This window comes from Pimephales promelas, chromosome 12 (assembly GCF_988280905.1).
Source record: "Pimephales promelas chromosome 12, fPimPro1.hap1.1, whole genome shotgun sequence".
Classification (NCBI taxonomy): Eukaryota; Metazoa; Chordata; class Actinopteri; order Cypriniformes; family Leuciscidae; genus Pimephales; species Pimephales promelas.
In genome coordinates, this window is record NC_142780.1 from 29,542,246 (window position 1) to 29,664,141 (window position 121,896).

General features: G+C 36.4%; 10 protein-coding genes across 16 annotated transcripts in view; 3 read left to right on the plus strand and 7 right to left on the minus strand.

Moving 5' to 3' along the window:
* The window catches only part of cep85 (centrosomal protein 85), a 14,654-nt gene extending 14,501 nt beyond the window's left edge, over positions 1–153 (minus strand). For both annotated transcript variants that reach the window (XM_089117907.1, XM_089117906.1), the window contains exon 1: positions 22–153. In XM_089117907.1, coding sequence (XP_088974033.1) covers positions 22–27 — 6 coding nt within the window. In that variant the 5' untranslated portion in view covers positions 28–153. The remainder of the gene's footprint in view (positions 1–21) is intronic.
* On the plus strand, positions 142–6,215 carry mtdhb (metadherin b). 2 transcript variants are annotated; one of them, XM_039650830.2, is made up of 12 exons: positions 142–493; positions 800–889; positions 994–1,078; positions 1,645–1,902; positions 1,982–2,152; positions 3,014–3,052; positions 3,240–3,302; positions 3,379–3,500; positions 4,782–4,892; positions 4,974–5,057; positions 5,136–5,217; positions 5,397–6,215. In XM_039650830.2, exons 1-12 carry the CDS (start codon positions 158–160, stop codon positions 5,456–5,458), a joined length of 1,503 nt encoding a protein of 500 aa, XP_039506764.2. In that variant the 5' UTR covers positions 142–157; the 3' UTR covers positions 5,459–6,215. The 2 variants fall into 2 exon arrangements, with proteins under 2 accessions (XP_039506764.2, XP_039506765.2); XM_039650831.2 differs by lacking the exon at positions 3,014–3,052.
* A 3,846-nt stretch (positions 6,216–10,061) lies between these two features.
* LOC120462254 (beta-1,4-galactosyltransferase 3) lies at positions 10,062–32,849 on the minus strand. The gene is made up of 7 exons (XM_039650823.2): positions 32,667–32,849; positions 17,983–19,067; positions 17,422–17,657; positions 15,898–16,085; positions 15,371–15,493; positions 13,412–13,516; positions 10,062–13,027 (listed from the first exon to the last, which is right to left on the minus strand). Exons 2-7 carry the CDS (start codon positions 18,239–18,241, stop codon positions 12,862–12,864), a joined length of 1,077 nt encoding a protein of 358 aa, XP_039506757.1. The 5' UTR covers positions 18,242–19,067; positions 32,667–32,849; the 3' UTR covers positions 10,062–12,861.
* Positions 32,850–41,423: 8,574 nt separating this feature from the next.
* LOC148977041 (uncharacterized protein F54H12.2-like) lies at positions 41,424–42,731 on the minus strand. The gene has a single exon (XM_089118203.1). It carries the CDS (start codon positions 42,729–42,731, stop codon positions 41,424–41,426), a length of 1,308 nt encoding a protein of 435 aa, XP_088974329.1.
* A 7,741-nt stretch (positions 42,732–50,472) lies between these two features.
* psmc4 (proteasome 26S subunit, ATPase 4) lies at positions 50,473–56,590 on the minus strand. Its single transcript, XM_039650750.2, has 11 exons — positions 56,473–56,590; positions 55,471–55,569; positions 55,131–55,317; positions 53,418–53,564; positions 53,199–53,308; positions 53,018–53,111; positions 52,512–52,679; positions 51,913–51,989; positions 51,628–51,796; positions 50,962–51,017; positions 50,473–50,858 (listed from the first exon to the last, which is right to left on the minus strand). The coding sequence occupies exons 1-11, from the start codon at positions 56,506–56,508 to the stop codon at positions 50,745–50,747; spliced, it is 1,257 nt and encodes a 418-aa protein (XP_039506684.1). The 5' UTR covers positions 56,509–56,590; the 3' UTR covers positions 50,473–50,744.
* A 1,901-nt stretch (positions 56,591–58,491) lies between these two features.
* Positions 58,492–76,031, plus strand: scn1ba (sodium channel, voltage-gated, type I, beta a). 2 transcript variants are annotated; one of them, XM_039650778.2, is made up of 6 exons: positions 58,492–59,681; positions 65,804–65,970; positions 68,191–68,428; positions 70,051–70,192; positions 71,153–71,224; positions 71,314–76,031. In XM_039650778.2, the coding sequence occupies exons 1-5, from the start codon at positions 59,630–59,632 to the stop codon at positions 71,217–71,219; spliced, it is 666 nt and encodes a 221-aa protein (XP_039506712.1). In that variant the 5' UTR covers positions 58,492–59,629; the 3' UTR covers positions 71,220–71,224; positions 71,314–76,031. The 2 variants fall into 2 exon arrangements, with proteins under 2 accessions (XP_039506712.1, XP_039506713.1); XM_039650779.2 differs by lacking the exon at positions 71,153–71,224 and having other exon boundaries at positions 58,494–59,681.
* gramd1a (GRAM domain containing 1A) lies at positions 73,890–105,083 on the minus strand. 4 transcript variants are annotated; one of them, XM_089117908.1, is made up of 21 exons: positions 104,878–105,083; positions 104,341–104,455; positions 99,784–100,254; positions 92,174–92,372; positions 91,556–91,576; positions 91,373–91,457; positions 91,136–91,239; positions 90,142–90,237; positions 89,928–90,008; positions 89,291–89,409; positions 88,287–88,548; positions 86,880–87,042; positions 86,603–86,746; positions 83,557–83,678; positions 82,032–82,174; positions 81,839–81,942; positions 81,534–81,761; positions 80,569–80,650; positions 79,512–79,619; positions 79,314–79,434; positions 73,890–78,313 (listed from the first exon to the last, which is right to left on the minus strand). In XM_089117908.1, the coding sequence occupies exons 3-21, from the start codon at positions 100,215–100,217 to the stop codon at positions 78,218–78,220; spliced, it is 2,712 nt and encodes a 903-aa protein (XP_088974034.1). In that variant the 5' UTR covers positions 100,218–100,254; positions 104,341–104,455; positions 104,878–105,083; the 3' UTR covers positions 73,890–78,217. The 4 variants fall into 4 exon arrangements, with proteins under 4 accessions (XP_088974034.1, XP_088974035.1, XP_088974036.1 ...); XM_089117909.1 differs by lacking the exons at positions 104,341–104,455; positions 104,878–105,083 and adding an exon at positions 102,933–103,538; XM_089117910.1 differs by lacking the exons at positions 99,784–100,254; positions 104,341–104,455; positions 104,878–105,083 and adding an exon at positions 102,933–103,535.
* Positions 105,084–107,870: 2,787 nt separating this feature from the next.
* LOC120462218 (sodium channel regulatory subunit beta-1) lies at positions 107,871–112,548 on the plus strand. Its single transcript, XM_039650774.2, has 5 exons — positions 107,871–108,288; positions 108,609–108,775; positions 110,396–110,633; positions 110,723–110,882; positions 111,746–112,548. Exons 1-5 carry the CDS (start codon positions 108,228–108,230, stop codon positions 111,789–111,791), a joined length of 672 nt encoding a protein of 223 aa, XP_039506708.2. The 5' UTR covers positions 107,871–108,227; the 3' UTR covers positions 111,792–112,548.
* pycard (PYD and CARD domain containing) lies at positions 112,101–114,717 on the minus strand. The gene is made up of 4 exons (XM_089118204.1): positions 114,350–114,717; positions 113,739–113,809; positions 112,817–112,852; positions 112,101–112,638 (listed from the first exon to the last, which is right to left on the minus strand). Exons 1-4 carry the CDS (start codon positions 114,631–114,633, stop codon positions 112,376–112,378), a joined length of 654 nt encoding a protein of 217 aa, XP_088974330.1. The 5' UTR covers positions 114,634–114,717; the 3' UTR covers positions 112,101–112,375.
* Positions 114,718–116,306: 1,589 nt separating this feature from the next.
* On the minus strand, positions 116,307–121,632 carry caspa (caspase a). Its single transcript, XM_089118205.1, has 9 exons — positions 121,278–121,632; positions 120,140–120,225; positions 119,717–119,758; positions 118,858–118,964; positions 118,495–118,671; positions 118,065–118,302; positions 117,817–117,933; positions 116,715–116,824; positions 116,307–116,569 (listed from the first exon to the last, which is right to left on the minus strand). Exons 1-9 carry the CDS (start codon positions 121,559–121,561, stop codon positions 116,462–116,464), a joined length of 1,269 nt encoding a protein of 422 aa, XP_088974331.1. The 5' UTR covers positions 121,562–121,632; the 3' UTR covers positions 116,307–116,461.
* Positions 121,633–121,896: the final 264 nt, after the last annotated feature.

Below are 121,896 nucleotides of genomic sequence, written 5' to 3' on the forward strand. Positions count from 1 at the left end.
TCTGTAAGTCAGTTCATGCACCTTCATTGAAAAGAAGCAGCAATAGCAGAACAGTAATCGGTGGCACGCTGGCAAAGCAACGTTTATTCCCGTGTAATTGTCTCAAAGTATTGATTTTGTGAATGATTGCACGCCGGTGCCCGCACAATAGATTGCAATGGCACCGGGCTGGCAAGAGATCGCGTCACAGCATGTGGAGCAGATAACGGGATATGTCAGAGAAACCCTGTCGACCGGCCTCGTCTATCTGAAGTCTGAGCTGGGAATAGACTTGGGCTTGAATCCTGATCTGTGCGCTCCATGGCTGCTCCTTTTAACAGCTTGGGTCGGACTGGTTTTCTTGGTCATTTTATGGGTCTCGGTCTGTCGTGGTTTCTTTAAAAGCCTTACTGGGACTGAGACAGGAGACACCGCCGAAAACACCGAGCCAGGGCAGCCGGTGAAGAAGGCAGATGAGCCCAAGAGAAGGAACAGAAAGAAGAATGCTGAAAAGGTTTGCTTCGTTTTAGAGGCTGGGTTAATGACTCGTTTCTTTTGAATCGATTCTTTCAGATTCGTTTAGTGCAGGTTGCGCCTATTGGTGGAGACTAGCGAGTGTTTTTGTGTTCTACTCAAACGATTCATTTGAAATACTGAGTCGTTCACGATTAAAACACCACTAACTGACTTTCAAGCATCCACATTCTATTAAAAACAGCTGTCGAATGGCATAATTTGAATAAAATACACACACTTCAAATGTCAGTAGTAACCTTTACATGTATTGTTGTCTTTTATTTTTAAAATGAATGTTTGACAGAAGGCCCAGAGAAATGGACTTGCTGTTGAGCCACAGGAAGATGCCAAAGTGCTGGACGATCAAGAACTGCCAGAAGTGAAGACTGACAAGGTCATAATGATGTTAATTCTGGCATTCACTTGGACATTTAGGTTTAAAGAGACAAACATTAAAATACTGTCATTTATTTATGTTGATGTTCCTGATGGTTTTAGGCAAAGAAGAATAAGAAAAAGCCAAAGCCTACTGCAAAAGAGAAAAAATCTTCTGTATCCGTTGACGGCAAAGAACCTGATGAAGGTATATTTTGATTAATATGAAGATCATACTTTATAAATAGTACACAGAATTAGTACAAAGGGTTGTACAAAATAAAGAGATTTTTTAGATAGATAAATGGCAAATTATGTGTATTTTTATTTGTAACCCTACATGCAGTATTTTATCTGCTGTCAAATCTATATATATAGGTAAATAGCTGTGCTTTATTCATGATAAAACACGGCTATGACCGCTTCACCCAACGGCTCTATTTATCACTGCGCAACACTGCAGTTGAAGGGCTGTGAAACGATATATCGCATCAGAAATAAAAGTTTGTGTTTACATAATATATGTGTGTGTAGTGTGAAAGCATAAAAGCAATAAGGTTCTCGAGGCAAGTGCTGTATTGTTAGTAAGTAATGGTCGTTACTAATACAGCACAGCCTCTCGTACCATATTGCTTACATATATATATATACACACACACACACACACACAAAAATAATAGTTCACAGAAGTTATTTGCTTAATAGATTCTTGTGGATTGAATTTTATTTGCAAAGTGATCGAAACATGTTTGTCTTTGTAATTGTATCTCTCAGGTACCTGGGAGACCAAGGTCAGTAACCGTGAGAAACGACAACTGAAGCGGAAGGACAAGACTTCAGGTGATGGGTCAGGCAGCCCAGAAGCAACAGCAGCTCTGACTGCCATTAATACAATCGAGCCGGTCCAAACCACCCCAGAAGAACAAGAAATCAACATCACCACCACGGTTTCTACACCTCCAGTACAAAGAGAAGAAGTGGACCCACCTGAAATTGAAGCAAGTTTTGTACGAGACACTGTCGTTCCTCAAGGTAATAAATCAAATGTTAACAGATTATAATGTGAAATCTAGATAGACTTATTTGTTTATGCTCATATTGATCATGTTAGTGACATCATGCTGGGAGGAAGGGCTGGCTGTTAATGGTTCTGGCGTGAGTGATGTGGGCCTGCAGCGTCCTCCTCAGATGGCTAGTGTTCGGGCTGAGAGCTGGACCAGCATGACTGTCCCCGCTGAGCGTCAAACTAGTGAACCCTCTGTCTGGTCCCAAGATATGGAAGGTACTGAGAAAAAAAGTTTCAGGAATCACAATTTCTTCACGAGAAGGGCATGTTTTGTCTTATTATATCACTTATTGTATGTGTCTTATGAAACGATGGACTGGTTGGGCCTTGGTGTGAATTGGACGTGAAACTTGTCATTCATATTTATTCTATCCTAATGTGTTCTCTATTAACTCAGTCAATGAAATGTATTACTTTATGTATTATTCAGTGAGTTTTTTTTATGAATACCTTAATTCCTTAATACTAATAAAAAAAGATAGTAAAAACATTTAAAATGTTACAAAACAATTCTATTTCAAAAAATGCTATTGAAATTTCCATTCAAGAATGAATCCTGAAAAAAAAAAAGTCCTCAAAGATATTAAGCAGCACAACTGTTTTCAACATTGATGATAATTAGGGCTGTCAAATGATTAATCGCTATATATAGAAATCTATATACAGTGTATACATTAAAATATTTCTTAAACATATATAAGCATTTGTGTGTGTGTGTGTGTGTGTGTGTATATATATACACAGTGCACCCACATATATTATGTATACACAAACTTTTATTTTGGATGCGATTAATCGTTTGTCAGCCCTAATAATCATAAGAAATGTTTTTAAGTCGCAAATCAGCATATTAGAGTTATTTCTGAAGGATCATGTGACACTGAAGACTGGAGTAATGATGCTGAAAATTCAGCTTTGCATCACAAGAATAAAAAATATGTTAATATAGAAAACCCATATTTTAATATATAATAATATTTCACAATATTATTTTGTGAGCATAAGACACTTCTTTGTGTATACATTGAATGTAAAATGCAAGTAGATTAATTTGTTTATTTCTTATTCTTAATACAGGCTCGTGGACCATTGTTTCATTCAGTGGATTGAATGCTGGTAATTACAAATTTATAAAATAAATGCGTAGCTAAACTCAACTGTAGCTCTGCTCACATTCAGCCAGGAGCTGTTTCTCTGTGCCACTTAATCATGTACAGTATCTCCAGTTTCACCATGATCTGTCGCATATAAAAATAACTACATCCAAAAAATAAAAATAAAAACATGTTTACTCTGTTTCCAGTCCCTGACCTGAGTTGGAGTGCTCAGCCTCCTGTACCAGTGGATGACGAGTGGTCTGGAATAAGTAAGAATCTATACACGAGCCTGCTTTCATTCACATATACAGTCACAGACTTACTAAGAATTGCTGTTGTGTATAGAAAGCACATCTGCAGATCCGTCGTGTGATTGGAACGCACCGTCAGAGGAGTGGGGGAACTATGTTGAGCAACAGCCCGTGAGCACAATACAGCCGGAGCCGCAAGTCCCAGAAGTGGCACAGGTCAGTCCTGGAAGTGGCACAGGTCAGTTGAGGCCTGTGGAAACAAACTTAAGTTAATTTTTACTTCTCTGAAGAAATAACGAGAAGGAATCAAAATCAGTTTCTGATCAGAATCTGTTTCTACATTTTAGAAATATTGATATCAGTTGATATTGATAGACATTTTTTTTTTACACTACCAACAAACATAGTTTTATTACAAACTGCGGGGGGATTGTGACTTGATAAGGCTAATGATTATATCACAAAAAAAATGTCAAACTAAAATAAATAATAATAAAAAATAAAACCTATTTAAAAATATTTTATTTGTTTACCTGCATGTCATGTGACCATAAACCCATATCAAAGGACTTGCAAATGGGTTGAAATATTAAATTGAAATCTGAGGGGGTAGTAGAAAATATTTTAGATCAAAATTGACACAAAAAATAGGGAATCCTTGGGGTTACTCGTGTAGTCCCATTCAAGAACAAACGACTCTTATGAGTCAGTACTTTTAATGATCAGTCAAAATGACTCAAATGAATCTCTATAATTCCGACTTCAATTAAATGCATTTAAGATAAACAGTTGAGTAATTCTTTACAATAAAGTAGTAAATAAAGGGATAGTTCACTTTGAAATTAATTTTTGATATGTTTTAGCTTACCTCAAGGGCATCCAAGATGTGGGTGTCTTTGTTTCCACAGTATTTTTCAACGATGTAAAATACTTCTAAAGCATTTCGATTTCAGCATTTACTAATATATTATTAAAATCTAGAGTTGTATCTATTTAAAAAAATTAGATGGACTTGAACAAGGAACAGTTTAAAAAAAAAAATTGTAAATACTAGGTAACACTTTAAAATAAGGTTCATTAATTAACATGATCTAACAGCGAGCAATACATTTCTTATAGTATTTATTAATATTAGTTAAAAAATACAGCTGTGCATTGTTTGTTCATGTTATTTCACAATTCATTAACTAATTTTACCGTATTTGTAAATATTAAAATTAATATTTACTAAAATTAATAAATGCTGAAATATTGTTCATTCATTTTAACTAATGAACCTAACAAATGTATCGCTAAAATGAACTAATGGGACTTTATTGTAAAGAGTTGCCCAGTTTTTTTTTATAATAAATGGTACTTTGAAAAGACATTGTTCAAATAGTATGGTTAATAGAATAAAAATTGAAGTTAATCCAGACAATTCGCCTCCCTATAACCAAGAAGTTGAAGCAAGGCTGAAAACTGCCTAATTTTTTTTTATTTCTCTTCGTTCTAAAGGAGTCTGATGACGAGAAAGATAAAGACGAAGCAGGCGCCCCTGGTAGCGTTAAAGCTAAGAAGAAGAAAAAGAAGAAGAAGAAAGTGGAAGATGCTGGACTTTCAGCTCCGGTGAGGATATTTCCAGATATTATTCACAAAGGACTGAACTGTTTCTTTAAACCTAATGCAGAAAATCTGTATCACATTCAGTCGCAGATGAAGGCCGAGAGAGACACGAGTGTTGCGACACCGACACAGAGCATGACGGGATACGTCTCAGCTGCCACAGCAGGGGTGAGAACTATGTTTTTCAACATTCATCTGGCTATTGGCAACAAAAAGTAGTTCCTAAAGTTGTCGTCATCTTCACAGCCACCGTCAGCTCCAGTACAAACGCAACAGAGAACGAGTGGACCCGAGCCGACTGACAAATCCACTCCTGTACCAACACAAAGTACGTTCAACCGCCATATAAAAGCGTTTAAAGGAGAACTGCGGCGCAAAATGAACCTTTTGTCTAATAACACACTGGCACCTAGACGACCGTTCTCTGAAATTTGTTTTCATGATAATCGAATGTAAAGAGTTTTACCTCTTTAAAGGTTTGCTAAACACTATCTCTTCCCCCACCAGAAAAAACAGACGAGTCCCCGAAACCACCGGTCAAAAAGAAGAAGGCTAGAAGAGAGACATGAAGAGTACGGAAGAGATGACGACATATGCAATCTTGGGGTTGTACAGAATTTCATACTTCCCGAGTGACTCGTTTTTTGATACCCTTAATCCACTGTGTTGTGAACCCCATCCTAGTGTCCACATCCCATTAGGTATATCTAGACTATGTACTGTAACGTTACCCGTCACATAAAGATTAGTTTCTCTTTTTTTTATGTTAATTGCTAATTATACAGTCAATTTGAAATGATTTGTATTTGCAGCAAAATGTTTTTGTAAGAAGATCCTGGTGATCCTCATGAAGCACTAGGGACGAATCAAGAACACTTAAGATTACGCACAGAAACCTATAGATCATTGAGCTGTTACATGAGAGCGTCGTCTCATCTTTCATTTATGAAACACTAAGGCGGATTAGAGTGCACTAATTTAGCCACGCTGGTTTGTTTTTCTGTCGTTAGGAGGAAAAGCAAGAAATCAAGCCATATGTGAAAAGCGTACCGAACTCTGAGAGACTGGCTGCTGGTGAGCAAGAGTAGATGATGCTATTATTATCAGACAAACAACTTCTTACTGTACGCTTTGGTGAAGTAGTCGGTTTTTTTTGTGATCAGTGTTGCACCAGGTACAGCAGTGTCAGGACAATTTAAATGCCTTAACTTGTGTTGTGCGAGATGGCAGCAACGATCTGTCAGCTGCATGCGGTTTCCTCTTTCGTATTTATTGGTTAATTGAAGTCATGTTTAACGAGTAATACAGATTAAAAAGTTTCTTTGCTCAGCTGTGTTAACGTCTGATTATTCGGTTTGAAGTTGTCATTTTCACTCAAAAATGAAAATTGTGTCTATGAAACACAAGATGATATTTTGAAAGGTGGGTTCCAGAGACTCCAGTGTTGTATTGCAGTGTTGTAGTACTCGAGACTCGGACTCGAGACCATATTTTAACGGTCTTGGTCTTGTCATGGACTCGTGTCCATTTGGACTCGGAATTGACTCGTACTTGAACTTTTTTTTTTTTAGGACTCGGAATTATTCCCGAGTCCACTCGTGTTCAATTAAAAATATTTTTCATGATTATTAATGTATGTTAATAAAGTATTTCTTTAAATTGATTGACACGCCCAGTGATTGGTGATTTTCTAGTGCGCAACTGCGCATGACAAATTATAATAAAATTACTTTTAACACCACCTACTATATGGCCTTTTTACCCTAAACTGATCATATTTTTTAAACTCTAAGTAAATTCAGTAAAAAAAAAAGTAAATAAAAACTTTTTAAACTCTAAGTAAATAAAAGTAAATTAGGTAATCAACCCTCACTGGTCTCGGTCTCGACTCGGACTCGACCGTCTCTGGTCTCGGACTCGACTCTCTATGGACTCGGTCTTGACTCGGACTCGAGTGAGGTGGTCTCGACTACAACACTGTTGTATTGTGCACCACTGACTTCAACTGTATGGACAAAAACAATAAAACATTTTTTAAAATGTGTAACTTTACAATACGGTCTCATTTGTTAATTTAAGTCAATACGTTAGTTTGCATGCTCTAACTATGAGCAATATATTTTTACAGCACTTGTTAATGTTAATAATGAAACATTGTGATTATGTTAAATTGGGATGGAGTCTTCCTGGTTCTATTCATCAGTTGTTGATTGGCTTTTGAGATCTGACCGTTGCAATTGAACAATAAATGTGAGTTAGCTGTCGATTGTGAAGCGGCTGGGTTTAAAGGAGTAGTTCACTTTTAAAAAAACTTTTGCTGATAATTTACTCACCCCCATGTCATCCAAGATGTCCGTGTCTTTCTTTCTTCTGTCGAAAAGAAATTAAGGTTATTGATGAAAACATTCCAGGATAGTTCTCCATATAATGCACTTCAGTGGGAACCAAACAGTTCAAGGTCCAAATGAGAGTTACAGTGCAAACTGTTTAAAGGGTTTTAAACTATTCCAGACGATGAATAAGGGTCTTATCTAGCGAAACAATCAGTAATTTAAAAAAAATTATGTTAAGTTTTATGAGCACAATTGCTTGCCTTGCTCCATTCTGTGATGCGTGTTTGTGACTGTCCTGTTCAAACTCGTTCATCAAAATGAACAAATCTTTTTTCGAGTCATTTGGTTGATTTAACGAACGAAATGAGCAAAATGGCTCGGAAAAAAAGATTTGTTCATTTTGATGAACGTGTTCGAACAGGAGAGTCACAACGCTCATCACAGAACAGAGCAGGGTGAGAATTTGTGCTTATAAAACTTATCTTTGAAATGGCTGATCGTTTTGCTTGATATGACCCTTATCTAGCGCCTGGTATTGTTTAAAGCCCTTTGAAGCTTAAAGGGTTAGTTCACCCAAAAATGAAAATTAAGTCATTAATTACTCACCCCCATGCTGTACCAACCCCGTAAGACCTTCGTTCGTCTTCGGAACACAAATAAAGATATTTTTGATTAAATTTGAGAGCTGTATAACCACCACATTGGCTCCTAAAGGACTGCCTCTTAGATTTCCTTAGAGACTTCCTTAGATTTCCACGACGCATGCGCGAGAACTGAACTGAAGTAGTGTAAGGAGATCGCAATTCTCGCGCATGCGCCGTGGAAATCTAAGGAAGTCTCGTTTCGGGCCTACAAGGAAGAAAAGGAATAGTCGAATAAACTCGTTATTTTTGTTTGTTTTTTCGCACAAAAAGTATTCTCGTCGCTTGATAAACATATAGTTGAGCCACGGTAGTCACTTGTGATATTTAAACATTTTCTTCATTGACTTTCTGGGCCGTCAAGAGGCAGTCTCTTAGGAGCCAATGTGGTAGTTATACAAATTTAATCAAAAATATCTTCATTTGTGTTCCGAAGACGAACGAAGGTCTTATGGGGTTGGTACAGCATGGGGGTGAGTAATTAATGACTTAATTTTCATTTTTGGGTGAACTAACCCTTTTATTTCTTTTCGACTAAAGAAAGAAAGACGTGCACATCTTGGATGACATGGGGGTGAGTAAATTGTTAGCAAAAGTTTTTTTTTTTTTTAAGGTGAACTACTCCTTTAAGTAGTCAATGATTGGAGAATCCCACATTTCAGCAGAGTAGGTTAATCCTTGATTTGTTTAAACATAACGAGGACAAAAGTGAATGAATGATGAAGCTCTATCAATTACATACATTTACAATATAGTCAAGAGTATAGTTAAGAATAAATGCTGTAGAAGTATTGTTTGCTAGTTTTTGTTCATGTTAAAGGGTAAAACTTTACATAAAGGTTTAATATGTTTATAGTGGTCAAACAATAAGGGTTTTAATGACTAATGATATGTTAAAGGAGTAGTTCACTTTAAAACAAATCTTTTGCTGCTAATTTACTCACCCCCATGTCATCCAAGATGTCCACGTCTTTCTTTCTTCAGTCGAAAAGAAATTAATGTTTTTGATGAAATTATTCCAGGATTTTCTCCATATAATGGACTTCAATGGGAACCAAATGGTTCAAGGTCCAAATGAGAGTTTCAGTGCAGCTTCAAAGGGCTTTAAACGATTCCAAACGATGAAGAAGGCTTTTATCTAGTGAAACGATCTGTCATTTCAAAAGTTTGTCAAATGGTCGCCTTGCTCTGTTCTGTAATGCGCGTTCGTGACATGGGGGAGATTAAATTATCAGCAAAAGGTTTTTTTAAAAGTGAACTATTCCTTTAAGTGGCAGATATATTACTTATACATAATACAATTCAATGATAGTAAATCAGAATGAGCTTTATTGCCAAGTATGTTTACTCGTATGAAGAATTTGTCTTGAAGACAGAAGCTTCCACAGCACAGACAGAATGACAGCGACAAGACACGAATAATAAAAATATATTATACACAATACAAATATAAAATAGACGATATGTGTATATACAAATGTAAGGGTTGTGTGTACTAAATATAACTATGTTCAGTGTTCTGTCGCGCCTACCAGACAGCAACAGTTCAAAGAGGAAGTGTCCTGGATGTGAGCGGTCCAGTGTGATTTTTCCAGCCCTTTTAGGGAGTATACTGATGATTCTCTCACCAGTCCTCCAGACTATCCGCTGTAGTCTTCTGAGGACTGAAGCAGACAGAAGTGCAGACTTAAAACTGCATCAGCAGCTCCTGTGGCAGGTTGAACAGATGTATGCAAACTGAAACGAAAAGGTATTTTACAGTTACTCAATTGATGAAAAATTGAAAACTGAAATTACGATACACATTGCATTCACAAAGCGGTCAGTAGATTTTAGAATTGATAAAAACGTTTTTCTGAAGCTTTTCAGATTGAATCGGTGGCAACATTTCCACAATCACAAGTGGTACTTGTCCAATCAATGCTTCTGACCTCATAAATATGCAAATAAGAAGGATAAGCCAGTGTGAAATCGCAAACCTGACTATCCAGGGTGAAGTATGAGCCTTACGTTTACCTAATATTAAATGAATGTGTGTAAAAAAAATAAAAAATCCCTCAAGATTATCAAGCGACGGTTTTCTTTTTAATGAAGGGATGTAAATAATTTTTTGGCAGCACTTTAAAAAGAAATGAATCAAATAGACCCTTAAATTGCACAAATCTCTAAAACACACCAGTCACAAAACACATGAGCCATTTAGTACATTAACATTTTATTAAATCATCATAAGGCCGCTGAGTAGTGTGCAGACTGCTTAAAGAGAAACATATACCCCAAACATTTTCAGAGCACTGCCCACTGAAGAACAGGAGAAAACTGATGCCCAGTAAGGCACATTTCGAAACAAACATCTAATCCATCACCCCACCTGAGTAGTGTGCAGCCTGTCATCTGTAGATAGCAAACTATGCAATTCAAGGCTGATCTGAGGATTTTTCAAAGTACCTTCTATGATGATGATCTGAATAATTATCAAATATAAATTCTCAATGTGAACAATACACATCTCGGGCCACCCCAAATAAATCAAATGTTTACAGTCATTACACTCAGGTGATCCTTCTATCTGAGCCAACACACTTGGGTAAGGGACAGATTTAATTAACCTGACCATTAATGACCACTGTAACATTTTTTAATTGTAAAAAAAAAAATAAGAAAACAAATGTGAAAAAAGGAAGTTAAGCAATAAAAGAAAAAAAAAACATGCTTGTAAAAAAAAAAAAAAAAATTATGATATGAATTTTTGGTATCTCTGCCTTAATGACATCCAATGACTTATTTTTCATCACAAGCCTCATCACAAGCTCCCAACAGCAGACAAATGAGTAAAGAGGGGAGCGATACCTCCACCTTTCACATTCCCACAGAGAACAACAGCAATCGGAAAAATAATTTATGATCGAGTTCTTTCAGTCTCACAAACACAAATATGAAATGCAAGTATGCCTTCCTTTATGCACAGATCAGTTTGAAACAAATGGATCAGCACAGAGTCCGCGTCACCATGAGAGACGTTTAGAGGGTAGACGAGGCATGGCAAAAACAAGGTTTACATGTGAAGGCCAGGATTTAGACTAAATTTTAGCAGTGATATTTTCCTAAATTAATAAACAGTTTTGCAGTTTCAGTCAGCAATAATTAACTTTTTTTTCTTTGTCATATTTTGCCAATGATGGTTGTCATGAACAAATATAACAACAAATGTGTAAATTGTTCGATTGCGTTGAATGTTTTGTGAACATTGGCACATGGAATTTAAGGGGATAGTTTAATAGGAATGGTTCTATGATTGATAGCGCATATATGATTCACTGCAGCTATTTATGTAAAATTGGTTTTACAAACATTTGTATATTAAATTTGAAATGCAACAATTTACGCAAGATTGGTTTAACAAATATTGACGCATTTGACAATGCAATAATTTAAAGAATGGTTTTTCATGCATTATATTCAATGTAAAAATGGTTTATGAATTTAACTTACATTTATTTCATGATTGTTGGAGCATTCGATTTGTTGCACCAATTTACGCAAGAATGGTTTTACTAATTTACGCAAGAATAGTTAGGAGAAAAGGAGATTTTAATTTAATGCGTCAGTTTGCGTAAGAATGGTTTTACAAAACTCAGTCCATTTGATTCAAGGAACAATTTTACTGACAACTTAAAGAGTGAGAAAACCTATTGCCTTAAAATTATTAAGTAAATAAACCATGCATAATTGAAAAAAAAAATAAAGTTATGTGAAACAATTTTCAATTACACGTATCATTTTAAGGCAACAGGTTTCATCACTTTAAGTTAAGTCAACATAACAGTGTTATCTAAAAATTGTTTTACAAACATGAATGCATTCAATTCAATCCAACAATTTACATAATGGTTTTAAAGTTAATTCATTTCCATTCAAATTAGAATGTTTTTTTTTTTTACAAATATTAGGGCATTTTATTCAAATGGAGAATTTACGGAAGAATGGTATTACTTATGCCTTTTGAATGGGCAAAAATTTGATAAATATTGGACTCAAATGGAAACATGAGGAAAAAGCAGCATAAACTCTTCACAAAGCCAACCCGAACAGAATCACCGTGATGCACTCTGCAATGACGTGACATTCTCTGACCAAGAAGAGAGATGCAGCTACATTCAACAACACTATTACTAATCCAAAGCAAATGACAACACCGCACGCAGCCAGCCAATCATAAAAAAGGATCAAATACAATGTGTTGAGTAATTCATGAAAATGAGAGGCAGCGCGTTGATTATAAATGCCAACGTTATTACTAAGTCAACCAAAGGCAAAAAGGAGAACGTCAGTATATGTAGAGTGGTTATTACTACCAAAGAACCCAGTTCTGAGAGAGTTACCCAAAAATGGAAGATATATAACAAAATATCACTCCATTTGTCTGGACAACAACACAGTACATAACCAAAAGTACTCATTTACTGAACAGGAAATGCACCTGACTCACAGAGTAGTGCAGAAAACAACGTTGCTTATGCCGTACACTGTTTCCATCACATGGCAAAAAAAAAATAAATGTTACCCTTCACCTAAAAGTCAGCCTCACCCTACCACGGGAGGCCGAATCTATGTTTCAATTGTCATGGAAGAAATGTAAAGAGAGTGCAGCTTGATTCTAAGGCAAAAGAGGTTTATAAATGGTGCCCATGGGCACAGAGGACGTTTGAACAGTCTGTCCGTCAGGAAACACATCCTTCCTGCAGAGTGGTCCAAAACCGATTCTGCGAAGTGGTCAATATGTGGACCAGTTTCTGCAGCATCCTGACTTATAAAGTGAACCAGTGAGCACAGGATCGAAATGTCAAACTTTAGAAAATATGAGAGAGAGAGAGAGAGAGAGAGAGAGACCACTAAGTCTGTGGTGCAGTAAAGGCATGATGTCCTCTGGATTCACTGGCCATGTGCAGTCCGGCAATGATTTGTGCCTCGGGGATCCACAAGAATGCTGGGAGCATGCTAAGAATCAGTCTTTTTATTGGGCGGGTGCAGCCCTGCCTCGGTGCCAATGTTGACTGTGATGTTGGTGAAAAGAGGTTGATAATCCCGGGACACGATCTCATAATCCACCGTATTCATACCGTCATTTTTCCATGTGTGCCGGGTCTTAGCCAACATGTTAAACCTGCATGAGAGCAAACATCTTGAACAGAGGAGTACTAGGAGATGATTTCATCATTTTAAAGAGAAACGTGTTAAGGTGCAGTCACATTTAACAATTGTTAATTGAAAATACGCCCAAAATAATGTCTGTTTCACTAGTAAACAGCCATATAATTGCAAAAAAGTGTACTCTTGCATGAGGTGTTTTTCAGGCAATTCAAAAAGGAATAGTAATTGTGTCATACCACACCACATTGTGTTATACAATGTGTGTGTGTGTCACAACACTATTAACGACAGACAATGAAGCACTGTGAAATTTCACTAATCTGACCACACCTTGAATGTTATTGCACTACAGAAAGATGTTAAAACACATCTTGTGATGTTTGTAAGGCGATTCTACCTTTTGGGATTCACTTCATTGCCTTTGTCATGCTTGTGTTTGATCATCTTATATCGGCCCACGTTTAGAGACGGACGACTGATCACCATTCCTCCGAGCGAGACCCTGAGAAGATGAAGAATGTTAAATAGTGTGCAAAAAAAACAAACAAAAAAAAACAGAAGGAGGCACTCGGGATTGAGTTACTGGTTGCCATTCAATTCATGAGTGCCCCATTCCCTGAATTTGAACCAGAATGGCAGGAAGAGGAATTTACTTAAGAAATTCAACACAGGTAAAGATGTCCATTTTAAACAAATGCTGTTCTTTTTAATCCTGACAAAATCCCCCCCAAATATTACACCAATCAGCATTAGAATGATTTCTGAAGGATCATGTGACAACTCAAGACTGGCGTAATGATGCTGAAAATTTCACAGGAATAAATTACATTTTAAAATGTTAAAATAGAAAACAGTACTTTAAATTGTAACACTATTTTTACTGTATTTTGAACAAATAAATAGAATAAATATACCCTTGGTGAAGAGACTCGTTTCAAAAACAAAAAACTAATCTTAGTGACTGGAAATTTTGAAACAGTAATGCATGTAAACTAAAATTCTATAAGTGGCATTTAAAAACATATAAATCTTTTTTAACTTTGTCCAAACTTTTCAAGCCACCATTCCAAGTCTGTCTTGACAGACGTTGCTTTTTTTTTTGAGTTACCGTTAAATGACAATTAGGCCGGGCTGCATGATATTGGATAAAAACGGACATTGCAATATTTAGTTTTTATATGCTGCAATATAAAAGAATTCACCAGATGATTTGAATAGCTCTATTTGGAAAGAATTAATCGTTCTAGAATGACTGGGGTGGTTTGAGTGCATCCATCCACATAGAAAATAAAACATATTACAAGCATAGATAAATAAAATAGAGAGCAAAGATACAAATGAAATAAACAGGGCTTTGTGTTTTTCAGGCAAGTCTAACAGTATTCACTATTCAAGTAGAGAAACTTGGTCAAATGTAAAATAACACTGCATAAATTAAATATAATTAGTAATGATAATATAATATATGATATAATTGTATCAATTAAATATAATTAATCTTTGTTAAAGGTACAAAAGTCACAAGTGATTATTATTATGACACATTTGGCAACAGGAATATTAAGCTGCAGTCACTAGGGCCAATGCACAAGAGCCAATGCACAGATCCAATATAATGATACGCATCCATTTTCTTTCTCAATTGTTTAAGTTCACTTAAGACAAAAGCAACACGGATTTTTGCAGAGACAGGCATTTTGACATAATTTTGCAAATAATGTCTAATAAAAGTAGAAAGAATAATACATTTGTTTTTTGCATGGCAGAAAACAACAGCGAGTGTTATGAATTGAGTTTTGTATTTTGTGCTTGAATGCTTTAAACTCACGTTAAAAACAAGTGTAAACATGTAAAAACTTTGCAATTAATCTGGAAATCACAAGCATTCCAAACCAAGGGGACTAGTCGGTACTGATCCTGGATCAACTACGGTTCCTATAACTACGGTGCAGTGTGACTGCCGTGGATGAGCACATTGTGTTGTCCATGCTGTAACGATATATCATGCAGCCCAAGTGAACTTCTTTGTATTTAAACTGATTTTAAAATGTATAGCATGACAATATTTGATCATTTGAGGCTGAGCTGGTGAGCCATGACTCTGGGTATAACTTTATAAAACATCAGAACACACAATCCATCCCTATGAAGCAGAGCAGACAGTCACACACCCTCAGATGTTGACACTAGCTTTGAAGTTGACATAGCTAGCAAAAGACAGGTGGTTCAATGGCCAGCAGCATCACAAGGACAGATCTCCTCCCACGCAAACCTCTCCATTAATGTACACACACACACAAAGCATCCATGCACACACTCAACCCACCCCAGCAAATAAACGCACTCGCTCACTCACCGGATGCCGATGTCGTCGTCCTCACCACCCCAGCCCCAGTAATTGTTTGGGAACCCGTTCATCTTGAGGTAATGCTCAGGGGTCAGAGCCGACACTCCTCCAAAATACATCTTATAAGGCAGTCTGAGTGGTAACAGGAAGGAGAAATGCATAAAAATACTATAAATGTATTTATTCAGTTTAGTACAGATAACAATTGGTTCAGGTGTTATGAGTGTTTATTCAACACAGGTATTTTATTATTACAGGGTTTTTTTTCCCCCCATCTTTTATTATAATTTATTTTTGATACTTTTTAAATATAAATTGTGTGAGAAACCAATAAAATATAATATTTATTTATTATAATTTAAATATTATAAAATTTGTAGCGAACATAAAATGGTAAAGAGTCATTTTATTCCACAAATTCTTATCTTATTTATTCCACAAAAGTGTTGTAAATTGATCTGATTGTAAATATGTGTAGGTGTTGAAGTAGAAAACAGGCAAATGAAGTCAAATGAAATGCGCAGCGGATCACTGACTTGTAGCCAAATTTGTCCATGGCAATGGCGGCGTGTTTTGGGTGAGCGTCGCAGGCGTAGGTGTTACGGTCGTCCTCGGGAATAAGGTCCACGTCATGAAAGAAGAGGCAGTCCCAATCCTCCTCCCTCATGGCCTCACGAAATCCCACATTCATCAACTTTGCTCGGTTAAAGGTGTAATTACCAGCCTACACACACAGAGCGTCATTGTTATGACAATTTATAATGCCAAGACATTCAGACTCAGCAGTGCATAGATTTATATTATATAAAAATGGACTGAATCTATAATGTGATCAGGATTTTCAGAGACAAAACTAATGAGGATTACGGTCTAATCCTTACCCTCTTGATAAGAGGTGGGAATATCAAAGTCAGAAACATATGAAAGGAGATAGTTTTCTTCTGATAGTAATCCAATTATGTTTTATAGTCTATAAATAGTATTAATTTTAAGTAGAAAGTAGAAGTCTTTAGTAGAAGTCTTTGTCACTTTTGATGAATTGAATGTCTGATTACAACAGCACAAAGCATGTGACCGAATCAAAGTTCAACTCAACTAGCACATATGGGATTTCAATCTCATCGAGGCTCACAGGTCAGGAGCAAAAACAATTCGATTCCAAACGTTTCATGCCGTACATCTATAATCCTACATAAAACTGTATTAACCTAGGAAACCCGCAATAATAAATCCACACAATAGCTCTGGGAAACAGCTCTGAATCTGGCACACTGTTGTATTAGGATCATTGTTGTTCACTAAAATGGGAGATGAGCAAGGGGAGAGCAAAAGATGACAAGGAACTGACATGTCAGAGTGAGTTGTACAGGTTTGCATCGACAGATATAACAGGATGAAGTGATTACAACAGGCTCTGGCAGGAAAGAGCAGGAGGCACTCTTGAGTTGTATTATAATAAAACTACATATCTAATCTGATATGTAACCAAGCAACAAATACATTTTACTGTGAGCAAGGTCTAAAATGAACACTCACCAAAGTGCCAAATGTAGTAAATAAAAATAAAAACTTGCTTTGGAAACCAAATAATGTACAGCTTAAATGCAAGAACCATAGTCTGACCTTTGTTGATGTGAGGGAATCAAACACTCTAAAAAATGCTGGGTTGTTTTAACCCAATTTTTGGTCAAACACTGGGTTAAAAATGTAATTTAAAAATCTAACCCAATGTCTGGATTTGTCCATATTTGACCCAAAGTTGGGTTAAAACAACCCAGCATTTTTTAGAGTGAAATGAAGATACAAATGGTCTACTACAGAAGACATCAAACATTATTCACAAGGGTTTGATTGACAATTTCTGGGAAACGTACCATTAGCCACTTATCTATGAAGCCTTAAGGTTTTTAATTTCATTGTCATACTTCCTGAACAAAACTAACTTGCAATGTTTGCCTTCACCGACAAGACTATGTAATGCTTAAAGTGACACAATGACCCATAGATTGACTATTTCTTGCAGGTCATTGAACTCGAATTTGAATATTTATGAGGCGCACCTGGTGAATGATGTAGATGCCGTAGTTGAGCTGCTGTCGTTGTAGGAAGGGATGCAGATAGTAGAGGAGGAACTTGAGGTGGTGCTCCCGATTTCTGTGGGGAATGATTACTGCGGTGCGATGGCGTGCCTCACAGTTTGGTGGCCTGTAGCGCCCCCCACGGACAACAAGGGTATTCTTCCTCTCAATCTCAGCAAGAGTAAGCCCAGAGGGGAAAGTGACATGAATAGGTCCGCCTGAACATAAGAAAAGAGTGTGAACAGGATGTATTGACTTAAAAGACTTTTAATAAGTTAATAGTATATTTACATATTCACATTTTATTGTTTATACTGAGCCCAAAGTTAGTAGACTGAACCTAGATTTTCCATGCTATCCATAATAATGTATTTTTTGGGTTTCAATCTCACTTGACCATCCTTTCTTTTATTTAAAAAAAAAAACCTGTTATACCGAGAGGAAGCTCCCAGGCTATTTATTACAACTAACACCCTGATATGATGCATTCACAATAGAGAGAGATCGGGATCGGACAACTTGATAACACACTACTGAACTCACCAATCAGTGGAGACTGCTTCGGGCAGTAGGGCATGTCCTCTTTATTAACAGGAGGGCCTAAAAGGGAGAGGTTGGCATACACATCCGTGTGGTTGCGTGTCCCGACTGCATGTCCCGTTGTAGAATCAGGCTTACGGAAAATTCGGAAAAAATACGACACTCTTTTCTGATAGCCCTCTCTGGAGAGAAGAGCCATGACCACTAACTGGACACCCAAGAACATGATCAGGTAACGCCATTTGGACTGCAGCGTGTACATGGTGACGGAACCGTAAAGTGGAAGTACTGCACCAAGTTTGACAGTCAGATGAACAGTCTGAGTGAGTTTGGGTTGACAAGTTTGAGTAACAGAACGCTACGGTGGTCTCATTCCTCGTATCTCAGATACGTCCGATTGCGACTCTTATGCACGCAAACAGAAACAAACAAATAAACAGATATGTCTTGGAAAGCTATAAGGCCTGGAGATGTAAACAAATGAATCTTAAGGATTAGATCAGATATGTGGAGAAGAGGTAAAAAAACAGTTTGATGGAATACAAGGCACTTCAGATGTGGTGGATGAATTGGCTAAGGAGAGGTATCATATCTTCTCAAAGACGTTCAGACCTGCTGCAGGTTGAATTAGATTTGCTTTCCTCACTGGCAGTCTTTAGCCTATTAATGTACAACTCCAAATGTAAGCTCCCAGTGGTCCTCTGGTGTTTTCATGATTCAATGATCTACTGAGATCCCGTCAAGCTCCACCAAAGCCGTAGGCACCGGAAGGATGCGTCAACTTGCTGAGAGGAAATTGATTGTTTTGTTCCCAAAGGGTTCTCAAAAACAGCAGCAGCCCTGTAAAAGTCTCATGGCCCCTACAAAGTAAAGCATGGGGGCCAGAGAGGTCCAGGGTACTGTTTTGTAGTGTGTTGGTGTAAGATAGTGAGTATGTATATGCGTCTTGGATATGTAGGAGGGGGAAACAAAGAGGAGGGGGAGGGATATCATCCAAACCCCCAGCTATTGTCTCATTCTGTCGCTGTGCAGGGGGAGGGTCCAACACCCCGTCCAACGCCAGCTATTGCAATGACAGGAGTCAGTATCTGAAAAACAAAGAGGAACACATGAGAAGTGACCCAAAATAGAGGCTTTACAATATGTTAAAATTGTCTATTTGCCTCAATTGACTCAGGTTCAAAACTTCTCTTGATAAAAAGTCTTGACATTTGTGTGAAAATGCAGTTGTGATGACTAGTGACACTATGAAATGTTTATTGCAATTGACATGCAAAGAAAATACACCACTGTCATAAGGATAGAAAATATACACTACACTTCAAAAGATACTTTCATTCAACAATAATTCAGTCAATTTAACAAAAAGAAATCACAGTAAAGACATGAAAAAAAACATGGTTTTCAATTTACACATATTAAGGCCGGGACACGCCAAGTAGGCGGTCAGCGAGTATCTGTCGGGCTAGTTTTTGTGGTATGTTCCACTTGTCTGCTATCGTCAGGCTTACACCGACCGTGTCCTAACTACATGCGATGCAATTAAATTCCAGCGACAGCAAGTGTGTGTCCACACTAGACACGACGCGACTGTGAGACGCCACACGTCAATCAAAAATCACAGCCAGATCAGAACAGCGTGAAAGCGCACTTCTGGCCCGCACTCGCATTGGAAATGGGTAAGGACAATCAAATCAAGAAATAACTTTATTAAAAATCAAAACATTAACGAAATATACTCATTGACTAATTTTGTTATGACAAAACAGTTGTATGTTTGCATAGAATTCATTTTGAACGCTATATTATACGCTTTCAAAATCTGAGGTAAATTATTCGTTATCGCTTGTGGCACAGTGACCTATTTTTAACTAAAAATAAAATAATGTGTACTCAAAACCAGTGTAATTTTTTAATTCGGTCAGCCGCGACGCCGCAGAAATAGGAACCGTTTTTAAATTAGAAACTTTGCGTGTCGCCGTCACGTCTGGTTAGGACAAAAACTCAGATTAACATGGAAAGGATACCTTTTATCACGTGTCGCAGCGTCGCATCACGTGTAGTTAGGACACGGTGTTAGACTCATCTCATGTAAATAAAGTTATCTTATCAACATAACTGATATACAAATTTGTAAGCAAGAACTGCTTTGTTTACATTTTGAACATCTGTGTATATTCCCTATATCTTCGTTTTGGTTTCTTTTGAAATGTAGACTATTGTTGCCTACTGATATAGACAGTTAATTCCAGTGGTGGAGGAAGTACTGAAACTCAGTACTTAAGTAAAAGTACAAATACCCAGATAAATATTTACTTTAGTAAAAGTAGAAGTAACACAATGACAACCATACTTAAGTAAAAAGTAAAAAGTACTTTATTTTAAATGTACTTTAAGTATTAAAAGTAAAAGTACTTGCATAACAATTTATTATCTTAATGTCTATTTTCTAATGATTAATAAAACATTTAATTCTAACTCATTCAACCTAATAGCCTACTCCTATAATGATGTTCAATAATGATGGAAAAAAAATGTCACCATTTCTGAAACAAGCTTGCAATTAGGCAATATCATGCTTATCCTTACTATATGTTAATAACTATGTTTGGCAGTAAACGCGATTAATTTATGGTGTAATTCTGAACCTCTTGGCTTGCCATAATCCAAACCAAACATATATTACACACGGTGTGTTTCCTATGCACGTAAAAACAAATTTTCGCGTATGAGTTGCATGATAAACACACTGCGTGTGAGACGCATTTAGTGTGACCGGGTTGATATACTGTATCTATGGCAACCAAACGTCACTGGTGAGACAAACGTGCAACGAACGGACAATCAGATTACGTTTTGGCAGGGGAAAAACTGATCAGAAAATGTAACGAAAATGTAACAGAAGTTGTAGAAATGTAGTGGAGTAGAAAGTATAATAATTGCTGCAAAATGTAACGAATTAAAAGTAAAAAGTAGGCACTATTTATTGTACTTAAGTAAAGTAAAGATACGTGAAAAATGTACTTAAGTAAAGTAATGAAGTATTTGTACTTCGTTACATTCCACCACTGGTTAATTCCATACACGCAGGTGCACAACAGACGGAGTTTGCAGTCAGCTGTAGTCTGTGCAGTGTGTTCAACTGCAGCTTTTTGGTCAAGAGACAAGACGCAGCCGACACACCATCGGTTTTCTTTGCCGCTAGTTATTTGAAGTCGCCTTGGTGTGTCCCAGGCTTTAGAATGATTTCTGAAGGATCATGCGACAATAAAGACTGGAGTTTTTTGTTACTGAAAATTCAGCTTTACCATCAATAGTAGGAAAAAATATACTATGGAAGTCAATGAGACAAGAAACTGTCTGGTTACTGATATTCTTCAAAAAAAAAATCAGAAAATCGCCTAAATGGATTCGAAAACGGTAAAACTCGACTGTTTAACTCTGGGAGAGTTGTAAAATGAGCCTATTTCCAAAAAAAAGTGGAGTATCCCTTTAAAGTACTCAATGAGAATCCAGTGGTTTAACATACATTTTTATGCTGTGTTTGTAGCAAAAACACATTTACCACTTAATTAAGTAAATATTTATTTCAAACATGCGTTCATGAAAACACAGTTACTGATCGTATTGTAACACTGTGTCGGTGTTGCGAGAGGCAACACTTTTGAAAGGGTTGAACAAACACTTTGTGGGTGGTTCCCATATATACACGTTTAAAGTGTTGAAATTAACTCCATTGGTGTTGATTTCCGGATTTCAAATTTACTGTGCACTACCAGCTTGTGTCGCTCCTCCCTCCACTCCACTAAAATGTGTTTAGATGAATAAAGCCTGCTCTTGGTCATGGCTGACTTCCCAGACAGGCCTTGTCCAAGGGGAAGGGGCAAACACCCTCAGCAGGAAAGCAGGAACTCTGTAAGATAGATCGGTCCCGAAAGCCACACACCCCAGCTGGGAATTCTGTCCCACCACTACCAGGATCACACATTGGAAGGGAAAAATGAGACCTGGGGCTTCAAACAAACCTAATTTAATCTTCCTGACACAGTCTGGTGGATCTGTGCTTACAAATCAATTACAGCTCATTAAAACCACCCCTCACAGGCCGATAATCCTAATCTAGGGAATGGCGCAGGGATTAGTGGATTGGCACGAGGGGAAGATGAGGCAACGATGTGAGGAGAAGAGTCATCTCTTACTAAGCTCGTCTTCAGCTGTTCCTTCTCACACGTTTTGGTTAAGTGCTTTCAGGAAAAATGAGAGATGGTTTATACATCTCTGTGACGGAGGAAGATCAAGATGAGGAAGCGAAAGACAGAAGCAATTAGGGGAAGGCTGCAAGAGATACTGTAAATGACATCATTCCCCTATGGTAAATATGGTCAGAGAGCATGAGGTTTGACTCTGTGCTGCTGACTAACACACATTCTGCCTCAACCTCACCCATTAGAATGGACATTGAAGTTATTTTCAACTCTACTTTATGTCTATGAACTACATCAATGTTGATTACCACCAACAACCATTTTTTCAACAACAAAAAAAGAATATATATATATCTTTGATATTTAGACCATCAGCACAATAAACTCCCTTAAAGTCGTTTTACTTCTAAATTCGTATCTTTTAAAAAAGACATCTTGGTAAATCTCTAAGAAATATGTCAGGGAAATATGTCAGATTGGGGTCAACCCAAAACCAGCCACTATATATGTAACTAGAGCCAGACCGATATATCGGCAGACCGATATTATCGGCCGATATTAGGCATTTTCCAAACTATCGGTATCAGCAGTTCTAATGGCCGATAAATGAATATTTCAAAAATAAAATAAAAACAGACGAAACACGCTTGAATCATGTCATGAGTGTTGGAGTTGTATAGTTTGTCCACCAGAGGGCACTCTACACCGTTCCTGTTGGCAACACTCGTTGAGTTGGTCACGAGACATACATTGCTTGAATAACAATTAAAAGAACATCCACATCAGTTCTCTTAACTCAAATAAGCATGACAAAATTTGTGACCATCAGTTTGTGACTGTCCAGTTTAAAAAAATAAATAAAATATCGGCCGGAATATCGGATTTTAAAACCCAAAAATATTTGTATCGGTCTCGGCCTTCAAAATCCTTTATCGGTCGGGCTCTATATGTAACTAACTACACATTGTACAAGGAATTTCATTTTAATATGGGTTAATGAACACTAAAGTACACAAAACATGCTTAATTTCTAGATTAACTTTAATAAAATAATGATAATATTATTTTAAATTCAGTAAGTGAGATTCATTATGTTGACTCAGTAACCGCTGAATCTTTCAGTGAAGGATTCATGAAACTGATTCAAGTTTTATTGGCATCCTTTTCTCACCATATTCGAGTCAACATGAATGATTAAATATGATTTATTTATTGGTACGAGATATTCTACTAAAACAGGTTTACAAATGTTTATTTTTGTCTGTAGTAATTATTGACAGTATGCCAGATGTGGGACACACTCAAATGAAAATACCTGAACCAGAATACTGCTTTAAACATCAGTGTATAACCTTCAACAAATCTGACTCAAATCAACTCAAATCTCATAATCTTTGTAGCATTAATGATACCCCAAAAATTATTTAATAACCTAGAGGCACTCAAGACAACCAAAAAGCTTTCTGGGAAGACGTGCAGTCAAGCGTAACAGGTCTGTAGCTTCTGGACAAAGTAGTCTTACTATAAATCCACATGGAGATGGGAAGAAAGATGGACAGATAACCAATATTAAAATGGAATAAGAGAACATATCGTGTGCTTTTCTTGCCTAAACATGTCGCACAGACCTCCTTCAACAATTCAAATGGACAGCAATGACATGACTAACTCCATCTTCACAAGCCAACACACAATCTTTTATCTTCTTCCTTTCACTCCCCTCACACAGCAGCGAGCCGTGCATCTATACAAGTCAGGCACAAATGCACCATGCCCAAGGGCTTTAAAATTACACAACATAGACCACTAACAAACAGTATAATGGGAAAAATGAATGGGTATACATTAGGGGTGGCACGGTTCACAAAACCCACGGTTCGGTTTGTATCACGGTTTTAGGGTCACGGTTTTCGGTTCTGTACGGTTCTTGTTATTTTTTCTTTTAATCTTTAACACTCCAGAAATGTACTTCAGCATGTGATATATAGCTTAATTATCCACACTTTAGGATACAGTATTAAAAAATATATATTATATTCATGCAATCATGCACAAACTGAATTTGACTCTTTGACTTTAAGCACATTTTGGGACTATCTCAGAGGAAAGCTAGGTGAGATTTAGATACAGCAAGAGAGAAGAAATTGACATGCTTTTTGTTTATTTGGCAAAAAAAAGGACAATGTGTATCACTATCTCTACAAGAACTTGTGCATTTTTATCACATAAATCTTATTTACACAAAGAAATTAACTTTCATGTATCAACTACTAACTTTTGTAGCTCTTACCAAAATTCTATCTTTTAAAAGAAAAATAGAGGAACTCTTAAAACACTGTCTTTTAAATGTCAATATACATGAAACCTCATTGCCTATAGATAATTAAGCTATAGCAATAGCAAAGGCCATAAACATAAAGTGAAATTTAAGTTCAACCTCAACACAAAAACAGTATCAACAATGCTTCTATTCCCAAAATGTGAGGGTACTTTTTTCCACTTAAAATTAAAGTGCAGGGTTTGGAAACGTATTACTGAAGCTCTTATCTATACATAAAGTGCCACTGTAGCGTTATATTAAAATATCATGACATGAAATCCAAAATGTTCCCACACACCGGACTTATATAGACTTATACGACGCTGGCGCATCCTCCAACTCCCTCATCTCTCCCACTTGCCATTTCTCCGCGTGCCGTGACCTGCAGCGCTCCATACTCCACTTTTACTGGATTGTTTACTAACTTGAACCGGCGTTGCACAGAGCAATCCGTAATGACATCAAATACCGCGAAAGTGATGAATGCATACGGAGCCGACTCGCGCTAGATTGATGTTATTCACCGATCGCTCTGTGCAGCGCCGGTCCAAGTCGAACAAGTTTATGTCGCGCGAAAAGAAAACACACGTCACATACGGGCACGAGGTTACATTGCGCATGCGTCGAACCGTGAGACGCACACGCGCTCCGAACCGAGACAAGCGAACCGAACGGTTCGGGTGTTTTTTCATGTACCGTGCCACCCCTAGTATACATAAAGTGCATTAACATAAACAGACTGAGAGATCATTCCTGCTGTGCAGCCCGTGGTGACTCGTGTGCCTTTGCTCAGCAGCAGAACAGCATAGAGAAAACTGCATGAGGTTTATACAAGGCACCAATTGTCTGGCTTTATATATACCTTATATTCTAAATGGTTTTAATTTACTGCATTTTATTTTTATCATAATTTTTATTTTTCATTATTTCTTATTTTTTATTCTAAACTGTTTTAACTATTCTGATTTCTTTTGATTATTTTAATTTCTTCTATGTAAAGCACTTTGAATTGCCATTGTGTATGAAATGTGCTATATAAATAAACTTGCCTTGCCTTATATATTTCATATATTAGGTCATGTATAACCTTATTTTTATTTTAATGAAATTAAATTTCACTGTATCAAATAAGATAAATACATTTTATCAGACATTGACTAACCTCTCTTGAGTCTTGATCATATTAACAATACCTACATAAATCAATCCTCTTTTCTGGAAAATCCTCTTTCATGAGCATTAACATTTGTTTAGAAACATTCTCTGATAAACACTAAGCATAAGTATGAAAAGAGCAAGTATTATAAGCAAAAGGAAGAGTGAATAAAAGTTGAGAGGCTTCAATGCATAAAAATTCTTAGCCAAGTCAGCGAGACAAATGAAACGTTGGCTGGAGCTATACCGAGCATCTGGGTCACATGTGTTAGATTATGAAAACGGTAAGAGTAAAGGATTTTGAGAAGAGGGTTGGATTCCCAGGATCCTGCAGCCTGCTGTCAATCAAATCTTAAAAGAAAACAATCCCTCTTTCTCCTGCTTCATTGTCAAACAAGGTCAACAACAGTCAATCTATCAGCCAATTCACCAACATCTGTCCATGTAAAGCAAAGCATGTCCCGCTAAAGCCTAGATCACTCAAATACACACCATCTGTACAGTAAGCTATAGAGCGTACAATGACGACGTAGCACGCACAACCCAACACCAGTATGCAACTTTACATTGGCAGTACTTTTCAAACATGTCTTCAAAAGGCAGATTGTGTCAAAAAAGTCTTAAAACAACAAACTGCACCTTAAAACAAATGTCATTAACACATGGACACATAGCCTACACACATTGAAATGCTCAGGAATTATTTTCAGGAGCTTGTTTTTCAGTCACACTACATTACTATACTAAAGGTTAACCAGAGAGCCCAAACTATTAGCCCAAATTCAATTGATATTTGTTTTTTAGATATAACAATCAACACTCAAATAATAAATTGCATGCAAAAAACACCTAAACTGCATATCTGGCAGTTTTTGCATTAACTTCTAAAATTAATGTTTTTAATCCATTTACTGGTTGAAATAATCATTTACACAGTGGCTGTTATTTTCATGACAGATTTATTTAAACATACATTAAATAATCAAGCTTCACTAACAGGTTAAGTAAAATATAATGAATATAGGCTAATGTAATCAGTGCATATTTAGCAAAAGAGTTCATTTCTCTAAAGAACCAACTTGCCTGAGGTAAATGTAATGCTGCTGCGTGACATTGTTAACAAGCCGTTTTATTGATGTCTTTCCACCACTGAAACACTGATTAAACGATAACATGCGATATGACATGTTTCAGTAAGTTGTATTGTATCTTTCAACATACTTCAGATGTTCATTCACGTTTATTCTGTAACTAGTATTAAAGAGGAAGAGATGATCGTGTTCAGTCATGATCCACATTGCCATTTGAACTGAGGCGTTTCCACTGCATGGTACGGTACGGTACAGCTCGCTTTGGTCTGTTGAGGTTCCAAGCATACCGTACTGTACTCGTACTAAAATGTGACGTGAAACACTGCAGATCACTGATTGGTCGTCACTACCAGCGTTATTTTATTTGCGACCAATAGACAGACACGGGAAACCAAACCCGCTAGATTTAAATAGCCAGTAACAGCCACCGCTGTTATCAATCAGTCTCGGTACTATCTAGAGTGGAAAAGCAACCGAGCTAACGCGAACCGAGCTGAGTCGTACCACGCAGTGGAAAAGTGAAGCGAGCCGAACCATGTAGCCCCGCGCCGAACCGTACTAGCAGTGGAAAAGCACCATTAGTAACTTAGTACTAATACTTTAGCTTCAACACTTTGCACAACACATAAATATGCGCCTAACGCATATTTATCTAGATTGAAGTTGCTACTACTACTTACATTTTTCAAATGATAAGCCATATTTGAGGTCGATGGATGATGCAAATGTTTGGATATTCTGCCCAACACACTGTAATTACAAGGGTCGTTCTGCGACTAACCAACTAATACAATTTTGGTCGACTAAACTTCTTCTCGTCAACTATAAGTGGTCAACCGATATATCACCAAGGCCGATATATCGACCAATACTTGCCATTTTTTAAATATCTCCAATAAGTTTTTCTGTTTGGCCGCTGTGTTGAGTGCAGGACTTTTATTTTGACAGTGAGAACAGCAGCGCCAGAATGCTTTTGATCTATGTCTTCATTCTCGGTTTGACAGAACTGTTAAAGAAAGTAAACTATACGATCAAGTGCTTATATATTATTAGTAACAGAAAGGCTAACACTATTATACCTTCTCATATACCATCAGCGTTCAGCAAAAACTAATTCATGTAATTTAAACAAATTTAATAAACATTTCGAATTTACAAACCCCACAGATGTATCAAATTTGTAGCCTGCATGAACGCGTATTTCTCTGTGCGTGGTGGTCAGTCCGTGTGGACAGAAGAGTACAGCTTCACTGGAGACGTATGATTTTTAAACCCTTGATTTCAAACTATTCTGGGCTATATCCAGTTGCCCACTATGACATATTCATGGCATTTTTACTGTGTGCTATAAGTAAAATTAGTGTTACCTAATGTTTATATTTTATTTTAAATATGGTTCAGTGCACAAACTTACCAGATTACTGAGACGGGGTGCCCTCTTGATTACAGTGTTGTTTACTTCCTTTTTTTATTTGTAAAAAAAAATATATATATATATGTAATTTGATCAAGAAGTTGTCATCTAATGTAAAAGTCTGTTTAATTTATATATATATATATATATATATATATTTTTTTTATGTCTAATTTATTAAATTAAATTAATAATTTGAAAATATTCAGGTATTTCATCCTCTACTGCCCTGAAGCCATTCCCATGTAAACTGTAGGAAGACTCATGCAGTGTTTTCATGTTATATGATCATACCTTTCTGTTATATGATCATACCTGGCTTTCTTTTACCTTTCTGGTAATAATGTTGCCTTAGGGTTTGGGGGTAAAGTGTTCTGCACATTGTGGAAATTTGCATCTTGGTGCTTCCATACAGAAATTTAAATGCAATATCCCGAAATATTTGCATAAAAAACACATGGAAATCTCTGAACATATCAGTGGCACTTCCTGATCAAATAGATCCAATATCCAAAAGCAAGATTTAAAAAGAAAAAAATATAAAATATCAGCTGGGCACAAATGGTTTCATAATTTAATGTGTAAAAACAGGCCTGAGCTCAAAGTACATCAGAACAACTAAAGGGGAAAAGGTCACTCTTTAAGGACTATGGCATTTGGCTGTCACAACTTTAACTCGGTCAAATCCGAAGCATTTATATAACAATCTCTGCACACAACCTGAAGGGAAATTAAAAGCCAAGCATGCCAAATCCAGACACAGACAGACTTGAACCAACGGGAAAAAGGATGTTCCTTAATACACATACAATATCAGAGTTGTTTGCGCAAGCTATGTGTTCAAACGCATCAAGGAAAAAAAATATCAATTTCCTGATCCGAGGGGCACGGGGAATAATAGTCAATGGTGACGCAGACAATCATTTGAGGTGCTAGAGGATTTAGTTTGTTGCCCGCAGCAAGAGTACCAGGAAATATTTTCCCTCAGCTACTCGGCTTACTAAAGCTGCTTTTAATATCTCACGTTGAAACAATGGAATCCATCAATGCATGAAAGTGAAAAGAAGAGGTCCATTTAACACAAACTAGTAACTACTATGATCACCAGTTGCTTTTTTTTCTCTAAAAGGGCTTCATCTTTATAAGCAGGATGTTACGCAAACATTGAATGTTGACGTGGCTTGATGTCTTCCTAATCTCCAGTCCATACTGTGATACTGTCTACATTGAAAAGCCTTGTAAACCTGGATCTGATGATCCAATGATTGAATACGCAAGCTTCATAAATGAAAATAAATCACAGCACAGCTTCCACATGGTGACAAGTAGACAAAACCAAGCTCTGCTGGTCTTAAAATTAGATCCAGACCGATTTATCGGCCGATATTAGGCATTTTCCAAACTATCGGTATCGGCAGTTATAGTGGCCGATAAATGAATATTTAAAAAATAAAATAAAAAAAATTTAAAAATGGAACAAACACGCCCATGTATAGTTTGTCCATCAGAGGGCACTCTACACCGCAACACTCGTTGAGTTGGTCACGAGACATACATTGCTTGAATAACAATTAAAAGTACATCTCCATCAGTTCTCTTAACTCAAATAAGCATGACAGAATTTGTGACTATGTTCAGTTTTGCTGCTGTTAAATAAGCCGAAAGTGAAGCGGAATTAGCTAGTAATAATTACGTTACGTTGTTACAGTGCATGTTATGCATTATCATATTATTTTAGTTAAAACTCATATTATTATTATAATCATATTATTTTAAAATAACTACAAATAACTAATGCTAGGGAAATGTTAATGTTTTGTTGCACGTTTATGAAAAAAATATATATTTTATTTATATATATATAAATATATATATATATATATCGGAATATCGGATGTTAACAAATATTTGTATCGGTATCGGCCTATCGGTAGGGCTCTGGGCGTCTGGTTGATGAATTCTCATCTCATGTTACAAAAGAACTGCGACTGACAAGAGTTCAGGAACATAATCTTCAAGACCTTTTCAAAACCAAACACCTTAGTTACACCATTACCAAAAGTTAGAATGATATAATAGAGCAAGCTGACTCCTCTGTAATGTCAATGTATAAAGCAGAAATTATAACTCTCAACAGATATAATTTCTTTCACCATGATGGCTAGAAATGAGACTGCCGATTCAAAGCTAGACATATTTTATTTTACTGACCCATTTTGGATTTTGCCGTTCCTGCTTTGTGCCTTATACGCTACAAAGCTACAGGGAGAGCAAAGCCTTGAGAGCAAGCAGAACAACCTGCTGTTTGGATCTGTAACCAAGCGATAAGATCCAGCGGGACTAAAAACGGCAACCCATTAAAAAAAAAAAAAAGTCATGGTTTCAAACAGGAAAACAAAGTATTAATGTATTGTCAGGAATAGTAAGTAAGTAAGTAAGTAAACTTTATTTATATAGCACTTTTCACAGACATGAAGGGTCACAAAGTGCTTTACATCAAAAAAAATAAATAAATAAAATAAAAAAATAATAAAAGAAATAAAAACCACAACACACATTACAACACCACCATATAGCTAGTTAAAAGCTTGTCTAAAAAGATGTGTTTTAAGGTGTTTACTAAAATTTTCTACAGTGTCCAAAGCTCTCAAGACTAATGGAAGAGAATTCCATAGCCTTGGAGCCACCACACAAAACGCACGATCACCTCTTGTTTTAAAACGAGTTCTAAAGCTGCGGTGTGAAATAGTAAAACGGGACTAGACAACAGCCTTCACCAGAGCATAACCATCACACATTCCTACCTGGTGAAAAGATGAATATATAGATATTTTCTAAATTAACAAATCACACAGGGCTTTCCATCTAACAATTCTGTCTGGTCTTTAAGCCGTTCATGAATCACCTACAAAAAAGCACAAATATCATGAATTCTTAAGATCCTTATACACTATAAATCACCTCTTTAAAGGTTTCAAAGCTCTTAAACACAATTCATTCCTCATGATGCCATGCCATCAAAGAAATATTTAAAACAGACTAATTTAATCTACTCACTGACTGTGAAATTTACCTAAACCGTTTCGCCAAAGGCAAACTTCCAACAAGTTATTTAGGCAAACCTTTTCTACATTGCAAAACACTATGAATTTGCATTACACAAGGTGATCTTTCAGGATAAACTGTCCCGAACAGGTTTTTCTTTTTTTAAACAAATAATACACACACACAAAAAAAAAAGATGACCATCTTCATATAAAGTGTTACGTTTATCTGATTGATCTACTTTAAGTTGGGTGATACTATGTTGTGAAATCATGTCATGAGAAACCAAATATCAGAAGAAACTGAACCGAACCATTTAACTAGTACTAAACAAATCCGAGATATTGCTAAAAACATAAAAACTAGTTATTTAACAAAATTTAAAAATTAAAAAAAAATTGCTTATAACACAACAATCATTTGATCAACAAACTGTTATCTTGTTCTGTTGAAATGGACAACAGTAAAATAAAAAACCACAGACTAACAGAAACAAAAGTGTGTGAATAAGTAAGCATGTATTATTTCATATTTTTTTTAGTAATGGGAAACAACAAGACACAGATATTAGACAGTAACACAGGCAAATAATACAATATTCAATATTATATAGTACTCATAATTTGAATAGACTATATAATTTTTTAGATCATTTAAAAAAAAATGTTTTATTTCTGCTGTTCTTTAGGTTTTGTTGTATCAGGCCTACCAATAAATTGCACCCTTTGGTGGGTTTCTAAAAAAACAACACAAAAAAACACCAAAAGTTACAAAAAAATGTATTGGGTAACAATTTAGAATAAGTTCCCATTAGTTAACAGTGGCTAATGCATAAACAATACTATCAATACAGTATTAATTGTTGTTAACGTTAAATTAAAATTAAAATACAACCATTTTGTTAGCTCTAGTTAGATCAGGAACCTTATTGTAAAGTATATGCATCAATAACAACAACAACAGAAAAGATAATTATCATAATATTTATATAGTTTATTGATCGTTATGCAAGTTTTGATAAAAGTGAAACTTATTTAAAAATCTAAGCGGTAGTCTAATAAGAGGTAGCTGTCGATATCTAATAGACATGAATATGTAGCTAACGTTATCAAGATAAATATTGATTATGTGACAGTGGTGCGTCGTGATAATTGTGGTTAACAGTCACAGCTGGATATAATGACACACTATAGCCCCTGAGACTGATGCTATATGAGTTATCAGGGCGCCTGTAAAACGCAAAAAAAAAGTCGTTTCGACATAAACACGGGGTTTTTTTAGACCTCAACTTGAGAGGAAACGATGCTGAGCAACAGAGCCACTGAGGTTAGCTACAGCAGGCTAGCACAACTGGGGCTTCTCACATACTCACTAACCTCCCAAAAGGTGAGGAAATTACACTTCAACAAAGCCCAAACGAGGGAAAAAAGACCTTGATACGAGACTTTAGAACTTACCTGGTTAAACACGGACAGTTTGGTGGAGTATTCCCCCAGATATTCCGTTACTCTTGTCTATTTGCCTGACTTCGTCGACTCCGACGGTTGTCCAGTCAGAGTTGAAAGCGCCCAGCATGCACACACTTGCACAGGAAGTGATGCGCGCTCACGCTGCTATGCTGTGCTGTTATGGCGAGCATATGTGCGTGCCGTAGTGTATGTGCGTTGCGTAGTGTGGGTGAAAACCGAAACACATTTAATTTATGAACACACATTTGACCGCACCCTCTGTGTTTTGGTATCGTTTGTCATTAACCTTCATAAAACATTAGTATGCTTCAAATAGCTACAACCTATTCATCCATATGAATGTAAAATAGCACCACACTACTTTACTGTGGTTTGCACGCAGCAGCACTAATAAAGAACATGGATATTTTAAAAGTGTGTGAATATTTTTGAACATGTATACAACTAGAAAAGCCAGGCAGTCGATTTTAGGCTACTTTATTAATTGATTTTGTCTTGTAAATCCTAACTTTTTTAACATAATCTTCCAACTTCTGCTGTCATGGGTGATCTTTGTGATTTCTTTCCTGTATCTCATTTCTAATCGGCTAAACTGATGGTGTTACTCAACCTATGTTACATGTGTGTCACCATCCACCCGCCGTTCAATGACTAAATTGTAACGCCGTTTGTAACTGTTTTCTTTATTTCACATGTAAAGAAAACATCTTAAAGATGAGAGAGAGTACAGGGCACTTTATGCCACTTTGAGTGATTTATTGCCCTCATAAAAATAAGCCCCGCCCCTTTTTTACCCCTCCCGCTCACTTCCGGTCTGACCGCGTGACCGTGGGAAATTCCCACGGTCTCCCCTCCTCTTACCACCCACCAACACCCCTCACCACCACCACCACTTCTGGACTGGTCACGTGATCGTGGGAAAATTTTCCCACGATACGGAACCCCATCCGACCCAGTACCGAACTGGACACCTGTTGTACACCTGTTACACCTGTCTTGTTCAATGTAAAAATGTTCAAAATGATGGAAAAACAATACATTTTCAAACTTTAATGATGACAGAAAACAGATATAGGTTATGTTTTTTTATTATTTATTAAACAATGGTCCTTTTACACACATTGTTTAAAACCATTTAGTCAATTTATATCATTAAAACACAGTACAGGTCTTTCCCTTTACACGTTATTTAGTAAATTACTCCATTTTTAAATAAAACATCTGTTTTAAAAAGTTTTCATTCACAAAAATAACATTTTGGAGCAAAAGTTGTACTTTTACACAATTACACACCGTTTAAAAGTATTAAATAATATTGATTATAACAATAATTATCGATGTTCAAACACTAAAATGTTAAATTGTTTAGACGTAAAAATAAATAATTAATAAATGTTATCAAAATGTGTATTAAAACAGCGTGTATTTACATTACATCAAACAATTATTAAAGGATATCAAAACTTAAAAACATAAAAACTGACTTACGTTCTGTTTTGTTGGTGAAAGAAGAACAAAATTATCCCGTTTAAAGATTAATCACCTCCAAAGATTTATCCGACAGCAGCGGTTATCCAAAAGGTATATCCAACAGCAAGGATTATCCCAAAGGTATATATCCAAAACTTTAGAGATATTCCAAAAGTTATCCGGTTCAAAGTTGTGTAAATGTAATTCCGGGAGCCCAAGAAAGCACGTCCGAACACACCTGAAACAACCCAAGAATGACATATCCATCCTCTGTAGTCTGACCAGACGTAAGCTCCACCCCTAGATCCCTCCCACAACACGTGATGAAGATGGGCGTGGAAATAGAAAGTTCCCACGCCTCTTCACGCAGGATTAGAGGAGGAGCGTCCTTGTAGCTCCTCCCAATTCTACAACCATTAATACCAAAAAATGTACAAAATGGTGGAAAAACAATACATTTTCAATCTTTAAGGACGACATAAAACAAATAGGTTTAGTGATTTTTATTAAAAGAAAAATCTTTTACACAGACTTGAAGTTGTACAAACAATATTTAAAACTATAACAAATATTACAAGTTTCAAATACAATAACGTTGTATCTTTTAGTGTTCTATTAAAAAAGTTTTCTAAAATACATTTGTTATATTAGTAATATCTTTAAGTGTTTCATTAAAAATACACGGCTTCATATATATTTTATGTTAAAAACCTTTAAAACAGTTTAAAAATGCATTAAAAAGTCAAAGATCGGACATTTTACAGAAAAAAAGTCAAACAAGTGGGTTTTTCATTAAAGAAAACTGTTTTCCTAAACCATTATTTTTTAAAAGACTTACGTTTTACAAAACAATATTTAAAACTATAACAAATATTACAAGTTTCAAATACAATAACGTTGTAATATCTTTTAGTGTTCTATTAAAAAAGTTTTCTAAAATACATTTGTTATATTAGTAAAATCTTTTAGTGTTTCATTAAAAATACACGGCTTCATATATATTTTATGTTAAAAACCTTTAAAACAGTTTAAAAATATATTAAAAAGTCAAAGATCGGCCATTTTACAGAAAAAAGTCAAACAAGTGGGTTTTTCATTAAAGAAAACTGTTTTTCTAAACCATTTTTTAAAAAGACTTACGTTTTACAAAACAATATTTAAAACTATAACAAATATTACAAGTTTCAAATACAATAACGTTGTAATATCTTTTAGTGTTCTATTAAAAAAGTTTTCTAAAATACATTTGTTATATTAGTAATATCTTTTAGTGTTTCATTAAAATACACTGCTTCGTATATATGTTATGTTAAAAACCTTTAAAACAGTTTAAAAATGCATTAAAAAGTCAAAGATCGGCCATTTTACAGAAAAAGTCAAACAAGTGGGTTTTTCATTAAAGAAAACTGTTTTCCTAAACCATTATTTTTTAAAAGACTTATGTTTTACAATACAGTGTTTAAAACTATAACAAATATTACAAGTTTCAAATACAATAACGTTGTAATATCTTTTAGTGTTCTATTAAAAAAGTTTTCTAAAATACATTTGTTATATTAGTAATATCTTTTAGTGTTTCATTAAAAATACACGGCTTCATATATATTTTATGTTAAAAACCTTTAAAACAGTTTAAAAATGCATTAAAAAGTCAAAGATCGGCCATTTTACAGAAAAAAGTCAAACAAGTGGGTTTTTTCATTAAAGAAAACTGTTTTCCTAAACCATTATTTTTTAAAAGACTTACGTTTTACAAAACAGTGTTTAAAACTATAACAAATATTACAAGTTTCAAATACAATAACGTTGTAATATATTTTAGTGTTCTATTAAAAAAAGTTTTCTAAAATACATTTGTTATAATATCTTTTACTGTTTCATTAAAAATACACGGCTTCATATATATTTTATGTTAAAAACCTTTAAAACAGTTTAAAGATCGGCCATTTTACCGAAAAAAAGTCAAACAAGTGGGTTTTTTTCATTAAAGAAAACTGTTTTCCTAAACCATTATTTTTTAAAAGACTTACGTTTTACAAAACAGTGTTTAAAACTATAACAAATATTACAAGTTTCAAATACAATAACGTTGTAATATCTTTTAGTGTTCTATTAAAAAAGTTTTCTAAAATACATTTGTTATAATATCTTTTACTGTTTCATTAAAAATACACGGCTTCATATATATTTTATGTTAAAAACCTTTAAAACAGTTAAAAGATCGGACATTTTACAGAAAAAAAAGTCAAACAAATGGGTTTTTCATTAAAGAAAACTTTAGAGATATTCCAAAAGACCTCATGAGGAGCCCCAACGAAACACCTCCGTTCGGGTCAGCGGGAGAAAACGATAATGGTTGTTTTCAATGTGTGAGCGGAGCCACACGCAGACTCCTCCCACGACACTCCCACATCACATGACCCTCTGTGCACGCGGTATCCATACGTACAACACGTCCACCCCCAACGTCATACGGCGGACTGTTTTAAAAAACGTCCGTTCAGGACGGAGCATGAAACTTAAATGAGAGAATTAACGCCTTGCAATGAGGCGCGCTAACCACGCCTCCTCACACGCCCCGTAGAAGACGCACGTGCGGCGGATTGGTCCACGCTCTATTCACGCCCCTGAGCGTTCGACAGATTGGACCTCGCTTCATAGGGACACACGTAAACACCTCCCATATTCCGACAGCGGCTGTTTCAAAAAGCCAAAACCTCACAGACTGCAGACAGTGTGTATTTTAAGGATCAGCTCCACGGATTGAATTTTGGATGGATTATTTCGGATTCACACAGGTGTTCAGGGCCGCCAAAGCACATCGCTGGATCTATACGGATTTATTATTGTGTTAATTTGGGTAAATCAAAGTCGAGTTCATCGGATTATCGACATTGTTCAGCGTGTGGAAATATGTGGATTTATCATCATGTTTGTTCATTCTGAATCACGAAAACAGTTCATTGGGTTTTGAGGATTATGCCGTATTTCTTGTGGAATATCATGCATTCATCACAAGGAAATCCGAGACATGAAGTTTTATAATTTCAGCAGTGAGGATTATGTGCTTTATCAACGCTGTGTACACCTGTGGAAATATGAGAATGTATCAATGACCTCCTCAGCACACTGTTCATTGGATTATGTGTTTTATCACCGATCTGTTCATTCATAGCGTCTGATCCACAAAACGTGTCATTTGGTGTTTTATCAGCGTCCTCCCCATGCAGCGCAAGGAAATATTTTATTAACGGCCTCCTCAATATTACGTCTGACCGACAAAACACGTCATGGAATGTTTTATCAGCGTCCTCTTCGGCGCGAGAAAATATGTGGATTTATCATCAGGTTTGTTCATTCTGAATCACGAAAACAGTTCATTGGATTATCAACATTGTTCAGCGTGTGGAAATATGTGGATTTATCATCAGGTTTGTTCATTCTGAATCACGAAAACAGTTAATTGATTTTGAGGATTATGCCGTTTCTTGTGGAATATCATGCATTCATCACAAGGAAATCCGAGACATGAAGTTTTATAATTTCAACTGATCTGAGGAGGGCGCAACGTTAACTGGATGTAAACAGAGAACTTGTAACGTCTTTTAAACACAGGAGGAGAATCGTGAAAGCATTCTGAACAACATCTGATAAGGTAACAAATATTATACAAATATTATTTTGACGTTATTATTATTTTTATTCATTTGATTGTTATATATATATATATTAATGCTATGGGGCTGTAGTCATTACCTTTAAATTCAGTAATATCCTATACTAAATCTAAACTACATATCATTTGAAGTCTGACTATCTCTAGTTTTTCATATTTGTTTCATTGTTATTGTTTTTTATTTATTATTTCTATTACAACATGAACTGGTGCTTGCTATCCTTAACACCGGAGGAGAATTGTGAAATACAACATGAACAACAGCTGATAAAGGTAGCAATTAGCAATTGATTTGACTTTATTCACCTGACTGCTATATTATTGGTGTGAACTGTAGATCATCTTTATATTCAATAATAATGTATTCTAACTCCAAACTACATATCATCTGAAATCTCGCTAAGTCGCTATCTCTAGTTTTAATATTTGATGATTACTTTTATTAGTTTGATTGTTTTTATTAATTTGACCGTTATTTCTATAACAGGATGTTGTTAACCGCGCTGAAGGACAATCGAGAAACCCCTGACAGCAGCTAATATTGGTAACAAAGCACCTTTTAAATGAATGTTATCCAGATTATCAATGGAAAAGACACAACGCAAGGTATGCGATATATCATAATCACTGATTTCTTTTATATTAATTTGAATGTTATTATTTTTATTCATTTGACTGTTATTTTACAGATGTTATTTGTATTAATAGTATGGGTTGTTGTTATTAAAACCTCTTCAACGGCATCACTCCCATCGATGGGATCCATACCCAAAACCATTACCTATTTAAATTCAGTAATATCCTATACTAAAGCTAGACTAATCTTAAACAAACCACATATCATTTGAAATCTTACAATCTCTAGTTTTTCATATTTGACTGATTGTTTTTATTAATTTGACTGATTTGTATTACCGGCATGGTTTGTTGTTAAACATTACCCATCAGCTATTACTATTATCAGAGACCATTACACGTAATAAGAGGACCTTCACATTGCACAACAGATCAATCGTGAAAAGTTTCAGACTTGTGTACAATAAGCGAGTACTCCAACCAGATTATACGACCTTGCCTTACGGGTTTTAACAATAGTTTGAAAATGTGTGAAACAGGTGTTTTTGACTGCAGACTGCAACACCCATTTTCGGCTGTTATTAGTGGTCCAAGCAATAGCGGGAAGACTTTTTTTGTAAAGACTCTAATGTATAATTCGGACAAAATGTGTTCTGTGAAGTTTGATAATTATGTGTACATTTATACATGCTGGCAGCCTTTATATGATGAGCTGTTACATGCTTTTGATATTAAATTCATTGAAAACATCCCAAAGAAATTGGATGATGATTCATTATTCCCACCTGGTAAAAGATCCCTATTAATTTTGGACGACGTTATGGGCCAAGCAGCGTCCAATTCTGAAGTCGAGAAAATTTTTACGCAATACATCCATCATAAAAATATGAGTTGTTTGCTACTGATACAGAATCTATTTTTCCAGGGTAAATCTACCAGAACAATAGGACTTAATACAAATTATTTAATAATATTTAAAAACCCCCGAGATAAGCAACAGATAGGTGTTTTGGGTCGTCAGATGTTTCCCGGTAATACAAAGTTTTTTATTGAAGCTTACCAGGATGCAACTAGTCTTCCTTTCAGCTACCTACTAATAGATTATAAAACACAGACTCCTGAAAGATTTCGACTCAGAACAGATTTACTGTCTGACTACCCTGTGGTCTACGTCCAGAAGGGAGTTTAAAATGAGTTCGAGACTTTCCAGAAATCTTTACCTTTTAAAGTTATTATACAAGAGCTCGCCCAAACAACGGGGGGTTATTTTGCATTCAGCCCCTGACGAACTCATACTGGCTCTGTGTGAAGTGGCCCTCAATATTCTTCACGGCAAGATCCCTCTAACTGCAAAACAGCTCGGATCTTTAAAAAGGAGAAAGACCGAAATAAAATACGTTGCTAATAAAAAGATCAATATTGCAAGAAAAAGACGTATGATTAACCAAAAAGGTGGCTTTTTACTACCTCTCCTAAGCATAGCCTTACCTTTCATAACTAGCCTGATAACTAGAAACTGAATCTGAAGAGAAAAAATGCAGCATACTGAAAAATTGTATCTTGTACCAAAGCATCAATTGGATAGACTAAGGAATGCGCCGCCACGTGAAAATATCAATACGTCCGTGGAGGAAAACCTGGATTCATCTATAAGGGAGATATTACAGAGACATGACCTGGGTCCGCATGAAAAAGTAAAACTATACACACAAATGTTACAGAGATTTCTGTCTGTGTCAAAGCACAACGATGTGGAGAGCAACGCTTTAACGTTAACAGTGCCGAGTCAGGATGGCGAAAATGAAGAAGCACCCGTCACTGAAGACGTAATCGTATCAGAGGTGCTAAACAACGTCCCTCAGAGAAGCTTGAAAAATGTAAAATACATTTTGGATAAAATGTCTAAGGCCAAACAGTTGTCTTCATGGACAGACGCCGGTGAATTTGTTTATAAAGGGAAAATCATTGCAGGATCTCATATGCTTGATCTGTTGAAAAGCGTAACAATGCCTCAAACGATACATGACAAACGTAGACCGACAGGATGGAATGAATTTCTCGAAGCGTTTTCCTCTTTAAACATACCTCACTCAACTATAAGTAACCATCATGTTAAATGCTTGATTGATTCACTTAAAAGAAAAACAACAGGGAATAGTTTTGAAGATGTACCGAGAAGGTCTTTGAAAAAACGAAGACATCGTAACACACCACCACGTCCCTCTTCAGACACATCTGATAAGTCACCTAAATTAGATGCAAAACAATGGCTAGATTTTTAAGAATTATTTGCATCGATATAATTGGAGATGTTTATCTGTTTTACAAATATTATTGAATGTAAATTTGTGTATATCATAATTATGTAAGTGTATTTTTAAGTTGTATACTAATGTCTGATACCAATAAAGAAAAAGAAAATGTTTAATCTGTTTTACAATTTTATTTATTCATCACACACATAAACAATACATCACATTAATACGTCTGAAATGTTTTACCGGACTGTACACACTGAATGCATTTAAATGTTTTACCATTACAGAGACTAGGTTTCAATTTTTTCACAAAGAGAGAGACCATGACATCATTTTTTAACAAATCATTATGGTAAATTTTTATAATATTCTCATATTCATAACCTCTTGATATATAATACAGAAAAAACACACAATGTTGTCCGCAGGTATCAGAAGTATAATCTTGAACTTGTTTGCCCGAGTACTGAACGACCGTAGAATTGTTTTTTAGAAAGTTATGAAAAGATGCAGGAAAGCAATCTGCATCCGGTGCGTTACCAAAGCTGTCAAAAAAACAGGCGACGCCATCTCGACGTATGTATATGGCAATCCAGTGTTCCCCCGGTTCGTCTGAAGATTGTGTATTCGAAATTAGCATGCAAGGGGTATCCTTTAAAGGGTCTTCGGGTAGGTAATCGCACGGTAGTACACCTAAAAAATTTGTGTTACAGGAAATTTTATCCATCAGTCCCGTCAGTTGCACGGTATTCATTACAGCTGTATTCAGTAGTGCTCTGCGAACACCTGTCTCCGATTTGATATCTCTATAATAGAGTCAAAGACTGAATATATTAAAATGTTAATTGGTTGTGCGAGGGGTACTCTGAAGCGTGCTTCTAATCTAATATTTCCTGATCTAATCAATGAAACGTGTTGACCACATTCCTCGTCGGGTGTCAGATTAAAGGCATAGAGAGTGTATCCGTGTAGGAAATCTTCACGATCTATGATCATAGACTGATTCTTTAGATGCCGACCCGTGGCTGTCACTAGTTGATAAAACTCTCTCACGGCAGACCCGTTATTATATTCTGGTTGAAAGGGACGCGAAGGGACCTGGGTCCCGTCACAGGTCAGACTCAAATATTCAAGGTCAAAGTGTTTAAAGGCAAAAGGATTCCTGTCATAAGCACCAGAAAAGGCGGTGTTTTCCGTCATGGCCAAAATGATGGATTTCGGTAGCGGCCCGAGGAAGAGATTTTCATGGTTAGATACACGTGCTCCTGCCGGTACGGAGAAATTTTTCACACAGACTCTATCTATGGGATATTTAGCTGTGGTCGAGAGAAGAGCTTGCGCATGTCCCAAACGCACTGCAGGGGATACGGTGACTCTTTTCACAAAAAGTGAAGCCGACAGTATATTAAGCTTATAATTGATGGCGTCACTACGTATCAGACAGAACTCGTCTTTCGCACGAGTTAACCGAATCCGTATATCCACTCCGTTCAATAATAATTTAGACTGAAAGAAGATGTCGCTGTGAATTGGAGCTAGTAGTTCTACAACACTACTGGCATTTGTGAACGCTGCTCTCTTTGTTAATCCCGCGTTCGCCCCTCCAGGATCCGTAGCATCTATGTGAGCCGAAGAATCTTTGTAGAATAAACCCGCTGAAAAGTTACTCTCGAGAGTGTCTTTTCCATAATTAACGAGGGCCTCAAAGAGACACCTGTAGGGATGCGTATTACTACTGTTACTGACGAGCCGGTCAGCTAAAGAGACGTCAACCTGTGAGAAAATCGTCGATCCAGGGTAATTAATTAAAGCCACAGGCGCTCCGTCAGGAATGTCATTTCCGTTCGGTAGGGTTATTTTGACGCGCGTATATAGGAGCGTGTTATTCAGATCTGTGTAATCTTCACCGGCCCCCGCTATAAAGAATTCGATGGGTGATGCGTCTGTTAAAGCTGACACGGGGCTTATCTCCACATACATATTTTTTTCAATAGCTGTTTGTGTCAAAGGGACCGTAAACAGATCCAGCTCTGATTTAATGCACTCATCAGACATACAGTGTAGCAGAGACATTTTTAGAAAATAGTGATACCCCGTCTTTTTAAATCTGCAGATCTTTTCACCCGTTTCGTGCTAGTTCTTCGCTTGCTTTTTGTAACTGAGCGTGTTTTGCTAGAACGCCTGGTCTTCTTTACAGCAAGGACACGCCCTCTTCTCATACGGGTACCCGGTGGTTTACGTGACATCACCATCAGACCATGGCCTTCCTGTCCATTTTCATCATTATTATTATAAGACTTTGTTAGAGCACTGGTGACAACATCACTCATTATGTTTTTAGCGGCTGACTTTAGATGTGGTTTTGCTATACTGATCCCCCTTCTAAAAAAAGGCATTGCCATTCGAAAAAGGCCTTTAAAAAGACCACCGATTCCTGAAGCAAAACCGGACCCGTACATAACCCCGCCCCCTGCGTAACCCGGAAGGCCGTTACCTGCCTGAGCCCTGTAGTATGATATGTAGCGTTCGGGATCCACTTTGTACGGTGCGTGATGAGCCATTTTAAAACGGTTGGTGTTTCACAGGTCTAAAATGTAGTTTGGTAACAACCTTTCCGTAGGTGAAACGTACGTCCTGGTTTAAATCGTCTTTTACATCAACAGAGATCTCTGAGATGCAGCTCTTATTAACACGTACGTAATGAGCTTTGTCGTATCTGACACTGACTGTTTTGTTAGTCTCACCATCTATATATACAGTTGCTAATAAAGGTACATAGGCATCCCCAACCGCTTGATAGTCGATTATGTCCGTGTATACATATAGCGTGTAGAATCCGGCATTTATATCAGCCTGGAATGGCGCATATGTGATGTACGTGTCTTGATGTTCACCCGAACTGTTTACAGTTTCTATAGAAACCCCTGGTTTTAAACCTAGGATGATCGCTAGTTTGCCATAAAATGTCAACGAAGTCCCTGGGGGCGCTTTGAGAAATACCTTATTCTTTATACGGTCGTAGGCGAGACGTACCCTCTGGGGGAGAGTGACATTTATATCCCTGAGCAAAATGGGTACATCCTCAAAATACCCACATTTTAACGTATTCCGGCTCGTTGATAATTTTAGAGCAATCTGAAACGCATCGCCTCTTACATCGCTCAGTTCGTGGTTATTCTGTAGTAGACGTTGATCACAGACAATAATAAAAACAGAGTCATCCTCATTAAATGTATACCACGTCAATGGATATTCAAATTCAACCAATGCCACCTCCCACAGACCTTTTAAATTTATACTTCTAGCCAATCTAGTTCTGTAATTAGATATTTTGTTATCAGGGTAGATGTTCATCGAAGCGTTGCACGGAAGCGTGACGTAGAATCCTTCCTCGGCCATGGTAATTATTTAATGACGTCTGTCATGAATTCACTAAGGCTTTAACGGACCCTGTAGATCCATCACCTCTTTTTCAGCTATCCAACTGTTAAATTTGGAGGGCCAACCCCACCATTTGACTAGGACGTACGTGACTTTTCCACGTTTTTGTTTATGCAAAATCTTCTCAATCTTAAATGTTTTATCATCACTAACAATAATTTTCTGTAGTTCTTCCTCATAAAAACATCCATCGATGATTTCACCATCTAAGTCTTGTAACCGGTATACGGGAGGGACACGAGGAATGCATGCGGTTATGGTGAAGTATTCCTCCGTATAATTCTGCTCATACCCCTTAGTAAATATGCCTCGGACTTTAGAGACTCTAACAACGTCCCCTACAGAGTATTTAAAGACGGGTGTCTCTTTACGTATTTTACCGTATAAATTATTAAACACTACCGTCTCATTTTCTTTATGAACGTCCAGGGGGCGCATTTTGATGGATTTGTGATAACTACAATTATAACCCTCTGTCAGGTCTTGCAGTATATCGCAGTAACGTTTGGAGTTTACAGCCGTTAAAAACTTCCACATCCGTCCTTTTAGAGTTCTATTAAACCTCTCGACTACACACGCTTTTAAATCGGTTGCTGTGGCAAAATGATGTATGCCATATTTTTTCATCAGTAGTTGAAAATGTTTATTGAAAAACTCTGTCCCCTTATCTGTTTGCAACTTTATCGGTACGCGTCCTTCTTTCAAGATAGATTCGAAAGCTTTAGTCACCTCCGGACCCGTCTTATTTTTCAATGCGCGTGTCCATGAGTACTTGCTGAACACATCGATAACTGTAAGAATAAATTTAATATTATCGTTCTCTTTTGAGTATGCGGTCATATCGACCAAGTCAGCCTGGAATTGATGATCCTTACCGTATACGACTACACGGTTCCGTTTATAATTTATTGGTGCAGTCTTGTGTAACGTATATACGTCCTGTTTGGACAACCATTCGTTAATATCCTTATCATTTAATTTTACGCCGTATTCCTGTAACACAGCCTGTTTTAATCTGTCCTTACCGCCAAAAGCTCCGGGGCTTGAGGGGTTATAGTAAACTTTTTTCATTAGCTCTGACATGTTACTATCTCTGTCACTCTTCATAAAATAATGACCCGTTGTCTTGATGTCACACAGATTTTTATTTCAGATATCTACACGGATCATCCGAACATCAAAATAAAATTTACACACATTTCAAAATTTTTCTCCAACATGTATTCAACTAAAATATCAATCATTTTACAAACATCGGGGTATTCATTCCTTGACAATTTACAAACATCAGTCACATACGTACAAAGACATAATATATTTCCTATTCTAAGAGATTCCTTGCATTCAGGCATCAGTTCAAGAATGTTGTTGATAGTCGTGCAAGGTATGTGCTTGACGGACATGTTTATCATATTATTCCATTGATTTGATATCCCTCTTACAGCGTTCATCTGATTCGATAAATTTGTCAGACGTTTATCAACCATAGTAACGTTATCACCTGTTGCATGATTATCATCGATAATCTTGTACAGCAAGTTTGATATCACACGTTTTACATATGATTTAAAGAAATGTTTGGCTATCCAGGAGGTGCAGCAGTTTCCCATCTTCAAACTGAGGTAGAATCGAGGTTTTCAGCATCAACATGTTTCCAGTTGTCAACAGCGTTGTATACGATCTGTTCACAGCTTTCGTCGACTAGCTTCTGCCTGATAGATGCCAGATGCTCCACAATGTACATCTCATCTTTGAGCTCAAACAAAATGGTCTCCACAGCTCCCTGAATTCTTTGCAGGTGTGGGGTAGCCCCGTACAGATTCAAAGCCTGAGCTAAGATAGTTTTCAGCTCAGGTTTGAGGAGTTTCAGACGGATTTCGTCAAAACAATTGTAAAAATAATACGGTGTAGGCTCAAACAGGCACGAATGTCTTGTTTGGGACGGATGGTCTACGGTACATCCAACGCAATCCTTCTTCATTTGCTTATCAATCAGATATTCCAGTATGATGGTAACAACTGCTTTTATAATCCGGTGCCCAGTATCACCAAGGCAACCGTCCAACTCGTCACTAGATGTGGTGCCTGGAGTCTCGGCTGCAACAGTAGCTGCAGCAGCAGCGGCAGCACAAACGCCAGTCCCGTAGCTCGTGAGGAATGCGAGATTGTGAAATCCAAGTTCCGTACAAAATTTATTTAGCCAGTCGATGCTTTGGTGGGGGTATCCGTTTGTAGCATATCCACCAGCAGATCCGGAAGGGGGGGTTGGTGAGGTGATATCCTCTTGAGACATGTTGAGTGTTTTGAGATAGAATGACTGCGTGGGATGGTATTAATGGTTGTAGAATTGGGAGGAGCTACAAGGATGCTCCTCCTTCTGTCCTGTATGAAGAGGCGTGGGAACTTTCTATTTTCACGCCCCTCTTCATCACGTGTTGTGGGCGGGTTCTAGGGGTGGAGCTTACGTCTGGTCAGTGTGTGACTGCCAGAAGCTTCATTCTAACTTTGGGATTGTAAGAGTACGGATGTGTTTCGCTGGGCTCCCGGGATTACATTTACACAACTTTGAACCGGATAACTTTTGGAATATCTCTAAAGTTTTGGATATATACCTTTTGGATAAAGCGTTGCTGTTGGATATACCTTTTGGATAACCGCTGCTGTCGGATAAATCTTTGGAGGTGATTAATCTTTAAACGGGATAATTTTGTTCTTCTTTCACCAACAAAACAGAACGTAAGTCAGTTTTTATGTTATTAAGTTTTGATATCCTTTAATAATTGTTTGATGTAATGTAAATACACGCTGTTTTAATACACATTTTGATAACATTTATTAATTATTTATTTTTACGTCTAAACAATTTAACATTTTAGTGTTTGAACATCGATAATTATTGTTATAATCAATATTATTTAATACTTTTAAACGGTGTGTAATTGTGTAAAAGTACAACTTTTGCTCCAAAATGTTATTTTTGTGAATGAAAACTTTTTAAAACAGATGTTTTATTTAAAAATGGAGTAATTTACTAAATAACGTGTAAAGGGAAAGACCTGTACTGCGTTTTAATGATATAAATTGACTAAATGGTTTTAAACAATGTGTGTAAAAGGACCATTGTTTAATAAATAATAAAAAAACATAACCTATATCTGTTTTCTGTCATCATTAAAATTTTGAAAATGTATTGTTTTTCCATCATTTTGAACATTTTTACATTGAACAAGACAGGTGTAACAGGTGTACAACAGGTGTCCAGTTCGGTACTGGGTCGGATGGGGTTCCGTATCGTGGGAAAATTTTCCCACGATCACGTGACCAGTCCAGAAGTGGAGGTGGTGGTGAGGGGTGGAAAGAGGAGGGGAGACCGTGGGAATTTCCCACGGTCAGACCGGAAGTGAGCGGGAGGGGTAAAAAAGGGGCGGGGCTTATTTTTATGAGGGCAATAAATCACTCAAAGTGGCATAAAGTGCCCTGTACTCTCTCTCTCTAAGATGTTTGTTTAACTTTTTGATTCAGTTTTAAATGTTCTGTTGGTTGTATTTTATCCCAGCTTTTATGTAGTGTTAAAAAACTGAAACGGGAAGTGCTTCTGGACCAGTGTTGTTTACATCTTGTGAAATGGTCTATAGGTAATAATTCATGGGTAATTTGATCATTCCTTAAAATTATTGTAAAATTAAAATTTCCATTCCATAAAATTAAGGTGCAGGTTACAGTCAAAGGCCATAACGCATACATATTGGTTGGACATAAAGTGCAGATAAGAACATAATCCAATATGTCTACAATCAGTTATATATAATAAAGTTCTTTAGCCAGCTGATGAACTGATAAAACAGTCGCAAACAAAGTTATAAATGAACTACCACTGAACTATCGACAGCACTGAGCCTTAGTCACTACAAATAAATTCCATAAGGCTCAATGAAATACATTTTAGTACCAATTTAAGATGTTTTTTAGATGACTTAATAGGTGGTGACTCAAGAGATATCCTTTTGAATCTTTGTTCCAAAATTGCTCAGGCCTGTTGAACCTGCCGTCTGTTTTACAAAGCTGGTTTCATTTGCTACCAGGTAAGTTCGAGATAAATATGTTCGAATTTATAAAGATAAAAACTGTGGAAAAATGTGGACTGGTTGGCGTTATGGTACCAACAAAGCCTGGTTGTATTGGTTTGGTTTTATCAAATCGAAACTAATCCTGCAACCCTGAGTTTGTTAAACTACCATCATGGTACAGGCCCCTGATAGCTATGTGCCTGAAAACAATGCATTGTTGATTAGTCCAGTCTGTTCCTGGAGACACCAATAGTACACATTTTCCAACTCTTCCTAATCAATCACAACTGAATCAGCTTGTTAGCAGAGACTCTAAGGTCAGAAATAAATGGGTCAGATAAGAGAGACATCCAAAATATGCACTGTTGGTGTACATCCAGGAGCAGGGCTGGGAAACACTGGATTAGTCTAGTGGTAGCTATACACAATGATAAGAGAATGGCAAAGCAAAAAAGTTTTTTTTTTTCTTTTCTTTTTTTTTCATAATATTGAGAGGGTTAGTGCACATTTTATTTATTACCAAACTCCATCTTGTGGTGAAAGACAGTAATGCAATCCTTGCGATTCAAAATAAGGAAGAGGTTTGGTTTAAAATTGAGGTTTACTTGCAATCTCAGGACAAGGTTATTTCTTAGAAACATCAGGTGTTATACGTTCATATAAGGGCTATTACAGTTAACCCAAACTAAAACTAAAACCATAAAATAAATAAATTGTTGCTGAAATAAAACCTTAAACGTATTTTTTTCGGCTATTTATTTCAACTTTATTTAGTTTAACCTGATGAACTAAAATATCTAAAACTGAAACAAAATTATTTTTTTTTTTTTTTTACTAAAACTTAAACTAAAATTACAATGGAAAATATAAAAATAAAAACTAATTCAAAATATTAACAAAAACTATAATAGCATCTGAATGACACCAAAATAACAGTGGTTTTTAGTGCTGGAAGGAACTGATTATAATGTAATCTTGATTACACTGTCAAAAACAAATGTAATTTTACATTATACAATGTAAAATTTTGAGAGGGTTAGTGCACATTTTATTTATTACCAAACTCCATCTTGTGGTGAAAGACAGTAATGCAATCCTTGCAATTCAAAATAAGGAAGAGGTTTGAAGACTTGAAGAATTTTACATTATACAATGTAAAATTTATTATACAATGAAATACCTGCTGTTTTACAGATTTTTGCTGTAATTTAAATTTCCGCTGATTAATTTCTAGATAACATGATTACTTAATATTCACAAAATGGTAAATTATTAATAATTCATCCATTCTGATTCTTATTTTTAATCAAACAGTAGTCTATATTTCCTAAATAGTCTAATAGATTAAATTACAAAGTACAGTTTTGAATTTCGAATTCAGTAATGGACTACAATTTGCAAGCACAAATCCTTTAGATAAAGTAACTTAGCACAGAATAGCCTTCCCCTTTTCTATTAATGTTTAAGCTGTGTGGGTGGTAAACTTACAGCTTTTTTACGGGAAAAATAGTTAATGTTATTCCACTCAGTTAATGTCTTCAAACATCTCACGAGTAGTTGATAAATGTCTTCCAGTTTGTTTGAATTTAATGCAAGGCAAATTTTCCCTTTAGTAGGGTATCTGACCAGGGGCCTATACCATGATGGTAGTTTAACAAACTCAGGGTTACAGGATTAGTTTCGAGTTGACAAAGCCAAATCATTCCAACCAGGGTTTGTTTGGTACCATGATATGCTGATCATCAACTTTCTGTCAACTCTGGCTTTGATCCTGAGTTTAGGTGTGACATAGCGAACAGCCAATCACATGCTGAGAAAGAGTGAAACTGCAATTCATTTCTCACAAGAAGCAGTGTAATTAACTTAAAAGTTTTAAAGGGATACTCTACCCAAAAATGCAACCCAACCCTCAAAATGTTGCAAACCTAAATGAGTTTGTTTCTATTACTGAACACAAAGAAAGATATTTTGAAGAACGATTCGAACCATTGACTTCCACCGTATTATTATTATTATTTTTTGTACTATGGAAATCAATGGTGCCCCACAACTGTTTGGTTCCAATCGTTCTTCAAAATATCTTCCTTTGTGTTCAGCAACAGAAAGAAACTCATTCAGGTTTGCAACAGCTTGAGGCTGATTAATACTGTATGTCCAACAACAATTACCTCTAGAAAAAAAGTGTTAGTATCAGCAAGGTGAAATCTTTGTAGTTGTCAGCATTATATGAATGTTCTTCCTAAACTCCCTTTCATGTCTGTGCTAAAAAAATCACCTAAACTATTATCTGCCAGCATTCATCAGGGTTGTTTTCAAAAAACATGTTTATTTAGAGTCATTATGGAAACAATTTTTATGGTTTTCTTTGAGCAGGTCTTTAACAGAACGCTTACAAGATGTACATGTTTGTTTTTCCATCCGTATTTTATATAATGCAAATCTGAAACAATCCTGTGAAATCAAAGTCCCAGTACAAGCAGTGTAAACCATCAAGGTTCAAGTGTTATGTCCTCAACGTTACACTGTACGTACAAAAAAAGGCTGAAACAAACAAGGTAAAAGCTAATGCCCATATATTCTACTTGTAGAACTCGTGTTCCTGCTCGTCTTTCTTGATAACGGTCTTGTAGGCCTTCTCGAAGTCTTTAGCCAGCACAATATACCGGTTTTCACGGACAGCCAGCATACCAGCCTGTAGACACAAGAAACAAGATAACAAAACAGAAAACAATGTAACCACAATTAAAAATATAAATAAATAAATCATTAAAAATGTGTTGTCTCTTCTTACTCACCTCCTGGCAAATGGAGTTGATATCTGCACCAGAGATCTTGTCAGGCCTTGCAACATCTGCATTTCTGTTAAGTGCAATTCACTCCACTTCTATAACTCATCTCCACTTATAGGCGAAATCAATGCTGGCTCGGTGATTCAAATTTGTATAAATTTTATAAATTTTTATATTAAAATAATATAACAGTCACATATAACAGTCTTCTAATTTAAAAGATGTAATACCATTCAAAAGTTTGGGGTCAGTAAGATTTTTTAAAAGAAGTCTCTTATGCTCACCAAAAAAATACAGTAAAATAGTAATGTTGTACATTCTTTATAACAAATAACTTAAAAGAAAATGTATTTGTGGTGCAAAGCATAATTAATCCAGTCTTAAGTGTCACGTGATCCTTCAGAAATTGTGTTGCTTAAAGTTTTTGTGGAAACTTAAAACTTTTTTTTAGGATACTTTAATGAATAGAAAATTATTATTTTTTTTTTCATTTAATTGTAAAAAGTCCTCAAATGTAATTTACATTTTACAGATTTCTTTTTACTGACTCCAAACTTGTGTATTTCCTGAAATATTTTCTTCTACTAGCATGTATTGAGTTTCCCTCATTTTTTCTTCTACAATTAATCATATTCATAATGAGAAACACATAATTTAGGGTTAAGAGGATACAGTCCTCCAGATCAACCTCCTCGGACAAGTTCATCTTGCTGGTAATAGTGGTGAACACCAGGCGTTTCTGTCGACGGTCAGGCAGAGGGAACTCAATCTTACGGTCCAGTCTGCCTGGGCGTAAAAGGGCTGGGTCCAGTGTGTCAGCCCTGTTGGTGGCCATGATAACCTGTCAATGAAAGAATAAACCACAATGTCAAAAAAGGCTGATACTGTCTCAGAGCAGAACAGAATGAATAGAGTACCACGCAGTCATAAAAAGCGAAAAAATATGTGTCTGCTTACCTTCACATTAACATTCTGGTCAAACCCATCCATTTGATTAAGGAGCTCAAGCAAGATTCTCTGCACTTCTCTATCAGCTGCAAACATATACATGTCAAAGGGCAGATTTTTAGTTCACATTAACAAAAATCTCTTTTTATGAGATTATAAATATCTTCTTCAGGATGTCATGAAATGAGGACGAGATTAATGAGTGAATTATGAAAATGTACATTTTTTGGCTAATATGTACACTTCTCTTCAAACGTTTGTAGTCAGTCACTGAGGTTGCATTTATTTGATCAAAAATACAATAAAAACAGGAATATTGTGAAAAATGATTACATTAAATATAACGGTTTATTTCATTAATGACAAAGCAATTACATTCAAAAAAGCAAGTTGTTATTCAGCAAGGACACATTCAAGGGATAGTTCACCCCAAAATGAAAAACTATCCCTTTAATGCGTGCATCCTTGCTGAATAAAAGTATTAATTTCTTTAAAAAAAAACTTTCTGACCCCAAACTTTTGAAAGGTACTGTATAATATTCTGAATAAGTTTTTAAATATTCATAAAAAAAGTTAATACCACATGTCTAAAATAAATGACCGCATACCTCCAGTCTGTGCATCAAAACGCTTGGTAGCAATGGCATCAATCTCATCAATAAAGATGATGGCTGGGGCATTCTCTTTGGCCAGTCGAAAGACATCTCGCACCATGCGTGGACCCTCTCCAAGATACTTCTGGACAAACTCAGATCCCACCACACGAATAAAGGCCGCTATAGAACATAAAAGCACAATTATAATATACACAACAGTTGTAAAATAACCATGCGCTTCAGAACTATTCATTTATTTGCATCTATGTTTAGGATAGGAATAAACTTCAAAGCTCAATAAAGGTAAGCCGCTTTTCCACCATCGGGCCGAACGGTTCTATGAAAGGCAAGGAATGGTTCCAGCTTGGTTTGGCACGATTACAAACCGTTCTCGACTTGGAATTCCCATGCTGGTAGATTATGTGTAATGGACTGGTCACTGACTTGCCTGTTTCTCTGTAGTTGGCCTGACGGTGGAAAAGCAGTTATTGACAGCCTCTAACCACAACTGAGTCTACCTGTAGTGTGGTGAGCCACAGCCTTTGCCAACATAGTCTTGCCGCAGCCAGGTGGGCCATACATGAGCACTCCTCTAGGTGGGTCAATACCAATCTGAGAACAACAGCAGAAAGTGAGTGGACAAACAAAACTCCCACACACCCATTTGTTTTCCACAAGCACTTGAATGCACATACTAACCTGTTTATAGAGCTCAAAATGTGTGAGAGGGAGCTCCACGGCCTCCCTCACTTCCTGTTTCTGGATGTCCATTCCTCCGATGTCTGCGTACATCACATCTGGCTTCTGATCTAGGGTCAGGTAGAGAGGAAGCGCATTAAAAGTAAAACAGAGGAGCAACTGACTCAGAAGTGGGAAATGAATATGATAATACAGGATAAACGAGGAACTGTTTGATACCTGAAGTGAGCATCATGATGCTGCTGTCAGCCTCTGGAGGCAGAACGTCCACCAGAGCATTGCTGTGCTTGTGCAGCGCAACGGAGGCATTGGGCTTCAGCAGCTCTCTGTCAATTGTGCTCAGAATCCGAACATAATAATTGGACCCTGAAGGAATAAAAAAAAAATGACAAACATATACAATGTCATAAAATGTCAAATTTACACTTAAAGCTACACTGTGTGATTTTTACCCCCATCTAGTGGTGAAAAGGTATATGACCATCCAGTGAATATTAGTTTCTGTTCCTCTCAATTCCGATTTGGGTTTAACTCCTATGGTGGCCAATGTAGTCCAAGATTAACATAGCTTCCAGTTTGACCTCGTCCATGAGTGTTAACTCAAACGTAAACGCGAAAGGCAAAGCTTGAATTAACGGGTGTGTCCCTCTTTGGCTAATGTACTTTCAAGATGGAGGGGCAACATGGCGACCGACATTAGAACCCCTTACCCGTATGTATTTTCAATGGCATATTATACACTCACGAGAATACTTTATTACTTGAACTAAGTAAATATACATTAATGAGCACATATATTTTTGAAAGAACTAAGTGTTTTTAGCTAAGAATAAACTCAAAGAGTTACACAGTGTAGCTTTAAGCATTAGACAGATTATTTTATCCAAGCAACTTAAGGCCTATAGTTAACTATAAAGATGATAACTATAACAAAAACTACTCTAGCGTCGACACCAGCAGATGATATCGTTCAGTTTATTCTTAAGGCCCAGATATAAGTTCTTTTTCATTCTTCTTAAGTTCAAAATACATATACTTAGCGAACATCCTGATGCCGCCCACATTGTTGAGAGCACCATTAAGATGAACATCTAAATATACATATGCAGAAAGTTTTCCTCTCAATGTTAGTGGTAAGTAAAAAAATAACTAAGAAAGTATATGATCATGTTTGCACAAGCTCTGCAAATTGGCACTCCTGTTTCTTCATATACCATTTTATACAATGTATTGCTTTAGTTTAGAGCAAGTGGTATTACACATGAAAAAACATTGCCTGCGTCTCTTTCAATTAGAATTACAACTTCAGTGATGACAACTACGAAGATTTCCACGTCAAAGGCGGCTGAGGGCAAGAGCTGTGGCTGTCAACGTTATCCTCACAGACAGTACAATGGTTTGAAGGGGTTTACCAGCAGGAGCGAAATTTTCTAGAAAGTTCACTTTGGAAATCTGTTTCGACTCTTAAAATGAATTTCGTTTTGGCCTGATTTTGCTCGAATTTCACTTGAAGTGTATCCGGACCTTTAGTGCACTCTGCAGTTTTGTTATCTGCCAATGAAAATGCTTAAGCTCTTCAAAAACTGGATGGATTCTGATTGGCTGGCAATATTTTTATTGTTCATCAGTTGGAAAAAAATATTCTGAAAGAGATTCCGACGATATTGTTTCTTTGTGCCGTCCTCTTTACAGTTGTGGTATTTATTTACTCTGCTATTCTTTTATATTTTGAATACATTTTAGAACTAAATATCTTTATTCTAACAGTTATCGTCTTTGGTGTGAACTGAACTTTTCAGTGCATTCAATATCAAGGTATACATTTTAAATTACATCATACAGTACATGTTAAAACCATTTTAAGATAGAGTAAATTAAAGTCTATGGATGATACTGTAATTATTACTATAACATAAAAATCAGTCCTTTTACCTGTGGTCGAACCCACAATGGCAGTGTTCTGGTCGACTGCTTCTAGGAACTGTCCAATGACCAGAGGGATGCTCTGTATCCTCTTCACCTCCTCTTGGGCATGAAGAAACTCCTTTTTCAGGTTCTTCTGTTCGTCTTTAATGTATTCCTCCTGCACCTCCAGGAACTCCAGCTCCTGCTGCAACTTCTACAGTGTGGAAATGAAGGCCAATTAACATTGGTGATTATGTCTCAAGTGGGAAAGTGTCAGTACTCAATGGACAATATTGTGAAAGACAAGTACAATGTCAATAACACACACTCACACAAAAAAAGCAAAGAAAAAAAAAAACATACAAACCTTATATCTGCTGTAAAGGTCCTCCAGATCTTCTGGTTCAGGGGCCAAAAAAGACAAGCCGGTCTGGGGCCTTGAATTCAGCAGGGCCGGCACATCCTCCTGTAGTGAAAAGAAGATCACAAAGATGTAGATATAAAGCTATATTTCATAACACACAATTAACACAAACAAAGGAGTGTCGGTGTAAGAAGCTTCCAAATGCTAGGTAAATTTCATACACAAAATAGTGGGATTTTCTGCATCTGTGGTTCAAAAATTGTAAATATGTCCTCAACTAGCATCCCCCAGTGAATATCTGCCATTTCCATTACTTATATGAATAATTATCATTATTATGAAGCCTCTGGCCTTTTTAAATATCATTTTATTAATAACATTAATTTACAATAATAAAAATAAACATTTATCTCGCATAATTAAGATAACATGCATAACAGATCATAAATTACCGCTAATTCAAACTGTTATAATGAGCAACAAGAAGCAGATCAATTCCTTATTTATTCATACATATTCAAATGTGAAAGTACATACACTAAAGTTATGTTAAGCATTATATAAGGTTTGTTAAAAAAACAGTCCTTAAGATGTTAATAAAATGACAAATACAACTGCTATGCTACATAGCTAACCTAATAGGTTAACCGATGTATAATGTTCTGTGGCTGTGAACAAATGAAGAAATCTTTTCATAATAATCATATACAGCTTAAATATGATCAAAGAAGTAAATTTGACAGGTTCGTAGTGAGCATTACTCTTCTGTAAATTAACGTGAGAACATATGCTAACGTTAGCCGCTGTCAGAGAATGGCATGACTGAGCATTTGCGGCGAGCTGAATGAATCGGCATCTTTTCACTGTTTAATTGAAGCTTTAGAGTTGTGTTCTTGTTATATGTATTTTTTGTTTGCATAGAAGAGAAATTTTTGAAGATAATAATGATGTATAGGCCAGTCCCGTCTTCGTAAAATGCTTTAAAAGCACAACATAACATCTCACCTGAGGTTTCTCAACCATCACTCCGCCGTCCTCCATGTTTGCTTGCAGCAACTGACGTCACGTCGCAGAATATGTGAAGTTGTTCCGTCAATAATCACCGGGGTCCTAAAGGACACTCTATTTAATGCAATCCTAAGTAGAGTTGTAACATTAAACCCTGGATTCTCCCTTCTTAACTTGGACCAACAACCTTTCATATATATAATGATAGGCTACTATATTTGTTAGATATATTAATATTGCAAAAGATAACAGATATATACCTATTAGAAGTGTGTAAGCTATTAATTAAAAAAAAAATATCTGCCAGTGTTTTGGATATAGGATATGAAAACATTCAGTAGAAAAATGAGTGTTCAATACAAACGCATTTTTTGGAAAATAATAAAGTAGAGAGATATCTCTCTACCCAAGATTTTATTTTTTAACAGATTTAAAGGACACAAATAAGGAAAAGGTCTGCTGGTTTTCGTGCACGTCAGCAAGTCATTGACAGATTTTTTTGAATTCATCTTTAAAGACCGGGCAAAACAAGGATGATTCATCCCTATTTTGCCCGGTCTTTAAAGCATATTTCCCAGATTACTTATTTCATGATTTTTTTTCCCATTCGTTTAATTTAGATGTGTATTTCTATTTTTTCCTTCCCCTTTTAATTATTTAATTTATTAATTTAAACAAAACACGAGTACAACAAAGTGTACAATCAAAACCTATATATTATAGGCTACTTACGTTGCAGTGTAATCTATTAAATCTAGATAAAAGTGTAATCTGCTGGTTGTCCTGCAGGTGACCTCATAACTCTGTCTTCTTACAATGCACTTGGGGATGTACGATTAATCCAGAGCACTCGTAGTTCTACGAAGATTTTCAAGTGCTTTTGGGAAACAGAACATAATATCATTCGTACGATCGTTTTTACGATCAACTTAGGCTTACGATGCTTTTGGGAAACGCAGCCCTGTTTCTTATCACACAAAGTTATGGTTTCAGAAAGCCATTCTAAAACGTGTTGCCTTCATATTCTGAGTGCATCTGGTTGCCTATGGTAGTATGCAATGCATCATCAATGGTCTGTACTGAATTTGGTATTCTAGTGTCGCTGTTTATAGGAGCCTACATAAGCCACGTTGTGCATTTTAGAATGTAGATATAGGCCTACCCTTCATACATCTTGAAGTAGTGCTCCCCTTTAAAAGCTTGATGGGAGGTTGATTTCGGGCAGAGATGCTGCTTCATATTAACGTGATGAGATTCCTCCCAAATTACTGATTTAAGATATGAATGAATTAACTATGGGACGATAAAGCATCTATTTACGTTAACTTGAAATTATATCCCCAGAAATCATGCTTTCCATCCTTCCCATTCATCCCACTCTACTGCAATGCATCTGCATATCCCTCCCCCATCCTTGCTCACCTCCAAGTCACTCCTCGCCTATCCCAAATGCCGCATCTTCCAATACAGCAGCTATCGTCAATGAACGCACCACGTTTGGGCTTAACGTGCGATTCTCCGGTCCAAAAGGATTATTTTGTGCATATCATAATTTCAAGACCAAACATTTATAACAGTTTAATTTCCGTGACTCTTAAAACACCTCGCGTGACGTGACCAACGGATTGATTTAACCGCGCGAGCGACTTCATCCACGGAGAAGCCGTTTTTTCGGGATCGTATCCCGCTGAATGAAGACTAAACGTGGGGAAGGAATGTTGTTTTGACTAAATACAGGTGGTAATCGGACACGGTAGGCTGAGAGATATAGAAACCTCAAAAGCACCCTAAGGTCACGTTTATTATTGTTGACTTGACAGGTGAAACGCCATCGACGTTGTTGGCATTTGCATCAGCCGATAATACGAAAAAGGACAACGCCAGCGTTGTACCCACTGAATATTATATTATTCAAAAGACTAAAGAGAGTGTATTTGAAATCATTTTTTATTCATTTATATGTAATGTAACGCTAGACCCATGAATTATGTACTATTATTAGCATATGTTGGTGATCATCATAACGCGCTGTTAAAATATGCCTTGATGTTTGACATTTGGAAATACAGACTATTTGGCAAAAGTAACATGAGCATAACTAGTAACTACATCCAATCATAGTAACCATTTCTTAAATGTGTTAGCAACTTCACATGGATTTGCTTAAATGAGAGAAAGACAAACATTAAACCAAGTATTGAATAGGCAGCCTGCTAAATCTGTTGATATTTTATGTAGGCTACAGTGCAATGTTAGCTAAATTACCTCATTTCATACATTTAGCTGATTTTTCCTATTCATAATTGTCTAAAAATCCTATAACTTCAAGATAAGGTCAAGATCCTAAGAGATATATTCTCTAATTCACTCATTTACATAAGCAATAATTCACAAAATACATAAGCAATACATATAATTTAGTGTAGAAGGAATGTCTGAATAATCATTAAGGAGATCCACTGTCCATTTTAAACTCATTGTGGCAAAGATTGGATCACTTCAAATGTTTTTCTCCTCAGGTCAAGTCAACTGATAACTGTATAACACAAAACTCTTAGTTAATGTCACTTGTCTTCCATTATCTGGACACAGTTATCATTCAAAACTAATCACAACCTCAGCTCCAAGTCTTCCACTGTCAAGAAAACAAGAACTCTTTGTTGTTTAGTGAATATCTCTATATATTTTAGAAATCAGATCAGATATTCACCAGAATATTTAATCACTTAAATATACGTCAAGAAGAACCGTTACTGACTGAAACTCGAGTGTGGCATCTCATCTCTTTTTTCTTTCATGGAGTAACTAAATACTCTGGACTTGTTGGATCGATTTTCCGCACAGAGGGCGGCGTCACATCTCTGATACTCCCTTACTGGACTCCCTTGCACCTCATCAAAACACTCATCTCCCACCCGACAAGACAGGAGGAAAACATCATCGTTTTCCACTCTGGCAAGCTCATCAATTCACAGATCCAGGGGACACATTTCCTTTGCAGAGCTCCTGTCTCATTGTGGACTACTTGCCGAGACCTCCTGCCCTTCAGTTTGAGCCTGTTTTGGGTCTGTGTGTGTCTGTGTGTGTGTGTGTGTGTGTGTGTGTGTGAAAGACAGAAGCACGACTCAGAAAGCTGTGGCTATCACCTGTGAAGATGTCTGCAGTGCGACTTCTGCGGGTCCCTGTGCTGCTGTGTTTATCACACGGTGAGTGTCTTAAGTGCACTTTGAAACATTTGAGACACACATTTCAAGCCTCACACCCTTTATCTGTGTCACTCAGGCCATGATAAAACTGCAGGTACATGTACAGCAGGAATCCGCTTTCAAGCTAAAGTGTATCTGCTGCTCTCATTTGTTTATATTAGTATTTTTATAGTATTTAAAGTGTTTTAATAGATAGTTAGATGGATACTATAACACTATATACACTATAGTAAAGATAATCCACAATATACATATAGATACACATTTATTCTTATTATTATTCATTTTTAATTATATATGTCTATTTATATATTGCATGTGCTTGTATATAAACATTTAATATTCTGTTTACTATGTACAGTAAATAGTGTATAGCCTATATAAAGTATAATTTAATATAGTATATATATATATATTCAAATAATTCTGTATGTTAATAATATAAATAATATAATATATATATAAATCACTTTATCGTTATCACAAGAATTATCTCATGTACTTTTTGTAATGAATTATTTTATTAGATGTTAAAATATAATGCAACTGAAATTTTAATTTCTTGCTGACCTAATCAGGACAATTTAGCACCAGTCCAGAAATAGTACGTCTTTGCTTTTTGTTTATTGAGTCTTAGTTTAAAGTGGTTGTGTTAATGGGTTTTGGGGTTTCCGGATTGTTGAGTAAAAACCCAAACCAGCTGTCACTTTTAGTAGAGCATGTGTTGATGTTAAAATGGAGGTTGTCCAGACAGAAATATTGCTCTTGTCCAAGCTCGGTTGCTTCTGTTACAAGCTGTTATTATCTTCCAGTAGGTCGTGAATTCTCTGTTTTGTGTTGTGATTCTTGAATGCTAGGTTTTATGGTGGGTGTTCAAAATATGTGGCTGTCAGTGCTTTGTTCATAGCCTGAATATCTTTCGTCTGTGACTGTAAGGAGGGAAGTGATTGAAATAAATCGCTCCCCGCTGGGAACAGGTGTTCTCAGTTATGCCTCAGTGATAGATGTCCTAGTTTAAGCAGTGAGGATTTGTGTCGGGACACCCATTATGAGAATATGTGTTCCGTATACCCTGTACTAGCAGGTTATGAACCGACAACTTATCAGTTGCTTAAATGGTTAAAAGTCTTTTTTATTTCATATGCTAATTCTCTTGAAGTATTGTAACTAAATGACACACTCTTTAAGTCACATTTGTCAATTTCATCTTTTTGTATAATGAACTGCACTTTATTTCACTAAATTGCCTATCTACTATTCAAAGCATTTAGCAGATCCTCTTATCCAGAGAAACTCACTCTAAAAATTGCTTCATATTTCCTTAATTCTAGAAAAGGAGTAAATTTGGAACAGAAGGTTAAAATAAGAAAAGGAGAAAGCTCAAAAGGAGAACTTGTGTAACACCTTTTTGGTATAGTAAGTATAGAATCACCAAGGAAAAGGGGCTTTAAAGGGTCATGAAACCCTAAACCCAATTTTTCTGAGATTTTAACTGAGGTATGTGTGTTGAACACCATTGAAGACAGTGTTAGCATCTGTTAGATTTAATATAGTAGGGGGGAATTGGTAAATTTTTGGGGTTTTTTTCACCGCTATTTTTGTCTTCCACGTTTAAAATCTTCATTGTGGGCTAGGGCTGTGAAACGATTAATCGCGATTAATCGCATCCAAAATAAAAGTTTGTGTTTACATACGTACTTACATACCGCATCACTCGCAAGACGCAACTCGAAGTGGTGAACAAGGCCGAAGCCCACCATTCTCCAGTTCTCAAAGCTCTCTCACTACAAAAATGCTTGCTACACACAGTTTAAATTAGGGTTGTGAAACGATAATCACGATTAATCGCATCAAAAATTAAAGTTTGTGTTTACATACGCACTTACATACCGCATCACTCACAAGACGCAACTCGGAGTGGTGAACAAGGCCGAAGCCCACCATAATTCTCCAGTTCTCAAAGCTCTCTCACTACAAAAATGCTTGCTACACACAGTTTAAATTAGGGTTGTGAAACGATTAATCGCGATTAATCGCATTCAAAATAAAGTTTGTGTTTACATGCATACTTACATACCGCATCACTCGCAAGACGCAACTCGAAGTGGTGAACAAGGCCGAAGCCCACCATTCTCCAGTTCTCAAAGCTCTCTCACTACAAAAATGCTTGCTACACACATTTTAGTTGTGTCAGTGGTTGACGGCCAACCAACCGCAGCCAGAGTCTAGGCCTGGCAGTAGCATTGCGGGGAAAGATATGCAATGCATATCTACTGCGCGATATCACAGTTTGACATGTCTGTCATTGGAAAGATCCACATGGTGTCATGAATAATTAAGAGAAAGTGCCTTCTCAGTCTCATGAATAATTATGAGGCACCAATGAGTCATTAAAGCACTCACAGTGCATGGCCCACAATAGGGCTGTGAAACGATTAATCGCGATTAATCGCATCCAAAATAAAAGTTTGTGTTTACATAATATATGTGTGTGTAGTGTGTATAATTATTTTGTATATATAAATACACACACATGCATGTATATATTTAAGAAATATTTGTATATTCTATATACTTTATATATATATTTATACAAAGTTTATATTATACATAAATATAAATATTTGATATATTAATAACAAATTGTTCTTAAATATATACATTTTCATTTTTATATACAGTTTCTCCGGCTGTTTAACAGCTGTATCATATCCTGCTCTAAACACAATACTCCAGAAGTGCCATTAGTGTAAGTTTAGACTGTCTGGCTTAGTGCTGGACTGCGCTGTAATTGTTAATGTATGTTTAGATGTACACATGTTTGTGAACACTGATGATGATGATTGATTAGCTCGGCTGGCAGCGAGTGTTCAGTAGTTCTCAAGGAAATGTGGAGTTAAGCAGTGAGAGGTGGATGCAACTAAGAAACATTGGCAGAAAATTAGTCTGGATTGAAATACATTCACAGAGTGAGTGAGATCTGCAATGCTTTTGTAGTTTCTAATAAGGATGCAAATTGCAAACTATGATGCCATATATGTCTGTGTTAGTTTTTTTATGGTATATGTTGAATATTGAAATATTGTTGGTTTGCATCTATTCTTACATTTAGATTACTTTTTTCATCATCTAATGCTCATTTAAACTATTTAAAATATAGTTAAACTGGGAGTCAACCTTTAAAGACATTAATAATTTAATAACACTGATACATGTAAAATCTCAAAATGAATATCCATTTTTCATACTGTACATTAAAACGTTTGACACCTAAATTAATGTGTTTTTTTATATATTATGTTTTAGTGTGTGTATAAATATATATATATATATATATATACATACACACACACATAGACAGAAATTTAGTACAGGTAATTTATTATTTATGGAAATAATTATCAGCTTATCATATCATATCGACTCAAATTTTAATTTTAATGCATTTTGAAAAATAACAAAACCATATGACAAAAATAAATAAAAGCCAAATATATTTTAATATGATTTAACAAGTGTGTCTTGCTGATCACGCAATCTATGATAGATCTGCTGGCCAACAGTCAAGACAGCACCGCTGAGCACTCAGACAGGAAGGCTATTTTGCTGATTAGACCTATTTGTATGTCCTAGAAAGGCTTGGGGGAGAAGATGGCGATTAATAGTTTAACAGAGGTTGAAAACAGTGGCCTAGAAACAGGCAAACCAATGAGGAGCAGGGGCTTTGTTTTCTCAGCAGAATCCAGCACTGTCATGCTCCTTCAGAACGCAGGTTTCATGCACGTACAGGTCTGGCACTGTGGAAAACTGATGTGCATGTGGGGAAAGGTGTGTCGGAAAGAGGATGAGGCGATGGGGGAGGACGGAGAGCGCGTGAATGCTAAATCTGGGCAAGGGTGAACAAGGACATATTATATGAAGGACTGTCTCTTACTGGTTCTTCTTAATGGAAATTGCAGCCATCCCAGCATCAAGAACCAATTGTGAGAATCCCAGTGTCTTAAGGCTAAAAAAGAAGAGGCTTTGTCTTGAGATCTGGTCGCCTGAGGAAATATCACTGGCGTTTGTATTCACCATCAACTAGGGGGTCACCAACAATATCATTCATTGTAGATTCATTTTAGAGATTAGATTAAAGACGAGTGGACGGAGATGAGAATATGTGGATTGTTAGATCACTGGCCAACATCATGTCACACATTGGGCGATGTATCAAAGAGCTTTTGTTTCTATGGACAGTCTCCACCCTGGGGCTCAGTGTTCGTCACAGGTCTTTGCCATTTCCCAAGAGGCCAGAGTGTATATGTCACTGCTATACAGATTTAGACTGTCCTCGGCGTCTTGTTTACACATAGAAAGCCTGAATCAGCTCTCAAAAGGCTTTTTCTTCTCTTTCCCTTGAATCTTTCATTGCACCACAGTGTTTCTGTTGCTCAAACAGTTGAACATGGTGCAAAGAAATCAAGGTCATGGGTTCAATTCCCAAGAAATGAATAACTGATTAAATGTTTAACTTGAATGCAGTGCAAATTGCTTTGGATAAAAGCGTTTCCGTCCAAAAAAGCAATTGTAAAAATTGTTTAATTCTACTTTTTAGCGCATTAATTCAATCCTGGGATTAAGCAGGCATTGTGCAGTCTAATCTGGAATAAGTTGCATAATGTAATCTCTGTGAAAAGGGGTTATGTAATGACCCTTTCCCCGCAGTGACACTGACAGAAGTTTAGCCGGCAGTTTTTGACATGTCTGAGGTCAGCTTATTGCGTACATACTGTCCGTCCTTGGCTTTTAAAGAGAAAGGGAGAGGTCTCCTTTCCTCCCACCCTTTATAAAGTCCTTTGATGTCCTCAGAAAACCCCCCCCCCCCAGATTGCAAATGCATGTTATTAATCTTATTGTGAAGTATGCAAATCAACCGATGCATAGAACACAGTCCCTGTCCTACATTTCTTTTTTCTTTTTTAATAACCCGTTACACTCGGATGCACAAATCAAAATAAATGAAAAGATCTGACTTTAAAGATAATAGTTAAACACAATAATAAGTGGAATCTTTCAAAATTGAAATCCATTGTCCACATGTACATTACATCATGATACCTCATTAAAATGAGTTTAATGTTAATTAGACATGGTATAGAATTGAAATGTCAGCCATTTATTGGCTTGCTTAGTAATGTGTCAGCATGATGTGATTTGACCCTTCCTCCCCTTTCCTCTGAAACTGAAGTATTTCTGTATTGATCATTGTTTTTCCTCTCCAATCTACCCTTTTTCTTCCTCTCCACAGGCAATAAATCAATAATCTGTAATAATAATTATAATCAGTGATGTGATGGATGTAAGACTGAAAACGTTTAACTCTGTTTCCCTCTTTCCCCCTTGTTTTCTTCCTTCTCTTGTCTTCCAGTTGGGGTGGCACCAATTTTTACTTTTTCATCCTTCCTCCTTTTCTCTTCGCAATCAAAAGCAAATGATAAATGTTGTTTTCCTGAATATTATTACAGTACAAAATCGAAACAGCAGGACTGTAGTCAATGTAAATTGATGTGTGTGCAATGTTTCTTGTCCCTCATCTCATTGCACACGTATAAATACTTCTCCAGAGGTCAGAATTGCAAAAAGATCATTGGTTGAGAGCGATACAGATGTCTCTGAGGGAACAGCAGGGTGAAGTGTGAGAGAAAGACACTTGGAATATCAGGTGTGTTCCTTTCTGCAAGTGTTTGCGACTTCTAGGCATATATAGAGACTTGCATCTATATATGATAGTAGATTAATGACTCAAAAAGGATCACAGTTCATAACAAACCATTTATTTCCCCTCAAAGAATTTTGATGCCGTTAATTAGGACTATTTCAACTGCACAATCGGTCATGAGTGGAAATAAAGCTTGCAAGAAAATGCTCTGCCTTGAACTAAAAAAATGCCATCATGCATAATCCCCCACCCCTTTTGCATGCAAAAGGAAAAAAAAAATAAGATTAAAACAAGATTTAAACATGCTAATGCCTGTCAGCTCAAAACCAAAAATTGGGCATCACTAAGAATAAAAAGAGCTTTTTGCGAACTGAAGCAGATGTGTCTGTTTCTGTCACTGAATGTCTTCCTCTTCCTGTAGTTTGGCTCTGCCACGGGGCGTGTGTGGAGGTGGACTCCGACACAGAGGCGGTGGCGGGTCAAGGCTTCAAATTGAGCTGCATCTCATGCAAGATGAGAGGGGAAGTGCCGGCCTCTGCCACTGTGGACTGGTGGTTCATGGCCAAAGGCGAGAGTGAATTTACACACGTGAGTATGAGACCAAACACAGCTTGACCTCACGTGTTGGAGAGACAGATGTTGCTCCCTCCGTACAACGCATTACCTAAATCAGGGCTTGACATTAACTTTTTGAGGCACTTTTTGAGGCACAAGCAAATTTATGTTTCACTTGTCCATGCACAAAAGTCACTTGTCCGGGTAAAGATTTATAATTTTATCTAGGGCTGCACGATTTGGGGAAAATGTCATATTACGATTATTGAGGTCAATATTGCGGTTGTGATATGCGATTGAAATTAGCAATAACAATTAAATGATTGAGAACACCTATAATGATCAATAAGCCATTGATGTCTGGATAAAAATTGTCTAACTGTCTAACAGGTAGGACATATACAGAAATTGATTAAAGTTATCAAACAGTCTGCGCTGCATAAATTATAAATTATATATAGACTACTATTTATTAAAGCTACACAAGTTCTTTAGTCAAGAGCAGTGAGTAATTTTCTCTGTTCCCTTTGTTGTTTCATTAACTTTACTGACAGAACGCTTTATTGGTAGCTGGCCCTTTAAGAGGAGCCGCTGTGGACAGAGACGCGGATCTCACACGGGCCTCATTCTCTCACGAGTCACAACAACTCTTTATGTCCATCATAAGACTGCTCTTATGTTATGAAGATACTCGACAAATGACATTTTGGCTTAATTGTGTGTGTTGTTGATGTTCGTTCAAGCGCGAAAGATAACTTCTGGCGCGCGGGGTCTGTGCATGCGCGCGTCTTTCTGTGAATCACATTCAGGACATTCACAGGCAGCGCGAAAAATTTGTTAGTTTCAAATCGGTAAAATTAAATCTGTAAAATAGACGTAACGAGTGGCACATAACGTGAAGTAACATGGTATTTTATTTTGCCGGTCGGACAACTAATTTTCTCTTCTAGCCTACTTGTCCTACAAAAAATCCACTTGTCCCGGACTAAATGTCGAGCCCTGCCTAAATTAATGCGCAGATGCCTTTTTACATCTCTAGCACAGCTGTGTGGGTGTGTACTGACATGCACACAGGAATCAATGCAACTTAATTATTTCATAATTTACCATTATGGTATAATAATAAAACACCACAAACCCCAAAGCATATTTGAGAATGCTGCATTTTTCATGCAAGAACACTATCATGCTTTATTTATGAGCATCTTAGTGGCCAGAAGGGAATTACTTCACATTACAGAACACTTTACTGTGAGTGTGTTTATGAGGAGGGTAAGGAAGGCCATTAGAGCTACTAGCTACCAAATAGGCGTTACACACAAGCTTCTTTGTGTATTATGCCATAGTCATTTGTGTGAGTTAGTTTAGCATAGAATATTACCAGAATTATATTTCTTATGCAAGAATGAAAGAGAATGAGAAACTGTTTAATATTTACCGTTTTATATATTTTTATTTATATTTTAATAGTTCAATTAAAATGTTAAATGATTGGCGTATTTAAAGTAATGCAGAGCATAACTATGTCCTGCAATATCTTCATTTCCATGACCTCTCCAGATATTCATACAGGATAAGGATTTGTAAAATCAACATTTAAATGTAATAAGGTATAAATGTCATAATGTATTCGATTTTACTTATAATTGCTGTTGGACGCTAATTTTAATTTTATCACTGTGGCTTGTGGCAGATTTGACTACTAAGACCAAAATCTAGCCTATGATGAGCTGATTTAAACCAGACTTAAACTCAAAACCTTTTTTTTTTATTTCCTATAGATGTTTAGCCTGGGTTTCCCCATACTGCCTTTGTGCAGTGCGATTTTATTCACGCTGCTAGGTAGTCTGGATATCAGTATCATTGACCAAATTTTCGCCTCATAACCAATCACAGAACGGGGAGGGAGCAGTAAGACGATGACGGCGTCTATGTGACACACTGAAGCAGTTTGTTTATGCCTATAGACGCGAAGTTACCATTCGATGCAGCCTTGGACATTGTTCTAAGTAGTTTAGATTAGAACGCAAATAAATCTCTGACCAATCGTATTCTTCCTCGTCTAATTTCTTTCGCTCTACATACGTCATCTGGTATAATTGAAACGATTGGCTATGAGCTACGTACAGGCGCATTTGATAGACATTCGTAAACCACGCCTCAAATACGAGTGGTTTGAGTGCTGAATCAAATATTGTGTACTTCACACTGGTTATTTGCCATAGAGGTCTCACTCTTATTTCTTACGATTAGATCTACAGTTATGCAGAAATGTCAAGCTACATACTGGATGACCACTTCGACGACCGCCTGGCCTGGGATGGCAGTAAAAAAACGTATGATGTGGAAGACGGCTCAATTTACATCCTCAACGTCACCTTCAACGACACCGGCACCTATCGATGCCTTTTCGACCGCATGCTCATCTTCCCCTATTATGAGTACCGCACCACCACCGTCAAGTTTATCACCCTCAACGTAGTGGGCCATGGTATGTCACTTAAAAGAAAATGAAATTTACAGGGAGAGGAAACAAATGCAAATGTGACTTATGCAGGCACAAATCAGAGTTAGAGGGTTAACATCATTGGCCTGATAGAACACAACACACACAATCTTCTGCAATGCAGCCAAAAAACACAAGTGTGTGTTCATGAGTCAACACTGAATAGAAATGCCTTAAAAATCTCAAAAGCAAGGACACTCTCATTGCCTTTTCATGGCCCTGAAAGCAAAGTGTTTCATAGCAGTAGCACCAGGGCTTTCATTATCTGTGTCCTTGACTCGTCAAATGCTTTCTGTTTTGAAAGCAAGGATGTTTAAGAGTCTAATGCATTTTATTTGAGATATTTGCATTTTTTTTCTCAATATTTGCAGTATTTATAATGTCGATTGACATAGCACCAATAATCATAGTGTGTTATATGAGGAAAAGTGTTTCTTATTTTTGCCAGCCCTGGCTCTAGGCAAGATAAAACATGACAGGAGGAAAACAGGAAACAGAATAATCAAAACGTAAATTACAAATTACTAAGGCCCCGTTTACACGAAGGGAAAACGCAGATATTTCCCTGCGGATTGGCCTCTCGTTTACACGAAAACCCCGTTTTTATCACAGAAAACAATTATTTTTAAAAACTCCGGCCAAAGTGGAGATTTCTGAAAACGGCGGTTATGTGTTGTCGTGTGAACTGGGAGAAACGGCGTTTTAGGTTCGTTTTAGGTAAGACTTTATCCTTAACCTCAACACTGCCGCCAATAGGTTTGGTATAGTTATGATGGCGCTCGACGGCGTATTTATGCAGGTGTGTAACGGAGAGGGGGGAAATATATTCGTTTCGCTTTGTGTAAACGTGGCCTTAAGATGCTGATCAGGATCCATTTTCAGGCAACAGTGTCGCTTTTGTTAAATAAAACTATTATATATCATTTTTGTCAATTTAAATTAAGCTGAGATAAAATAAAATACAAATGTATGAAAAACTGATCAAAAATAAAATGTTTGTTGAAACACTGAAGCTACTAGAACTGAAAAAACATTGAAAAACGAATAAAAATGACAAATTCGTTTAGTTATATGTGGATTTGTAATATGTATACAATTATAAACATTTTGACAGCCAGCGATCACATGGGAAAATCTCCTTTTGTAGTTTGAGGGAAAAGTGTAGAGTATTTCTGACTAACACTTTCCCCCTTCAATACAATGTAAAGTGATCAAATCGTATTTTTTTTGTTGGAAACTACTCTCAAAATCAACTTCTGAGGAATCTGAGGGGCCACATGTTCAGTTTGACGCTTCCGCTGAGAACTTGTCTGTCCACTGGGACAAAAGCCGCACAAATGCTGACGGTGATAATTCAATCAGAGTCTGAGTCAGGCCTGTATCAGCCCTGATGTCACTACAGATGTGTCTGTCTTACGAAATACTGACTCTGAGTACTGAAACCCGCACAAATATGTTCAGAACGTACTTTAAGATTCCTTCTATCAGTGTTTGATCATAATATTAAGAGGAGTAATTCAGAATAAGTCTGATTAGATGTGGTGGTAAGGATTATATGGAAATGTGAAAGACTGAACTCCACTGAATTTGATCTCACTTACCCCTAGCTACACGCGGCATGGCGTCCATCTTATCTGAGGTCATGATGTACGTGTCTATCATCGGGCTGCAGTTGTGGCTGTTGGTGGAGATGGTCTATTGTTACAGGAAGATCGCGGCAGCGGGAGAGGAAGCGCTCAGAGAGAGCGAGTGAGTCACGTTTCCATTTTCTAAACACTTCCTTATGGTTTGCTCTAAACACCTGTCTACCACATTAGGGACCATTAAGGGTGTCCTATTAAAACAGGAAATTTGGGGCAAAATATACTGAAGGGCGTATTTGTATGCTCCCAAATCTTCCCTAAGTGGAAGATGAGCTGAACTCTATCAGGGATGCATTAACATAAAGGAAAGCAAACAAACATGCACTAAAAAAAATTCGAATTCAATTTTATGGGATCTTTATTTAATACATTTGTGTCAAAAGTTTGGAATAATTAAGGTTTCACGTTAAGTCTCTTATGCTCACCAAGGCTTATTTGATCAAAAATATAGTGAAAACCATAATGTTGTGAAATATTATCAATAACATAATATGGAATCATATATTTATATATAACATAATATATAATATGATATAATCAATGTTGAAAACAGCGTTATGGTTTATATTTTTGTGTAAACTTATACACTACCATTTAAACGTTTGACTACTAGACGCATTAAATTGATTCAAGTAACAGTAAATACATTTATAATCTTATAAAAGATTTCTATTTCAAATAAATGTGGGCCTTTTGAACTTTCTAGAGTCTGTCTAGAGAAAATTGGAAAATTGCTTGAAAATTCAGCTTTGCAATACAGAAGCGAAACAGTTTTATTTTAAAATGTAATAATATTTCACAGTATTACTGTTTTTACTAGTACTTATATTATATATTATTCCAAACTTTTGACACCCAGCTTAAAATCGAAGACAATTACATTTCCGTCTTTTATTACTTTCCACTGCTTTTCTTCCTTCAAATCTATATTTCCCACAATCCCCAAAAGATCTACATTTTTCTGCAGGCTGCTGTTCTCATAACTTTTGAATTTCGTGTTGCTGTTCTTTTCTTCATTACCTTTTCTGTCCCTTCTGCCTTCTTTCCATCCTTCCTATTCTCTTAGGGCGGAATATTTAGCTATAAGCTCGGAGGGTAAAGATAAGTGTGCAGGTGTACCGGTGGCAGAATAACACAGGTGGGATTGTTAAGTGTAACTCTTATGGTCACATCTAGACTTCCTCTATTTCGTGTCTGTTTAACCGTCTGCCTTTTGTTTTATTTCAGATCCAAAAAAAGTCTCAAGCTGAAAGCTTGATGCTCCATCCATTATGACATCACCAACGGCCTCCCCCATCACCCACACCGGCCCTCTGCCATAACCACAGGGCTGCTGGTTCACAACAACTGTGACAGAAACGCCATTCTGAACCATCAGGGAAATGCGGTCACGCATTACGTAAAAAGCGTTGTATTTAAAGGTCCTACACAACAACTTTAAAGGTCCCCTGACATACACATTTTTAACATTAATATGAGTTCCCCTAGCCTGTATATACTAACTTTCAAAAAATTCATTTCAATCGGTGTAAACCGAGCTTTGGTTATCTTTCTCTGTCTTTGAGAAAATGAAAGCTCAGATGCGCTGATCTTGAATCTCTTCCATATGATGTCATTAGGAGGAAAGGTTACCTCCCCTTTCTCTGCTTCGCCCGCCCAGAGAATGCGGCTCGCCCATGAGAAAATGAGCAAGGAAATACGAATGCACAAGCGCTATTTGAGTTTTCCTCGAGAGATATCATAGCTTGCAAACGAGCGAAGCATAGCAGTTGATCAGTGTTCGGATGTACAAATGAATTCAAAAGTATTTTTTTAGTTCCTTCATCCGAGCCTCTGAAGAAACAATGGGTTAATTTTATTTTCTCTGAAAATGCGCCGACACAACTTCCCAAAGTTTTGTATGGTCCAAACATTTCACTGACGACTGTTTCCTCAACTCGATGAACGTCTGAAAAGAAATCGATCGAGCTACAAAACAACAATTTCTGATGCGTAGCCTAATTGTTCAAGTCCAGACAGGTAATCTTTCTCTTAAAATCGTAAATGTCAAGCCAGTGACTTACTTCCCATCTTTTCTTTCAGTAGGATGAAAGTATTTAAATTGTGAACAAATTATACAGAAAGCAATCAAAGAAAAATCTTTCCACAAAGCGCGAGTTTATCTGGACACTCGTTATGAGAGGCTACACTGCACAACGAAGCTCTTACTGTATGTACATCATCGTGTCTGCATTGGTGAAAGCATTAGAGAGAGTGATGATAAGATCTTCATTCTGGCGATCGACAGACTGTCCTCTGCTTGGCAACATTTATGTGATGGGAATAGATCTAAATACTTTAAAAACTTCTCACGATTCGTTAATCCCGATAGCTTTAATAAAAAATGCATAATAGCTGTAGTAAAAGTATTCGAGAGAGTTTCACAAGTTATTTCATATGCAATTATGTCAGCCAATCACAGCAGTGGGCGGTTACACTGAATCCCACAGCAGACACGCCCCTTCAAACAGAGCGTTCAAATCAGAGGCTAAAGGAAAAATGCCTTTTATTTCTAAATTATGACTATTTTTGATCTAAAAAAACATATTAGCATTGTAAGGGCAACCCAGGAAACATTATAAAATAACCACATGTCAGGGGACCTTTAGGGTTAACGAATGAATGATGCATGAGTCTGTAACACTGAACATAAATTATACTGAACATGGCATGCGTGTTTTAGCTTTTAACACCTTTTTCTAAATAAGAAACCAGCTTTAAATGTGAAACAAAATGAGTCAACAGTATATTATATCCACTGAGCCAGAGGACATCAGAAATATTATACTGCATAAAATCGGTCACAATTTACTGATCAAGAGCAAAAAAAAAAACAACAACATAAAAACATGATCTAATCAAATCTAATTATATATGTGAGAACATATTATAATATATATATTAGGGGTGTCTTTCGTTTCGCACGCTTGTGTAGCGAACTGATGCGGCGTTGTTTTAATGCAGAATTTTACTATATGCAAAATTTTATTTGAGTTTCGCACTTTGCTTAGGAAAGTTGCATCCATATCTGTAAATGTATGAAATTTATGCCAGTATTTCAATTTTGCAAAATCCAAAACAAGTCTCCATTAATCTCCACAGACTTTGCTGAATGAGTGCCAAATTGAACACTCTTCCAAACGGTTAGACCCCTCGTTGAGGCCGCTATGGGAACTCTGGGGGGTAATAATCTGGCAGGGGTCAGAATTTGCCACGACACTGGTGTCGTCCTGACTTCCGACGTAAATCCCCAGTATTAGGATTAGGAAATTAAATAAAGGCTTCAACGAGGGCTAATAATTTATTTGCAAGGATTGAAATTAGGCACAGCATTCTGACTTAAATATACATTATGCAAAAATATTTGGCATCCAAAATTGGAAGCAATCTTTTCCTGAAAAAACATTAAATCGCAGCAGGAAGAGTGTTTTGCAGCAGTATTGACAGACTTTTAAAGACAGAGTCATAGTTTGTTCACTAAAGCACTGTTTCCCCCCTGCTGTACCAAAAACACCAAACCGTGACTATTATCGAACCATTATTTAAGTTCATCGTTTAACCCCCTAATATATATAGAACGAGAAATCAGACAGAAAATCTCAGATTTGGCAGCTGGGAACTGATTAGCATTACATAACTAATGCCAACAAATAATAATGCGCATTTACAACAAGAGCTGTCTGAGTACAGTCGCTCTCACATACAGGGGATTTAAACCCACACTAATTTAACAAACCACATGTAAGCTAACCATTACTTTTAAAAAAATTTTACTGAATCATAATAGTCCAATTTAAAGGTACACTATGTAACTTTAGGCCCTCTAGCAGTAAAAACTGCATGCATTTTGAGAAAGAATATTGTTTGGCTGTGTTTCAGATATGCTTGACTTCGGATATGAATATGACGCTTCACAATAGATATTGCTTTACAGTTAACACTGTTGGAGAGCTACATGGAAATTTATCTGTTCAATAAAAAACCTCACTCGTTGAGTAATAAAATGCAATCTCCGCCACACTTTTACAACATTTCAAATCCCTCAGTTCGTCACGTTTTCTTTTTTCCAGCAGACTGGAGGTTCGAGATTTAGCACTCCATGTCACCGTTCTTGTTCGTTGTAACTACTAACCTATGCGCCAGACCAGCAGTCTCAAGCTGTGTCCCATTTGTAAGGCTGTGAAGGTTAAACTGAGCGTTGTTAAATGGGACGGTCCAGCCTAGTTCTTGCCGCCTAGCAACAGTTGCCGTCGATGAGTGACAGTAATGTTTGTACTAGACTTTTTTTGAAAGTTATATTAAACTGTCTGAGAACAAGATACAAAACACAGTCTATTATTTTCACCATGTTCCATATCTTTATAAGTATATAAACTATGTGTAATCGCATTTGAGCCACATTTGACTTTTTTACATTTGTATCATTGGATATGTGAGCAAATTGAAACCCAATACTTAAGTTTAAAAGTGTAATTCGGCAATTTCCCTAAAAAAACAACTTTAAAAAAATGGCGCGCAATGAATTCTGGGGTAGGCAAGGCTTCGAAGGATGCATCTGTTGTATCCTTCATTTCACGGGACACGAAAGAGGCATTTGAAGAAGCCTTCGTCACTTAGCGGTGACGCAATCGGCCTTCGAAGGATGCGGCTTCTGAATTGGGACGCGGCATCAGACTGGTGTTGGGGCGGAGATTATAGCATCATTAAGGGTAGGTTTAGTGATGGGGTGGGGTTAGGCATTTGTCAAGGTTGAGCTTAGGCCCTGTTCACACCAAGTGTGCCACACAAGTCCTGAAAAGTGAAGCCAAAAAAGGTTTTGATCGCCCCCATGTGGCTGGTACCAGTATAGGTCAAAAACCCTTTCCTCTTCACGAAGTGAATTAGGGTAAGATGTTTTGGAAGATGATAAGACTTATTTAAACCAAAAAAGTTACATAGTGTACATTTAAATTGTTCTTTTCATTTACAAACAGTACACAAGCTCTCTGTATTTAGACTTTACTGTCTTGGTGTGAAACAGTAAATATATTTAGCACCATAAAGCACAAAATATCCATTCATGCTGAAAAGCAGACATTGCCAGTAGCATGTAAAGCTATTTAAATCGTTCTCTTAAAAGAAACAAATGCAAATGAATGTCACATGTTATAATCGTAGACGTGAAGTACTTTGTTGTCTAAAATATCAAAGTCTACATCAGCTACCGGAACTAACGTGATAATTCAATATATTAAGAATGTGTTGTAGAGGATCTGTGCTATTAATCATTTTTTTAAGTTGACCTGATCATCCCTCCGCTTTTCGTTTTCTCTTTGCTGACAAGATAATCAAGGGCTGTATGAAATCGATTGAGAATGACTCAGAAAGGCCGGATGCGCAAATCTCTGGCTCTTAATGCATGATGATTTCGAAAGAAAATGGATAGGGAAAGTTTGAATCAATTGTATTCATTCACAAGTGTGGTAAAAAAAATACTTGTCTTTCCTCTCCCTCTTAGTAGCCAATTCCAGGCCGTGACTACAGAGGGCAGCACTACACTGACAGTGTCTCACTGCCTTTTATGCATGAATGAACATTCTGGAGACTTCTTATCTCTGGCTTTCTTACTTTTATATCTTTCATTCATAGGTTGTTAAATTGGTAGATTTTTACTGCATGATTTTAAATGCTCTTTTACTAACACCGTCATAAACGCGCAAAACTTTAACACGACCACAGCTGCTTTTAGAGCTGTGATTACCTAAACATAGATGGGATCGGACTAACACTTCGATGTCACTATCTGACATAGTCTGCACCTCTGTGGGAGTCAGTACAGTATATGCACATAACGACTTCCAGGATGCATTTCATGTTAAAGTGAAAATGTGACATGATAGTGTGAAATAAAATACATTTAAAAAATACAGCTGGTCTTTTTTTTGTGTGTGTCTGCTGTTTTTACCATTTGGGGTCAAGAATGCTTTTAACACATTTCTATTTTGAAACGGCAAAAAAAAAAAAAAGTTTCCACAGTTTTAAACACTGATAATAAGCACCAAATCAGCATTATAAAATCATTTCTGAAGGATCTTGTGAAAAAATAAATCACAGAATAAATTTGATTTTAAAATATATTAAAATATAAATCAGCAATTTGTATTAATATTATTAAATTGACTGTTTTAACTATTTTATCTAAATAAATCCAGTCTTGGTGAGCATAAGATCTTTCATACACGTGAAAAAAAAAATTGTTTTCCTATTTATGCGCGTGTATGTGTAATATACACACACACACAGCTAAAATAAAATTATATTCCAATTAGTAATACGCACAAGTTTTCACTTTTTTTGGCATTTTTATTATGCGTTTCTGACTGTCTGAAGTCATCTTTACAATCGTGTTTATACAATACATCCCACCTTCGCTCTCTCCCTCCCTGACCCGAATAAATAGCTCATGCTTTCATCACTCAGCAAGGGCTTTGCACAGCAGCGCCCGCAGACAGACATACAGACAGACACTCTGATAACACACTCAGAGGGAGAGATCACTGAGGTTGGAGGGCAGGCCAAAAAAAATCATCAGTAACAGACCGTCCACATGAAATGATCAAGCATAAAACAAACAGAGAGAGAAAAGAAAAAAGAAAAAAATCAAATCATAGGTGAATCTCGCCAAGTCTGTCAAGAATTTCAAATTAAAATCAATAGAAAAAATAAATATTTTGCATTGTGACAATATTTTCACGATGTCCAATTACCTAAGATTATTAATATATTTCTATATTATTGTCATTTACACCACTTTTAAATAATGCTTATTTTCATAAAAGAAAAAATGATTAAAAATGAAAATAAAAATAGTCTGGACAGGATGATTTTCACTCCACAGTAATTGAGCGGTGCTTAATTGTCAGGAAATTGTAACAATGCAAATATACGACTTTATATATATATATATATATGCTTATTTTTTTCTTTTGATTTTGAGGTGAAATGCATGGACCTGTTCTATGTGAGATTCGCCCACAGTGCTGAGTGAAATGTACATCATATACTCCTCCTGACCTTGAGTTCTGCTTGGTCCTAAACGTCCAGTCCCAGGAACGACTGAAGTCTGAATCTGTGTGTGTGTGTGTGTGTGTGTGTGTTCAGCTGCTCGAGCTAAAAGTAACTCTGAACAGTTCAAGTTTGATTCCAGTGAAACTCTACAAGGTTCCCGACACCTCGACTACATGAAACGGCTCCTCTCACCCCTAAGTTATAAATACAAAAGGATTTAAAACAAAAATAATAACTGAAACATTAGGGAGAAACAAGCAATGGTTAAAATTGTAACAGTGTGTAAAAACTCTATCTTAACAGCTGCACATTTTACTTGTACTTCGACTTCTAATTGTCATTACGATTTTTCCACGTGATTATTGCTAAAAATGGAAATTCATATTTATATTTTCGTATCCACCCATTTCTATTGGTCCTCGTTTGAGCAGGAACACGATGTTAGACTGTAATTCAAGTCTATTAAATAAATACTGCAATGGTCTGAACACAAATTTTTAACAAGTTTCAGTAACAGCTCTGAAATCATCAAACCGATAAGAAAATGAAATTTCTCTTCCGTGAAAACAGAAAAATACGTTTGTTGTGAAAAGACAAGGTCTCTCGGAGCAGACTGGAAGTCCACTGCAAACCTCCTAAAGAAGAGAAAGACACTTCCCTCTTTGAAATCTCAAACGCATCTCTCAAAAAAAAAAACTAGTAATAAAAAAGGTCCAAGATGAATTGTTTTCTACAAGCTCACATTGAGCTTCCTCAGACACTCAGTACGGCTCAAGATGCAGCACAGCTGAAAGTCAGACACTCCCATACGTGTGTGTTATTGCTTCGGTCCCAGAGTTCAAGGTGTTCAGAATCAGATTGATAGAAGAGTTGAGTTAGTTTGTAGTCCTCTAGCTGCTGCTGGGGCACTCGAGTAAGCTAAAAGCCACCCATATCAATCCCAACGTTGATGTCACTGAGAAGAGCACCGTCTCCTGTCCATGATTTATGTCACAGGGCCCAGAGTCAGTAAACGGTCGTGTGAGGGGGGGTTACCGTATGCTCTTCACTGATCCGTCAGTGTGTCTGGTGCTGGATCAGACTCCTGCTGCACCTCTGGTGTGATCATTCCCCCGTGGAGCTTCTCCAGAGACTGTTTCATCTACATTAGAGAGGGGAAACCATTAGAAATCAAAATCAACCCTTTTTATTTTCAGAATAAATGCCCCTTGTCTTATTTGTACATTACTAATCATAAAGAACCTTATAGCCTAAGCCTAAACTGGTTTGTTGTGAGGCACGCTAGCAGCAGAATCCCACTCGAAGCGGGTCGAATAGGACCGGTTACACCTGATAAATGCAGGTCTGCTTTTTTTAAAGGGGTTTTGGGCACTTCAGAAAGACATGGCAGCTTAGACTCGTTTACAGAACTCTTTGTTTTATATAATCTTTCATTAAAATGTATCTTTCCTCAGCTTTTTGCACACTAAAGAACAGAACAGAACATTCACAAGTATAAAGACAATAAGCAAAATATTCGGGTTATAATTCAGATTCTGTAATTTCCCATCGAGGGATGTATTTGGGAAATGTGTCTCTTGCGCATGTCTTCTTATCGGATCAAAAAAATGTAGTTTTTTGAGTGCATTTTTAGAATGCAAGTATACGCATCTCAGCATTTCCATCCAGTGTTTTTTTATGTGATATCCCAAAATTTGCATAAAAATAAATGGATGGACGCTATTGTCGATATTGTCAAAGACAATATTCAAAGGACACCATGAATTACTGGAAAATGAGCAGCTTTGTCATTACGGCATGTTTCATTTACAGAAACTAGGAGTGGAAATTTAAAAAATATGATAATCCCCCCCCTTAATAAATAAATTTGGACTTAATAAAATATTTTTGAGCTTGACATTATTAGACAAAAGTACAATTTAATATTTGTTTTAATGTTTTTTCCAGGTCTGTAAACCCCAAATAGAAAGTGGGCCCTGGAGCTGTGGTTGAGAATCACAGGTATAGATGGAAGACAAACTCTCGGAAAAAGTAATACAAATTCACACTCTGATGTTTTTTTTTTTTTCAGAAAATACAAAATTTCGAATGCCTGATGAAGAGCTGAACATCTTAAGTTTAAGTTAAGCTCAGGAACACACCTGATCCAGAAGTGCGACAGAAGACTGTAAAATCTGCTGCCATTTGTTCAACTGGGCCTGGTGGAACTGCCTCTGGAGCTGCAGTACCTGCGCCCACTCTCCTGCTGACTGAGGCAGAGGGCTGCGGACAGAGAGATTCCCGAATCAGCATGCCAAGAAGCGCTATGTGTGTAAGTCACTCAGTTAGTTTAAATATACCTGTCAGTTAAAGAGTACGAGTGCCAGGTCTCGAGCGTGTGTGCAGCCCGCTCGAGCGCCCAGAGTTTGTAGAACAGCATCATGTTCAGAGCCACCAGAACCACCAGACTGGAGGAAGAAAGAAGAGGTGTAAATATAGTTTTGTGTCATGATAAAAAAATATGTGTTTTCCTTGAAGCACAAAGACAGAGACTCTACCTGACACAGATCCTATATGCAGGAGGAAGTGAGGAAAGCGAGACGAGAAAGACAAGAACAGCAAAGAGATATTAGTATGCAAAAGAAGGGAGGAACAGAAATGGAAAGAGAGAGAGAGAGATACTCCATAGGTCGTGATGTTGGTACTATTATAAACTGGGTGTAATATTATTATGCACAGAAAAGTGTTAATAGGGATAGTTTACTCAAATATACCATATACTCACCCTCATGTCACATTGATTTTTTTTCTTTAGTGGAACACAAAAGGAAATATTTAGCAGCATGTCTAGGCTGCTCTTTTTATACAATGAAAGTGGAGCTGTTAAGCACTAAAAATGATCATTAAAGTTGTCTACATGACTTGTATGCTATGTTCAAAATGTTTCAAAGCCGTATGAAAACTTTCTGTGAAAAATATACTCATTTTAGTTCATATTTACTGAATAATGAGCTTTAAAGTCCCAGTCCCTATCCGCTTGAATTGTATGGAAAAATGCAGCAAAGAAATTCTGCTAAACAACTGTGTTTCAAATGACATGAGAATGAGTAAAATATGATATATCTTTCATCATCATCCTAAAAATAAACATCACCAAAATGTCTCGTCCACCGTGTTAGTTAATATGGTACATTCAAATCTCCAGAAATCAGAGCTGAGCTTAAAGTCCTCATGACTAGAAAAGACGCTGCCACTGCAGTGATGACATGACAACCTGTCAGCCTCAATGAGCTCAGATTGAATTATCCTCATCTAAAGGGAGTTCGATGACATCAGCAGCTCACATTAACGCTGACATTACACGAATGCACACAGAGGCAATGATCTTTACAGAATGCCAAAGATAAAAACACTCACATGAAGCTCACAATGAGCAGAATGGTGGAGATGCTGCTGTTGTTGCCTCGCCACCTCTCTCCCAATTTCACATATTGAGCACCTGGACAACAGCAAAACAACTCATTAAGCAGGTTATAATATCTATAATATAAGCATTAATATATTATTTATATTTTATCCAATTATACAATTATATAATTAGAGCTGTTATTTTAAAGGAAAATATTTATTTATAATATAAAATTATATATATATATATATATATATATATATATATATATTTTTTTTTTTTTTCCCTCAGATTATTTTTTTTCAGATTTACACAATTCATGAGGTTCATTCAGTTTGGAAAAGACGTAAAACTCACATTCTTGTTTATTCCAGTAAAAGCACAAACAGATATGTTAATCTTATACTGTTCTGAACCATTTCAATATTATTATTCAAAATATTAGTTTTATTTCATTAAATTACAAGTACATCATTATTAAACAAATCAATACAGACATATTGCTAGCAATATTAATAATGATGTACTGAATTTAATAATAATGAACAAATTGTTTTAAAGAGCAACAGTAAAATTAATATTAATATTATGCCATCTTCATTAAAAAATAACTTATTATTAATTATTTAAAATATTCATTTTAAAATGAAATTTAATAATATTATTATTATTATTATTATAATATATTTTACATAACAGTATGGCTGTTTTAATTTTTTCGTGCTTTCAATCATTAAACCAGAGAGCTATTATTTTGATTTTGATCAAAATATTTTGATCTATTTATAATAGTAGGATTATATATTTTTTTTCATTGGTTGGGAACTATGGAAATCAGGATAAAATATAGAAAACTTACAGAAAATCCAGTAAAACCAATTCCACATTCCACCACTAGATGTCAATGTGTTTCACATGGACTCACAGACCAGACTTAATGATTCAGCTCATGCTCCTCTGCCGACGGACTCACCAGCTTCTCTCCTTTCGCGATCGTCCCCAATTCCTCGGTCGCCCCGCTCCCCGCCTCCTCCCGCTCCCTCCCTTTCTCTCTCCCGCTCTCCTGCCCGTCTCGGACAGTTGCGTTTGCGTCTGCGCAGGCCGGGGGGAGTCTTGGCCGAGTCCGCGGAAGGCACTTCCCCAGAGCTCACCACGGAAACCTCCGACTGTAACAGCGTCTCCAACTTACACACCTCCGTCTCTGACAATGGATGCAGGGGATAATGTTTAGCACCAATGGCGCATTAAAGGTTTACACTGAGATGAGAACCTGCTTACCCATGTGTCTGTAATACTCTTCAATGCCGCTCCAAGTGTTCTTCTCTATCAGAGCTTTCACAAGACTCCACGGTTGCTTCCTGTAGCAGATATTAGACGAGACCCTGCAGACACACACACACAATGGGTCCATCAGCGGTGTTTGCTTTTGAAGCATAACAATACGTGCATTACAATGGCCAGGAAGTTCTACCTGAGGCGGCTCTTGTGCTTGTTGACAGAGGTGAGGCAGTATCTGTGTACAGTGTAGAAGTAGTCCTGGTAGGGGATGCCTGAGGTTATGACCTCTGAGTCCACCACATGACACTCCCCCCGGGAGCTGCTCTTGTGGAGAGTCTGCGCAACATGACAAAATACACCAAACTGACATTACCATCTGCTTAAACCCATCATTAAAGGACAGGAAATGTCCCTCATTTGTAAAAAAACAAAAACTGGGTTTACATTAATGCACTTTCAAAGGAAGTCTTTAACATTTGGGAATATTAAAAAGCAGCAATATGAAGCTTGTTTTTTTTCTTAAGCATTTATGTTTTTGTGTGCATGAGCTGAAAAGGTGGATAAATCGTTTTAGTGGTGGGTTTACAGTTCTAGGTGGATGAACTTCTAGTTATAAATAAACCATGTGAATAGAGCACAGCATTAAATATTAACTAGGGCTGAACAACCGAGATATGGCTTTTAGAGAGATTATTAAATCACAAATGCTGTAATTTACATATAAAAAATGGGCTATTTCTGGGATTTTCCACCAAAATAAAAAACTTGATGCTTTAATGTTTGAAAATGAAAAAAAATTACAGTGATATAGTATTATTACAATAGTAAAATTGTTCTTATTTTTGTTATTTTTATCATGATTATTTATAGTAATTTTGATATTTGACAAGATAAGAAAATGAAATATAACAGCACAAGTTTAGAAAGCAATTTTAGTCTGATGTTAACATGCATATCCCGGGTTTCACAGACAAAGCTTAAGCCTAGTCTCAGACTAAAATGCATGTTTCAGCTGTTAACTGAAAGTAACTTGCACTGACATATCTTAAAACATGTCAGTGCCATTATTTTGTCTCAAGATGAATTTAAGGCATATTAATAAAGTTACTTAAATGTCCTTGAACTAAGGTCCTTGAAATGTCCTTGTCTTAAAAACCAGACAATAATGTTTAAATATTGCAGATGTAAGTGTATTTTAATACTTATTTTAGTGAAATGCCTCCATTGTAACTGCATCTCTATCAAAGTTTTTTTTTTGTGTCAAAAGTCAGAAATATTTTTGTGATCTCAGTAGTCCTTAACTTGTATTTAACCTGCAAAAAGTGTGCTCATAATAGTCTAGGATATAAAATATTAATAGTCTATTACATCAAATTTCAGGGTTAGTTTCAGGCTTCTATGCATTGTAATTGTGGCATTCATGTTCTTTCAAATGTAAAGGAATGAAAAATGATGTCATCATTTACTCACCCTCAAATGGTTTCAAACCTGCATGACTTTCTCAATAGTGGCGTCCAAAACAATATTTGACCCAGCTGACATTCATTGTACAAAAAGACTAAATAGCTTCTTTTTTTGTTTGGCAAAAAGAAATACATACATATTTTGGAGCAACATGTGGGTGAGAAATTGATTTTTTTGGGAGAACTGCCCCTTTAATAAAAATGAGGGAGACTGAGGAACAAAAGAAACAAAGAAAAAGAGCTGTGTGGACCCACCTGTGTTTCCACCACAGGAGCTGTTTTTGGGCCCAATGGGTTGTTGATGGCGATGGTGTAACTCAGAACTCTACTGCTGTTCCCACTGCTGCTGTCCTGCTGCCACTCGTGCACAGAGAGATCTGAACCAATCACACGAGAGAGAGAGAGGGAGAGCAGGAAAAGAACAGTTAGAGAAGAGGGAGGAAGAATGATGTGTGATTACAGTCAGAGCACTTGCAGGGGCACAGGGAAGGGGGCAATTATCCATGCAGACAACATAGACAAAGAGCTCAGCATGAGTAAAAAACAATTCTCACACTGTGGTGCGGAGGCTATCTTTTGGTCTATAATGAATATTATTGACATTATTTGCTGTACAAAGTAAATAAAGTTACCAAGAGAGAATAAAAAGAGTGAGACCATGGTACTTTATGCTATAGAACATAGTGAAACCAAATTGTGAGTTCTCATTATCTGCTCCGAAGGCCCCTATAGGACAAACAGCATGAAAAGAGAAAAAGGGAGGGGGGAATGAGGACACGTGGGCTCTGAACACTCCAGAAAAAGGCAATAACAAATCGGCCATGCATAGAATAGCTATCAACACAGTCAAAGATAAAATGCTAGGAGGAGCGCCAATGCAATATGGGGCAGTATTTCAATTAGTAAAGTATGCTAAAGGACAACTGAGTACTACAGCACGGTTCTGGAAGAAAAAAAAATGGCATTCAGAATCTTCACAGAGAAGGTATGAAGTCAGAACCCGGAAGCCTAATTCACCGCTGATTCCTTTGAGATTTTCCTATGGGGTTTTTCAATTTGTGTGTAAAATAAAGCCTGTGGCAAACATAACTTGACAATACTTCTGGTTCATTTCATTTATTTAGTTTTGACTATACTTTTCGATATTGTGATATTATGTGCTTATTTTACACAACCGGTTACAATTAGACTTCCGGGTTCTGATGTCATATCTGCACTACACCACTACAAACTAATTAATTAAACATGATATGCTTTGGAATTAAACATGCATGATGTTTTAGAACAATGTGTCATGTTAGAAACTTTTAAAAACAAGGTTGTTTAACAATAATATACACTCACCTAAAGGATTATTAAGAACACCTGTTCAATGTCTCATTAATGCAATTATCTAATCAACCAATCAAATAACAGTTGCTTCAATGCATTTAGGGGTGTGGTCCTGGTCAAGACAATCTTCTGAACTCCAAACTGAATGTCAGAATAGGATTTTGAGCGTGGCATGGTTGTTGGTGCCAGACGGGCCGGTCTGAGTGTTTCTGAGTATCTGCTCAGTTACTGGGATTTTCACGCACAACCATTTTTAGTGTTTACAAAGAATGGTGTGAAAAAAGAAAAACATGCAGTATGCAGCACTCTTGTGGGCGAAAATGCCTTGTTGATGCTAGAGGTCAGAGTAGAATGAGCCGACTGATTCAAGCTGATAGAAGAGCAACTTTGACTGAAATAACCACTCGTTACAACCGAGGTATGCAGCAAAGCATTTGTGAAGCCACAACACACACAACCTTGAGGCGGATGGGCTACAACAGCAGAAGACCCCACCGGGCGGGTACCACTCATCTCCACTACAAATAGGGAAAAAAAGGCTACAATTTGCAAGAGCTCACCAAAATTGGACTGTTGAAGACTGGAAAAATGTTGCCTGGTTTGATGAGTCTCGATTTCTGTTGAGACATTCAGATGGTAGAGTCAGAATTTGGCGTAAACAGAATGAGAACATGGATCCATCATGCCTTGTTATCACTGTGCAGGCTGGTGGTGGTGGTGTAATTGTATGGGGGATGTTTTCTTGGCACACTTTAGGCCGCTTAGTGCCAATTGGGCATTGTTTAAATGCCACGGCCTACCTGAGCATTGTTTCTGACCATATCCATCCCTTTATGGCCACTAATATGTCCCCATCCTCAGATGGCTACTTCCATCAGGATAATGCACCATGTCACAAAGCTTGAATCATTTTAAATTGGTTTCTTGAACATGACAATGAGTTCACTGTACTAAAATGGCCCCCACAGTCACCAGATCTCAACCCAATAGAGCATCTTTGGGATGTGGTGGAACGGGAGCTTCGTGCCCTGGATGTGCATCCCACAAATCTCCATCAACTGCAAGATGCTATCCTATCAATATGGGCCAACATTTCTAAAGAATGCTTTCAGCACCTTGTTGAATCAATGCCACATAGAATTAAGGCCGTTCTGAAGGTGAAAGAGGGTCAAACACAGTATTAGTATGGTGTTCCTAATAATCCTTTAGGTGAGTGTATGCTTATGCAGGATCTATCAGTATGATGGCAGGGTAATCGATTTGTTCCAGAAACATTTTTTGTTATGCTGGTTGAAAGTCTCTTCCCATCCTGATAGCAATCACTAAGTTAAGTGGTCTAAACGTATTTATATGTATATATAACGTCTGCGGAAGGTGTAGGACCATAAAATGTTCGCCCAATCATTGCATTTGGTTCGAATGCAGAGTTAGACAGATGTCAGTCACAAACTTTTACAGTTCCTCCTGAACCAAAGCGTAGCATCTCATGCTTTCAAAGCTAGCTTGCTATTGGCAGCCTCTCTGTAAACTACCTACCCTACCTTTAATTGCTGAACTTCCGATGAGAGACCCACCAATCAGAGAAATTGCTGTAACCATAATAATGGGAACGTCGGTAAAAACAAAATAGCTAATCGAGCTAGCGACCCTTTTAATGTTAGAATAATATGGGATGTAAAAGTATAAAAGATAGCAGAAATGTTTTCTGATCAGGAAACATTAAAAAGACACAATAAAATAAACTATTTTGATTATATGATTAAAAATACTTTAATATAATTCATATTTAATTTTTTCTACATTTATTAATTATACTTTATAATTTAATTGATTTATAGTTTATTTTATTTGTAGTCTTTTTACACTATTTTTGTATTTTAAATTAAATATTGTACTGTAGTGATTTAATTTGGGAAAAAGTAGCAAGAATGGGAAAAAAAAGCCCGCTACAAAAAAAGTGTAAACTGACCAGTGAAGTGACGTTGAGAGAAGAGGTGCTGTATGAAGTGAGTGTCCGAGAACAGAAGGTCGTAGAGTTTGTCCACGCTCATGCGAACAACCGTGTTGATATGCAGTCGGCCATTGAGGTCTGGACAGAAAGACTCCACCTCACCTGTGGAGAGTAAAAGTGTTCAAATGAATCAGTCTGACTTTCAAGGACATATTACTTAACACATATGCATCTACTCTGTACAGAGAATGGTTTCAAATCTTGTTTTTAATCTGAGGTCAATTCTCTCACTCACTCTCTTCCTGAGTGTCAGAGGAATTGCTGGGGTCAGTTGGGAGATCGTCATCATTAGTCATATCCAATGAGGAGAGGTTTCCCAGGCTGTGTGGGACAGTGAGAGGGGACTGAAGTGACTGATTGGCTGATTCTGACTGGCTGTCCCCACCTTCTTCAAAGATCTATAAAAAGAAAATAGAGGAAGCGAATAAAGATACATTCTCAAACATGTGTTGTTATTGTTAAAACCACAAAAAAATTGTTTCATTAATTGAAATAAAAAATAAATAAATACAAAGTATATCATTATTATTAATAACTGACTGTTGACTGTTTGTTGACTTTTGCGACAGTGCTGTGGAGCTTGTGGCCTCTAGGGACACTAGACATGAAGTTACAGGTCGAGCGCCACTAGTGGCCAAAAGTTCCACGGTGTGCCTTTAAATGATCATGGGTGTAAATATTTTTTCCGATAATAATTCAGTTTTATTATGATAATACATTTCTATGACTTTTCATTATTTTTTTAATAATTAAAATTCAAACAGGTTACCGAATGAATCCTTAAGCATGTTTACATGCACACTACCAACTACCAAAAATCAGTTTATTGAAATAACCAGATGTACCGGTTTACATGTCAAATCAACAACCTGACAATTATGCAATTAAACCGCTTTTACAAGACTGACCTAAAAAAACAAGTTATTATTTCCTGGTGGTGACGGCACAAGGATTCATGTATTTCCCTCAGAGTATTCTATATTAATATGAGTTATGTTAAATAAAGCATTAAAACACCAAGAGTATTTCAAAATATCGGCAGAAAACTTCTGCTCACTCTACTCTCATATTGGACGTTTCTAGAACTTACCACTTGTTCTTTGGCTGCAATAGATGAAAACACATTTTTTACATTTCTTGAGTAAAGAAAAGGTTGATATATTTCTTCTCCCCTACTGCGAAACATTGCTGTGGCAGAATGCCCTTAAATCTGCTGTATAAGGATGCTTTCCTGTCCCATATCACACATGCACACTTAAATAAGCCGACAGAACGAAGGTTAAGCTGTTTAAATGCCGGGCAAAATCAGAGTAAAGGGAAAAGGGGAAAAAAAATCTAGCCGTCGATTGGTTTATTATTAAGCCGTTTATGACCTTATGCCGATAAAGGAAAAAGGTTAAACGCGTTTACATGACCACACGTGTTTTCAGCTTATTAAGCATAATTGCTTTAAGAACGTGCATGTAAATGCACCCACAAACTAAGTAGAGTACTATATGCACACAAGCAGCATATTTCTATTATATTTATGCATCACCATGCATCAATGGATTTTTGCAACTTTTTGTGTATAAATCTTCCATTGTAATGTTATTTGAGCATAACCAAGATGGCTAGTGTTTCACAGTAGCTTGACACTTACGGTTGAGGACAGGGCAGTTCCAGTGTTTGCGGTTGGGGTTAGTGAGCTCAGGGAGCCAGTTGGACTGGGCTCAGGCTCGACGGTGGCCCGATTAGATGGCACCTCCACAGGCTGGCAGGAAGAGGAAGAAGAGGATGGAGGTGAAGATCCTGAAGCACAGGGAAGAATTGAGGCAGACGAGGGTGGAGAGGAGCCCACCAGAGGCACCGGCACTGATCCCAGATCCAGCAGGTCAGTGACGGAGACCGGCTCCTCACCTGGCCTACAGCAAAGAGACAGTCAGATGCAAGAGTCAGACTTGTTAAAGGGGACATTTTCTGCTACTAGACAGTCAAATGTCTACCATACAGTTGCAATTGAAATTATTCTACCTTCATTGCAAATCTGGTTTATTAGCAAAATGTACAGACTTTCAGCTGTTTGCAATGAACAAATCAAACAAAAGTATTTCAGTCAGGTGACGATGATGGCCTCTGTAGAATCTTATAGACCATTTTGCAAGATGTAAACAACACTGGTCCAGAAGCACTTCCTGTTTCAGTTTAACACTACATAAAAGCTGGGATAAAGTACAACCAACAGAACATATAAAACTGAATCAGAAAGTTACACAAACATCTTTAAGATGTTTTCTTTACATGTGACAAACTGAAACAGGAAGTGTTTCTGGACCAGTGTTGTTTACATCTTGCAAAATGGTCTATACATATAAGTATGTATTGAATACGGCCTATTTGAACAAAAAAATTAAATAAGTAATAAACATATGTAGAGTATGTATATGTATGTGGAGATGATAGATAGTCTTCTATACTACCTATCTATCTATCTCAGTACATTTTAATAAATAAAATGTATTTCAATTCTAGTCATATATAATTGTGGCCTTATTGACCCAAAACCTAAAAATAAAATAAAAATACAGGTACACAGTGACCTTCTGTTTGTCAGATAAATTTCATAACTAAAATTTCACAAACAGATTCCTCTCAGTGTGGACTCACAGCAGGCCGTTCATATGTTCAGCAGTAGGGGAGACATAATCATCATCTTCACTAGTGAGCCCCAGCTCAGTGCCGTAACACTGGTGAACGATGTGCCATAACTCCTTAGGTGACAGGGTCTGTGGATGAGAAATATAACATCAGTACTTCAAGTAGAAGCTCGATATGGAGTCTTCCAGGCTAAGAATTGCTTAAATAGCATTTCTGTGAGGCAGCAGATGTGATGACTGATTTAAGACTTTAATGACATGAATTAGCCTTCTAATCCTTTTAGCAAAAAGTGTAATAAGGACAATGAATGCATTACGGGAACTATGTGAAATAGTATATTTCAAATATTTTCAACTTGATTATATTTGAATAACATTATTTTAATTACAGATATTACTTAACTACTTCATTTATTTTTAAAAAGTATATTTATAAGCAACATTTCCATTGACCTCATCGCTGAAGACTGCAATGCATCTGTACAGTCACCACCTGCATCTTGCCAAATGTTAATTATTATGGCCGATGCCCAAGCGATGTTGGTCGCCTGCCATATGAAATTGTCTACACTGACAAATACACAGCGCACATTTTGACAGGAGATTTGTGTGTTATATGGCTGTGTCTTATATAAAAGTAATCTTACCTTATCCATCAGTGCATTCTGCCAAAGTCTAAAGATCATCATGTAGCTGCGATCTCTTGCCCCAAATGATGTGAAGAAGTGCTGACAAATGCAAGATCAGAATTTTAATCAAAGGCAGATTACCTATTGGCTTGGGAGTTTCAAAATGGAGCTAACAAAAGAAATCCTTTAATGGTAATTTTAGCATGCATATCCGATGTCTGCAGCACGGTACCTTCTCGTGTTCAGTGCTAATCTGGACGGCGTTAGGAATGAGCTTGGCTGTCTTCTCCTTGGTCAGACTGGTCACATCTTTCAGCAGTATGGTTATCTGGTGATACAATGAGGGAGAAAGAATATTTAAGATTTACAAATACGGTTTGCCTGAGCTAAATGACCAAAACCAATTATTTGGTTTGTTCAACAAATAATTATTTTTAAAATCGATTAATATGTTGATTTTTGATATTCAAAATATGCTAATTTCTGTTTATACTCCACAGATCAAATTTCAATTAATACTTTTATTCAGCAAGGATGTATTACATTGATCAAAAGTGACAGTAAAGACATTTATATATAAGACATTTATACACAACATTTCCATTTCAAATAAATGCAGTTCCTTTGAACTTTTTTTTATTATTAGGGTTTACACCAAAATATTAAACAGTAAAAAATGTTAAAAAAATATAATTTTGAGGATTTGCTATAAAGCATAAAATCTCTTAAGGCATAACATTTCTCAAAGGTCAAGAAGATATTTCTAATCTAAAATAAAGTAAAAAATTTAAAAGGTTCTCTGCATCTCCTGCACAGGTCATCAAGCCATCCGCATATTTCAAATTAATGTGCTGTTCATGTCAAATTGTCAACAGTAAAATCCACATAACTTGGTAATCCATGTACGAACAACGGGTACCAGGTATGATTACTTACAAATTAATTTTTATGTAAAAAGAGTACTATTTTATATATTATCTTTAACATTGAATTCCCTTAAAACAATACTGTTCATATAAAATATTACTAATTGCATTGCATTTAGGACTTCAACTTTCATTTAATTTGATGTTAAACAACAAATATTGTTTAAATATTTTTTTGACTGACATTCATGTGCATTCTCTATGAAATACTTGAAGTTTACCCACTTGGAAATTCATTGCAGATTATTTTCATTGAGTCATTGGATGACTAATTAATGTTTTCAGTAATGTGAGAATTACCGTGGTCTCCCATCGGAAGATATTACTATAGAAGCAGAGCCAGTTCTCAGACAGGTAAAGGCGGCCCTGGAGCAGTATGTCCTTCTGCAGTGCGCATGAGTAGTCTAGACAAAGATAAAATAAACACAACCAAAGGCCATGTGATCATCACATAATCACTCTAAGGACTGTGCTGGACTTAAAATAATATCACTCATTACATTCTGCTTGCTTTACTCATGAATTGGTAAAACTCACCCACTATGAGACGTTCTGTATCAGGCAGCTTTTTAAAGAGTTTTCGAAAGTCTTCATTCCTCTGTTTGTACGTGGGGCTGAGCACCTATATATCAAAGTGAGATGTGAGTGGAGGGAACCAGCACGGTCAGCAAAAGCACAAAACACTGAGGCATGAACTTCTGAAGACCCCAGGATACTTACATTATACCAGCTTTGCATTTTCTGAAACAGAGAGAAAAAGATGAATGAGGGTTTTAATTAACACTCTTTCTCAACAAACCAACCAAAATGGACACTATTTGCTTTCTTTAAAATGTTTTGGTCTTATTGTGCCAATTTGGCATTAATAAGAAATATTTCTTGAGCATTAAATCCACATATCAGGATTACTTCTGAAACAGTCATTTTAAATAGTGCTCATAATAACAGTAAGTGTTTTTACTGCATTTTTGATTAAATGTATGCAGTCTTGGTGGGGATAAGAGACTTCTTTTAAAAATATTCCAAAATAAATATAAATATTATTGCAAAATTGACAGGTGCTTGCTAATGCTTCCCTAAGAAATAAGCCAAAAATTACAGAAGCAAAATGAGTTTGAATTATTGTTATTTTACGTGCACATTAACTATAATCTGTTCAATTAATTTCTTTGAAAAACATATTTTTTAAAAACAATTTCTAAATAACTGTTTGCAACACTACCATTTTTTCCTGCCTTATTCACTCCAAACCGGACATGATACTGTGCTCAGCATGAGGGTGGAAGAGCGAGCGCTCGTCATATCAGACAAGAGAGATGACCAACAATCTCAGCTTACCTTGGCATTGCGAGTGAAGTGGCGGGCCGTGAGCGGGTATGAAGAGGTTGATGACGAGGGAGTAGGAGGCAGGGGACTGTCTGAACCTCCAACACTTCTGTCCGCTCCCGTCTCCCCTTCGCTGGCTCTGCCTCCCAGAACACGACGGCGCAAGGAGGGCGAGCTGCCGGGAGTGCTACGCGGAGAGTTACTGGCTGTGCTGGAGGCGGAGGAAAAAGAAGGTCAGAAAGCTAATCTGGCATTTCAGCAGGGCATCCGGGTCATGCACAAGGAAACAACAAATAAGAGCAGGTTGTTCCCAAAATTTACCAAACAGCACGTATTGATTACAACTAACTGATTCTGGTCTACAACATACCATGTAAGTTAAGGTACGACTTTAAAGTCTCTAATTATGTTTCAAAATACAATCGAGCTGTCATTCAGATGAATTTTAGCCATCACACTCTAAACAAACTGAAGGAGTGTCCAGGATGGGTCTTATATTACAAGTTCAGGTTGAAGCCCAGGAATTGAAGAGTGTATTTATAATGATAACAATCGTTTCCATAGTAGCATTCCATTTCTGTTCCAGTAAAATAAAGGTACCAACATAGATGGAGGCTTCTGTACACAAACACAAAGCCTTATCTGTTCACCAGCATTTGATCAGTCTGATGAGACATTTAAATGGCAGACATATGAGACCTGTTTTGTCAAAGGAGTGCTCATAACAGCTTTAAGGCATGCAAAATCAATCCTTAATATAATTTGTTCTTACTAGGGTTGGGTGATGCAGCAAAAAAAAAAAGAACAATTATATGTATTAAAAGACAAGTTTATGCATGTCAACTTTTGCAGTGGATCAAAAAAGTTAATCAAAGTTGTCCTAAGACAAGAACAGGTATTGTTCAAAATTCATGTATAATTTGATGAAAGGTTTTGATCCACTTCAAATGTCGACTGTATAAATAAATTATATATTATTTATTATCATATATTTATATATATTTATTTATTTTCTCACAATATTGCTTAATTTTATGTCACCAGAAAAATCGTTAAGAATATATTGTGAATATTTAATAAATCACCCAGTCCTACTTGCAACTACAAAAAGCATGCAAAGCATTAAAAACTTGTTACTCTATGTATTCGAAACATAATTGATAGCACTAATGAAAATCAACTCATTTAAAGACATTTGAAATATCAAAAAATATATATTATGGCAACCTTGACCACAAGTTTTCCTGTACATATTGCATATTCAGTTAGTTCTCTTCGAAATGAATGTTCAGTGTAAGAAAAGTTTTGAAACCTCCTTCAAAAATCCCATTGAAAATTAAGAAATCCATAACAGACAGTAGCTAGTCACACTTCTGGGCATTGATTAGACATGCCTGATGCAAGATGAGCATAGCAATGACGTTTTGGGAAGTTCACCCAAAAAAATTATCCCATGGTTTACTCACCCTCAAGCCATACTACGTAGGTGTACATGATTATCATCTCTCAGAAGAACACACTCGGAGTTACATTAAAAAAATATCCTGGCTCTTCCAAGTTTTATAATGGGAGTGAATGGTGCTCACGATTTTGTTGCCCCAAAAAGCACATCCATCCATCATAAGAGTAATCCACACGGCTCTAGGGGGGGTAATAATAAAGGGCTTCTGAATCGGAGCAATGGATTTTGTAAAAAAAAAATTAAATTGTATAACTTTAAATTATATTATAAATTATAAACTATAAATCACTGACTTCTGGTAACGACCGTAGGCAAGTCTAGTTCCGGCGGTCGAGGATGGAGGATTTTGATATAAGAGAGAAGTATGTTTACTCTCACCTAAGCTTACGCTACTCCTAGTTACATCCAACGTCAGAGGTTTCTCCGATTGCCTTAGTCTGAAAGATGATGGTCACAAACACCTAGGATGCCTTGAGGCTGAATAAATCATGGGATAATTTTCATTTATTGGGTGAATATCCCTTTAACTATTTGATCTAGTTCAAATGTAAAATTTACTGTTTTACTTGTCAGCAAAAACACAGTGACAGCAATTCAACAACAAAATAAAAGAGCAGAAAAATTGACATTTACTAAGATCCTAACAAAAGCCAGACTAACCTAAGAATAACCCCCCAAATTAGCAGTATTCTAAGTATTTGTTCTCTGTTTAGATTTCATGTTTTTATTGTATATGTTATGGTGCATTGTCTTGTGTGCACCAATTCACCAAAATGAATTCCAGGTGATGTGGGTCGTTTGGCAAAATAAAGACTTGAACAAAATAAAAAAACATTTTGTAAACTATTCAACCGCTAACATAATTGTGACAGTAAATTACGTCAAATCTCCATGTAAAGTTTCCCAAACAAATTAAGAGAAAGAAAAAAGAAAAAAGATATTTAATCAGAGTCTATTGCATCATGACTTGTCATGAATGTCATTGACATGCAAACCATGATGTGTAACTAACAAAACTGTCACAATGAATAAAAAGTTGATTATCACTACATTAAATGTGTTCTTATTTCTTATATATGGCTATTAAAGTGTTGTTTTAGTCCATTATTTAAGCACAATTCAGCACAATCATCGATTGTCATAACGAGTCGGGCATGTTCGAAACAACAGTTTCTCAGTTGAATGAATCAATTTGTTGATTCAAGAACCGCATGAATAGATTCTTTCCAGTTGATGAGCCAGTTCGAACAATTCGTTCAAAAGAACCGAGTAAATTGAACGACTTGTTCACGAATCGCTTGAGGAAACGTCAAGAGAATGAATGGGTGCTGAAATGCTGAAGCTAAAATACGAATGCCGTATTTTAACACGTCGATACTGCGTAAACCAATGCAATTTACAGAAAGTAAACGTAAGACGAAAAGGCCATTTGCATGCTAAACCTGCACTATGTAAAACTACGGCACGCGCCAATCTAATCCTCAGTGCAGAACGTGCATTTGGGCAAACCTTGACTGATCAAACAGAAATAATGTCTATGTCATCAGCACGGTTAGTGGAGTTGCATGCGTGTTAACGCCTTAACCTACTAATGCACTGTGAAGCAAGAACAACTGATAAAGAGAATCATCATACAACATTAGCATACGGGTTTTTACATGCATTGCATAAAAGAACTAAACCATTTGCTACTTACTCGAACATGTCATTGGGTGTTTTCTCAAATCAATGCGTGATGCCCACGTTTATTTTACAGTAGCCTCTCAATATGGCACTGCGCCGACATAATAGACCGTACATTCAGATTAACAAGACGAATACATTGGAGACACCGCGTCCTCTGTTCATCCGCTGCCCGTTCTAGTCCAACAGAACGCGATCGTTCAAAATCCCCATCCCAAACGAGGTACCAGACCCCCTTCTAAAACGCAACGACCACCGCGGTCTCCACTATGAGCGCTCCGGTTATCCTAAGCAACCTACACACTGGGTAAGAGGAGGAGGGGGAGGAGAGAAGAGGCTGTTCAGTATGGAGGAGGGAATCAACACCGTTTGAGGCAGTGGCCCTCTCTTTACAACCACCACACAGCAGAGCCAACCCATAGGGGATTATGCTTAGAGTTTATGTGGAAGCACTTCAGTCAATACCACTGTTTTGAAATGCTCTGCCTGGACACCTGGAGTTGGCAAGGATACAAAGTCATTCAAATGAAATGAATTATTCTGATTATCAGAAACAGGGAAGTTGGTTAACCCTAACTACACTAATAATGATCATAAAATTGCATAATAATCCTCAGCGGTCTGGCTGTCTCCATAATCTGTTTTCCAGGGAGAGGCTGCATAATCTCAGTAAGGAGGGTTAAGGGAAGCCAAGACATATAGATACAGATTTCCGAGTCCAAAACTGACCCTAAATCAAATATAGAATTAAGTAGACTTTTATGTGTATTGCTATTTGCTTTTGGATTAAAGTGCCTGCTAAATTAATAAATGTTAAAGCTACAATTTCGCTTTAAGCATCTTAACTTTTAATAGTATAAGGGGCGGAGGGGACCTTGCGGTCACTAAAAACATACATAGGCCTACCATATGAAATTATAAATCACTTTTATATACATAAACTCTGAAATGTGCTGTGATTTTAATTCCTAAATAATTTATTTATGCAAATAACCTCAAGGAAGCAAGAAATGCACAAATTATTATTATTTATTTATTTATTTTTTGCCAAAAGAGACAGGGATACATGATCCCGAGTTTATTTGTATAGTGCATTTTCTACATGTGCAAGTTTCATTTTTGTTGTGGAATGAGGGAACTCAAATATGTTTATAAACATTTAACTTTACCAGTATTTAATATTTTTTTCTGAATATAATTATAAAATGTGACTTAGCACCTGTTCACACCAAGAAAGATAACTATAACAACAATATTAGCGTCTACACCTGTGGACAATACTGTTCTGTTTATTCTAAGCACGCTGCCAGTTTTGCTGTTAATGTTTTAATCTTTCATCAGCGGGAAAAAATTGTTCTGAAAGTGATTGCTATTATTGTTATAGACGTGTACTCTGCCATTCTTTTATATTTAGAATGATTTTTTATACACTTTTCTGACTTATCTGCGTTTTGTTTTCTCTCAACAGTGCAAATTTAACAATGCACAACTTCTGTAATATACGGCAGATTACAGTACAGATGCAAGTCAACAATGAACAAGTGTACTGTCGACCTTATGGGTGATCAATGTCACTCAATCTTTCACTTCTGTGGCTTTAGTGGCATTGATCAAACTCAGATAATGCTCAGCCAGTGCAATTATCACCTGGATTGAGGTTTGAAGCTCAAAGCTATTCAATCTATTTCTGCAATCACATGTGTCTGGAAACAGAGCTTTAAGTGTGTTGTGATCCTTAAAGGATCTCAACAAGTTTATAGGAACATATGTCACCCCAAGTACATCATGGTCAGAAAGGGCCAAAGCACTCCAAAGAGGCTTAGACAAATGAAATCTTCAGACTTAAGAAGCAGCCGATGTAAACAGAGTGAACCTCAGGCAACGAAGCAGAAATCAAAAAGCATTGATTGCACAGAGGGTGTTTACAGGCTTAAATTAGAAACCGGATTATTTTTTGCCACATTAGGAGGCAATAGATTAAAAAAATACTGATATTTACAATTAATTGGATCTAATGTTGGTGGAAAACCTAGAACTTTCATGTCAGATGTTGTGCAAACTTGCACGTCAGGAATCTGCATTGATTTTGGACAGACAAACAACCCACAGACATTGCTAAACAAACAAGGCCAATTTTACAGTCAGCGAAAACGATTCATGCAAGTGAGCAGCAATAAACAGGCTTTCCCTCTTGAACTTCAGATTAGCACAGTTCTGTCAACAAATAAAGGAAGTATGGCTTGTTTCCAAAAACCCCGTTTATAGGTTCATCACATGTAAATGATTCATACTGTAATACTCATTCATGTCTGTTTGAATCATTACAAGGGTTATAACGGATACCCATCATTGATTTTGTATTGATTTCAGACTAACAAGGATTGTGTTTTGCATAATTGTATGGTTTAAAGTTCTAGTAAGATAATCAATAAATAAACGCTTACTAAACAATATCCAGAACCTCTTAAAACACCACAATAGGCTCGAATTCAGAGCTAGACTTTAAAACGGCTGAGCAACACAACAAAAAGAACTAGGTCAGTGAAACCGGTTGGTAGATGAGAAGGACAAGGGCACAGCTGTTCATGTGGCATGCACAAAACACCTTTCGCTATCAAAGCTCGTCTTTTCACTGGCTGACAGTCTTCACTGCAGCATCAACACAGCGGCTTCTGATTGGGCAGCAGTGACATCACCAGAAAAGGCGGAACACTCCTACTGGGTAATAGTGATGTCATGCGTACAAGAGCCAGGCGGCTCAGATAGAGCCCCACCTCCATCTCTCCGCTGCCAAGAGCACTCCTCTTTTTTTCTGTCACTCTATCATCTTCCTGTTATTCATGAAAAGGACTCGAACCTCACATAATGACAGTGTTTTAGGACTCTGTTTAATTTGGTCCCTGGAAATACTTCTGTGTTTTAACTGGACAAATTCACCATAATTATAACAAGCATGCTGTTTATACATATGCAATGAACGGAACCGTTACTAGGCTGTAATTCTAAAGTAGATTATAAGATGCCAATTTACTAGGAAACAAATCATTACATTTGCATTGAAAGAATGTTTTGGGATCAGTACAAGTTTAACTCTATTGACAGCATTTATAGCATTATTTATTTTTCAATTTATATTTATTTAATATTAAACATACAAATGTATATATCCTTACCCAGTAAAAACAGTAATATTGTGAAATGATCACAATTTAAAATGGACTGTTTTCTATTTTAATATACAATACTGTGTAAAAGTCTTTGGCATGTATTCTCACCCTAAAAATGGTTTTAAGCCAGTTATTTATATCTTTTGCTGTATGTGTGGAAGTAGGAAATATCAGTTTACATTTCCAAACATTCATTTTTCCATTAATTGTAATAATCCAGTGAGATTTTTGCATGCACAAGGAGTCTGACAACAGCTGGTGTGCCGATCTCACCATCAGTGAGTCTGTCTGTGATTAGTTACATGCACAGAAAAAACGGAGACAGACTAAACCCAGGAGAACTGTGGCAACTTAAAGGAGCCAACCCGCAAAACTACCTGAAAAGTGCACAGAAGACAAAAGATGTTTTAAATACATTGATAAATATTAGTTAATAGAAATTAACTAACAAATAAAATATGTAAATAAATTATTAAAAATATATTTGGTGTTACCAACGTATTTCAAACCGCTTTTGTCTTCTGTAAACGCTTGAAGAAACCTACCTGCTGGTAGGAATGTTTTAGACACTTGTGTAAAAATACTGTGTGTAAAAGTGAGGATTGCTTGAAAGGATGCGTCTTGGAGACGTTGCCACAGATCTTCTGGATTTAGTTTGTCTCAATTTTGTTCTGTTTCTTCCTGTAATCCCAGATGGCCTCGATGATGGTGAGATCAGATCTCCGTGGAGCACATCGGGTGTTGTCAGACCCCTTGTGCATACAAAACTCTCACTGGATTTCTACAATGGCAAAACGAATGCTTGGAAATGTAAACTGATATTTCCTATTGACACATTACAGCAAAAGATATAAATAACTGGCTTAAAACCATTTTTGGGGGCGTGAAAATACTTGACCTTTTTAAATGTCTTAAGTGCATGGCCCATTACTTGCATGGTGTGTGCCTTACAGTAACCACGTTTCTTGCTTGCTTTATAAATACAACTAAGGAACAAGTCAAATATATTTCCTATGGTAAATGACACACCAAAAATACTGTTGACAAAGGAGAAGTGGAACAAACACTCGTTTAAATCAAGAAATAAAATAAATCACACATCACTGACAGAAAAATCTGCTAATCTAAATTAGACAAAAAAACATCTCCTACCCAACCAAATCTGTTTCTTAAAGAATTATTGCATCTGCACCTGCAGGAATATCCCTCTGGCTCTGAGCATCCAGAGAGGATGCACTTTACTTTCTTTTTTAAGCCAGCATAAGGGAATGGTGCTGACTGTGCAAGTGGGAGGGGGGAAACACACTGACCTGCTGCTGTCACAATCTGAATCCTTGCTGAGAAGGCTACGGATAGACCAGCGAGAGCGCCTGCTTAGGGAAGAGCTCCGTGAACATGAGCTTGATGGGGGTAGGAGAAGCACAGAGGGGCTTCCCTGCTCTTCCTCTTCTACATTAGAAACCATCGGAGATGCATGTGAAGGGCTTTGATTTCTATCACTTTCCCCTTTCCCTTTATCCCAATGGTTCTCTGATGCATCTCTTTGCTGTACCTCCTTAGCTCTCCTGTTCTCTCGGTTTCGGCTGCGTGAGCGGTACCGGTGTCGCCGTGGGCTCGGGGAGCAGGACCACGACTCCGTATCGGACGAAGGTGGAAAAATGTTCAGGGTTGGAATGGGAATGGGCTCAGCCATGGTGATTACAGGTGGTGGTGTCACAGCCATCATCAACAGACTTTCATACATCACCTAGAGCTTTTCTGCTAAAAAGCTCAAAGAAGCGCTATAACAGAAATACAATCTGATTACATTTGGAAAGGTCTGCATCCATTTCGGTTCGCTGTCTTGAAGAAAATTGTCAGCAGTTGAGCTTCCTTCACAGATGTACAGCATAAATACAACATAGATTCCTGCAGCAGGAACTGAAAAAATGGGGTGGAGCCATCACTGGGTTCTAATATGCATAAAAATGTGCAGCCATCTCTTGGGGGGAAAAAACTGAGAATTTGAGAAGTTGAACGTGCTTGCATCGAAGACTGCTTGATATCAGATCCATCTTCTTCCCGTTTCTCTGCTGCATTCTTTCAAAAAAAAGGTCTCTGCCCCTTTCTCTTCCACAAGCAGAGTTCACAAAAAAAGCCGTTTTGCAATGTGCCTCGTCATTGCGATTTGCACATCAGGTATGATAAGATCATGTTGCTGAAAAGGGGAAAAAACTATTTTTGTCCTTAACTACTTCAAGCTACAGACTGAAAAATCATTTATTTGAGCAACTTTATATTCTATAAAACATCTTTATGGATCTATTGTATAATGTTGCGGTATTTCACAATATATCAGGAATGCACAAACAGTATTAAAAACACTTAACACTTAGGGCTGATTTGAATGCATTTCACAAGGCACTGTTTTATTTTAACAGTTCGGCCAAATGTTGAAGAGATTCAGAGACTCAAAACTACATGCATAAGAAATATAAATAAAAAAGTATATTGTATACCATTCGGTATTTTTTTTTTCTGAGGCAATTTGCTCATCAAGGCTGCATTTATGTAATAATAAATACAATAAAAACAGTGATATTGTGAAATATTAATACAATTTAAAATGACTGTTTTCTATTTAATATATTTTAAAATCTGATCCATTCCTGTGATGAAATTACACCAGTCTTCAGTGTCACATGACCCTTGATATTTATTTTTATTTTTTAAAATAAAAACTTTAAACAGCAGTTTCTTAAATGGTCATGGTATTGCATTCCTAATATATTTCCACAAAATTATTAAAACCTCTTTTACATGATTTAGCAGACAAAGTTTAAGTCAATGGTCTTGTTGGACTATATTCTCCCATATTCTTATAGTATAGCTCCTCTAAATGAGATTCAAAAGAACACAAACATAAAATCATACAGCAACAACCTGCACACCCGGCTAAGTGGTGTTTAATGCACGCAAGCTGTTATTAATGTAAGGGTGGAGTAACCGTTGGTTGATTACAGTACAATGAACCCATCATCTCTCTGTGATTGTTTGCCATTTGGCACCTGAACACTGTGAAAAACACTTCTAGGCTGCTAATATGAAGGTTGCAGATTCTATCCAAAGAAGAGGTGAACCAAACCCTGCACTGTTTACGGTTTACTTTTCCTATGTAAGCTACTGCCTTTGATTAATCTTGAGTGTAAAACTTCAACAGCCCAATCCAAAACATAATGACATACCCAGTAAATTTTGAACTGATGCTAAGTGCTAACCTATAACTGTATTGTTGGATTTTATCATGTTCAAAGGGAAGACAACACATTTTGTTCATGCTATGGGAAGGCACATGTAAATAGAAACCCTGTTCATTTTCTCACCCGACTATCAGCTTTGCATGTTTTACCTCATGTTAAAATGTTTTAACATTTGTGCTGTGGGTAGAGAAGAAAAGTTTCTTCTCTACGAGAGCTCTAGGCCTTTTTTCCTGTCACTTGGACCACAAGCTGGTGACCCATGCTGAGACAAATCAACCACAACAATAAAAGAGAAGCACAGTGTGTCCTCTTTATTGTTCACTTTCTTTCAGAGTAAAAATGCCTTCCTGAACTGAAAGAAATTACCATAAGAAACAAACATTTCGCATTAGAAAAAAACTTTGAAGAGAAATTTGAAAATAAAAGTGAACCAAAATAGTAGCAGCATATTCTCATCAGCAAGGGACTGACAAGATAACGAAATCAGCAGTTATCAAAACCTGACCTTTATAATAATTATGTAGAAATTCCTGATTATTAGGAGATTAATACAAATTCCTCTGAAAAGCTTCAAGACAGAAGAGTTTCGTCATAGGCTTCAGAACAAGACTGACAGCCATTTATCAAGGGCAGGGACACAATCTTCTACTTTATTTACTTTCCTGTTTGAACAAGCTAAATCATGTCCAGGTTTTGTTTGAACAAATCAAACTAGAGATATTAACACTTTCATTTACACATTGAGGAAGTGTAAAAACTACCAGAGTGCAATAAATGAAAGTTATATTAGTCAAATGAAGGGCATCAATGACAGATACTGTTTAACCTAATAAAAGGCAAATAAGTCGGTAACACTTCACAATAAGTTTTCATTCGTTAACATTAGTTAACTACACTAGTTAACATGAACTAATAATGAACTGCACTTCTACAGCTTTTATTCATCTTTGTTCCTGTTCATTTCAACATTTACTACTACATTATGGAAATATAATGTAATGCATTGTGGACTAACATGAACAAACAACGAATAGCTGGATATTTATTAACTAACATTGACACAAATTAACAAATACAGTAACAAATCTGTATTGCTCATGGTTAATTCGTGATAATTTAGTTTGATAGTTCATACATTAAATAATTGTAACCTTTTTGTAAAGTTGTTGCAACTTGTCTAACTTAATAATAATAATAGTAGTAATAACAATAATTCCTACCTTCCATTGGACGAATTACCCCCATTGTTTTTTTCCTGTTCGGCCTCATACACCAGACGGGCGACAGTGCGAGGGGTGATGTTAAAGTCCACTTTTTCGCAAGAACACATCAGCACCCCTAATTTAGCCGGCAAGCTAACAGAAAAGTTAGCTTTCGCTTCCAGTTTTCAGATTAAGCTGTTTTCTAATTATGTACTTCTGTTAAACTATTTCGGGTCAACATTACATACGTTGAAATGCGTAAATGTCAAATCATACTGCAGTAAACAAACCATGATAGGCGTTAGCAGGGCTGACGAACCGGTCAGCTGTACTATTCAGACAGACAGTTGGGGAGAATACTAGTTGCTAGTTGGCTAGCATGCTAATGATACCGGTGGGAGAGAAAACGGTCCTCTGTTTACTTTTTCTTATCCGTTAAATCGCCTTTCCGCCATTCCAAATTCTTAGTCACAGGACTAAGGTCTCATAGTTTGGTCTATTAAAATATGCCTCTTTAAGCTACGTATCTAATACATTTTAAGTATACGAACTTTCCCTAAGTTTAAATGCTACGCGAAGAGAAGAGATAAGATAGCGAACAGTTTCCAATGCTACGGGCCAAAATTTGACACGGGGTAGATTCAAACGCCAGGATATGTACAATTACGCTCTGTGACTTAAGTAAGTTCAAGTTTGAACTCTTATGATGAGAACACTTAATATAAACATCTTCGATATTAAAACACCACATAAAGCGGAAGAAAATAATTAATGAGAATTACACTTAATTACAAACACCCCCTCCCGGTTTACTCAATGGTATAGTCGAGAGAGAATCCATCAAAAGGATCTTCAGCGTGCGCAGATAAAAAGTAACGGGTGTTTTGGCTTTGTTCAGTAACAGGCCAGTACATAAATAATTAATTTTAAATGCTTTAATTGTCTAAAAAAAATGAAATGAATGATTAGTATATATGGAATATACAAGACGGTTCATATTACCACCATATTAATAGAAATAAAAGTCACCAATGTTCATCAAGACAATTCATCAACAATCCAATGAAATATAGACTTGAGTAAACATAAAGGCTAATTAAGATATATTATATATTTCTATACTATAGTTAATATAATCAAGTGAGCATTTGTCATTGATGTTCAATTTGATTTCTACTCCACAAATCTTTTCCAAGCTGACATGATTTATTTGCTTATTGCGCCCTCTTCAGGGCATAAAGTGTAGCGCGTTTAACCTAAACTAAAAAAAAAGAGGAATGAAATACCATAATAATATGGGAGTCCAAGTCCAACAATAATAGATTGAACATTTCGATTGGTAAGAAGTCCAACGAGGATAGCTTAAACATTTAGATTAGTAACAATGTAGTAGGAATAAAGAGTGAAGAATGATAGATTCGCTTACCTTGAATGCTTGTTTCAAAGCATTTAACAATCATTATTCTGGGCTAGATTAATGAGAGATGAGTGTGGAATTGATATTCTCTTGCCTTTTCAGTCCGTTTCTCGCAAAGAATACACTGTAAACAAAAAAAAGTTGCTGACTCAAAATTTTTAAGTTGGATATCATTTCAACGTAGACTATATTACATTGACTTAACGCGACTTGGTAAAGCCCATCCCATAGTAAAACCTTACCTGGATATAGGCTGCTATATTGTTCAAATAAAATAGTATGCTTTAAAAACAAAACCATCTCCTGAACTGTGTACTTAGATTTACAGTAGCTAGTCTAAAGCTGCTTTTGCCCAACCGTTTATATTTACGTGTCATTAGATACATGCTGAAAGCGTTACTATAGATTATTTAATGTAGCCTATAGAATACAATGCTATGTTAACTGTTAGGCTATAATAGGTTCCAGTCTCTTGAGCTTTTTCCTGTTTATACGGGTTTCCGCGGGAACGTTTTGTTTATCAAATATTGAATAACCTTGACTCACCTCTTCGATTTTGACAGGTTTTCAACACTTGCTCGTGACCTGCTCGTGACTCGTGCCTGTGAGTCGTAGGCTATGGTTTTACGAGTTGTGTTGGCTTAGTGGAGAGATTCCATAGGGTTATGTTGTTGCTGTACGTCTGCTGGCACTGAACTGGCATCTGGAAACTCGAGCGGTGCTAAATATAAGTGTTCACCTGCTCGTGGGAGTCGCTAAGGAAATCTAGCGGCACGCTTTGCGTAGCCTATGCCTGTGGTTGTGTTTGGGGAGGGTGCGCTTGACGCGCGAGGGACCAAAACAACCTTCACTCCGTAGTTTGTCAGTTACTCAGTAAACCTCTGACGCAATCTGACATGACATGATGTCAGTATATATATTTTACATCAACACACTTACCACATCTGAAGGACAACGGTTTGACCAAAAAAAAAAGAGAGAAAAAAATAATTCTATATTTTTGTGATTTAGCCTATTTATTAAACATTTAATGTTTTAAAAAAAAAGCCTTTCTAATAATAATTAGATAATGGAGATTGAATTGTTTTCCATTAGGGAGGATTTTGGTAAAAGAGTAGTTCACTTAAAAAAAAAACTTTTGCTGATAATTTACTCACCCCCATGTCATCCAAGATGTCCATGTCTTTGTTCAGTCGAAAAGAAATGCAAACATTGAAGGATTTTTCTCCATATAATGCACTTTACTGGTAACCAAACGGTTCAAGGTCCAAAAGACAGTTTCAGTGCAAACTTTTCAAACAAAGGGTTTTAAACGATTCCAGACGACGAATAAGGGTCGTATCAAGCGAAACAATCGCTCATTTAAAAAAAAAAAGTAAGTTTAAGATTTATAAGCTCAAATGGTCGCCTTGCTCTGTGATGCGAGTTCGTGACTCTCCTGTTCGAACTCGTTTAAAAAATCTTTTTTGTGCCATTTGGTTCATTCAACGAACGAAATGAACGAACTGACTCAGAAAAAGATTTGTTCATTTTGAGGAACGAGTTCGAACAGGAGAGTCACGAAGGCGCATCACAGAACAGAGCAAGTGGCGACCATTTCATTTGAGCTTATAAAACTTAAACTTTTTTTTAAACGAGTGATCGTTTCGCTTGATAAGACGCTTATTCATCGCCTGTAATCCCATTGCCCATTGAACAGTTTGCACTGAAACTGTGTTTTGGGCCTTGAACCGTTTGGTGCCAAGTAAAGTGAATTATGAAGAAAAATCATGGAATGTTTTCATCAAAAACCTTAATTTCTTTCGACTGAAGAAAGGATGACATGGACATCTTGGATGACATGGGGGTGAGTAAATTATCAGCAAAAGTTGTTTTTTTTAAAGTGAACTACTCCGTTAACCTTGCTCTCCAATGAAATGGCCCTGTGCTCCCGACTATGTAAACTGACTCTTTGCATCAGTGCCATGACAAGAAAACAGGGGAGTTGTGTGATAAAACATTATAATTTGGTATTATTTTCCATTAGGGAGAATTTTGTTAACCTTGCTCTACAGTGAAATGGCCCTGTGCTTCAGACTTATAGTAAACTGACACTGAGCATCAGTGAAAACAGGGAAGTTGTGTGATAAACCATATAAAGCTGCTTCACTACATAAACAGCTAAACTTTACAGCAGCGGGACACATTTGAAAACTTTCACAATTGCAATATAAAAGCCTTTTATGAATATTACAATCCGTGAGACTTTTATCCGTGAGACATCCAAAGATGTCATATTTTAGGTGTAAATAAATAAGTGTTATTTATAAATAACCTGTCAAATGTTTGGAAATATTACTTTTTATACATTTACATTCATTCTATTAAATTATTTTAAATATATATTCAAATAGAAAACTGTTTAATTTGTATTAATATTTCAATGAAATAAATGCAGCCTTGGTATACGACTTCTTTCAAAAACATTAAAACATTGTAATGTTTCCAAACTTTTGACAGGTACTGTAAGATAATCTTTATCAACATTTCCTCATGGAGAACTATTGAAGCTTGTAAATCTTTACAGCTCTCCTATAGAATGACTTTAGAATCTTTGAAAAGGCCTCCATTGTTGTTTGCTTATACTTATTTGTTAGTAAAATTCATGTGGAAATTCAAGCATAACTCTTTTGCATGTCGACTCTCTTGTGTGTCCCCTGTGACATCACTGCATTTTGCAAAATGCTAAAAAAGCTATGCACATTTTTACTGGCTATTGACACTTCTACTTAATAAATGTTTTCACAGGAATATAAACAAGTTTGTGGAACAATACGTCTGCAGCTGTCTAACAAAAGAGGAGTATATATGCAAATGTTTTCAACAAATGGAGATTTAAATGAGAAGAGAAAGGCTATATAATCAGTTTCCACACATGTGTTTAATCTTTTTCACAAGCACTACTAACCACAGCAACTCAAAAGGATCAGGAATCTCATTAATGTCCTTGACTACTGGTTTATGGTCCCTGAAATTAAGCTACAACCTAACTACTACTAGTAGTAGTTTATTTTGTATCATATTCATTCCTTAGGTCTAACTGAAAATATAAAGGTGATTTCTGAAAATGTTGATATAAAAAAAAAAAGTTAAAGGCCTGATAAAAGTGCTGATTTAATGTGGCAAGCTATTTCAACACTTATTCCTTACATGGATAGTATTAATGTCTGTCTTATAAATATGTAGCTACTAGTATCTAATAAATACAAACTAATACCAGTATTCATTGGAATACATTCTAAGTTATTTATATATATATTTTTTTTTTGATATCCGAACCTCTGTGATTCATATAATGTCATGCAAATGTATTAGCCTACCAATAACAATAAAACCAAAACCAATGAAACTGAATACGTTCTATTGGATTATTTGCTACTAGTAGCCTATTAAAAGTTAAGTATAAATTGAAAATAGTTCTAGGGACTAAATGTTAAAACGGCATGCCAGGTGATGATTGGGTGATCGAATAGCAACTGGACGCCGTTCGCGCTCGCGCTCGTCCGAATCTCACGTCTCAAATTCCGTGTTGAGTTGCAAGCACAAGGATTCACACGGTCTATACTTAGCTCTCCTAAACGCCAAAGTCTGCTGCAAGACACGATCTGTTTTTTAGTGTGACGTGATATAATTGTAAAGCTTTAAACGCTTTCTCGAAATCATTTGAAGGCTGAAAGATTTTTTAAATGTATTTTTTTAGGATAGTAAACTGAAGAGTTTGATTTAAAATGCGAGGAAATGAGGATGTTGAGCCCAGTAATGTTTAAGAAACTGTGACAATAAAGAAGAAAAGAGAAACGTGGAACAAGGAAGCGATTTCAAAAAGTCGATTTATGAAAGCATCGGTCTGTGCGTGAATGGTGAAAATGACAATGAAGATGATTTTATTTTTGGCTCTAAGCGTCTTTTTTATTCAAGGTAAGTTATAAAACATGCAAGAGTGAAATTATTTAAAACGATAAAAAATTATTTAGAGGTCATTATACGATTAGTGGACTGGATCAGTACAATCATCAGATGTTTGCATCCTATATTTTGTCATTATTTATTAGGCTAGACTGTCTTATGTTGCTAGTGTAAGTCTCTCCATGTCAGGTCCACATTTATATTTAGATTTATAACTCAAGCTTATGGATCAAGCCTGCAAAATGTTCCACTGCATAACATCTTTGCGTAATGCATCTGAACTAATAATCGTGCATCTCTTTATCTTGATTGTTTAAAATGTCTAATTTTAGTGCCACAAGGCCAAACTGGATGTGCTGAAGTGGATTCCATGACAGAGGCTGTGGCTGGAGAAAGCTTTCTGTTGGGTTGCATTTCCTGCAAAAAAAGAGCAGAAGTGCCCGGTTCTGCTATTGTGGAGTGGCACTTCAAACCAGCCGGAACTGAGGAGTATATCCATGTTAGTACGGAGATTATATGGATCAGAAAGCCTGTTGTCAGGTCGTTCGGTCAGCTTGACATATTTTACACTCTTAAAAATAACGGTTCCGAAAGGGAAGTTTCAGGCAATTTCATTGAAGAACAGAAGAACCATTTTGGGTTCCTCAAAGAACCTTTCAGTGAACAGTTCTTAAAAGAACCATTGATGGAAAAGTTCCATCAATGACAAACTAAGCACCTTTATTTTTAAGAGTGTACAACAACAGAGCAGAACACCAATCAGTTTAAATGAACAGAAAAAAAAAATCTTTAATGACACACGTTTAACCCTCAGGTGCTCTTCGGTCATTTCTGACCGAAAAAAATTCTGTTTTGAAATTTTAAAAATCACAGCTTCATCGGAATGTTACGAAACTTGGTGACTTTTATGGCATTATGTATGTGAATACAAAAAAATGAGGTCATGATCCGAGCATGCTAAGTGGTCGTAAAAAAAAAGTCACACTTGTGGTATTCGTTCAAAAATGACCGACCCATAGGAAATGAATGGGAAATTGACAAAAAAATAAATAAAATTCTCTGAATTTTTCTGCGTGCAATCTACAAATCGGCCACAATTCAAAAAAAAGTAGGTACCGCAGGAAAGGGGTGACACTCTACAACATCCAGAGTGCAAAACAGACAAACCCACCCACAAACACACACACACACACACACACACACACACACACACTTTTATACACATACACACCAATACATTTTGATTACAAAAAGTATGTTTTGAATTTTTAAAAATCACAGCTTCATCGTAATGTTACGAAACTTGGTGACTTTTATGGCATTATGTGAACACACCAAAAAATTGAGGTCATGATCTGAGCATGCTAAGTGGTCTTAAAAAAAATAGTCACACTTGTGGTATTTGGTCAAAAAATGACCCCCATAGGAAATGAATGGGAAATTGACAAAAACACAAAAATTCACAATTTTTTATTTATTTATTTATTTATTATTATTATTTTACATTTTTTTTAAATTAAAAAAATCGTTTTTGAGATTGTTTCAACTATATGTTCAAATCCACCACCAAAAAAAAAAAAAAAATGTGTTCATAAACAGCTGGGGAATTCACATGCTTCTCCATAGAGAGCTGCACATGCCATCTAGTGGTTACACCATGATTCTACGCTTTTTCTCTATACTGTAACCAGATGGTGCTAATTTTCTTCAATTTTTTTTTCTGAAGGCCTAGACTTTATAATAAACTAAAATACCGCATTAATATATTTAAAAAAAAAATAATATATATATATATAGAAAAATATAATATATATAATATATATTTTTGCCATGGAAAAATATATATTATATATTTTTCCATGGCAAAAATAGACCATAAATATTGCATAAATATTAATAAATTCAATCAAATTGTCTCAAAATACTAAATTTCAAAGAATAAATATTATAGAACAAAACTAAATTGCATTGGTTTTACTGGGATGGAGGAAATTTAATTTTTAGGTGTCCGGTCACTTTTGACCGGGAAGATAACAAGTGTGACTCCGAAACGAAGAGCACCTGAGGGTTAAATCTTCACTTGGTTTTATTAGAAGGCTATTATCTCTGTCCCCATCAGATTTTCGAGTATGAATATCCTTACCCCGCTATTCTTCATGAAAACTTTCACGGAAGATTAGAGTGGCAAGGAACTATGTGGACAAAGGATGTGCAAATTGGTGCCATCTTCATTCACAACGTCACATATAATGACACTGGGAGTTACCGCTGTACCTTCTACCGAACGCTGTACCATTCTTTGAATGAGGAGCACGTGGTAATAAACAAAGAGGTGGAACTCACAGTCGTAGAAAAGGGTGAGACTCATTCAAACTCCACTCACAGGTGACAGATTTGCATTTCAACTGCATGGTCATTTGAATAGGTGAATTTGTTGCTCCCCCAGCCAACCCCGAGCTGACGACTGTAATCTCTGAGATCATGATGTACGTGTTGATCGTGGTCCTGCAGTTGTGGATGATTGGAGTGCTGATTTACTGCTATAAGAAGATCTACGCCGAGAACGAAGCTCGAGAGGCCAGAAAAGCTGCACGCTCTCAAAACAAGTAGGCCTAAGATTTGCTCCAGTTTATTACAATTTATTGCCAGACACTGGTCGTCAAAAGTTTGGAATAATTTACGCTCTCCAAGGCTGAATTTAAAATTAATGTATGTTAATATATTTTAAAATGTAATTTATTCTTGTAATGCAAAACTGAATTTTCAGTATCATTACTCCAGTTTTTAGTGTCACATTATCCTTCAGAAATCATTCTGATATGCTGATTTGCTGCTCAAGAAACATTTCTTGATATCATTGTTGAACACACATTTTTCCATTAAAAGTTTATGGTTGCCTAAATATGAACTTTTTCTCTTTTTTTAAAGAAAGAAGGAAATTAAGACTTTTATTAAAGGACACAAATTGATTCAAGTGGCAGTAAATAATATAATCTTATAAAATATTTATATTTTAAAAAATAATAACTTTCTGAGCACTAAATCAGCATAATGGAATGATCATGTGACACTGAAGACTGGAGTAATGGTGCTGAAAAATCAGCTTTGGCATCACGGAAATAAACTATATATTAAAATATAAAACATTTATTTTAAAATGTAAATACCATTCAAACATCACTGTAAAAAAAAGATTGTTGGTTTAACTTAAAAATGAAGTAACCTGGTTGCCATAACATTTTAAGTTCATTGAAAAATTGAGTTAATACAATGAAGGAGATTGATTTAATCATCAGAAACTCCAACTATTATGTTATATGAATTACATAAATGATTTAAATTGATTTAACAAAAGAAACGTTTTTTTTTTTAACGTTAAAAATGATTCCAAACTTTTGACCGACAGTGTATAAAGCCAGTGTATATACCTTTCTGATTCAAAATGTAATTTTTTCATCTTTTTTCATAGATGTATTGACTTGAAGGACCCTTGTGATGGTGTGTATTTGGAATAACTACAGTTTTGGTTAGTAGGCTTATTCATTTTCATTTAAAAGACACTATAGGTTCACTACGTTAATGCTATGACATAGATCTATATTTTTACAAACCTGTTTATGTCTAGCGACATTTCTAGCATTGCATTGACTAAGGTAAAGCAGAATACAGGATGATTAATATACCATGGTCATAATTAAATCAGGTGCAACATTGTATCAATCAGATATTAAAACTATATGCAAAGTTGAATCAGGAATATAAAGAGTCGGTATAAACAGACTTCTGAAATTAAAAGGGCTTGTAGAAAAGAAACAAACATCTGGTTTCTTGACTCGGTTGTTTATTGACAGGTGATTAAAAGATAACTAAATCGAAGACATTTTTTTCAAGACATTATACAAGCGTTTTAATCCTCAATTAAGATGTAATGGTTTTTGTTACTAAGCAAGATTTTGGACATGATTTTGGGGGGAAAAAATAAACAAAGCAGATGAAACAACATTCAAACTTAGCTGGTTTTGCAGTATGTGATAAAAGGCCAATTTTTAAAACAATGAAATTTAAATTTAAAGTAAAAAAAAATATTTATCAGATTTCATCATCTCTGAGCCTCAAGGTCTTGCATTAGCATGCCATTTGATTTCTTGAGAGCTTCATATAAAAGATATTTCCCCATAGAGCCAACAGATTTAATTATGAGCAGTAAAGCTCTCATCTTTTCTTGTGGGATTTTCTCAGCACGAATGTTGCTGTAATCCTCGTCTGTGATGACTTTCTTCACACGAAGTTGATCAAGGATGGGGTCCACACTATGAACTCGATTTATCAGCTCTATTTCATTCTCATCTATGAAGCGTTGCGCTATGAACGAGATGTAAACGTGCATGTGGTCAGATTGTGAGGATACTGATGATGGAGTTCATATTAATAGTTTTCATTTGGTCATATATAAAGTTATGAATGCACTTAGGTTTATTAGGTTAAATGAACACCCTCATTGTCTTCACCAAAGAGTGAAGACACCATTAGACTTACTCACCATTAGATAGAGCACTGGGGTCTGGTTGAGGAACAACTGGAAAAACAAGAGGAAGTTGATGATTATCTTGCTGCAAATCCCCACGTTTCGCATTCAAACCTCAGTGTGCACAACACACACATACATGGATTGGGATATTAATGAAGAATTCAGCTTATTACATTATATACTGTAGCCTAATGGCCTTTCCTCAAGATTACTATTCTCTTCTTCAAAACATTGTAATAAAGTGTTTATTGGGTGTTACACAGAGGAAACTGAAAGTAAAATGAAGTTCATGTCTTGAGTAGGCTATAAATAGGAATCGTAAATCGTTTAACGAATTCTCCTTTCGATTCTGATTTTTCTTAAGGAATTAATACTTTTGGGGAACAATTATTTGCACACAGCTAAGGAAGTAACTTCAATTTGCATGAAAATCCTTTTACTTTTATATGGAACCGGTTCTAAATTCTGAAGAACTGGTTTTAGGTTTCCAACTACTACTTATTATTTAAGAGAAATAAAAGTAACCAATGTTCATGACAATTCATCAAAACTCCAATGAAATGTACTGTATAGGCTTGAATAAACAGGCTAATAAAGATAGGCTACATATTAGATATTTCTATACTATATTTCATTTATTCAAATGAGTATTTGTCATTAATGTTAAATTTGATTTACATTTAGGGTCCACATTATGAAGCTCTGTCAAATCCCTATCGATATAGAGTTCCTATGAAAGAGATGTAAACGTGCATGTGGTCAGATTGTGAGGACACTGATGATGGAGTTCATATTCTTATGTTTTATCTGGTCATATTTAAAGTTATGAACGCACTTAAGTGTGTCAGCTTATAAATAAACACCGTATTTGTGTTCAACAAAAAGTGGAGAGATTTAAAACTTACCTAACTGACCTAGACTTAATAATACTCACCATTAGATGGAGCACTCGGGCCTGGTTGAGGAACAACTGGAGCCACTGAAAAAAAACAAAAGGAAGTTGAAGTTTATCTTGCTGCAAATCTCCACGTTTCACATTCAAACCTCAGTGTGCACGACAAACTATACATGGATTGGAATATTAATGAATAATTTAGCTTATATTACCGCTTATATAGCCTAACTGGCTTTTCCCAGTCCTTACTATTCTCTTCAAAAATGCAATCAAGTGTTTAATAATGGTCTTTACCTTCCACGGAGGAAACTGAAAGTAAAATTAAATTCAACTCTAGAGTCCCAAATAGAAATATGAATCGTAAATAATTTAACGAATTATCCTTCTATTAAACGAAGTAGTGGGCTACATTTGATGAACAATTATTTGCACACACAATAACAAAAAAGAAGAAAAAAATGCAATTTACAAGAAAATCCTCTCCGTTTTACTTTTAATGGAACCGGTTCTAGTTTCCAACTAGGCTACTTATAATAATCTTTAAAAAGTGCACTCTTCTCATATTTATGGTTTGTTAAGATTCAAGCAGTTACTTCACATGATGGAAAACCGGTCTAGTCTACTAGTTGTCGTCTTTCATATCAGTTTACTTACCGTCTCTCGTGTTCTCTCTGAGCTCCTCTGCCAGCTTATGTTCTTTAATAGCCGTTAAAAGTTCGACTGTTACAGGAACAGCGTCTTTCGATGTGAAAGTGTTCACCATTACATCGGCGAGATCTAGAGCGTCTTTAATTTTGTCGATTGTAGCTTGTCGTACAACCAGTTTATCATTTTCAGGCTTCCGATCGCGCAATTTGATTTTAAACTTTCTTAGCTTTTCCTCCCCCAGATCCTCAAAAATATCCTCCAGATGTTCCTTAATGGTCTTCACCATGGTTCCTCAAAGTTTCGTGGCTCTTCTATAGGCTTTACACAACCGCTGCGAAGAGTCCTCCTATTCAGCCGCGTTGAAGGTGTGTCTGTAGACTTTCAGCCTGACATTTACAGAACATTTCCTTCCTCGTTTCACAACCACTGTCTTATAAATACTGGGGTACAAGAGAGTGCATAGCCCTACTTTGGTAGCCTATGTTTTATTCAATTTTAGAGGCCGATTTGAGGTTCTCTCAGTGGAGCTCATGTGATCCACACTCTTAAAACCGTTAGTTTAACAACACTCTAATAAAAAAAAAGGTTCTAAATAGCATTAAAAGTGGTTCATTGGCTTGTAATCATAGGGGGACCACTTTAAAGGGGAAATGAAGCAGTGAATCAAGTTTACATGATTTACAAGATGGATTTCCAATATAATCAACAATTATATAAGAAACATTAGAGACGGGAATATCTGACGGCAGACATCGCGAACACTAAGTTTGTCAACATAACATGACGTCGTCTTTTTGTCTAATAACTGTACCTAACGTTAGTCGTTCGCGGTCAAAACACTGGTGTAAACACAGTTTGATGTCGCGATTTTCAATGCCCAGAGCCTGTTTTTTTTTTTTTTTTTTTTTTAATATGCCCAGAGCCTTAAACTTGAGCCAACCAACCCCGTGACGTCAACTGCACAATGGCGGCGCCCTGGCGGGGAAAGATAACGTTTTTTTCATTTTTTCTTCTAAATGTTTACATTTGTAATGTTTCTTATATAATTGTTGATTATATTGGAAATCCATCTTGTAAATCATGTAAACTTGATTCACTGCTTCACTTCCCCTTTAAGTGCTATAGCACTTATCTTTGTCATGGTGCTATGTAGAACCATAAGAGGTGCCATAGAGCATGTTAACCACCCCAGAGAACCACTGAAGAACCACTGAAGAACTGGTGGAGCTATATAGCACCATGACCACCACAAAGAACCTCTGAAGAACCTTTTTTTTTTTCTTTAGAGTGTATTGTTGGAAACTAATGCAGTCGCTTTAGGCTACTTCAATGCCAGGCCACTTTGTAAGTGAACTGGTTTGTCTACTGCAATCTCTAAAAACCTTTTCTTTTCTTTTTTTTTTTAAAGTGTTATCCTGCTATCCTTATTTTATTATTTAATGCAATGACATTTATTCTAAATAGAACATTAGCAAAACCATTTACTTTAAATGACATTTGTCTCAACTGTGTAAATATTCCTGATGTATTTTGGTAATCACTATTTGACATGATTTTTGTTTTAAAAAGTGATGTAACCTAACCGATTTTTCTTTGAAGTGTTCATTTAAAAATATTACTAAAAATATATGTTTAAAAATCAGTAAAGATTTCACAAAAGGACACATGTGCCACAAACTGAAGGGGGATGTTTTTAAAATTAGACTAAACGGTATTTTACTTGCTAAAAAAATATCAATGAGAGGACAGAAGAAATGTGATTCTGTAAAACAGGTTTTTCAGCAGTTTTGGTCATGCTGATATTTCGAGGGCCTTCGAAATGTTCTTTTCAGTATGATACATATGTTACGTTTATTAGCAAATAAAGTATTGTTTGTGTGAAAATACATTTGCGAATTATTATGTATTACAGGTTTTCTCTTCAGAGGAAAGGCAGCTAAACCAATTAAGTCAATTCCGTTGTAAATTGAAAAAGTTGTTTAATAAAGGTTTTACCTTTTTTGAAAGAACTATTATTTCAGACACCTGGAAAGACTTATTAGGATTTGCAGGAGATGCAAAGGCACATAGGGGGTCTACAGAATTCACAGATGAGGAGAGAGATGCATGTACAATTAGAGTCCAGGGAACAGGTAGAACAACTTTGCCAGCGATGCTCTGTCTTTACATGCCATCTGCCTGTAGCTCCCGGGCATATCTGAACTGTCAAAACGCCTAATAACCTGTAAAACGAGAACATGAACATCTGTGGTAAGAAACAAACGTTTGAACGGTTTGAATGTACACACAACAGAATCAAGATATAGTTTGACCTTTTCAAAGGAAAATAATTCACACAAGTTGCTCTTGCAGAAGCATGTGATTTACCTTCCTGAATAATTCCTCAATGTGATCCTTGTGTGCATCTTTCGTGAACACATCCACTATGTATTGCACGTAAAAAGTTCCATTCTCCACATGCCTGTAAGATTTGGTTTCTGTAAAACAAAAATCATTAGTTAGGATCTTTCAGACTTTCCTCAATAATTAAATAGATATTGTGTATAATATGCATATTGTGGTTTTACACTGAGAAACACATTCAAAAAATAATAAATAAAGTTGAATTTGAATACAAATGAGCTATTTCATATAAAATCATTTTTCACTCTCATACACTGTTGAATTACAGTGTTTATATAGGCGTCCATGTGGTTTTTGTCCGGGTTCGGTTTTTTGTTTGGTTTATATCTTGTTTGGTGACAGAGCTCAGCTCTGACATCCCCGGTTTGTCATGCGTTGGTGTTTAGTCTGGTTTGTTGTGAGCACATGGCTTGTATTCCTTGTGCCATGTGCTCTCTTGTTACCTGATTATTGATTGATTTGGCCCACCTGCCTTGTTTGTTACCCTCTTCTGTTTGTTTCCCTATGGGCTATATGCACGCATAAGTTCCGCATTTGACACAAGGAAGCTCTTCAGTTTCCGGTTGAGATTAAAGCGGAGGAAAACCGAGGAAAACTGGATTATGGCAGAGTCTTCAAAATTTACTGTCCTCCCGTCTTTGAAACGAAACTTCCATACGTTTAGATGTTAATTTATATATAGTTATGTTTATTTAATATAATTTTAAAAAGAAGCATAAACACAACGTGGGGTGTCTGTTTTGACTGATTTTGTGACTAACGTTTCTTAAGTATAACAATGGAGTATAAAATTCAAGAAAAATTCTCTGTATTGCATTGGACTCTACGATCGGTTGAAGTTATCGAGCATCCTTAAACCTTTACCGGAAATACCGCCGTGCTTCCTTATCCTGCCTGTTTTTGTTCTCCTTTCCCTTAATAAATAAATTACTTAATAAATATGTAGCCATTGTTTCTGCACTCGAGTCCTCGCACCTTAATCCACCCATTCTGTGACAGTTTTATATAGAACCGTAGGGTTCATGACTCAATTTGAAAGAAAACTCTCTGCCAAAAAGCACTTTACCCGGGGTACAGGACATCAGAGAAATGAAGTTTTTCTCCTTGTGCACAAAGTCATCGCCCTCTATTTCCTCTGGCTCATCAGGCTCACCGTCACTGGCCCACACGCGCCCATGTTCCCCTGAACAGAGATTTGGTTAAGAGAGCGTCAGCCTTCTTCAAATATGACTACAATCAATGGTGAGTTAGTAATATACAATGAAGTCCTGAGAATTCAACAATAAACAATTGTATTTTTAGTCATTTTCATACCTCCCCTGCAGGCTTGGATAAGAATAACCTTGGGTTTATTACGCAGAGCCGGACAGTTCTCAGAGTTCAGATGATTGTAGATATCATCAACAGGGAAAGTATCAGAGGGGTTGTCTTTTGTATAATGGACACCCAAAATGGCGTTCCTCTTTCCGTGGGACATTATAACCACAAAGGTGCTGTCTGAATATGCATGTTCCTCACGCATTGCAAACTTCTTGACTGCTTTCTTCATGTCCTGCCAAACAAATAAACTCACTTAAATAAATCAAGAAGACAATTACAAAAACATATTAGCTTAAGTTCGAGGTTTTCAATTTAAATATATATATATATATATATATGGACCATCTGGATAATTTTTTCTACAAGCAATAAAAAACTATAAATTCATAAGATATGACTTCAAATGACAGTTTTTCATATGCACCTCTGCAGAGACATTGGTGTACTTGACAACTTGATAACCTAGCTCCTTTAACAGCCATTCCATGTTCTCTTCATCTCTCTCTGCCCCTCTCCTGGTCATTGCCTTATCATCAAAATCTCTGTTGTTGATAAGCAGGGCAAGACGTGTTCTTGCAAACTTGTCTTTCACTTCATAAATCTAAGAAAAACAACCAGGAGTTATTAATGCAGAATTTAACCACAACTAATACAATGGCAATCTAGAGCAACTGTTATGCTATAGTAACATTAGCGTTATATCATTAGGAAGACTAGCTACTGATGTGAAGGCGTTATTTTAACATGACTATTTAACTATTTAATACTTCGATAGATTAATACTTGCCTCTTGGCCATTTTCTTGAAGTATTTTGTTTTTAAATGATTGGCTGCACGGAGTAACCTGCAATTCTCTCTGCCAATCATCTGACTGCGGTTGCATAACCTTCAAGCCTAGAAAACACAACACAGCTCATGAGCACATCATTTATCATATTCTAACAAACTTAAAACCTGAGATTACAAGTCCATGTATGCTCAGAAGTTGAGGATGATTGCCTGGAGCTTTGAAACGTTTTTAGAAAACTCGAGTGAATTGTGTATTGTGATATTTTCCTTAAGTTAAATGAACACTTCACCAAAGAGCAGGGGTGTAACAATACCCTCATACACATACATATCACGAAACTGAACTCACAATATTATTGCGATGCTCCAAGACATTTGGTGAAAGGTTAACAAAATAAAAATTGATTAAAATGCTAAATGTGGTTTTACATTGGGTGTGGAAATGAATAGGCTTCGACTTGGTGCTAGTCACTTTTTGAAACCAGAATAAAAAAATATTGATGATTCTGAAGCTGAAAATACAGAATTATTTTAGCAAACATGTTTGAACTCTGTCACTGACTAGATATATTTAAAATAATTTAGGCCATTTTTTACTGGTCACATAAGACATTTGGCATTATCGGGAACCACAAATATTCCCCCACTGCATTAGTAAACATTATATCCAATATTATGTACAGGATATGTAGTACTGATACTAAAACTCTGTAAACTTGAATGTTTTCTCACACAGTAACTATACAATACATATTGTTGCCTTTTTGTATTGTGATATATTGTTACATGATATTGTTACACCCCTAACAATGAGTGAAGAGATTTAAAAGCCACCGTACCAACCTAGACTTACTCACCATGAGATGGAGCACTCGGGCCAGGATGACCAACTGGAGCTACTGAAAAACAAGAGGAGGTTGTTAGTTCACCAAAAAATGTCTTTAATAGAGATGCTATTGAGAGAGATGAGAGAGAGATGCCATTCGCATGGAAATACTTTCGGTTTCACTTTTAAATGGAGCCGGTGTCCAACATTCTGAAGAAATGGTTTTAGCTTTCCAACTATTTATAGGCTTATTATTCAAAATTGTATCCAATATTATGTACTGATACTAAAACTCTGTAAACTTGAATGTGTTCTCACATAGTAATTTTTATTTTTGGTGAACTATACAATTGTTGCCTTTTTGTATTGTGATATACTGTTACATGATATTGTTACACCCCTACCAAAGAGTGAAGAGATTTAAAACCTACCATACCAACCAAGACTTACTCACCATCAGATTGAGCACTCGGGCCAGGACGACCAACTGGAGCTACTGAAAAACAAGAGGAGGTTGTTAGTGCACCCAAAAATGTCTTTAATTACTTAGCCTACTTAATCACTACTTGCATGCCGCTCCAAACCCATACGATCTTCATTCATATTCGGAACACAAATTAAGATATTTTTTATTAAATCTGAGAGCTTTCTGACCCCATATATAGGTTATTAACACTTTCAAGGCCCAGAAAGGTAGTAAAGACATAATTAAAATAGTCCACGTAACTACAGTGGTTCAACGTGAAGTTATCTTTCCTTCTCTTCTGTGTCTGACATTGTTCAGGTGAGCACCACGAAGTAGCCTATGCGTGTGGTGCCGGCCACACTGTTTACAACGTGAACACAATCACAAACTGACATGGAAAAGAAGAAACTGTTGAATATATATATATATATATATATATATAATTGCGCACAAAAAGTATTCTCGCCGCTTAATAGCCTAACACTAAGGTTTAACCACTGTGGTCACATGGACTATTTCACCAATGTCTTTACTACCTTTCTGGGTCTTGAAAGTGGTAATAATGTTGCAGTCTGGAGGGGTCAGAAATCTCTCGGATTTCATCAAAATATATTAATTTGTGTTCCGAAGATGAACAAATGTCTTAAGGGTTTGTAAAGACAAAAATCTTTGGGTGACTAACTTACGGCAAATCTCCACATTCCACAATCAAAACTCAATTAGCACATTCATGTAATTCATGTTTCGATTCTGAATTCTTAACAATTTTTTTAGTAGGCTACTTTTGGAAACAATAATTTGCAACAAGAAAAGAGAGAGAGAGAGAGAGAGAGAGAGAGAGAGAGAGAGAGAGAGAGAGAGAGAGAGAGAGAGAGAGAGATGCCATTCGCATGGAAATCCTTTCGGTCTCACTTTTAAAGGGAGCCGGTGTCCTACATTCTGAAGAAATTGTTTTAGCTTTCCAACTATTTAAAGGCTTATTAGCCTATTAAACATTCATAATAGCCTACATACCTTTGTTAAACATGCTCTGTTTTCTTAATTTGTGGTTTAAGATTCAGGCAGTTACTTCACATGATGGAAAACCGGTCTAGTCTACTAGTTGTCGTCTTTCATATCAGTTTACTTACCGTCTCTCGTGTTCTCTCTGAGCTCCTCTGCCAGCTTATGTTCTTTAATAGCCGTTAAAAGTTCGACTGTTACAGGAACAGCGTCTTTCGATGTGAAAGTGTTCACCATTACATCGGCGAGATCTAGAGCGTCTTTAATTTTGTCGATTGTAGCTTGTCGTACAACCAGTTTATCATTTTCAGGCTTCCGATCGCGCAATTTGATTTTAAACTTTCTTAGCTTTTCCTCCCCCAGATCCTCAAAAGTATCCTCCAGATGCTCCTTAATGGTCTTCACCATGGTTCCTCAAAGTTTCGTGGCTGCAAAAGAGACCTCCAGTTTAGAGGCGAGTTGAAGGTGTGTCTTTAGACTTTCAGCCTGACATTTAGGCTACACACTGAACATTTCCTTCCTCGTTTCACAACCACTTTCTTGTAAATAATACTGGGGTATAGCTACTATTTGTAATGCATGCTGTAGCCTATTTCATATAGTTCAACTATATTTTAATTACTGTACTATGCCTATACTATCAATGTACTAGAAAAGCTACTTGCAAGTGTACTGTTTCGATACAACTTGGCACTAAATCGAACCAATTTTTAGAGTATGAAATATACTTTTAAGTATACTTT

Bases quoted from the DNA above. Each gene is read 5' to 3' on its own strand.
- LOC120462218 (XM_039650774.2), top strand. From the start codon at position 108,228: ATGGTGAAAATGACAATGAAGATGATTTTATTTTTGGCTCTAAGCGTC. The intron at 108,289-108,608 runs GTAAGTTATAAA...GTCTAATTTTAG, and splicing joins AAGCGTCTTTTTTATTCAAG to TGCCACAAGGCCAAACTGGA. The intron at 110,883-111,745 runs GTAGGCCTAAGA...CTTTTTTCATAG, and splicing joins GCTGCACGCTCTCAAAACAA to ATGTATTGACTTGAAGGACC.
- pycard (XM_089118204.1), bottom strand. From the start codon at position 114,633: ATGGTGAAGACCATTAAGGAACATCTGGAGGATATTTTTGAGGATCTG. The intron at 113,810-114,349 runs GTAAACTGATAT...AGCAAGATAAAC, and splicing joins GAGAACACGAGAGACGGTAA to TTCAACTTCCTTTTGTTTTT. The intron at 112,853-113,738 runs GTGAGTATTATT...TTGTTTTTCCAG, and splicing joins CCCGAGTGCTCCATCTAATG to TTGTTCCTCAACCAGACCCC.
- psmc4 (XM_039650750.2), bottom strand. From the start codon at position 56,508: ATGGAGGACGGCGGAGTGATGGTTGAGAAACCTCAG. The intron at 55,318-55,470 runs GTTTGTATGTTT...TCCACACTGTAG, and splicing joins ACCTTTACAGCAGATATAAG to AAGTTGCAGCAGGAGCTGGA. The intron at 50,859-50,961 runs GTGAGTAAGAAG...TTGTGTCTACAG, and splicing joins TCAACTCCATTTGCCAGGAG to GCTGGTATGCTGGCTGTCCG.
- LOC148977041 (XM_089118203.1), bottom strand. From the start codon at position 42,731: ATGTCTCTGCTACACTGTATGTCTGATGAGTGCATTAAATCAGAGCTG.
- LOC120462254 (XM_039650823.2), bottom strand. From the start codon at position 18,241: ATGTACACGCTGCAGTCCAAATGGCGTTACCTGATCATGTTCTTGGGT. The intron at 17,658-17,982 runs GTGAGTTCAGTA...TCTTATGTTCAG, and splicing joins GAAGCAGTCTCCACTGATTG to GCGGACCTATTCATGTCACT. The intron at 13,028-13,411 runs GTAGAATCGCCT...GCTCTCATGCAG, and splicing joins AATGAAGTGAATCCCAAAAG to GTTTAACATGTTGGCTAAGA.
- scn1ba (XM_039650778.2), top strand. From the start codon at position 59,630: ATGTCTGCAGTGCGACTTCTGCGGGTCCCTGTGCTGCTGTGTTTATCA. The intron at 65,971-68,190 runs GTGAGTATGAGA...TCTTACGATTAG, and splicing joins GCGAGAGTGAATTTACACAC to ATCTACAGTTATGCAGAAAT. The intron at 68,429-70,050 runs GTATGTCACTTA...ACTTACCCCTAG, and splicing joins CCTCAACGTAGTGGGCCATG to CTACACGCGGCATGGCGTCC.
- gramd1a (XM_089117908.1), bottom strand. From the start codon at position 100,217: ATGTATGAAAGTCTGTTGATGATGGCTGTGACACCACCACCTGTAATC. The intron at 91,240-91,372 runs GTGAGTTTTACC...ATCTTTGTCTAG, and splicing joins TACAGAACGTCTCATAGTGG to ACTACTCATGCGCACTGCAG. The intron at 78,314-79,313 runs GTGTGTTCCTGA...TCTCTAATGTAG, and splicing joins CTGTCGCACTTCTGGATCAG to ATGAAACAGTCTCTGGAGAA.
- caspa (XM_089118205.1), bottom strand. From the start codon at position 121,561: ATGGTGAAGACCATTAAGGAGCATCTGGAGGATACTTTTGAGGATCTG. The intron at 118,965-119,716 runs GTGAGTAAGTCT...TGTGTTTTCTAG, and splicing joins CCCGAGTGCTCCATCTCATG to GCTTGAAGGTTATGCAACCG. The intron at 117,934-118,064 runs GTATGAAAATGA...ATCTCTGTTCAG, and splicing joins TATCCAAGCCTGCAGGGGAG to GGGAACATGGGCGCGTGTGG.
- mtdhb (XM_039650830.2), top strand. From the start codon at position 158: ATGGCACCGGGCTGGCAAGAGATCGCGTCACAGCATGTGGAGCAGATA. The intron at 890-993 runs GTCATAATGATG...TGATGGTTTTAG, and splicing joins CAGAAGTGAAGACTGACAAG to GCAAAGAAGAATAAGAAAAA. The intron at 1,079-1,644 runs GTATATTTTGAT...TGTATCTCTCAG, and splicing joins CGGCAAAGAACCTGATGAAG to GTACCTGGGAGACCAAGGTC.